The sequence below is a fragment of the Gopherus flavomarginatus genome, chromosome 7 (genome assembly GCF_025201925.1).
Source record: "Gopherus flavomarginatus isolate rGopFla2 chromosome 7, rGopFla2.mat.asm, whole genome shotgun sequence".
Taxonomy (NCBI): Eukaryota; Metazoa; Chordata; order Testudines; family Testudinidae; genus Gopherus; species Gopherus flavomarginatus.
The window spans coordinates 84,736,407-84,880,585 of record NC_066623.1 but is presented as its reverse complement, the minus strand read 5'-3'; the positions used below and the strand labels follow the sequence as shown (position 1 = coordinate 84,880,585).

At 43.3% G+C, this 144,179-nt stretch overlaps 1 protein-coding gene across 2 annotated transcripts; it reads left to right on the top strand.

The window, feature by feature from the left end:
* Nucleotides 1–49,127: 49,127 nt before the first annotated feature.
* Nucleotides 49,128–136,993, top strand: LRRC8D (leucine rich repeat containing 8 VRAC subunit D). 2 transcript variants are annotated; one of them, XM_050962127.1, is made up of 2 exons: nt 49,128–49,216; nt 134,094–136,993. In XM_050962127.1, the coding sequence occupies exon 2, from the start codon at nt 134,096–134,098 to the stop codon at nt 136,667–136,669; it is 2,574 nt and encodes an 857-aa protein (XP_050818084.1). In that variant the 5' UTR covers nt 49,128–49,216; nt 134,094–134,095; the 3' UTR covers nt 136,670–136,993. The 2 variants fall into 2 exon arrangements, with proteins under 2 accessions (XP_050818084.1, XP_050818083.1); XM_050962126.1 differs by lacking the exon at nt 49,128–49,216 and adding an exon at nt 66,859–67,329.
* Nucleotides 136,994–144,179: the final 7,186 nt, after the last annotated feature.

Sequence of the window (144,179 nt, the reverse complement as noted above, 5' to 3'; positions counted from 1 at the left end):
GCAGGGCAGAGATGAGGGGAGTGTGCTACGCAGTAGGAGAAATATGTTCTGCTGCTACTCTGAGTTGCTCTTCCCCTTTTTACAGCTGAAATTTTAGGAGTTCTTTGAGGAGACTGTTACTTCCTGCTTCATTCCTCCTTCAAAATGTCCTCTTCCCCTGTATTTACTCTGAGGGCTTTTTAAATTTCTCTGCTTGTGTCTAAGTCTCTCCCCATCCTGTTCCCTGTCATAGAGATTAAACACCACGTTATGCTCATGATAAAACAGGAAAAATGAAGACTTACGGGAAAAACTGGGCTATTTTTAAACTTCCTCTCTCTCACTTCATATCTGGTGGGGATTTTCAGCATCCAGCACCTTTTGCTGTCTGCCTGCTGAGACAGAGCTCCAATAAGAGCCAATGCCTGTGCAATATGGCATGCTCTCCACCCCTAGGGAAGCTCTCACAAGAGGCTTTTCACCTTATAAAATTGAGACCTAAGTGGGTAAGAGAAAAGCTTTTATTTTCTTGACTAATTAAGGTACTTTCCTGATGGGAAAAGGAGGCATTGCTGTTGTTAATAGAAAAAACGTACTGTGGTTAGCCAAGAAAAATAAATAAGAGTAGCTTCTATAAGTACTAACTCAAGTGTATCACACAAGTCGGATGTACCTACAGCCCAGATCCTTGGAGGTATTTAAATTAGTTGAATTCAATGGGAGTTAGGCACCTAAATACCTTTGATCTAAACCTAAAAGATTATCCAATAAAAGTAATAAACTAATGTGAAATCACCGTATATGTGTGCACACACGTGTGTACATATACACAAAGCTCTCTGGACCTACCCACTGATAATTTTCAAAATTAGCAGATGTCAAATACAGCTGAGGAATAACAGCATTTGACTGTTTTCAGAGTGGTAGCCGTGTTGGTCTGTATCAGCAAAAAGGAGGAGGAGTACTTGTGTCACATGAAAGACTAACAAATTTATTTGGGCATAAGCTTTCATGGGCTAGAACCCACTTCATCAGATGCATGGAGTTGAAAATATAGGAGCAGGTATAAATACATGAAAAAATGGGTTGCCTTACTAAATGTGAGGTCAGTCTAATGAGAAATCAATTAACAGCAGGATACCAAAGGAGGAAAAATAACTTTTGAAGTGGTAATGAGAGGGGCCCATTACAGACAGTTGACAAGAAGGTGTGAGTAACAGTAGGGAGAAATTAGTATTGGGGAAATTAGGTTTAGGTTTTGTAATGACCCAACCAGTTCCAGTTTTTATTCAGGCCTAATCTGATGGTATCCAGTTTGTAAATTAATTCCAGTTCTGCAGCTTTATGTTGGAGTCTGTTTTTGAAGTTTTTTTGTTGAAGAATTGCCACTTTTAGGTTTGTTATTGAGTGACCAGAGAGATAGAGTGTTCTCCTACTGGTTTTTGAATGTTATGCTTCCTGATGTCAGATTTGTGTCCATTTACTCTTTTACATAGAGACTGTCCAGTTTGGCCAATGTATGTGGTAGAGGGGCATTGCTGGCACATGATGGCATATATTACATTGGTAGATGTGCAGGTGAACAAACCTTGATGGCGTCATTGATGTGGTTAGGTCCTGTGATGGTGTCCCTTGAATAGATAGGTGGACAGAGTTGGCACCGGGGTTTGTTGCAGGGTTTGGTTCCTGGGTTGGTGTTTTTGTTGTATGGTATGTAGTTGCTGGTGAGTATTTGCTTCAGGTTGGGGGACTGTGTGTAAGCGAGGACTGGCCTGTCTCCCAAGGTCTGTGAGAGTGAGGGATTGTCGTTCAGGATAGGTTGTAGATCCTTAATGATGCGCTGGAGAGGTTTTAGTTGGGGGCTGTAGGTAACGGCTAGTGGCGTTCTGTTACTTTCTTTGTTGGGCCTGTCCTGTAGTAGGTGATTTCTGGGTACACTTCTGGCTCTGTCAATCTGTTTCTTCACTTCATCAGGTGGGTATTGTCGTTTTAAGAATGCTTGATAGAGATCCTGTAGGTGTTTGTCTCTGTCTGAGGGATCGGAGCAAATGCAGTTGAATACATAGCCTTTCCTTTCTCTTGTTTTGTTTTGTTTTTTAATATTTTTGGTAGGACAATAATGAATAATTCAGCTAATGTATCGCATTTCTGCTGGTTGGTTTTCCTGGTCTCTCTTGCATTTGGAACGTCTGTTAATGAACAATTGCTTCCTTTTGCCTCCCAGCAGGACTGAGCGATAGCTTGAGGGGAAAGGAGACTAAACTAATCTTTCTTCTCTTTCTAAGCTGGAAAGGAAGAATTTTTGCAAAGCCTGCAAGGCTTAACTCTATGAGGGTACCGAGCCCACACGAGGCTACGAATACCTCAGTGCTGCTATTGGTTTTCGCAGATATGCTTGTAGAATAGTTAGGAAGAACAACTGAACTGCACCATCCTCAGGTTGATTTTAGAGGAGAGTCTGGGCGGATGGAGTCAAACCAATGAATCCAAGCAGTGGTAGATTAGTCACTGGGCCAACGGGGCCCGTGCCCATGGGAGGCACTGGAAAAATTGGCACTCCCATGCCCCGACCCTGTTACCCAGCAGGAGCACTGGAGGGGAAGGGGTGGGAAGGGGTCCCAAGTTGTTCTGCCCTAGGGCCCCCACAAATCCATAATCCGCCTCTGAATCCAAGAAAAATGGACTCTCTTCCGGCAGATATTAGAAGTGTTCCGTGTGACTATCCTCCCTGCCCTCCCTTGCTTGGAAAGAGAAAATCCTCATCCAACAGCTAAAAGTGGCTCACCCAGAAGGCAGAGGGTGGGACTTGGAAGTGATCTAAAAATACGGAAAAGGATGTTGTGCCTTTCTCCTCTTTCCCCCTCCTTTGTAAAGGAAGAAGAAGGCTGCACTAGAATTGATGTGTCTCTTGTTTTTCCTGAAACAGACTATGACAGACTGGAGAGCTAGTAGGACTTGATTCAGCTCCCACTCAAGCCAATGCTGTTTTTTTTCCTGTGAATTTCAGTCCAGACAGCATAGGGCTTTTTGTTTTTGCTAAAAATTAACTCAAATGCCTGACAAACTGATGGAAGAAAAGCACTTGTGTTAAAGATTCAGTACTCCCATCTCACCAATTAAAGAAGGGGTGGGCAAACTTTTTGGCCTGAGGGCCACGTCTGGGTATGGAAATTGAATGGCGGGCAATGATTGCTCATGAAATTGGGGGTTGGGGTGCAGAAGGGGGTGAGGGATCTGGAGTGAGGCCAGAAATGAGGACTTCAGGATGCAGGGGAGGGCTCTGGGCTAGGTCACGGGTGCAGGGGATGTGAGAGCTCTGGCTGGGGGTGCGGGCTCTGGGGTAGCTGAGGATGAGGGGTTGGGGGTGTAGAAGTGTGCTCTGGGCTAGGGTTTGGAGTGTGGGAGGGGGACTGGGGTGGTGCAGGGGGTTGGGGCACGGGAAGGGATATGCGGTGCAGGCTCTGGAGGGCGCTTACCTCAAGCAGTTCCCAGAAGCAGTTGCATGTCCCCTCTCCGGCTCCTACATGGAGGCACAGCCAGGCGTCTCTGCATGCTGCCCTAACTGTAGACACTACCCCTGCAGCTCCCATTGGCTGGCCAATGGGAGATGCGGGGGCGGCACTAGCATGCAGAGCCCCATGGCTGCCCTTATGCGTAGGAGCAGAAGGGGGGAAATGCTGTCACTTCTGGGAGCTGCGCCATAATTTGCCCACTCCTGCTGTAGTGTAATGCCTGGGACCCTATGTATAGACCAAGATCCCATTGTGCTATAAACACAGACCAAAAAGACACTCCCTGCTCCAAGGGGCTTACAATCTTGGTATAAGACAAGAGACAACAGCTGCATACAGACAGATGGGGAAGTATCATCTTCATCACTGTAGTATCGGAGTCCTTTCCAACAGGGCATTAACTGATGTGACTAGCATCTGTCAAGTGTGATTCATTTTGTCCCTATAGAGCAGAGCAGGGTACTGTTTTGTTTTGATGGGGGCTTTTTGGATTTAGTTTTTAATAGCACCATGTACATATAATGTATGTGTTTATTATTGAAAGCCAGCTCCAAGAGGTGTGTCTTGCACTTGGAACTAAAGGGTCTTAGATCATCTGTGAGTGAGTTCCATGGTCTTGAACCAGCCCCTGCAGGAAGCACGGCCCACTGCACAGTTATGCTTTACCTTTATGCTGAACAGCATCATTGCTGCTTAGAAGCAAAGCTGTAATTGGCACTCCTTACCCTCAGATCTTCTAGATAGCTTGGGTCCAGGCCATTGAGCACCTTGAAGATAAGGAATGAGGCCTTGAATTTGACTCCCTTCTATGGATAGTCAGTGTACAGTGCAGAGGACAGGTTTAGGATAACCTTGCAATAATCCATATAGTTGAGGAAATGTCCTGCAGCATTCTGTGCTAGTTGAAGTTTCCCAAGTGCTGATGGCTTCATGCCCATGTATATGGCAGTGATGTAGCATCAATGGGAAGTGAGAAAGGTGTGTATAACTGAGGGTCAGCATTTTTCTCTAGGTTGAGAAGGAGTCTTCTAGCCAGCAGAAGATGGTAGGTGGTGTTATTCATGGCCAGGCCTTCAGTTACCATGTACTTTTCTGCTGCTTTTGCTGGGCTGGTGGTTTGTGCATTACTCAGCACTTTTGAAGAGTAAATGAGTTTGCTTTTGATGCCTTCTCTGGAGCTGGTGCTTCCACACCATAATGGACAAGCCCAGGGAAGATGTTAGTGTCAACAGGGTGAGATATTTAAAAAACCCAGAAGTAAATGGCCTATGAGCAGTTTCCAGGATCTGTCTTTGGTTTCTACATTTACCTGACATTTTAACGATAGACCTATTGGCTTTGCAGCAGCAGCAGCAAGAGTGATCTGCTCTGTGTCAGTTTTTATCTGCCCTTTTTTTTTTTTTAGCCATACTCATTACATGTGCTCAGTAATTCAGTTCAGATTTGAAAGGAAATATAGGAGAAATTAATTGGCAAGACAGCAGCAGCAATAAGCTTTGCTGTGAAAACTCCAAAGGAGAAGAATTGAAGACTCAGTAAGCTGATGGAGTCATTGGCAAAGCTTGCAAGTTACCTCAGCATATGGGCATCTCTGGAACAAGAGAGAGGGACCCAAAGAAATTATATGAAAAGATTTAACTGCAACGAAACAGTCTTCCTGACCCCTGCCTTGTTGTTCACAGGTCCAAAGTTGTGGTAGGTACCTTACAGAACATATAGCAAGACACCATCCCTGCCAGGAAGATCTTACAATTTTCAGTATGTTTAATATTTGCTCTTCATAGTTAGGGATCTCTTGCTGTATTGCTAGACCAATGCTCCCTGGACCATCACTTTACATTTGGAGACCAGTAAAGTGCTCAGAGAAAATCAGCTTCCAGTATCTCATGGTCCCTAATGCAGAAATATGCAAGACAGAAAAGACAGACAAGTGGGGTGTGAAGAGTGACCTAAAAAACTGGGTCACATTTTTCATCCAAAACGTTTTTCATTGAAAAATGCAGATTCATGTCAACTGAAACATTGCATGAATTTGTGTAAAATTTGCTGAATTGTTCTAGTCAAAAAACAAAACAAAACAAAAAACCTTCACAAATTTTAAAGAAATCAAAATATTTTTTGAATTTTACCTCAACTTTGTTTTTTAAAAAGGTTAAAAACTCAAACAAACTAAACAAATCATTTCATTGCAGGTTGAACAAAATGTTTTGTTTGCCTCTCTCCACACCCCAACTATTTGTTTTCAGCAAAAACAATTCATTTTGAATCAACCCAAAATTAAATCTTTTGTTTTTCGGTTCATCCTGTGAGTTTTTGCATAGTTCTATGACTTACATTTTGCTAAGTGGACAACAGCTTGCACTGGCTTTGAAGTGCAATGTGCTCTAAGGAGCTGATCCAAAACCTGCTGAAGAGAGAGAGTCTTTTCATTGATCTCAGTGGGATTTATATCAGGCCCTTGATGCTAAAATTCTATCCTGTCGTGTGAGAATACCCATGAGAGGCAAGCAGGAGCAAAGCAGGCAACAGGTCTAGTGCTCCCTTAAGTCTTAGTCAGGGATCGTATTGCTAATCCCCTGACAGCTCTCAGTAACCCCAAAGCAGCCAGTATGGGACCAATTCAGACCTTATACCCCAAGGGCTATAATCAGCTTTATATGCTGGCAGCAGGTCTGTACTACTGCTTTTTTGGAGTAACAGTGAAAAGCACATGGCTTTCCCAGCTCCCTAAGCTGTCCTGACCTGCCCAGGCAGGATGTCTCATCACCTTCTGCCCATTCACTATTTTCCCCCATCACACCACATGCTCCTAGAGGCATGAGTTTGCCCTATGTATATTATTAATTGTCCCAAGCATAAGATGTTATCGCTGTGTAGCCAGGCCTGGTAGACTTGAAGAAGAAGCATCTTTAAATTAGTCTCAGCACTGAAAGGAAGTGAAAAGAAGTCCCAAGTCACTGTTACGTTCTTTGGTAATGACATGGGATTCATGTGAGGCCCCGGGCAGTAGCCTGGTCCCTTATCTGCTTCAAGGGGAGTTCTGTGCTGCCACCTGGGTGTGGTCTTCCTATGCCAGCTGAGTGGCTGATGTATAGCACACCACTGGCTCACTCAGCTCTGCCCCTATGAGATAGTCAGCTTCATATAACTATACATTTATAGCTGCCTAAGTACCTGTGTAGGCAGTTCTAAATGGATACTCTTTGCCTGGTTAAATGCATATTTTGGTTCACATGAAGACTGAACACACAGTAATGTATAGCCATTTTAGACTTTATTCTGATGGACAGGGAGGGATTGGTTGTGAATCTGAAGGTGGAAGGCAATTTGAGTGTAAGTGACATGTAACGATAGATTTCATAATTCTAAGAAAAAAGGAGTGAGAGCAGCAGAATGAAGACAATGGACTTCACAAAAAGCAGACCATAACAAACTCAGAGAAGTGGTAGGTAAAGTCCTATGGGAAGAAAATCTAAGGGAAAAGAGTACAGGAGAACTGGCAATATTAAAGACACAACTGCAACTGTTCCCAGTCTGAAGGAAAGGTAAGAAGAATAGTAAGAGGCCAATAGGACTCAAGAATAGGTCTTTAATGACATGGAAATCAAAAAGAAATCCTACAAAAAGTGGAAACATGGATGAATTGCAAAAGAATAGCACAAGAATATAGGGGAAAAATCAGAAAGGCTAAGATACAAAATGAGTTACACTTAACAAGGGACATAGAAGGCAATAAAAAGAGGATCTTTAAATATATTAGGAGCAAGAGAAAGATGAAGAAAAATATAGGCCCTCTACTTAGCAGGGCAGTAGAGCTAATAACTGTTGACATCAGAAAGCTGAGGTGTTCAATATCTGTTTGGCTTCAGTCTTCACTAAAAAAGGTTAATGGTGATCAGATACTTAACACAATTAATATTAACAAGGGCGAAGGTCCACGAGCCACAATAGGGAAAGAACAGGTTAATGAATATTTAGATAAGTTAGATTATTCAAGCCAGCAGGGCCCAATAAAATTCCTCATAGGGTATGTAAGGAACTCAGTGAAGCAATCTTGGAACCATTAGCAATTATCTTTAAGAAATCATGGAGCACATGTGAGGTTCCAGAGGACTGGAGAAGGGCAAACAAATACCAATCTTTAAAAAGGGAAACAAAGAGGATCTGGGACATTATAGTCCAGTCATCCTGACTTTTATACCTGGAAAATACTGGAACAAATAATTATCAATCTGTAAGCACCTAGAGGATAATAGGTAGAGCCCTGCAAATCTGCAGTTATCCACTTTATATCTGCAAACTCTGTTTGCAGGTCATGGATCGGATGCAGGTACAAATTTTGTATCCGTGCAGGGATCTAATAATAGGGTTATAAATAATAGCCAACATGGATTTGTCAAGAACAAATCATGCCAAACCAACATAATTTCCTTCTTTGATGGGTTGCTTGTCTAATGGATAGAAGGGAAGGAGTAGATATGATATATATAGAGAGAGAGAGAGAGAGATTGATTTCAGTAAGACTCTTGACAGAGTCTCATCTGGTATTCTCATAAACAAACTAGGGAAATGTGGTTTAGATGAAATTATATAAAGTGGATTCACAACTGATTGGAAGATTGTACTCAGGCCATGTCTACATCTAAAGTTTTGCAGCGCTGGTTGTTACAGCTGTATTAGTACAGCTGTATAGGGCCAGCGCTGCAGAGTGGCCACACTTACAGCAACCAGCGCTGCAAGTGGTGTTAGATGTGGCCACACTGCAGCGCTGTTGGGCGGCTTCAAGGGGGGTTCCGGGAACGCGAGAGCAAACCGGGAAAGGAGACCCGCTTCGCCGCGGTTTGCTCTCTCGTTCCCGGAGCTACCCAGCAAACCGCAGGGAAGGAGATCTGCTTGCTCTGGGCTCCGGGAACGAGAGAGCAAACCGGGAAAGGAGACCCGCTTCGCCGCGGTTTGCTCTCGCGTTCCCGGAGCCACCCAGCAAACCGCAGGGAAGGAGACCTGCTTGCTCTGGGCTCCGGGAACGAGAGAGCAAACCGGGAAAGGAGACCCGCTTCGCCGCGGTTTGCTCTCGCGTTCCCGGAGCCACCCAGCAAACCGCAGGGAAGGAGACCTGCTTGCTCTGGGCTCCGGGAACGAGAGAGCAAACCGGGAAAGGAGACCCGCTTCGCCGCGGTTTGCTCTCGCGTTCCCGGAGCCACCCAGCAAACCGCAGGGAAGGAGACCTGCTTGCTCTGGGCTCCGGGAACGAGAGAGCAAACCGGGAAAGGAGACCCGCTTCGCCGCGGTTTGCTCTCGCGTTCCCGGAGCCACCCAGCAAACCGCAGGGAAGGAGACCAGCTTGCTCTGGGCTCCGGGAACGAGAGAGCAAACCGGGAAAGGAGACCCGCTTAGCCGCGGTTTGCTCTCGCGTTCCCGGAGCCACCCAGCAAACCGCAGGGAAGGAGACCTGCTTGCTCTGGGCTCCGGGAACGAGAGAGCAAACCGGGAAAGGAGACCAGCTTGATTACCAGAGGCTTCCTCCTTCCACGGAGGTCAAGAAAAGCGCTGGTAAGTGTCTACATTGGATTACCAGCGCTGGATCACCAGCGCTGGATCCTCTACACCCGAGACAAAACGGGAGTACGGCCAGCGCTGCAAACAGGGAGTTGCAGCGCTGGTGGTGCCCTGCAGATGTGTACACCTTCAAAGTTGCAGCGCTGTAACTCCCTCACCAGCGCTGCAACTTTCTGATGTAGACAAGCCCTCAGAGTAGTTATCAATGGCTTGCTGTCAAACTGGGATGGCATATCTACTGGAGTCCTGCAGGGGCCAGTGTAGATCTGGCACTGTTCAATATTTTCATTAATAGTTTGGATAATAGAGGGGAAAGTATGCTTATTAGATTTGCAAAGGATGCCAAGCTAGGAGAGGTTGCAAACACTTTGGAGGACTGGATTAGAATTCAAAACAACCTTGACAAATTGGAGAATTGGTCTGAAATCAACAAGATGAAATTCAATAAGACAAGTGCAAAGTACTTCACTTAGGAAAGAAAAATCAAACGCACAACTACAAAATGGGGAATAACTGGCTAGGTGGCACTGCTGCTGAAAAGGATCTGGGGGTATGAATATGAGTTAACAAAGCGATGCAATTGTGAAAAAGACATGTCATTCTGGGGTGTATTAACTGGAGTATCATATGTAAATCTATGTCTGCACTACTATAGTAAGTTGACCTGCGCTACACAACTCCAGCTAAGTGAATAATGTAGCTGGAGTCGATGTATCTTAGGTTGAGTTACCATGGGGTCTACCCCGCGAGGGGTCAACGGCAGAAACTCTCCCATCAACTTATTCTTCTTGTCGGTGGGTAGGGCACAGGGGTCGACTAGAGAGTGATCTGCTGTCGATTTGGCAGGTCTTCACTAGACCCGCTAAATCAACCACCAGTGGATCAATCTCAGAGCATTGATCCCGGTTGTAGTGTAGACATAGCCTTAGACACAGGAGGTAATTGTCCCACTGTACTTGGCACTGGTGAGGTCTCAGCTGGCGTATTGTGTCTAGATCTGGGCGGCACTCTTTAGGAAAGATGTGGACAAATTGGAAAGAGTCCGGAGGAGAGCAACAAAAATGATAAAAGGGTTAGAAAAGCTGATCTATGAGGAAAGGTTAAAAAAAAATCGGGCATGATTATATATGAGAAAAGGAGACTGATGGGAGACCTGATAATGATGTTTAAATATGTTAAGGGCTGTTACATAAGAACAGCTATACTGGGTCAGACCAAAGGTCCATCTAACCTGGTATCCTGTCTACCAACAGTGGCCAATGCCAGGTGCCTAAGAGGGAGTGAAATTTTTTCTCTGCATTTTCTTTCACATACAGTTCCATGCCCCTCTCTGCATGACCTGTTCTGTCCTTCTGATATATTTTGATTGTCCTCGGTCCACCAGGTTTCTGTGATGCCTATTATATCAATATCCTCCTTTGTCATGAGGCACTCTAGTTCACCCATCTTATTATTTAGACATCTAACATTTACGTACAAGCACTTTAAAAACTAGTCACTGTTTATTTGTCTGCCCTTTTCTGATGTGTCCGATTCTTTATGTGAATGTTTCTCATCTGATCTGGCCCTTACATTATCCTCTTCCATCCTCTGCTCCTGACTATAACCTAGAGAATCTCTATCAATAGACTCTCCTCTAAAAGAAGTCTCTGTCTGATCCACGTGCTCCTCTGCAGCAGTTTGCTTTCCTCTATCTCCTAGTTTAAAAAGATTGCAGAGCAGTTTTTAATGTTAAGTGCCAGCAGTCTGGTTCCAGTTTGGTTTAGTTGGAGCCCATCTCTCCTGTATAGGCTCCTCCCATCCCAAGTTTCCCCAGTTCCTAATGAATCTAAACCCCTTCTCTCCACACCATCGTCTCATCCACGCATTGAGACTCTGAAGTTCTGCCTGCCTACCTGGCCTTGCACATGGATCTGGGAGCATTTCTGAGAATGCCACCATAGAGGTCCTGGATTTCAGTCTCTTCCCTAGGATCCTAAATTTGGCCTCCAGGACGTCTCTCCTACCCTTCCCTATGTCATTGGTACCTACATGTACCATGACCACTGGCTTCTCCCTAGCACTACACATAAGTCTATCCAGATGCCTCGAGAGATCTGCAACCTTTGCACCAGGCCGGCAAGTCACCATATGGTTCTCCCAGTCATCACAAACCCAGCTATCTATGTTTCTAATGATCGAATCTCCCATTACTAACACCTGCCTTTTCCTAGTAACTGGAGTTCCCTCCCCTGGAGAGGTAACCTCAGTGCGAGAGGATACCCTAACGCCATCTGGAAGGAGAGTCCCAACTATGGGAAGGTTTCCCTCTGCTCCTATTGACTGCTGTGCTTCGCTGGGCCTTTCATCCTCCTCAACAGTGCAGGGGCAGTCTGACTGGAGGTGGGACAATTATACAGTGTCCCAGAAAGCCTCATCAGCATACCTCTCTGCCTTTCTTAGCTCCTCTAGTTCTGCCACCCTGGCCTCCAAAGCCCGTACGCGGTCTCTGAGCGCCAGGAGCTCCTTGCACTGAATGCACACATACGCCACCTGCCCATAGGGCAGGTAATCGTGCATGCTGCACTCAGTGCAATAAACTGGATAGCCCCCACTCTGCTGTTAGGCTTCTGTCTGCGTAGTCTCCTGCAGCTACCTAGTTAATGAAAGGATTTGGTTTAAATCAAGAAGTTTTGAATGTAGTTTAGTTTACAGATTTTAAAGAACAGCACATAAACCTTTCCCCCTTCCCATTCCCCTTCCAAACTCCCTTGCAAAACACCCTGTTAGCAGCCCCTGGTTGCTGACTCACTGCTTTAGAAGGCCCTGGCCTTCTTGATAGCTCTGCCTACTGACTAAGACTCAGCCAATTAACAGAGGTTTCTAGATTTCAAACCTTACTTTGAAGCTCACAGCTTCCAACTGCCAGCCACAGCACATGGTCCTTCAGACAACCAAACAGACAGACAAACACAAGCTCAGCACACAGCAAGTAACCCCCAAACACAAACACACACTACAATTAGCCACTTACACCAAGGGTGCTGTATTTGCTCCTCCTTCACCTGGAGAACTCCCTTGCTAAACTCCCTATTAACAGCCCCTGTTATAAGAGTACTGTGATCAGTTGTTCTCCATGTCCATTGAAGATACGACAAGAAACAATGGGCTTAATCTGCTGCAAGGGAGATTTAGGTTAGATGTTAAGAAAAGCTTTCTAACTATCTGGGTAGTTAAGCTCTGGAATAGGCTTCCGAGGGAGGTTGTGGAATTCCCATCACTGGAAGTTTTTGAGACCAGAGTGGACAAACACCTGTCAGGATTGGCCTAGGTTGATTTGATCCTGCCTTAGCACAGGGGGATGAACCTGACGACTTCTTGACTATACCAGCTCTATGGGGATTGTGATAATTTATTGACAGACATGTGTCATAAACAGATAGCTAAGGGTTAATGTCTCTTTCACCTGAAGCACCTGACCAGAGGACCAATCAGGAAACCGGATTTTTTCAACTTTGGGTGGAGGGAATTGAGTGTCTAAGTCTTTTGTCTGCCTGCCTGCTTTCTCTGAGCTTTGGAGAAGTACTTTCTACTTTCTAGTCTTCTGTTTCTAAGTGTAAGGACAAAGAGATCAGATAGTAAGTTCTATGGTTTTCTTTTCTTTGGTATTTACATGAATATAAGTGCTGGAGTGCTTTGATTTGTATTCTTTTTGAATAAGGCTGTTTATTCAATATTCTTTTAAGCAATTGACCCTGTGTTGTATCATCTTAATACAGAGAGAACATTTGTATGTATTTTTCTTTCTTTTTATATAAAGCTTTCTTTTAAGACCTGTTGAAGTTTTTCTTTACTTCAGGGAAATTGAGTCTGTACTCACCAGGGAATTGGTGGGAGGAAGAAATCAAAGGGAGATCTGTGTGTTGGATTGCTAGCCTGATTTTGCATTCCCTCTGGGGGAATAGGAAAGTACTTTTTGTTTCCAGGATTGGGAACAGAGAGGGGGAGTCTCTCTGTGTAGTTTCACAAAGCTTGTGTCTGTGTATCTCTCCAGGAGCACCTGGAGGGGGGAAGGGAAAAAGGATTATTTCCCTTTGTTGTGAGACTCAAGGGATTTGGGTCTTGGGGTCCCCAGGGAAGGTTTTTCAGAGGGACCAGAGTGCCCCAAAACACTCTAATTTTTTGGGTGGTGGCAGCAGGTACCAGGTCCAAGCTGGTAACTAAGCTTGGAGGTTTTCATGCTAACCCCCATATTTTGGACGCTAAGGTCCAAATCTGGGACTAAGGTTATGATAACATGTCAGTAGGCACCTCATTAATTATTTATTTCCATTCACCATTGGCACAAGAATCTCCTTAGAGTTCTATGTTATTCAAGAGCCACATCTTGTCCAGGTGAGAGATTTCTGGACTAAATGTTTAGTGAATTTTTGCAGCATGGTTACAACTCCACAGACGCAGAGTGTTCTGTACTGGTTAGTTCCAGCAACACCTGATTTCCACAGTTGTACAGCCATGGAATGGCTCCTCAGGTATAGTATGTACTTTCCCTGTCCCATGTGTCCAGATGTGAGACACCATGCCAAGGCCCTACCAGAAAAGGGAAATGCCACAAAAGATCAGGCGGTTTTATCCAGTTGCACAAGGCTGTGGTTTCTCCACGGAAGTGGTTACAAAGCCTGCCAGTTCTGCACAAAATAGAGTCAGCACTTTAACCCAGGGACACTTTGATTTTTTTCCTCGGTGCCTATTTAGGACCGCACGAGGGATGTAAAAGGTTAAATGGGCGGGCCGGACACCAGACCTGGCAGATCCCCAGACCTGCAGCCCAGGCGAGACCCTAGTCCTGGCCAGGCTGGTGGGACCCTAATCAGTTAAATGATATAATTTTAATAGTTTAACTGATTAACTTTTTTTAACCAATATTTACATCCCTAGCCTGCCCTTAGCCAAAATGTAACAAATTATTTCACCAAGCTCATTAAATATGGTTACGCTGCAACTTGGAGCCAAACAAAACAAAGAGATAATAATTGCTTTCCAAGGGAGCCTGAAGTGAAACATGTATAGAGAAAAGATTCTTCAAATAATGTTACTAAGAGCTTGTCTACATGGGGATGCTATTGCGAAATAAACTAGGGTGTGAATTTAAAGCGCAGTAGCTATTCCACACTAACTCCGTGCTGGATGCTCTTATTTAGCACTGAATGTGCTTTTTAGCAGTTTATCTTCATTCACCACTACACTAGGGCACTCCACGTGTAGAATATGAAAGTCCACATGGGCTGCTATTACATAATAGCTATTGCAGGCTATTTCCCTGCATAGACAAGCCCTGAGACGAAGCAAAGCCTCTTTACACCACTAAGCTAGCAGGAAAGTCCGATGGTGGTTCTGCATGGCAGAGCTGGTCCTAATAATTGGTATCTGACTGATCTTTAAAAATTCTTTGAAAATGGAAGAACATTCACTTCCAATTGCAGTAGAGATGAGTGGACAGCCCTCTTCCACCAAATTGAAATTGCCTGCATTTTTGGTAAAGACTTGAAAGGGCTACATAGCTCTTCCCCTGAATCTCTGCATTTTGTGGCACTAACATCGTGGACTTTTCTTGGGGGGGCGCAGTTGATACCAAGAGCCATGCTGGATGATGGAAATGGGGCGATTTCAACCCTGAGCACATTTGCAAACACTCAGGACCACGTCTTGAAATATCAGTTTTACCATGTGAAATTGCTTAGTTCCTGATTCCGGGATTCCCTGTGGCTGATGTACACAGGCCATAAAGCCAGCAGATCGCCCCACAGGGGAATATTCCCCGTATAAGCGGAATTCTCCCTGCAGGGTTGAACTGGTAGAACAGCGTTATGGTGCCTATCATCTCCCAGTGTAGGGGCATGACAAATCTATGGCTTAGGGAGGGAGCTGGGGAGGGATGTGCCTGGACCACAGTACACTTTTAACTCTTCTAAATTGGCTGTGGCAGGGAGCTATAAATCACAGCAACCCCTAGGGCTAATCTAATTTATGCCAGGGACCAGAACAATCCAGCAACTGGGAGGACACAAAGATGTCACGATAAAACTACACGGCCCCCCTTACTCCTCACATACACACATACTCCTGAGCTACACTGAGCTCAGCATCATGGCCAATATCGTGGGATTATTGTCAGACTTGGAATGGCAACACTGGAAGATGTGCTATGGACTGGAGGGACTGAAAAGAGGAGGCTGCATCTATGGGGGGATTACATTCTATGGCAGTGGTCCCCAAACTTTTGAGGGTTGTGACCCGTCTTAGCCCTGCCCACACACACCCTTCCCCCGACCCGTGAGCCAGGGCCAGGCCATGGCTTGGGTTGGAGGGGATGTGGATGGGGTAAGAGGGCTGAGGATGTGCTGCAGCTTGGGGTGGGTCTGGGGCAGGAAGCAATGCTGTGGCCAGGGGTTGAGGCTGGAGGCAGGGCTGCAACTGGACTCCTGACCAGATGTGAAGCTGTGCTGAGGCTGGTAAAGGGATTAGCTGTGGGGCTGGGGCTGGGTGGTGCTCCCTCTCTGCCCTCTGTGGGGGCTGATCCAGGCCCACTGTGCCCGTGGAATGTTCCTCCATGGCCCCCTAGAGGGGCGTGCCCACAGTTTGGGGACCTTTCTATGGATATGCCTACACTGCAATCATGGAGTTTGACTACGGCTTGAATAACCATACTTGAGCTAGCTCGGGTACTGGTATGAGTAAAGCTGCAGTAGCACATGTGAGTGGAGAATTCTGAGCATGCTGTTGTGTTACAGTGACTTTGCATAGATGTAAATGACTATCTGAGGTCAAGGCAGAACCAGCCCCCAGTATCCATAAAGAGATGGTGAAGGGACATCTGGTAAAATCAGTAGGGCTGGAGGAGATGAACTCAAGAGTCTCTAAAGAACTGAGACAAAAACTGAAGAAAAGCTCACAGTCTTGCTGAATATAACTTGGAAACAGCCAAGGCACCCAATGAAACTACATTAGCATTTCCTCTTGCAATTATTTATTTTTTTTAAAAGATGATCCACTGACCAGCTACTCTGTTTTAATAGCAGGTAAAATCTTTAAACCAAGGGAAAAGGAATGTGCATGTATATATGAAAGCATTTAGGAGAATATCCTGCTGAGGGATAAATATCATGGATCCATAAAATATAGACCCTGTCAGTGACTTCTATGTAACTGTGAGCTTGTAGATGTGATTCAGCTTGTTTTCGGTAAAGCTTTTATACGTTGCCACATTAAAAACTGAAGTTGGCAAAATAAATATCCTGTGGGTAAAAATATAGCTGACAAGTTGTGAATAATTATTAATGATGTAACCTCCAACAGGGTGGAGCTGTCTCGTGGTCTCCTACAGGGACTGGGCTTCAATTCTTCAATAGATACATTGCAGGAGGTCAGACTAAGTGATCAGAATGGTCCCTTCAGTCCTTAAAATCAATGAATATTAGTAATCTGGAGGACCCCCTAAAATCACACCAGCTGCATTCAGAGGGTGTGGCTATACACAATATTTTGCCCTCTGTAAATGGGCTAATAACTTCCCAAGACAGCTGCAACAGCCCTGCTTTCATTTCCCTACATCTCAGGGCTTTCCTCAACAAAACTACCAAGCAGCTCTTCTCTGGTTCATCAGTGCCCATCTTTAGGGCTGGTTTTATTCATATAACCAAATCATTCCCAAAATAATGTTCTCAAATGTCCATTAAGTCCATCCACCCCATCTTTCCTGCTGTGGGTCTCCTAGGCCTTCCTCTTTCTGGAGTGTTTTCCTTCAAGACTCAGCATTCTCTGCTGGAGCCTATTTGCTCCCAGTAACCATTTCCTGCCTTGGCAAGCCTCTGATAAAGTCTCTCAATCCAGCTTCACCCTGGTTGTGTCTGGGTACATCTAGACTGCAATGAAAAATCCCTACCACCAAGTCTCAGAGCCTGAGTCAGCTGATTTAGCTCACAGGCTATAAAAATGCACTGCAGACATTCAGGCTCAGGCTGGAGCCTGGGCTCTGAGACCCTCCTACTTCATGAGGTCTTGAAGCACAAGCTCTAGCCTGAACTAAAACATCTACACTGTAATTGTACTGCCCTACAGCCCCATTCAACTAACCTGGGCAGACTAGCAACCTTTTATTACTATACCCTTCCTCCCTACACATTCCCCTCAGTCTATAGCTTCCTGTAGCTCTTTATAGGGGAATCAGTTCCGCTGGACCCAGTTGGTTCGATTAAGTAAACCTCACACCCCACTCCAGGAGTGATGGGCAGAGCTAATTGGATGGGGCTGCTGGGCTTCAGGCCTCTGGCCCTTAAAGGGCAGGCCACCGCATTATATAGCCCTGCCTTCAGGGCCGTCCTTAGCCATAGGCAGAATAGGCAGCCGCCTAGGGCACCACTAGGTCTGGGGGCACTGCTCTGCCAGGAGCCCGGACAGACAGGAAGCAGTGGAGCATGTAAGAGCAGGGCTGTTGGGTCCTAGAGAGACGAATGCAGCACACTCTGAGGGAGGGGATTGGCTGCTGGGGTCTCTGGGAAGCAGTGGGGGAAGGAACTCACCAGGCTCGGCAGCTCTGGCAGTATCCTTTGTTGTCCTCCATAACATCCGTTCTTTTCTCCCCTGCCCCACAGAGCACCCCATCTTTCTCCCTCTCCCCATGGAGCACCCCTCTCTCCCCCCTCCCATCCCTGGCTGCCTACTGAGGAATGAAAGTGAAAGTAACTCACTTCCTTGGCAGGCAGCCAGGATTGGAATGGTCACACAGGACTGGGCTGGGGATAGCCAGATAGCATGTGCAAAAAATCAGGACAGGGGGTTGGGGTAGGGTGATCAGATGTCCCACTTTTATAGGGACAGTCCCAATTTTGGGGTCTTTTTCTTATATAGGCTACTGGTGCCTATATAAGACAAAGCCCCAAATATCGGGATTTGCCCTATAAAATCAGGATATCTGCATCTGGTCACCCTAGCTGGGGAGCGCATCTCTCCCCCAGGCGGAGCTGTTGTGGCTCCAAGGGTGCCCTGTCCCTGAGATAAGATGCTGTGCTAACTTCACCATGGTCCATTGGGCTGGCGGTGGTGCCTATTGGCGTGTGATCGGACCTGATGGTTTGCTGCTGCTGTTGCCACTCTGCACCCCAAGAGGTGGATTTTGGGGTCCTGCAGTTTTCCACCTATCTCCTCTTCTACTGCAGCTGTTGGACCAGAAGGCTGGGGGTTGAACCAAGCATGAAAGCAGTGCTGTGTTGCCATTTATATTGTCATTTAACAAATTTGTTTGCCAAAAATGCTTGCTAACAATCCCGAATTCAATTTCAATTTTTTTAAAAAAAAATCAATATCTTAGCCAAAAACAGAAAATTAAGTTGTTGACAATTATTTGTGACAAGTTTGGTATGGGGAAGGGAGTGGGCCAGTTTTCATCAGAGAAACAAAAAATGTTGACTGACTTTCGGATAGCCCTATTATTGCTAAATAGAGCCCTCCAACAACTGTAATATGCTCCTCTCCTTACTAGTGTATAGAGCAGTGGTTCCCAAACTTTAACAGTCCGCAAACCCTTTTCACTAAATTGTGAAATGTCATGAACCACCCCCCTCCAAATGAATATTTTCAGGGATTTAAGTTTAAATTTCCTCAGTGTGATGGATGCCCCAACTGCCCACCCTGCTCTTCCTGGGGCTCAGGCTGGGGTTCGGGCTGCCAGCTCCCCCTCTGATGGGGGCAGGGCTCAGGCTACCAGCCCCACTCTTCCTGTTACTCAGGCTGCCAGCCCTGCACAGAGCACTGGGGTTCAGGCTGCCAGCTCCCTTGCTGACTACCAGGACTTGGGCTGCCAGCCCCAGCTGCCCGGCCCCACTCTCCCTGGGGCTTGGGCTACCAGCCCCATGCGGACTGCTGGAGTTTGGGCTGCCGTCTCCCACACTGACCGCCAGAACTCGGGCTGCCTGCCCAAACTGCCCAGACCTACTCTCCCTGGGGCTTGGGGTGTCTACCCTGCAACTGGGTCCAACCTGCTGTCTCCAATGCCCGGGGTCTTCTGGCCGCCATTAGTGAAATTTTTCTGGCGAACCCCCTGTAACGTTCTGCAAACCACTGGTATAGAGCAGGGGTCAGCAACCTACGGCACACGTGCCAAAGGTGGCATGCCAGCTGATTTTTGATGCTCCGGGGTTCCGGCTGCTGCCCCATTGCCAGCCGAGGTACCAGTCGCTGGCCCCACTCAGCACCCACTGCTGGCCTGGGGACCCCCAAGGAACCCCAGGCTGGCAGCAGGCTAAGCAGGCCAGTGGCTGAGACCCTGGCTGAGCCACTCAACCCGCTGTTGGCCTGGGGTTCCATTCACTCAGCTGGCAGCAGGCTGAGCAGGACTAAATTCAACGAAAGAGAAAAACAAGAGCAACTAATGACAAAGTTCAAGAACCTAGAGAGCCTCCTGAAGCATGGTGATAGTTTTGATTAAAATGGACTTGAACTGTACAAAGAATTGAGTACACTGTCATCAGTGTTGCCACATGCAAAATCAATGATGGACATTGTACAGTTTATTTATACCAGCAAACTTGTTGATATATATATATCCTAATGTGTACATTGCCACTCGTATTCTACTGACAATTTCTGTAACAGTAGCATCAGGAGAACAGAGTTTCTCAAAACTAACGCTCATTAAAAACTATCTCTGCTCTACAATGAGTCAGAAATGCTTGACTGGTCTTGCTATTCTTGCAGTCAAACAAGACATCACTTTGTCTTTGTCATACGATGACATTATTACTGATTTTGCAACCAAAAAAGCCAGAAAGATTGCTTTTAATTAAAAACAAATCCTTGTTTCAATACTTCTTCATATAAATTTCCAATAAAATGGTGACAAATTAAAAAAATTATATTATTTGCCCCATTCTGTCAAATCAGAATTTTTTCTATAGTGCTACTTCTTTAGTGCTAGCCCATCAGCATTACAGTGTACTTCATTAACTTAAACTAGTTTTAATAACATGCATGTGGCAAGTTTTCCAATACTGTAAGCTTATGTTTGTGTTGCTCAGAGCAAGTCAGGCACAGGGGCACCAGTTTAATAATCCTGCCTAGGGCACCGTAAATCCTAAGGACGGCCCTCCCTGCCTTTAGTTAAACTGGTGCAAACCCTTGTGGGGGACATACATATCGGTTTAAAACTAGTTTTATCACTTTAGCTTGACCATGTACATCATAGGTTTAAATTGATTTAAGAGTATCCATGTTGCTCTGACTTAACTAAACTGGTTCAATATTATGCTTTCATTTAAACCAGTGCATCTTTGTGTGTATAGGAGGACCTCAGAAAATACCACTCTGGGATTGATGATAAACTCCAGAGAAGACTGCTCAGAGCTACAGAATGACTCACCAATTATCTAGAAGTGGGGGGATATAAATGAGGGGAGACTTAGTATAAACAAACATGACATCATAAACTTTGGGAGAATTAACCAGCAGGAATACCAAGAGCAGGCTTTCAATATTACTCAAACTAGTACCACATTACTGCTGAGGTCTGTCATGGAGTCCCCAGGCAATGCTCTGGAACTGCTCCTTATGAAGCCAGTCAGGACTCTGGTGAAGTCTCCTCTCTATGAGCAGACTGTCTTCACGGCAAAAGGGGGTCTGACCTTGGACAATTCAGCATCCTCTGCCCCTCCGTGCACTTCCCACAGCGAGCCCGCACAGGCGGGGTCCTGGGGAAGTCAGAGGGTCCTGCATCCCCACTTCGCAGTCAGACGTGACTCTTAGCCAGCCAGTAAAACAGAGGTTTATTAGATGACAGGAACACAGTGTAAAACAGAGCTTGTAGGTACAGAGAATGGGACCCCTCAGCCGGGTCCATTTTAGGGGGCAGCGAGTCAGACAACCATGTATGCCCTTCACTCCTCGTCCCCAGCCAGCTCCAAACTGTCTCAACCTCCACCCTTCCTCTTCTGGGCTTTGTCCCTTTCCAGGGCTAGGACGTCACCTGATTCCTTTGTTCTCCAACATCTTTAGCTATCACCTTGCAGGGGGGAAGGGTCCAGGCCATTAGTTGTCAGGACACAGAGTGTCAGCCATTTATGTACACTGGCCCTTTGCTCTGCAACCCCCTTATCCCACCACCTAGAGACTTAAGAAATGCATAGAGGAAGCTGAGGCACCCCTACAGTATTCAGAGGAAACATTAAGAACAGTCCCACTTTGTCACAAGGTCACAGTGGGCACCAGCTCATAATGTTATACTGCTGCTAAACAGGCAAATGCTTTCCCTGGGGATGTGGAATCCCTCATATGGCAAAGCTACTTTATTCAGTCATGCCAGAATTGCATTTGACTGTCTGCAATTTTAAAAAGCACCAATATTTGGAGACCTTAAAAAGGAAAAATAAAATAACGGGGGAGCTAGGAGCTCTAACTCATTAGGAGGAAATCATAGAACTTGGGCTATGTCTATACTGCAGTAAAACACCAGCCACTGGCCAGGTGAGCTATCTCAGGCTGCGGGGCTATAAAATTGCAGTGTAGATGTTTGAGCTCAGGCTGAAGCCTGGGCTCTGGGACCCTCCCCCCTTGATGAGTTCTGAAGTAAGACATCTGCCAATCTGGCATCCTATATTGGCTTCACCAACTTCTGTGTGTGTGTTGGCAGAGTAAGGGCTGTGGGAACAAGTAATCTAAAGGGGATTCGTTTAGAGGAGGGTCTCACTTGAGTTAACCTGAGACATCCTCTTTGATCCCTTCATCTCTGATTCTGGGATTAATTCACCCATTAACTGTATGAATCTTTTTGTTTCTTCTTTTCCTTCTCCCTTGGCTCCCATATTAGTTTCTTCTCCTTTATTCCTTTACATTTATTACATGTCCTTCTTATTTATCAAAGACAAAAAAATGAAATAAAAGTGCACTGCCACGATGAGGTCACTCTGTACGTTATTAGAGCACTCTGCTTTAGACCCAAATTGTGAACAACAATAAGATTTTCTTCCACGACTGCATCTCTTATCAATGTAGTAAATGAAATAAGAGGAAAATGATGCTCTTTCCCTGCCAGATGGTCAGTGGGTTGTCATATACTTTGGAATCGCTTTGACAGTCCTGTTTGTGAGTGTTACAGAGTGACTTTTCATAGTCAAAGGCTTTGTCTAGATGAGGATAAAAAGGGGTGATAGAATGTGCTAACTAGCATGTTATAACTAACGTGTGAAAAGTCTAGTTTAGAATATAGCACATGATAAGACAGGAGCCTAGGTACATGCTACTGTACAACATGTCTTGTCTTGACTAGAGTTTTAGAACTGTAAGGTCCGGCTAGCTAACATGTCCTAACATCATGCCTGCAGATCCTATTCTAGGCCAGGCCTTCAGGGCAAAACCAAAAACAGGTGCAGGGAAGGCCTTGAACACAGCAGCAAAGCTATGCAATTGTAGCTGGGGTTGGATGCAGAGACTGCATGTCCTGCTCCGTGAAGAATTGTGCCTGGGCTAGCCTGTCTCCCTGCCCCTCAGCCACTGTTACTGCCACCAGTGCAGCTCCACTAGAGATAGCAACACAGCAGCCACGGGCAAAAGATCGAAATGACTTGGCGGTTAAAGGCCCCTAGCACCCTGTCTACACAAACACTCCTACTGTTTCTACCCACAGTGGGAAATGTTCGTGGAAAAAAGCTTTCAATAGGCAAAGGTTAATGGGTCCCTATTTAAGCCACCATGGAGGATGGGGCTGGATTGATGGCTCCCTGGCTACGGATGAGAGGTGGTTAGGAATTTTTGATCAGAATGATTTTCTGACAGAAAATGCAGTTTCTGCCAAACCAAATTTTTCCACCAGGAAAAATAAAAGTAAATATTTCAGCTTTTTACCCTGATTTGGGATTAAAATAAATGTTGGAATATTAGAATTTTCCATAGCTCTTCTATAGATTTTTCTATGGCACTTGTCACAGGTAGTGTCTGAGCACCTCCTCTACACTAATGAAATTATTCTTGCAATACCCCTCCAACACCTTTAGCAGTGGGCGGACTTGTGCCCGCCCACTTCCTGGAACCCAATAGGACCCCTCCAATGCAGATCACTACTATTATTCCCATTTTACAGATAGGAACTGAGATACAAGGAGATTTCGTGGCACACTCAAGGTCACACAGGAAATGCAGAGTAAAGCTAGGAACTGAACTCATGGTTAAGTCAATGGGACTCATGAGACAAAACCTTGCTGTCTTCACTAGCTAAACCCCACCCTCTCAACAAGTGGGAGTTACAAAATTTCAAAGGTAGCTATCTCTCTGAACACACATAGCAGCAAGTATCTGGGGAGGTGGATCCCATTCCTCCCTGATCAAGCTTGTTTATTCAGGTTCTGTACAGGGGCCAGGATTTGGGCCTTCACCGAGTTACTGGACAACCACAGGAAAAAATGACATTGATTCTGTTTCATTTATATCGCTGTAATGCCATAAAAGAGTCTGTGTTCCGGCTCACAGCGAGCTCTCCCCACCCCTTTCTGCTTATTCTATTGCCATGGTCCAGAGTGGTGCCTACTGCTTATGGCTGGCAATGCCGTCACTGCACTTTCTGGGTCTCATCCAGCAATTCTCCACTGCTGGTGTCACTTACAGGCTTTCCTTTTCTCAGATGACCCTTTATGCTAAATATCAATCTTCCCACTGAGAACACTTGTGACTTAGTATTTGCAATTGTAATACCTGATATGATCAGCAATGCTCTGAATGCAACAGCCAGACGTTTTCTAGAGAGGAAGCAAAGCCCTCTAGTGTCTGTTAGCTTCATACACACTTATCCTTTTGAACTTTGTACCGTTACATGGCGTACAGCACTTGTTTACCTTATCTAGAAATGTCAAAGTACATAGTTTAATGATGGATTTCAGAGCTCATCAAAAATCAGATATAAACTACTGGGATCTACATTCTGCCCGTCAAAGGGCAAAAAATGTAGCAGCAAATTGGAATTTATGACACTGCTTCATCAAAATATATCAGTGCAAACTCCTTTGCAAACAAAGATTTTTCTCTCTCTTGTATTCTGGTAATTCAGATGCAGTTTATTTATCACTAAAACCAACAATTGTTTAATTTGAGGATGGAGGTTACAGACCAGGTGCTGGACCTGATCCTGTATTTGTTAATTTAAGTGGGAATCTGATTTAGCTGAGAACTGCAGAACCTGAGCCATTAATTGTAGATATAACTAGATTTAAATGACTAATGCACTAGCGTCTAATCCACTGGATTGGCCATTATCCAGAAATCCATCAGGCTAATCTACTGGCATGTAGATACCTAACCCAAATTACAGAGAACAGTTATCACAGCTTGAGATGATAGGCTTATTTTCGAGTCTAACCAATTTAAAATCCACATTTATGGTAACAATTGCTAAAAATCTCTTTTTCTGTAATCCATTCAAAAGCAATTTTTTACATATGCCAATTATACTGTGCCATCTCGTGCAGTGAAGTATATTTCATTAAATGTTATTTAATGTTTATAAGTAAAACAATTGCTTTAAAATAACTATTAGGAGTTACCAGTGAGCTGCAGAAATCATCTGAGCTTCATTTCAGAGATTTAGATAAAAGCTGGTATCTGAGAGAGTGCAAGGAACAAGCATGTGACACAGGCACATGGGAACTGCCATACAGTATGGCCCATACTGGACCAGACCTATGGTCCATGTAGTCTAATATCCTGTTTCTGACAGTGGCCAGCACCAGATCGCTATGTTGCCATGTTATCGTGACCATGATCATCCTTTTCTGCTATGGCTGCTTTCCTTCATTCGGCCATTTCATTTTATTCCTCTGTCAAAAGGCCTGTTAATCCTGCACCTCCCTGCAGATCAGTGCTGACTGATCAGACTGAGACCCGGCAACACTAAATGGAGCAAACTGAAAGGCAGTTCAGACAAACCTGGTGGAGCAAAGAGATGCATGCTCATTTTCACTACTCACTCTCACTGCTTTTCATCAAACCTTCTCCCCCATCCCTTTTTCGTACTCTATCTACTTAGTTCTTGTCTACATTGGGGATTTCTCCTGATTTCAGCCCTCAGTGGTCTCCACCAACGTAGTTGCACAGATTCAAACCCTTAGGGTGAAATCCTGTCCCCACTGAAGTCAATGGCAAAACTCCCGTAGGCTTCAGTGGGGCCAGGATTCACCCCTACTGTATCAGAGGGTAGCCGTGTTAGTCTGGATCTGTAAAAGCAGCAAAGAATCCTGTGGCACCTTATAGACTAACAGACGTTTTGGAGCATGAGCTTTCGTGGGTGAATACCCACTTCCTCAGATGCATGCATTCACCCACGAAAGCTCATGCTCCAAAACGTCTGTTAGTCTATAAGGTGCCACAGGATTCTTTGCTACCCCTACTGTAGACAGACCCAGCTCTGTTTGTACCTTAGCCCTGCTTGAAATCAGGGGAAACTTCACCTTGGGGATTTCACATGTGCAGATTCATTGGTGGTGACCACTGATGACTGAAATGAGAGCAAATCCCACTGTCCATAAGGTCTTTTGGACCAGGACCTTGTTCAACAGGGATATATGTCCATAAGCACCTAATACACTTCTGACATTATACAAATAAATTTTAAAAACTGTGATTGACCAAATGTGTTAACATTAAATAGCAGAACATTACTGAGAGCATGGGAACACTTTGGGCCAGATCTTGTCCCTGCCACTCAGATACACTGGCAGGAGTGAGGGAGGGGCTCAGATGCTCCCTGCTTTGTGGGCCAGTGAGGGAGCAGATACTATGCCCCCTGCCTGGGATTCTGGACAGACCCTGTGCAGAGATGTAAAAGGGGAGGGCAGAGGCTCCTCTTGCCCTGCTCTACCATACAAATGCACAGAGGCTGGCAGAAACTAGCCCTTCATCTGAAAGCCCAATATCACCCAGACAGTAAGAATAACTGCACAGAGTATAGTCGAAGGGGCAATGACTATCTTTGATGTATTGTGGAGAAAAAAAATAAAGCCATCTCCAGATGATTCAGTGTCATCTCGCTTGGTTTGAACAGAAACTCACTCTTTGTCTGTTGATCTGTTGGTTAAAAGGGGAAATAGACACACGCTGCATGCTCAAACCACTTCGACTGCATCTCCTATGATGTCTGGCTGCTGTAAAATGTAGTTTCAGTTTCTTGCCAGCATTCCTTAGCTTTATTACCGCACTGGGCCTTGGACAAGACAGTCTCACTCAGGGCAAGTTACAGGTTTTCCAAACATCCTGATGTATTATCTCCTTTGTGTCTTATTCCTTTAATTTATATTAGTAGTTCAGTATTTCCTGAGTGCCTTCCTCATACTGTGGACATAGCATACCCTGCCTGGTAACCCGGCCTAAGATATTTTAAATGCACAATCACAATTGAACTTCTAGGATAGTTTTGAACCTAGTGTATTTGAAAACTGATTCCAAGTATGATGATAGGGCAAACACCTATAATTTCCTTAGATGTTTCATGTTTAATTCCCTCAATTATCTATATGGTTTTATGCAGCATGCACAGGTAGCCACTGCGTTAGGTAAGAATATATTTGCTTTCAGTAACTAAACAGAAGATCCATTTTTCCGAAGTATGGATTTATACTGAAAAATTCCTAAGGTACATTCTTAAAAATGGATCCTCAGCAACGGTTAGTGCCTAGTTACTAGTGTTATGGGCACACTATAAATAGCTAAGGGTCTGCTCCTGCTTGAAAAACTGTGAAACATACTATGTATTGAGTGTACCTTACAATATTTGTATTATGAAAGGTGGCATTTAAGAATTCAACAGAGCATTTGCTAGTGCTTGGTTTTTTACCTGTTTTTTGGAGAGTGTTTATGACCATTTCATGTGTGTACTGTGCCCAAAGATGTGTTAAGCATTAATGTATTCCTCTTGCATCTTCAGCAGATCATCAGAAGTTTTCAATTTACAGAAAAATCCCATAAGATGGAGATGGAGTTTGTAGGCTGCAGCTGTGCAAATGTCAATACACAAACCTGTTTGGCAGGGCTGAGTGGCATATGTTTAAAGATATTTAAGTGCCTAAAGGTGGAGATAGGGGCCTAGTGGGATTTTCAGAAGTGCCCAGGCATCTAACTCCCATTGATTTTAATAGGAGCTGGGGCTTAGGCACTATTGAAAATCCCAGTTGCATCTTTAAGCACCTAATGACCTTTAAACATCAGGCCCAGAGCACTTAGCATTCTTCCTCAGCAGAATTCAGGCTCCCAAATTACTGAAATGGCATGTTTAAAAAAAAATAAAAATAAAAGCTCAATGCTCTTTCACTCAGACAAGAAGATGATCATGCAAAATTGAAAGGAATGAAAAGGGAAAATAAAAGGAATAGACCCGGTCAGAAGAGAAGAAACAGCTAAACTATGTGTTTGATATATTATTAGACTCTGCCTCTTCTGCAGTGCTCCTTCTTGCACTCCCACTCAGCCCCTCTGTACTGCTGCCAGCTCAGAGCAGTTCTAAAGCATTTCCCCACTTTGAGCAAAGGCGCAGATATGGTATCAAAACCAGTTTATCTTTAATCACTAGCATGCATAATACCAGAAATAAGCTGTCGCTGTTCCACGTATTGCAGGCTTCAATGCATGCTGCCCTTCAGTGGTGGATCTTGGATTAGCTGCTAGGCAAACTATAGTACAGGCCACATTTGTCTTTAAAACATATGTTGATTTGTAACCTTTATACACACACACAATGCTCAAAGGTCAGGAAATGAAGATGTTAAGGGTCTCATCCATAGCAACATTAACTTGGTGATGCTGCAAATTCTGTGTATTTTATTGTCTGCCTTAGCAATAAATTCCCTCCAGGTTGTGCAGGAGGGAAAGTACCTGCAACCCATTTCTCCTTTGCCTCCCGGTACAGGACTAGCTATAATCAGTCTTTATTCTCACTGAGCACAAGGACTGCTCCAGGCTCTGTCTCTCCAGGCTCTAGTCTCTCCAAAGGAGGAGGGATGAGTGAAGTGAAGGCCCCCTCACTTCCTCTGCCCCTCCAATGTGCCCAATTACTTAGGGACAATTTGGATCTAGTAGATCATTACACAAATTAGCAACAACATAGAAATACAGCATAAGAACAGCATGGCTGAGTTACTGAGAGTCTTAACTCCCTCCTCCCCCAATATCTATACTGAGTGGCAACTGGAACTCTCCCCAGGGTAATATAAAGTGGTGTAACAGCAAGGCATGCAGCTTGTCCTTTCTAAACTGGCAGTGCTCCATACATCGTAGTAAACAGCAACCAGCATCATAGTCCTCTTCTTGCTTTTACTGTTGTCAATAGATTACCATATCAACTACCTGAGCCACTTTTTAATTCTGGAGAAAGATGTGTAATCGAAGGCCTTGATGAAATGGGGGAAGAGAAAAGAATGAAATACTTGGCTAATGACTGATGCATGAATACTCCAGAGGCCTGAATTATGCATTTGGGAATATTGTACTTGTGATGGAAAACTACATGAAAGGCGTATCCCTGCAGGCATAATTGCCTCCTTCGGTTAACCCCATTTTTCGTATACATGATTCCATTCTATGGGTGTATCGTATATTTTTCTCTGCAAATCTTCCCAGAGTCAAAATCGTAATAGACAGAGGATTCAGAGAGAAGAATGATTACTTCATTTCCCTCAATTTGTAGATTTTTTTTTTATATCATCTGATTTTAATTCCTAGGCTCCCCAGGTCTTAATCTAGATCTCAGAAAGGGGGAGCTATTCCCTCATATCCAGCCCCACTGTTCAGTCAAATTTAAATCCAGAATACCATAGGGCAGAGTGAGGTTCATTTAAAAGGTATTTAATTTTACCAGCATCTCATCCTTCCTCATTGCCTTCTAATTCTTTCTTGTCACAACAGAAATGCGCTGGTCCTGGCAATAGCAGCAACTGCATTCTGAGATGCGACATTGATAGAACACAGGGTACTTTGATGCTTCTGATTAACCTTAAAGCAGTGTCTAAAACGATAACCTCAGAGCGTGTCACTGCAAAGAAAAATCTGTACAGCTGCCTCAGAAAAATAAACCAAGAACACACAATAGGGCAAGCAGGAAGTTCCAGCATTATGTCCCAGCAGTTTTCTCTCAGGTAAACACTCTAAAAGCTGTAAAATTATTCTCAGTAATCCAAGATGTGCTGGGAGAAAAATACATCAGCACAACAGATTTGCGGAATCCCTGTGGCAGAGATTAAAAAAAGCATCTCGCTATGTTATTGTCATTCCATAAATCTGTAGTATTTGAGTCTATACAGAATACTTTAATACCTGATTTAAGAAATGGGTAAATTCATGACTTCTGGGAATACCAATATTTTAATGTCAGAACTGTTATCCTTTTAGATGCTGCTTTAAGGTTAATCAGAAGCATCAGAGCCAAATTTGCAAATGACCCTGCAAGTTTTGTATAGGCACTGTGAAGGGTATACCTGCCCGCATTGGACAGGAAGGGGTTTAACCCTATACTGCAGACTGAGGAAGTCACACCTCCTCACCCCTGCTGGGCATGCTCCAGCTGGGACCGCAGTATAAAAGGGAGCAGCCCAGCTAAGTCTGGGCTGATTGCAGAGGAGAGAGGACATGTGTTGTGGGGTTGTCAGAGCCTGAGACCATGGACGCCAGGTGTGCCGAGAGCGAGGTGAATACCCGGCTGCCCGTAGAAGCCCACAAGGGAAAGGAGTTGTCGGGAACTTCGCCAGCCAATGACTCCAAGGATCCAGAGGACCTGTGGACTACAGCACAGGATGAATGGGTAGGAAGTAGCCCAGGGAACTAGACATTGATCCAGTTGTGGAACTGGTAATAGAGTCTGTGTTTCGGAAGGATCCGTGCTGACCCAGTGACAACTCACTGCTTATAGAGCCCTAGGCTGGGACCCGGTACAGTAGGGAGGACCTGGGTCCCCCTACTCCAGCCACCAACCCATCCCTGGGTGATGCCCCCTGCCTGGCCACTAGGCCATACTGCCCAGCTTAGAAGGGCAGTCCTATTGACTTCAGCCCCTAGGCCATACCACCCTGCCCTGTGTCAAAGTGAAGACCCATTGGCTCTGGCCATGGGGCTATGCTGCCCTGTGCTGAAGGGTGGCCCAACATCCAAGGACAGTCCCCCTGATGGGGTATACCTGCCCTGCAACAGCACCTACTGCATACCCTGCACTTGTGTGTATGAACTATGGAGTTGAGCATGGAAATACATGACAACAGTTACTCTGTTTATGTACCCTGTTTATATAAATGAGTGCAAGATTAATGGGCACAAAATATTCAGGTACAATTTTTATTTTATAAATGAGTTTTATTCAGCAAATAAATGCAGCTGAAATAAACATGCAGAGGATAATAACATTGCTAGCAGCCAGCGTCAATGTTCTTTATGTGCACAGGTTTGGGCCTGATCCTGCCAACAGTTACTGTTGGATATAGTGCTTCCTACCATGAGTAATTCTCATGGAAATTTTGTTCTGGGACTGGGATTAAAGGATAGTATTTTCTGAAGCTGGCTTTTCCCTCTTTCAAACTTCCCCAAGCCCTGACACATGGATTTCTGCTCCCCCTTACTCACTGGTGTAGAGGGCACGGGCAATATAGGGCCAAGGCCCAGACCTTAAAAGATATTTAGGTGCCTAACTCCCATTCAAATCAGTGTGAGTTAAATGTCTAAATATCTTTGTGGAACTGAGCCCAAAATCCTACTGCCCAAATAAAACAAACCAAAGCTTGTTGTTGTTCTCTTGTCCGAAAGGCTTGTTATTTCTAGTGCTGTTTGTTGTCCTGTTGGGGAAACTTTAACAAATAAAGAAATCTCTTCTATGCATGAGATGAAACCTACTTTAAAAACAAGTCTAAAAATGTGGTAGATTCCCAGCTGGGCTCTGGGAACAGGGCTCTGGGGCATGGGAGAGAGCTGGCTGCCATAGCTCTGGGGAGCTCACTTTTGGCCTGTGAAGTGCTGATCCCCTGCTTTGGGAAGTGGAGGGTGCTCAGCAAGCTGCAGGAGGTGATCAGCACCTTGCGTGATTAGGCAGTGGGATGGAGAAAGCAGATCTTAGTTTGTCTTTGGAAGGTTTTTTATGGACCACTGCCAAGATATAAAACAGAGAAAAAGTTGTAGGGTCAGATCCTCATCTGGTGATGTCAATAGAGCTATATCAATTTATAACAGCCCAGTATCTGACCCAAGAAGCTTTTGTGCAGTTAGAAAGAAGATGCATATCAGAAACATGATGCCCTCAGGTACCAGCAGGGCTCACCTCAGAGCAGCACAGAACATTGGTATGTATTGTATGGCATGCACTGCTCTCTCTGATTCATTAATTTAAATTGGCATTGTGGAAGAAGCACATTTTAAGGAAGGATTTGAATGAAGGGAGGGTAGCTGTTTAATGCACAAGAAGAGGAATGTAATTACAAGAGAAATGGTGGAGATACAGGGCTGAGGGGATAAAGACCGTAGTAGGAGAAGAATACATAAGGGGAATTTAGAATGAGTGTGGGCAGGAATGTAAGACTTGCTGGAGTGGATTAGACCATCTAGTTCAGTGTCCTGGCTCTGACAGTGACCCAGCATCAGATGTTCCAGAGAAAGGTGTAAAAGCCCTCACTGGGCAGATGTGGAGTAATCTTCCCCCTATACGAGATGAGAAGAAGGGACCGAGAGCTGAGGTGCAAGTGAGGTACAGTTGTTCAGAGCTTTGCAGCTGAGGATTGGAAACGCTGGGGAAGAAATCAAGAAAAAATGTAGCTCTGAGTCTCCCCTGTATTGTGCCTACACAAAAAAGACATTTGGTAGGTGGGCTAGTGTCAAAAGTTACTGAATAATGAGGAATAAGAGGAGGTGGTCTGATCCAGGCGGCTAATTTCAAACATGTATGGGATACTGCTCTACTGCAGGGAGTGTGGGGAGTGGGAGGGGGAAATTTGAACCCCAAATATATGGTGGTGGGATGACTTGATGGGCAAAAATTTCACAAATGAACATTGCAGTTAGATTTAGGACAGAATAGCACAGTCCTTCGCTTGCACTGGGCTCACAAGATATTATTACAAGATAATCTAGTGAAATTTTACTCTTGTTGATTCAAGAAAGTACATGAAAATCACTCAGATCTGTATAAAAAAGGGTTCCTTTAAACACATCTAGAGCTGGCACCCACTTACAACAACTTTGAGGTGATCCAATCAAAATAAACGCTATTGCAGGGAGAAGTTATTACCAGTGGAAGGGATTTTTCGGGCAACATATGCTAAATCAGTAGTTGTAAAATGTGAGATAGCAACTCATAGGAGAAAGAGATATGCAAAGAGTACTTGATAGCACAATAGACTGTAATACCTTTTCATTGTAGAGAAACTGATGTATGCAGGAAACCAAAACCAGTGAAACTACTGCAAAACTCACTCATTAAGTAAAATAACAGATTTTATAATGTTTCCATCTAACACTTTGATTTTCAGATGATGGTTCTTAAGATGCAATCTGAAACCTGAAATCACTGAAAGTACCCTTGAATTGGTAGAGTCCACACCCTATTCTCATTACAACATGGCTGTGTGCATGTATGCACACACGCATGCACACACACACATAGAGAGTTGGTGTGCAGAACTCACACAGAGACCCCCATTCAGGGGTTCCTGTTGTAATCTAAGATTTTAGTAGTGTGGATGGGCAGGAGTGGCCAGACCATGGAGATGTGCTGGAGGAAGAAATGACAAGTTTTGGCCATCGACTGGATGTCTGTTGTAGATGGCCCAGGAGGGAAAGGGGAAAGAGGAGATTAGTGTCAAGGTGAGTTGTTGGATTTTCTTAGGGTGGAGAGAGACTACAGTGTGATAGACTGTTAAGGGAAGAAACCTGGTGAGAGTGAGAGGTTAAGAAGTGTGGTGATGGAGGGAGTGGGACTGGGAACAAGGGAGCTCATGAGGCAGGAGGAGTTGGAGTTACTGGGCCAGTTGGAAAGGTAAGAGGAGAAAAGCAGGTGAGAAATGTTCTCAGCAAAGAAGGAGTAGGGAAGAGCTCAGGGGAAGGCAAGCTCGTGTCTGGTCTTCTCAGTCTCCGTGAAGAATCTGGCAATATTTTGCATGGAGATGGAGTTAGAGGGGGTGTAAGGTGTGGGGGAGGAGAATGAGAGAAATGGGAAGGGATGACTGGAAGTGAGGATGGAGGGGGAAGGGACACAGATGATGATAGGGAAGGATGCAGCAGGTTGAAATGTTGGGGTTGGGGATGGAGAGTTGATGATGGGGGAAATTGTTCCAGTGGCTAATTGCTTTCACAGTTTAAAAATTACATGTTATTTCCAGTCTAAATTTGTGTAGCTTTAGCTTTCAGCCGTTGGATCATGTTTATATTCTTCTCTGCTAGATTGAAGATCCCATTATTCAATATTTTTTCCCATGTAGATATTTATAGTAACTCCATTCTCTTCATGTGCCAGTATATGTATGTCTGTATCTGTAATTTTCACTCCATGCGTCTGTAGAAGTGGGTTTTTTTTACCCAGGAAAGCTTATGCACAAATAAATCTGTTAGTCTTTCAGGTGCCACCAGATGCTTCGTTGTTCTTATAGACTGTAATCAAGTCACCCTTTAACCTTTTCTTCGTTACGCTAAATAGCTCTTTGAGTGTATCAAGATCGGGCATGTCTTCTAATCTTTTAATTATTCTCATGGCTCTTCTCTGAACCCCCTCCAATTATCAACATTCTTCTTGAACAGCATTGGACACAGTTTTCCAGCAGTGGTCGCACCAGTGCCAACTACAGAGGTAAAGTAGCCTCCCTGGTCCTACTCAAGATTCCCTTGGTTATGCATCTCAGGATCACATTAGCTCTTTTGGCCACGGCATCACACTGGGAGCTCATGTTCAGCTGACAATGGGAGAGAGAGAGAAAGAGGTAGAGTTGGCAGGAGCAGAAGTTGTGGGAAGATAGAAGGGGTTGGAGATGGAAATCTTGCCAGGAAGGGAGGTCGAGAGAAAGGAAATGGAGTCGGTTGGGCCTGGTGAAGAAGGAAGGCTGAGGTCTGGTCTACATTGGAGGAGAGGGGGAAGATCTAAGTTGTGCAACTTCAGCTACGTGAATAACATTGCTGAAGTCAAGTATCAGAGGGGTAGCCATGTTAGTCTGGATCTGTAAAAGCAGCAAAGAATCCTGTGGCACCTTATAGACTAACAGACGTTTTGGAGCATGAGCTTTCATGGGTGAATACCCAATTCGTCAGATGCATGTAGTGGAAATTTCCAGGGCCAGGTATATATATGCAAGCAAGCTAGAGATAATGAGGTTAGTTCAATCAGGGAGGATGAGGCCCTGTTCTAGCAGTTGAGGTGTGAAAACCAAGAGAGGAGAAACTGGTTGTGTAATTGGCAAGCCATTCACAGTCTTTGTTTAATCCTGAGCTGATGGTGTCAAATTTACAGATGAACTGAAGCTCAGCAGTTTCTCTTTGAAGTCTGGTCCTGAAGTTTTTTGGCTGCAGGATGACCACCTTAAGGTCTGCTATAGTGTGGCCAGGGAGGTTGAAGTGTTCTCCTACAAGTTTTTTATATTGCCATTCCTAATGTCCGTTTATCCTTTATCCTTTTCCGTAGAGACTGTCCAGTCTGGCCGATGTACATAGCAGAGGGGCATTGCTGGCATATGATGGCGTATATTACATTGGTGGACGTGTAGGTGAATGAACCAGTGATGGTGTGGCTGATCTGGTTAGGTCCTGTGATGGTGTCGCTGGTGTAGATATATGGGCAGAGTTGGCATCGAGGTTTGTTGCATGGATTGGTTCCTGAGCTAGAGTTACTATGGTGCAGTGTGCAGTTACGGGTGAGGATATGTTTCAGGTTGGCAGGTTGTCTGTGGGCGAGGACTGGCCTGCCACCCAAGGCCTGTGAAAGTGTGGGGTCATTGTCCAGGATGGGTTGTAGATCCCTGATGATGCATTGGAGGGGTTTTAGCTGGGGACTGTATGTGATGGCCGGTGGAGTCCTGTTGTTTTCTTTCTTGGGTTTGTCTTGCAGTAGGAGGCTTCTGGGTACACGTCTGGCTCTGTTGATCTGTTTCCTTATTTCCTCGTGCGGGTATTGTAGTTTTGAGAATGCTTGGTGGAGATTTTGTAGGTGTTGGTCTCTGTCTGAGGGGTTAGAACAGAAGCGGTTGTACCTCAGTGCTTGGCTGTAGACAATGGATAGTGTGGTGTGCCCGGATGGAAGCTGGAGGCATGAAGGTAGGCATAGCGGTCGGTAGGTTTTCGGTATAGGGTGATGTTAATGTGACCATCACTTATTTGCACCATGGTGTCCAGGAAGTGGACCTCCCGTGTAGATTGGTCCAGGCTGAGGTTGATGGTGGTGTGGAAACTGTTGAAATCGTGGTGCAATTTTTCCAGAGTCTCCTTCCCATGGGTCCAGATGATGTAGATGTCATCAATGTAGCGTAGGTAGAGAAGGGGCGTGAGTGGACGAGAGCTGAGGAAGCATTGTTCCAGGTCAGCCATAAAAATATTGGCATATTGTGGGGCCTGCGGGTGCCCATAGCGGTGCCACTGATCTGGAGATATATATTGTCATCAAATTTGAAATAGTTGTGTGTGAGGATCAAGGCACAGAGCTCAACAGCCAGTTGTGCTGTGGCATCATCAGGGATACTGTTCCTGACAGCTTGTATTCCATCTGTGTGTGGGATGTTTGTGTAAAGAGCCTCTACATCCATGGTGGCTAGGATGGTGTTTTCTGGAAGGTCACCAATGCATTGTAGTTTCCTCAGGAAATCAGTGGTGTCGCGGAGATAGCTGGGAGTGCTGGTGGCATAGGGTCTGAGTAGAGAGTCCAGATATCCAGACAGTCCTTCAGTGAGAGTGCCAATGCCCGAGATGATGGGGTGTCCAGGATTTCCGGGTTTGTGGATCTTGCTGAAGTCAATGTAATTAGATCTTACCGCGGTGTCTTACTGCGGTAAGTCAATGGCTGACGCTCTCCCGTCGACTCCATCTGCGCCTCTCGCCCTGGTGGAGCGCTGGAGTCGACAGGAGAGCGTTCGGCGGTTGATTTATCACATCTAGACCAGGTGTGATAAATCAACTCCCACTGGATCGATCGCTGCGGGTAATAAACTCGGGGGTTGTGCCGTACGACTGGAGGATTGCTAACGTAGTTCCTATTTTTAAGAAAGAGAATAAAAGTGATCCGGGTAATTATAGGCCTGTTAGCTTGACGTCTGTAGTATGTAAGGTCTTGGAAAAAATTTTAAGGGAGAAAGTAGTTAAGGACATAGAGGTCAATGGTAATTGGGATGAATTGCAACATGGATTTACTAAAGGTAGATTGTGCCAAACCAATCTGATCTCCTTCTTTGAGAAGGTGACGGATTACTTAGATAAAGGAAATGTGGTAGATATAATTTACCTAGATTTCAGTAAGGCGTTTGACACGGTTCCGCATGGGGAACTGTTAGTTAAATTGGAAAAGATGGGGATGAATATGAAAGTTGTAAGGTGGATAAGGAACTGGTTAAAGGGGAGACTCCAACGGGTCGTATTGAAGGGTGAACTGTCAGGCTGGAAGGAGGTCACTAGTGGAGTCCCTCAAGGATCGGTTTTGGGACCGATCTTATTTAACCTTCTTATTACTGACCTTGGCACAAAGAGCGGAAATGTGCTAATAAAGTTTGCGGATGACACAAAGCTGGGGGGTATTGCTAACACGGAGAAGGACAGGGATACTATTCAGGAAGATCTGGACCACCTTGTAAACTGGAGTAATAGTAATAGGATGAAATACAATAGTGAAAAGTGCAAGGTCATGCACTTAGGGATTAATAATAAGAATTTTAGTTATATGTTGGGGACGCATCAGTTGGAAGCGACAGAGGAGGAGAAGGACCTTGGGGTATTGGTTGATAACAGGATGACTATGAGCCGCCATTGTGATACGGCTGTTAAAAAAGCAAATGCGATTTTAGGATGCATCAGGCGAGGTATTTCCAGCAAGGATAAGGAGGTGTTAGTACCGTTATATAAGGCGCTGGTGAGACCCCATCTGGAATATTGTGTGCAGTTCTGGTGTCCCATGTTCAAGAAGGATGAATTGAAACTGGAACAGGTCCAGAGACGGGCTACTAGGATGATCCGAGGAATGGAAAACCTGCCTTATGAAAGGAGACTCAAAGAGCTTGGCTTGTTTAGCCTGGCCAAAAGAAGGCTGCGGGGGGATATGCTTGCTCTATATAAATATATCAGGGGCTTAATGTTAGGGAGGGAGAGGAATTATTTAAGTTTAGTACTAATGTAGGCACGAGGACGAATGGATACAAACTGGATATAAGGAAGTTTAGACTTGAAATTAGACGAAGGTTTCTAACCATTAGGGGAGTGAAGTTCTGGAACAGCCTTCCGAGGGAAGTAGTGGGGGCAAAAGACTTTTCTGGCTTTAAGACTAAGCTTGATAAGTATATGGAGGGGATGTTATGATAGGATAGTTTAATTTGGGCAATTGATCTTGGATTATCACCAGATAAGTCTGCTCAATGGTCTGCGGGGAGATGTTGGATGGGATGGGAACTGAGTTACTGCAGAGAATTCCTTTTTGGGTGCTGGCTGGTGAGTCTTGCCCACATGCTCAGGGTTTAGCTGATCGCCATATTTGGGGTAGGGAAGGAATTTTCCTCCAGGGCGGATTGGCAAGGGCCCTGGAGGTTTTTCGCCTTCCCCTGCAGCGTGGGGCATGGGTCGCTTGCTGGTGGATTCTCTGCAGCTTGAGGTCTTCAAACCAATTTTGAGGATTTCAATAACTCAGTCCTGGGTTAGGGGTTGTTATAAAAGTGGATGTGTAGGGTTCTGTGGCCTGCCTTGTGCAGGAGGTCAGACTAGATGATCATATTGGTCCCTTCTGACCTATGAGTCTATGAGTCTATGAGTAATGAAGACAAGCCCTGAGTGTGTGGTGCACTACCTGAGAAATTAATTAGCAAATAATCACTCATGCAATAAATGAAAAGCTAAAACAATAATTAGCCAATAGGGAGTTAGTGAGCAAGTCATAGGTTGTTGAGACAGACTTGGTTTGGTCAGGCAGAGTCAGCAAGAGCCCCAAGGGAGCCGGTGGGCCTCAAAGCCAACTTGACTGCAGCATCAGAGTTGCATGGGAGCAGGTGAACAGCAGATGCTGAGGCTGTGGTTACTACGGCAATGACAGGAGAGCCAATCAACAAGTGTCTGAATGTGGCAATGGTATCCAAAATGGGGATATTCTTGAAGGTTTTCATCACCATGATATCAGAGCAGCCATGTGATTCCTGAACTACCCTGCTATAGTCTAATCCTCCTCATTAAAACTAATACAAGTTGCTTTTGTGGCTAGAGGAGATTTAGCGTAAAGAGTTTGATTTAAAAAAAAATCTTCTGTAGTATTTTATAGAATAAAAGTCCCAGTACAATGAAATACAGTGAGGCCATCAACAGAAGTAAGGCCTTTGGGTGCTGCTCAGTGTATAGACAGATTTGTGATTTATCACGTCTGGATGCAATGGCTTAATGGTCTAATCTTCAGGTTTGAAATACTTATGCTCCCTGGAACTGTAGTTTAAATCTCAGCAGCTTTGACTCAGCCTTTCTTCCTTCAGAGACCAACACACTGAGTTCTGGACAGTTTACACTGTGTTGGTGTCTTGAAATGAGGCTGTATGAATATTGGTCCTGTTTGGTCAGCATGGACAGAGAATCCATGATCCTGTTCATGGGATTGGGACTTGCCACCCTCCATATGCACCCCAGTGTGCTGGTCCAAAATTACCTTCCCTTTCTCTTAATGATTTCTGAGCGAATTAATCAGGGCTTTGAATATGTAAGTACTATGTAACATTGTTTTAATAGCCTACTATTAAAAGCAGAAGACAGAGATGAATACCCAGATCTTTTCTCCAAAGAAGTGGAAATAAAGCTGCATTGCACTAAGTGCTGCCTTTTCCAGGGTAATTCTTAACCAATTAAAAGGGTAGGGAGTTTTAGGGCCTCATTTGCAAGGTGCTGAGCACTCCTTGTGAGGTGCCAAGTGCCCTCTGCTCTTGTTGACTTCAAACACCTCACAGGTATTTAAACAGCTAATGTATCTGTGCTACTTGACACTAACATGACTACTGGACCAGTATGTGCTTGTGACAATATTTTTCACCATAGTGTTATTTCCATGCATGATGTAGCACCCCTCAAATGAAATGTTTTTGCTATTTGAAGATTAGCAGCGTCCAACAGCAGAGGGAGCTCTATGAGAGGAAGAAGGAATGAAAAGCTGACAGTCTGGCAAAGGTTTATTGAAGACCAGGCCTGTCAGATGAAGAGAGAGCCCAGGGAAGTGGGTTAGTGCGGGTGAGTATGAAAAGCAGTGAAGATGCAGCTAAAGGAGTTTTTAAAACCTTGAACAGACAAAAGAGAGAGAGGTTGGGGAGGGGACAGGGAAATGGAAGAGAAGCAGCCAAAATATAACCTAGATGCCAAAGAGGCACTTTATAAAGACAAGAAAAAGGCTGAGAAGAAAAGTGCTGAGACATTATCACTCTAATGTAGTAGAAGAGATGTCTGATAGTAACTAGTTCAGAGAGAGAAGCTGTTCCATTGCTTTTTGTCCATTTTAATGAGAGAAAATATTGTTATATTGTTACAAACTCACTTCTTGTCAGCATCACTAAGAAGAAGGGGCGGCTCCAGGCTCCAGCACGCCAATCGTGTGCTTGGGGCGGCAAGCCACGGGGGGCGCTCTGCTGGTTGCCGTGAGGGCAGCAGGCAGGCAGGCTGCCTTCGGCGGCTTGCCAGCGGAGGGTCCGCTGGTCGCATGGCTTCGGCGGACCTCCCGCAGGCGGCCGCCGAATCCGCGGGACCGGGGACCTCCCGCAGGCAAGCTGCCGAAGGCAGCCTGCCTGCCGTGCTTGGGGCAGCAAAATGCCTAGAGCCACCCCTGCTAAGAAGGTGGCTTTTTAGTGTTTTGAATGGAGAAACTATGGTGGCTTGGCAAACTAGGAAAGGGAATCAGGAATTACCTGGGGTCTTTACAGTATGTAGCATTAGGGAAGACTGAGTTATGAAGGCTAATTTATCAGGGGGTGTCTAGTCAGAGTGGCTTGAAGAATTTGAGTACTTTGATTTGTTGACATGTTTTTTCAACAAGTACCAGGAAGATGATTTCACTAGAGTAATTATTTCGTCTTGTGGATTCATTTTGCCTTGAGTAGAGACTCTAGAGTCAAGTCGGTGATTCTGTTTGATATATATTCTGTGTACACATAAATAGCAGAATGAAATGAAAGTGAAATATTAGTCTAGCAGCTCCAGATGAAATTGACTCATCTCTGCACCACAGATTTTTAGGTCAGAAATGGCAGGATTCGGAATCTGCAGACTCACAAGTATAGAGTCAATGGCAGGAGTGATGGGGGTGTAGAAGCATCCCCAGGCTTGAAGTGGTTTCCGTCATATAGCGTTTACAGTTTTGTTCAGTGGCTCTCAGCCCTATTATAAAATTGTTCAAATGCCACTGATCAATGGGCCCAGTATCAAGTATCAAGGTAAGGAGGATGCTGTAATTGTAGTTCCCCAAACACCCTAGCTAACCCTCTGTGTTTTAATGAGATTTCTTTGCTCTCTGTTCACAGAATAACTTGTGGTCCTTTTGGTCTCGCCTACGCTGTTTATACAAGGCCAAATAGCAAGAGAGTCAGGAGCTGCTGCATATAAAAACTAAATGAAACCCTTTTTCTGATGCTCTGCCTACTCCCAGCCCTTGCAGGACCTTGCCTTGCAAGCCTAACCTGACAAGGTATTGTGTGTCCTCATTCACTTTAGTGGGAGATGCACTCAGCATCTTGCAGGCTCAGGGTTGTGGTATTTTTCATCCACATCTATCTTTTTTGGCTCTCCCTCCTACCCCACCTTTTCTCCTCTTGCTCTGAACGTGCTGCCCCGTTGTGCCTCTCCTTATGTACATGTGACTTGGCTATTTTTAAACTTTCTTCCTCTTTAAAAATATTAACTCAAGAGACTTTAATGATTATAATTTAGGTACTTAAAGCAGGAGTTGTGGGGGGCAGTAAAGGTTCAAAGCTAGCACAACACTAGTTAAGTGCTTTGGAAAGCTACAGCTGACTGGCCATTTTTTTAAAAACCACTGTCTCCCCCTTAATGATGCAATGCAATTTATTTTTGTGTCATGCACATCCTGCACAGTGCCACAGATCCTTTGCAGAGAAACTCCGTCACAGACTGAAGGGAGATGAGGGTATCAGGCAAGAATTGAAGTAGGGAACAACTGACTCAAATGTCCCAGAGGCCGAGGAGGCAGGAAGACAGCTCCAGCTAGTTGGGCAGCCTGTGTTCTGACAGCCGAAAGCCTCTTGTAGTCCCCCCTTATTGTGGTCAAACAGTCTTTAACTTTCATTTTCTATTCAGTCATTTTAACGCATGTAGCAGGTGAGCGAGGAGGAAGGATATAGGCCTTTCTAAGTTCAATGCAATGCAAAGTTTGAGTGAGTGAAAGCTATGACTGAAACAGGGCCTAATTCAGACCTGTTCCTGTGAGGTGCTCAGCACTCTCATCTCCCTTTGACTTCAGGGAGTTGAGGGTACTCAGCACACCACTAGATCAGGCACATGGGAAACAGAGTGTGTATGCCTGGGGGACGTGGACATATACCAGATCCTACACAATAGGAGCAGCTGCCATTTTAGATGTCAAAAAACAACCCAAAACTTTAGCCCTCCTTCTGAGTAGGAGTCATGCCCCGCTGAGTTCACAGTGCTGCAAATAACAGGCTCAGCAGTGGGGGATGGGATATATAGACAGGAAACTACATTTTCACAAGCATAACTCTTGCTCCCCTGCCGCACCAACCTCTCATTGTGGATTTTGTGGGGTTTAAAACCCTTTAATCAATGAGTACTAGCTATAGATGGTAAGCAAGCTGGGGCAGCCTGTTTGCTAGGTGTGTGCAGCACCTTGCACAGCGGGCTTCTGATCCCTTCCGGAGGCCTTTAGTACAAATAATCACCATCATCACCTTCAATGTACAGCAAGACGGCTGTGCCAGGCACTCATGGCAAACTGAAAGTCATATCTGGGGTAGGTTACTGGTGTAAAATTCATTACATGCGAGAGGAATGTTTTAAAACCCTACTATTGCCTGCCTGCGCTCATCCCACACTCAGACTCTCAGGAGTAACGGGCGATTTGTTACATCTTGGAAGTAAGGTAGAACTTGTACTGTCAGCAGGATTTTCCTTTTTACAGCAGTAATCCCTGACTACTTTTCCGAGTTCAGGATGAGGGCCTACATACCCCTTTGACCTTCTGTCAGTATAAATTGTGTTCTAGATTTGGTTGGGTTTTTTAACATCATGTTTGTGTTCTTTTACTTTCATTTTGCATTTTCTCTGCACCCAATAGTATAGTACAGTACAGTAAGATGGCCATACACAAAACTCCTGCTGTCTTATTAAGCAGTCAGTTAATCGCTAATCCATTGTAATTTATTCTTTAGTGTTCTGCTGCTTAAATGTGCTGTGTAAGGTATAAATTTGGAACTTTGGAGCTGTTATTTCATAGCTTGTAATTGCTTGCTAACATTACCTAGCTTTCAAATGTACTCAGTTCACATTTCTTAAAGGAGATTGACCAACTGGTTATATCTTCCATAGAAATTCATTTAAAAAAAGTGAAAATATCAGAAAAAAACCTAAGTATTCAATGTAACCAAGAACAGCAGACACAAACTACTTCTGGCATCTTTACCTTCACTTGAAGAAATTTACTGAACTGCTATTTGCTAATCCACCCAAGTTATTAATAGATAAAATATTACAGTTTCTTCTTATTTCAGCAAAGATTTAAAAGCTGAATTTTCATAGCAGTGATATCTCATTGCGAAAACTTCATTACTTTCACAAAATACTGTATAGCAGGCTGAGTACATTCTTTAAGTATCAGAAGTAGTAAGAATTGGTGGGTGCAATGAAGAGATAAAGGAGAAATTAAGGAGGGTAAAGATATTACAGATTGTAATTGATTTCTTTGAAAGTCTTTGCACTCTTTTCAAGTACAAAGAAGATATATTGTCAGGTTGATTTCCCTCCCCCTCTCCCCCAAGAGGAGGCACTGGAATGAATAAATCAAGAGCCACAGGTCACAAGGATTGTGCAGTAATATATCCAAGTGTTCTGAAGGAACTTTGGTGTGCCCGACCATCTAACAAATATATGCAATCTGTCATTGAAATTGGCTGCTATACCAGGGTTGGAGGGTAGCCCAGTGTGGCACCTATGTTTACAAAAGGTGCTAGTGTGAGCCTGGACATTTCAGAACAGTGAGTCCTACTTCAGTGTAAAGAAAATTGTTTGAAACAAAGATTAAAAAGAATATTATAAAACACCAGCATGAACATGATAGGAATAAACCAGCAATGGTTCCACAGAGCAAAACTGTGCTTCTCTAATATACTAGAATTCTTTGAGCATGGTTTAAAGCTGGCTGACATAATTTATTTGGACTTTCAAAAAGCTTTGCCAGTGTTCTGGTTACAGGGCCAGCTGCACTTTAGACTCCCTTCAGTCCCTCTTGAGTGCACCTTCACATCAGGTGACAGATTGGCCTCCTGCCCTTCTCTCAAAGAATGGAATCCTTCAGTCCAAGCAGTCTTTCTCTGGGCTGCAACCTCCCTGTTGTCCAACTGTGTCTGGCATGGACAGCGGGTATCAAAAGCTGGGGGAGACTGAACCTCCCCGAACAGCCCTGCATAGCCCCACCCACACTCCACCCCCAGACCTCCTTACTTCCTGGGCATTTTGTGGCCAGGGCAGTGGGCTGGGGGTTGTGGGGGCAGGGTTGTGGCTAGGGACTCCAGGTGGCTGGAGCAGGTGCTTGTTCTGCCCACCCACTCGGCGCTCTGGGGCAGTTGTTGTTGTTGGGCCACTGTGTGAAAGGGGGCAGGAAGGGGCCGGGATCTAGCCTCCCCAGGCCTGCCGTTCACCCACCGGGCACCACACATGGTGTCTGGCAACTGTAAGTCCTTTTCCTCCAGGGGCTTTTGACCAACAAGCTGATTAAAGTAAAAAGGGCTGCTTCAAAACAAAGCATTGTGTAGTCCCCCAAAGGTACATAGCACACAAAGCAAAGGGCCTATATGCATCTTTCCCCTTACCTAAACCTTAATCTTTCCCTGCAAGCATTGGTAAATTCCATTCAGCCCAGTTATTTCCATCTCTAGGCTGAGAGAAGCAGACTGCACTGCATTCTCTCCCTCCTTTGGTGTGTTTCTGCCAGCATTTCCCTTCTGGGCAGCTGCTGACAGCCCATTCACCACCCCCTGCTTCCCTCAGCCAGTATCTTCAAGGTTTTTAAATCCCCTTTGATCCTAGGTTCTGCCTGGGAAGAATAAATTTAGCAAGCCAGGGATATTCCCCAATCATTAGCTTTCCCATTCTTTCCTTAAAGACCACTGGTATTCTCTGGGACTCTACCTTATCTTTACCATTGTTTGTTTCTTGTTGGTTTCCCCCTTGCAGCCTCCTTTGATTTAACTCTACGCAGCCAGGCAGGACAATATCACACAGGCAAACTGAGATGCATATGATATTTAAAAACAAATAAAATGGCTATTTTACTCATTCTCCACACAGTGTCTCTCACAAGAGGAAATATATTGTCTTTGGGAGAGAGGTAGAATGCTGTTCTCTATTAGAAATTATCTAGGAATAAATGGGCAATTTCTCAGCCTGGCAAAATGTAGAGAAGGTACTCCAGAGTTCCCTGGTATGGCTGATATTCTCTAATGTATTTATTAATGATTTGAGAAAGCAGGGACTGGTGAGGTGGCAAAGTTTGCGAGTGGCACAAAATGATTTAAGTTAATTAAGAATAGAAAATTAGCCTAATTAAAACTAAACTTCAGTTGTAAAATTAAATGAATAAATTACATTCTGTGATGCACTATCACTGTATTTTTGCTTGCTAATGTAGTCACTAATTCACAAAATTCAGCAATCTCTAAAACCTACCGCAGCTACTAGTGCAAATTAGCAAGGCTCACTCATTTTAATCATAAAGGGTCAGATTCATTCCTACCCAGGGACTGAGCTGCAGTTTGTGCCTCCTGTTCATGGGCTTTTCAGGTTCAGGGAACCCCCTTCTGTTTCTCCTATATCTTTTTTTAGATAACATAACTTGAGGGCCACTTTACTCCTGTAGCAATGGCCAGCTGTGGACCGCTGCAGGAAAGCAGAGAAACTGGGGGACAGGTTTGCCCTGGTCAGGCCGTTTCCTTGAGCCAGAACCACCACCTCCTTCCTCCATCACACCTCGGAATGCCTCACATCTTATGGAGAGGACACACAGCCATCCATGTGCCAGGCATATGGGCCCCTATCTGGCAAAAGGGGCCAAAGGGCAATAAGGAATTGGGCCTAAGGGAGACTCTTCTGAAGAAGGCAAACATCACAGTCAAATCCGGGGAAATGTTAAGAGTTTGTGTGACAGGAAAGTTTTAAAATAAGGGAGGCATAGAGCTTAAAAAGAGTTATAGTTACCTCTGAGACATGTAACTAAAAGAGATAACATGTTCTGTAGGAGGTGAGCCTTTTACACTCTATTACAAAATCTACCACGTTTCTGTCAGAACTGGGCTCTAATGGTATCTAGAGCTCTCTGGTTCTAGCTGTTTTCTCACTTACTGCTCCTGGATAAAAAAATTTCTTGCTAGTATGTCTGGATTTAGCAAGATTCCTTTAATTTGACACTAAACTTATGTGGATCCAGCTAGTTTTGGCAAGTTCTGAGTTGGTAAAAATCTTTTTATGCTTGACTGTAGACAGCTGGCAGAAAAATTCAGGATTTCCCAATCACTGACTCTTTTTATTATCTGTCTTCACCTCTCTTGATGATTACCACCATGGACTGCTTTTATCTCTGTTCATCCTTCACTGCATGGAGCCCCAGTAGCAGAGACCCCACATAAGCATGGCCTCTATGTCAGTTTAAAACCAAACAAATTACCCTACCAAGGTTAAACTTGTGAGACTTTTCAAAGCTGGCCAAAAATAATATAAGTGATGATCTAAGAAAGAAAAATCACCAAAAGCCAGACTGAGCTTCCTAAAAAACAGCTTAAAATAAATTACAATTAATTATTCTAAACAGGAGCTGAGCTAAAGACAGAACTGAAGTAAATTAAAATAAATTGATGAAAACAGTGCTAAAAGATGAAAGCTGTATAGAGATGACCTAATTTTCCTTTGGTCTCTGAAGCTGATGCTGCTGAAGAGGTCCTTCTTCTATAACTTTAAAGAGCTTTAAATGGAGAAGAGCAGGTTACAAATAATCAGATTTTTAAAAAGCAAAGGGATAACTGGGCCATAAAGCGTCCCCAACCAGGCAGCTGAAGATCCCTAACTGGATAGCACCCCATTCCAACTTCCCAAGTGAAGGGGTATTGCTGGAGAGCAGTGTACATGTTTGGGAACCCCTATGAGCGTAACAGCTTCTAAAAGGCTGTCACAAATGAATGTAGACTATTGTAGACCCTGGAATCCCATGGAAGGAGAGAGGGCAAAGCTGTATAAACCTACCTTTTGATCCCTCTCCCCACTTTCCAGGGCCTGTAATAAGCACCACATGGATGAACCAAAAGGGAGTTACCAAAAGATCCTGTTTGCAAATAATTCTTTAGATTATTAAAACTGAACGGATTTTAAAATTCAAATGTACTTTATACCATTTGTGGTGTTAGTTTCCTATTGCATTTCACTTATCCTGGACAATGAAACAAACTGTTTGGTTTTATTTTGTTTATAGGTGTTTTGCTGTTGTTTCTGGTACTCAAGCACTAGCACAGTACGACAATGTTTGGGTTGCAAACACTGCAAGAAACATTGAACTCCAAACCAACATTATGTTTCCACTGAAATTATTTGTTTTTAAAGGTTATAGTCTATTAAAGGTTTCAGAGTAGCAGCCGTGTTAGTCTGTATCCACAAAAAGAACAGGAGTCCTTGTGGCACCTTAGAGACTAACAAATTTATTTCAGCATGAGCTTTTGTGGGCTACAGCCCACAAAGCTTTCTTTCCAAATCCTAAACATGCAGTGATGTTATAGCTGTGTCTGTCCAAGGATATTAGAGGGACAATGTGGGTGAGGTAATATCTTCTACTGGACTAACTTCTGTGTTTTTGTCTTTTATCGTTATCCTGTGTGAGCTCATTCCAGACCTGAGTGAGTCTCATTTCAGCCACATTTAGTGCACTGGCTAATGTACACCACATCCCTGATGGGGGAACACTTTTCACAAGCAATCACTCTCTCTCTGACCTATAAATCCTCATCCTTAAAGGAAACCCACACCCCACCTTCAAAAATGAGCCTGGGATCTTAAATTCATAACCTTGCTAGACACTAAAAATCATGGTCCTAATAAAGACACTAGATTTATGGCTTAGTACAACAATCTGTAACTCATTAACCCCTCTTTATGTCCTATGACTACAGAGGAGTTAATAGGCCACTTCACCGTGAATAATCCCTTAGATATGTGCTTATGCTAAATTCTGTTTGACCTTGTATTTAGCTGTGACCCTCTGAAGGGCTTGTCTACATTGCAAAGTTGTCGACAAAACTTTTGTCTTCCATGGGTACTTAAAAAAGACAAAAGTTTTGCCCAAAACAAGTGGCAGTGTGAACAACGCTCCTGCCCACAAAGCTAACATTGCTTGCAGGGCTGGAAGTATTTTGTCGGTGCCGACAAAGTATGGAAAAAGAGTGTTTACAGACACTGACTTTTAGCGACGAGAAGCCCTGAGTATCTTTCCCAGACCTGAGGAAGAGCTCCATTAAGTTCAAATGCTTGCCTCCCATAATGGAAACTGATCCTCTAGCAGATATTACGTAACCCACCTTGTCTCTCCACAATCTGAATAGTGAGTTTAAATTGCCTTCATCTGTCTCTTTATAACGAAAGAACCTTAAAGTTCTAAATGTGTTAAAGGTAAAGATATGATTGACTTATAGAAAGAACATTAAAAGAGCTCATAAGAATTATAGGCCTCCATCCTGCAACATTTATGAACATATTTAATTTTAGGCATATGAGTCAATAATATTGTTTTCAATGGGACTAGTCATGTGCCCAGAGTTAATAACCTTCAGGACTTGGGACAGAGTTCTCAGAGCACTGAGATTCTTGCCATGTTCTTATAATAAAACTATAATGAATTTTGTGTGTGTGTGTGTGGGGGGGCACGTACACATATTCCACTGCCTGTGTAGAGTCCAGAGTGGTTGGCTGTGTGTCCTATGTCCCATACAGCCAAAAACCATTCTCCTGTAGCGAAAGCTGTGCCTGTGGTTTTGGAACAGAGGATCTGAAATCCATTCTCGGTATTGCCAGGCAGCCCCACATGGCCAAGATGTTTAACACAATGACATTTATGAAGTCCTGAGTGGCCGTGGAGTTACTGACCACTAAGACTTTGCCCTTCCCTTTGGGGTGCTCGAGGGTCCCTATGTCGCTCTTCCCCGTGTCAGAGACAGCCAACTAGACACAGCGGTATTAGGTAACTTGCCCAAAGTCCCAGTGCCCCGCACCGTGGTGAAGCTGGGCTCGGAAGGGGGCCCTGGAACGTGGGCCGGGCCGTCGGGGCGCGGTGAGGTTGGAGCGGCAGCAGCTGTGGCGATCCTGCAAGCAGCGGACCTAGAAGCAGGGGAAAACACCCGGGGGGGGGAACCTATTGCACTCTCTTCCCTCCACCCCCATGCGGGGCGCCCTGGGTCCTGCAGCGAGGGAGATTCGCAGGCACCTGTAGCGAGCGGCCCTGGACCACCTGAGCCCTGGCAGCGCAGAGGTGCCGCGCAGCGCAGCGGGGAGGGGAGGGGACTGGCGATCACATGGGCGCTGCCGCGGGAGCCATTGGCTGGTGCCCCAGCGGCCGGGCCGGAGCTGCTCCGAGCAGAGCCATGTGCTGCAGCGTGGCGTGTGGCTGCGCGGCGCGGGCTGCAGGGTGCTGCTAGCCGCCGGGAGCCCCCGCCCCGCCTCCATGGCCGCCCCGCCGGAGTGATTCGCCGTGCGGCTGCGCCCAGCTACCTGCCGCGCCCTCCGCCAAGGTTTGTTACTGCAGCCCCGGGCAGGGAGCTGCAGCCGGGGTGGTGCGGACAGTGGAGGCCCCCGGGCAGGGAGGCTGCTGCAGCCTGGTACGGGGGGGATCGGTGCCAGCAGGGATCCCCCCCACCCTAGAGCTTTTCGGGGTTAGGGGGAGAATCCGGCTGCTTGGGGGAGCGTCACAGTTCCCGGACAGCGGCGCTGCCCCTCGCCTTCCTCCTTCGCCCCTCCCGCTGCGTCTGCAAGTGCATCGGTCTTACCCGGCGGCTGTAGCTCCGCTAAGGTGAAACGCAGCTCAGCGGCTCTTCCTTATGCAACAGACCGCCGGTTACAGGAAATGCTAAGAATAAAAATGATGTAGCTGTCTCCCAGTGAGGGATCATGTCTGCTCTGACTGACCAGGCAGCCCCAGAGCCTGGCCTGGGCGTGTTAAGGACAGAGCCCATGTCCGGTTGCCAGATCAATACCGGTGCAGGAAAACTGAGCGTACCTTGCCACCCTGGTGTTTTCAGATAATTGCAAAAGTCCATATTTATGTTGGCTAGGAGACCCTTTTAGATAAGGAGAGCTTAGAATTAGTCCAGTACTAGCAAAGTGAACGGAAGCAGGCAGGAATAGTGTCCCTAGATTAATAGTTATAAATACCCACCCTCATAAAAGTAGCTCTGCCTTCCCCTGGCAACAGAGGTATCCGTAAACACTTGGAATACCGGCTAGTGGAAACTGAAAGGGTAACTAGCTTTGCAGTGACAGGAAGAATATTATAATTCATCCAGAGATATTTTCCTTTTTAAAATCTGTTTAATATTTTTACTGTGTGTATGTGCATGTGTGCGTGCACACATGCATGAAGCATTGCATGCCAGAGTATGATACTGAAGCAAGCCTTGGGTATGGAAGTTTACTCCAGCTAAAAAATCCGTCTCTTTCTGGACCCTCTCTTTTGCCATATTGCATTATGAAATCAGCGTGCAACCACTGATTATTTGTGTTTTTTCTGTGCTGTCAAATATTTTCTTGATGTTGCACTAGGCACAGATAAAGGGCCTTAACCTATGCAATGTTTGCTGCGTAAATTTATTATAACATTTCCTACATCAGCACAGACAGACTTTTGGTCAATGAACCATCTTTATTCCACTGCTTTTTTAGGTATCCTTGCTGGTAAATGGCAGTACAATAACACTTCTATAGTGTCTGTTGTATGGGAATCTCAGAGCATTTTCTATTAATCCTTGAAACCCCTCTCCAAGTTAAAGAAGTTTTATTATCCCTGGTCTACAAATGTGTGAACTGAAGTCCAAGGTCACACAGTAAGCCTATGACAGCCAGTAATTGACTCTTCAGTCTGGTCCTCTCTAGGTGATTGACCTATCCCTTGATAAACCAAGTCTCAGGAATGCTTTTTATAATGATGTTGAAAATGTTTTTTCCTGTCTCTAGCAGCAGCTAAATTATCTTCAGCACTGGTTTGTGGTACATGTTGCTGCTCATTGTTGTTAATGGTGGTGGTCTCTCTCTCGCTCTTAAAATATATTTAGGGAAGGCTTAATTTCTGTGCCATACGAACAGGGTTATGACCATCAGCTCTGATAGCATTAAAGATAGAAAAGAAATGATCTATGAAGCTGAACGATAAGCAACTGCTAAGTGGACAGGGGACATTGCGCTTCTAAAAATTAAAATCTGATGGGTTGCTACCAACATCCTGGTCCCCCAGTGTAACCTATGAAATACATTTTAGCCCTCTTTACTTCACAAGCTAAAGGTGCTCTAGTTTCAAATCTGTTAACTGTGTTTCTGTTTTTCCAGTGGGTCTACATTCATTTTCTTCATGACTAAATTAAGGGCTTCAGCAGTGAACAGCAATTCATGTTGTATTGTTTATTCACCACTGGTCTTGGATCAGTATACCAGGCTTCACTCTGAGGCCAGCAGTGAGGTGCTGTGAATTAGATCTATTCTCAGGGATTTATAACTTGGCTGTAAACCTTGTATTGTCTGATTAAACTTGACTTACAAGGTCTTGTCCTGAGAGTAAGTTATTTTGATGCTATTTTATGTGCCTTTATGATGTCTGCCAATTCTCAGCAGAGTCCACTGTACAGAAAATTTAAAGTGTTAATATTAAAATAATACAGTATTTGTCCTAGAACTTGGCATGTAACAAACAAGGAATGTCTGAACAGATACTCTTCTCTGCTGTCAAAATTGCTTTGATAAGGAGACAAAAATTACATTGACTATACAGGGTGGCATGGAGGATGGCACAGTATAAAACAGATTCATAATCTCCAGAACATGATGCTGTGTATATGATGGAAGTTCTAAAATCCATTTGGAAGTGGGACAACTGTCTGTGTAATGTTTATAGACCCAGAGGAGGTGTAGTAAAGCAACAACACTAATAATAACATAGAGAAACATTGTATGCTACTACCACATGAAGGTAATATTGATGGGAACAAGCCTGTTCCTGTAATGACCATGTTAAGAGCTGGGTAAGTTAAAGCAGTCAGACACGCACATAAAAAAATTAAATATCAAACATAGCACTACTATAACTCATTGGAACATGCAAAATCTGGTTCCTCCACGGTATTGCATTGTTTAGCCTTGCTAAACATTTTACTTCTGTGTGACACATGCCACTTTGGTGGAGGCACCAGCTTTACTGAGAGCACATCCAGCTCACTTTCCTCTGACTTCAGAAAAGTGTTTTTCTTTCCACTAGAAGTGGGTAACAACCTGGAGATATGCCAATTATACATCTTCTTTCTGGGCATCTTTCCTAATTCCATTTCTGGTGAGTCACAAAAAACTAATGGTATTGTGGGAAGTGCTTCCAAATGCAGGAGATTAAGAAATGGAATGCATGGCAGCAGTCAGAGAAAACGAGCCAGAGCTCGCGCTCGGCATAAGTAGGCTAAGCAATTGCTTAGGACCCCAAGCAGCTCAAGTTCCCCACCCCCATGTTATTAGTATTTGTTGTGTGTGTGCGTGGGGGAAAATTCCTGTTTAGGCCCCCTCTGGGCCAGCACTGGCTCTGAAACTAGACATAGGTTCTAGGAGCACTTGTAACCATGAATAAATGTGGTAGATGTTGCATGCTTTAATCCAATAGTGTGATAGTCCTGAAAATTCTCAACTGAAGATTGTTCTCTCTCTAGCCCCATTCCTCGAAGCCTTTTCATTGGTTCCCTGCTCTGTATTATCGTGCTTATTCAAAGCCTACTCTGAATGTAGTGGTAGGTGACTTCAGAGGGTTTTGGATCAGGCTCTGTGTCACTAGCTGGTTCTTCCCCCTCTCCTGATCCCCATCTGTTGCTGTGTCATTTCCTCCTCTTGCAGTCTGGCAGTGGGTGGGGGGTGACCAAGAATCCTGAGTCAGTGCCTCATCCCAAGTGGCTGCAAATGGTCTCTCTTCCTGTTGTACCTCTCTCAACCACAGTGGAATTGGCTGGTCTTAATCCAAGGGACCCTGGCTAATCTCTAAGGATTAGAGGATGTTTTGAGGATTAGAGTTCTTAATTAGAGCCTAGTGCTGGAGACAGACATCTTGCTGAAATGTGGCATGCTTTGTCATGCAAGCAGTGTGGGAGCTCAGAGAAATAAACTATAAACCAGTTTCCAAGATACATACTAACAAAAGGGAACACCTGATTATTTAATCAAAATGTTTCTTTTGTAAAATACAAAGAATATAAGGTTTTCTTCTGCCTGTTAAAGGGATAATTGACAATTACAAATGTTCTGTAAGTTCCTTGTCTTCTTGCAGTTTCTTCTTGTTTTCACATAGTTTTACAAACAATTTCTGGCATTACTAATAATGCACTTGAGTAGTAATATTTTTTAAATGATCTTCTCGCAATTTAGGCTGTTTGTTTTTGTATTTCTTTCAACTGTGAAACTAGACTATTCAGTTATGTTTTTGTTTCTGTTCAGTTCCGTTTCCCTGATTCTGCTATATTACCACAATGCCAAATATTGCAGGGGGAGGCTTGCATCAAAACAATTTTTTCCCCCCAGTGAAGTGTTCAGAAAATACAAAACCTAACCAAACACAAACCCTCCACCTCTACAAAGTCTTGGTTTCTGTTAAGACTTGTAGACTCTTTTTTATAAATTTTAAACTATGTGAAAGTGTTTCTTTGGCAAAGCAGACTAAAAACTATGTTACACGCTTTGGACCCAATCCTGCAAAAACTTTTGGAGTTATGTAATTTTTCACACATGTAGTCTCATGGGTCTGCTTCCCTGTAAAAGTCTTTGGCATCATAGTCTTAGGAATGGATCTGCAAAAATTTACTATTGGCCATACTGGTTGGCACCACAGGCTCATGTTTTTAGTGAGTGTTTGCAGGAGTGGGCCTTTAAATCATGTTTGAACACTGGACTGACATTTTTTAGCATCTAGCGGCCTCCAGCACTTGGCTCAGAAAAGCCAATTGTAATTAGTTGTTTTAAATAAATATATCACAGTTTATTCACGGTGACAAGTGCTTCTTACCTCACTCACCTGTCTCTCTCAAGGTAACACCTACTATTGTACCAGCTTCTACCTTGAGAACATTTTAGGTCCCGTTTTTCAATGGTGCAACTCCTTTGACTCTATCAGAATTGTACCAGGGATAGAGTTGGCTTAAAATCTCTTGGGCTGAGTAAAATGGGTGCAGTTTTCTCTTCTCCACTTAGCAAGAATAGGCACTGATTGCCAAACAAAACTTTTTCAGAGACTCCATACAAATTTACTAAAGAACAAAGCCAGCATTCTCCACTTTCAACTAGCTGAGAATCATCTTGTTGTTTTTTGACCTGTTCAAGAGCAAAGTGCGTCACAAGTCAGATTGGCACTTTTGTAACACAGTCAACAAGTAACACTCATTTCCACGTCGGTAATTTTAACAGCCTATTGCTGAAACTTTCTTTCATGAAAGGAATCAAAGCTCTTTTGCAATTTCTTTGTATTCTTCCAGTCTTGCAGACTGGTTTCCCATCTCTTTCCTGAAACAAAGAAGACTATTTTATAGGACCCTGATTTAGCACCTCCAGAAATGCCCTGGGGCCTAAAAATATATTCCTTCTGTGGGAGTAGATTTATCTTTTGGAATCTAACAAGCAAAGTATCTGTTTCACTCATCTTTAAGGAAGAAAAGCAGTGGTATCACTGCATCAAGCACCTGCTTGTTGCCACAGTACAAAGAGAAATAGTTTCATTTCTGTCCTTTTCATTTTATCTGTGTGAATGAAGCTATGAAAATATTGTGCTGATACATTCTTTAATGCTGTTACTGTCTACAACTTTCTCTTTCTGCTTGTGCTCCCCTCTTAGCCACCAAAGTGATGTTCCATATAAGGGGACAATTTGTGCTACTCCACTTTCAAGGGACAACTGTGGTACAAAGCACTACTACATTAGAGGAGGATGGCGAACATTTGCCACCCCCATCTTGAACAAAATGCTCTTTTTGGAAACAATATTCGAGAGGGGAATGAGGAAATTAGCAGGCTGAATGCAGTAGGACAACTAGCAGTAGGAAAGATGAGCAGAGCAGACACGTGGTTCTGCGTAGTCCAGCATTTTGTATTACAGGTGAGACAGTAGAGCCTGTGACCTCTTTTACTGCTTGAAAAGTGTAAGGCTGGTTTCCCCCCGCACCCCCCATCTTAGAAGTATCAGGCCTGGTCATTCCTTGTTTTGTTGGGGGACTCTTTGGAGGACCAGAGAAGTGAAGTGGGAGTTTTCTCAGCCCTCTGCTGAGGAGGAGGAGATGTTTCATACTTTAACAAAGAGTTTCTCTTCCAACTGTCTTTTTTTCTGACATTTGAATTAAAAAGGGTAAAAATAACCCCAATAAACAAGAGTTTGAAACAATCTGAATAAAAATCTGTTTCCATCTCAATTGCTCAGGTTTTGCTGTCTTCATGTTATCTTCCTACTGGTTCTCAAGACTAGTGAGACCTAGACTTCCGATGTAAAGAAAGAAGTAAAGTTAAAATCTTAGGCCTTCTTTAGACACCATAAAGAAACAAACAAAAAGAACACAAAGTCTGATTTTTGTTTTTTTCAGATTGCCTTTAAAGGTATACCTTCACTGCACAGTTACCTGGATGCTTGGCACCCAAGTTAGCTTAGCCCAGGTAGGAGCATTCTCACAGCAAAGCCCTACCCATGTTACTGGATCCTTGTTTTCTGCATATCCATGGGGCGTATCCTGTTGTTCTTTGTGCTGGGGCTTCCACAACTAAGGGTTTGGCTACACTTGCAGCTGTACAGGGCTGCCGCGGGAGCGCTCCTGTGGCAGCGCTTTGAAGTGCGAGTGTGGTCGTGCCGCCAGCGCTGGGAGAGAGTTCTCCCAGCACTGCAGGTACTCCACCTCCCTGTGGGGCTTAGCTTACAGCGCTGGGCTGGGGCACTGTTTACACTGGCGCTTTACAGCGCTGTAACTTGCTGCGCTCAGGGATGTTTTTTCACACCCCTCAGCGAGAAAGTGGCAGTGCTGTAAAGCGCCAGTGTAGCCAAGGCCCAGTTGTGGGAAGACACTGGAAGACTTTCAGCATTTGAGTGGCTTTTGCCTGTGTCTGCACTTCAACGAGGGCATGTTGCAGTCCTAGGGCTTGGCTACACTGGAGAGTTGCAGCGCTGGTGGTGGGTTTACAGCACTGCCCCTTCCTCACTGTCCACACTTGCAGGGCACATACTGCGCTGCATCTCCCTGGCTGCAGTGTTGGCTGTATTCCTGCTCTGCCTGGGGTATAATGATTGCAGCGCTGGTGATGCAGCGCAGCTCCGCCAGTGTGGCCACCAAAAGCGCTGTAATTGGCCTCCAGAGGTATTCGGAGGTATCCCAGAATGCCTGTTCAGCCACTCCCAACAGTGCTGCAAATGCTGCAAATGTGGCCACACTGCAGCGCTGGTAGTTGTCAGTGTGGCCACACTGCAGCGCTTTCCCTACAGAGCTGTACGAAGATAGCTGTAACTCCCAGCGCTGTACAGCTGCAAGTGTAGCCATACCCCTAGTTAAAATGGAATTTGAGCTCTGACCCACCCCGATAGTCATGTAAATTAGCCAAGGCTTAAAGAACCTCCAAATGCAGCTTGAGGTTTTTCTTTGTGGCAGGAAAGGGGAGAGTTTGGGCTAAAACTCAGGCAAGAGCCTGGGTTAACTCTGAAGTAAAGACGTACTTTCAGTGGGTTTCTCCATAAAAGGTGGCTTTTGTTTTCTACAGGAACCTTGGCTTAGAACTTCCTCTAGTGTTGTAAAACCCGAATGGTGCTAGGCCAGATTTCACATTTATTAAAAGCAGTGCTGAGTCAGTGTTGTTTTAAGAACTTAGTGTTCTGCAAGATGATCTCTGCAGTCATAGGAAAGTTATACAGTATTGTGACATTTTAGGGTTCACTGCAGACCAGCAAGGGGTTGTCATTGCCTGTTCTTTAACTCTGGGTCCCTTCAGTGCTATACTGCTGTGGCTAAAAGCCCTGATGCCAACTGCCAATAATATTACAAGTATGCAGGTCCCACCCTGGCTTCACCACCTAGTTACGTTTTGCAGAGTGACCCCAACATCCCCCCAGTCCTGAATTTCCCCCAAATTGTCTACCTCTCTAGTGTCCAGCTCTCTCCTGGACTGCTCACAGAAGTTTAGTCAATATGCTGCAGCTTATTAATTTAACTGGTGTTTGACAAGCACTCTTATTTCAATCACACAACTGAATTGGTTTATAGTAAAAGTGAAACAAGTTTATTAAACAAAAAATCATAGATTTAAGTGATACCAAATATAAGGAATAAGGAAAGAGTTATAAGCAAACAAAAGTAAAAATATGCTTTTAAGACTAAAACTTAATTTCAGCAAGTTACAGTCTTTGCCTAAGTAGGTTTCTTATATAAACTTAGTTCCCAGAAACATCAGCCCCCTTGGTTGAAGGACCCAGTGTCCTTTGATTTCAAGAGTTCCAGCCCCTTGAATCCCTCAAGTGGTAACTCAGACATCTTTTTGCCCCCCCCCCCCCCCCCTTGTATCACCCAAAATTCATTGTCTGTTTCAAAAGCCTGGAAGGCTTCCTGCTGTTCTTCCCTTCTTGTGGACTTCCCCTCCCTCTGCTGATCTGTATGTAAATAGGGCTTCCGTTGGTTTTATTCCACATTGCTTAACTTACAGTAGAGAAATGTAGATAGTTACCTTCCCTCCTGTCTGGGAGAAAATCATTTTCTCCCTGTGTTTAGTCACAGATTTTAAAGCATAACATCATGGAGTATCATAATTCTTCACATTGTGTAAATACATACGTTTCACAATGACATCGATCACAGGTGTGTCACAGGCTGTCAGAAGAGACCTTACTCGATATGCTTTTATAATACAGTACTGTTGTATACAATCAGTGAATTCAATTGCTTATCATTTAAGGTACAGATCCCCTCTTTATAGACCAGTAAACCTTTGAAATGCATATTCAGAATAAGTTCCTTTTCTCCTGCTGGGAAGAAACACCATGTGGTCTGGAGAAGACTTAATGCTGGTTCCTTCCCATGTTAGGTTGATGGCTTTGTTTACCATTTATGTAAATGCATATCCAAGGACTCTCAATTTACCCTGAAGACACATGCAAGCAGGCAGAACCACATTCTGGGTGGGGTGTGTTTTAAAAACATAGTGTCAGCATGTTTTCCCATGTTACCTATTCGTACACCACATAATATTATTACTGGTCAGTAAGTTGTGTGTTTTTCAATGGTACATTACATGCCACCTTTTGATGACAGCTGTGTTAGATGTATTGAGTATGTCAGGCCTGACAAGTTGCTGACACAGAGTAGTGAACCACCAGTGGGCCTCTGGGCAACAAGTATAAAGCCATGGTTATAAGTAGAAATTAATCCACTACACCACACACTTTTTTTTTTTTATGCTTGTTCTTTAAGGCCGGCTGTAGACACAGACCTCAAGATGGGGAAGAAGGGAAACTTTTCAACTAGTAGCAATTGGTAAGAGGTAGACCCCAGGGTAAAGCACCTGAATAATTGGATGATCTCTTGTGCAGAATTACTGAAGTGAGGTGTGAGAGAGAGAATGCAATGCTTTAAAGTTAGAAGAGGGCTGATAACTTAATGGAGATCTTTAATGTAACGTTTGTGTGTATATTTCAAGTTGTATTTCTTAAATGTTTGTTATGCTAATAAACTGTCCATAGCCTGATTGTTTCTGTCTACATGCAGTATGCTGATCAGCAAATAATGCATAAACGGATTGTAAATTAAGCTTTCAGATCAAAGGTTTCATCTGTGGGTATCAGTATTATGTGCAAAAATATTGTTTATACAATACTTATCTGATTCTCATTACAGTGCCTTGCATTGCTACAGTACATAACCTACAGTAGCTATCTCTACTGTAAGTTAAGCAACTTTTGACACTATTATTATTCATTAATAAATCTCTCTGTACTGTACTAATGCAAACCTCCACAAAGGATTCAAACATGTCCACCAACTTACACATTATAGCTAGTGCTTTTTGCACAAATTGCCAAAAGGAAGTCAACAATCCTTTTAGTCTGACAGTTTGTATATTAAAAGTTGACTTGTTGGTCCAGACCAGTGAAAAGTATTACATACTCTCGCCTGTCTACTTCCCCTCCCGCCACCACAAGCACCAATATGGCTACTCTTTCCACATAAATTAGCAATTGCCTTAATCAAAGATGCGAAGAACCAGACGTCACGCTTAATCTTAACTGAGGTTTAAAAATACAAAAGCAGAAGCCTATACACAGAGTTCCTCACAATGACTACTATCCAGAAACTTGTATATGCATGCTCCTTTTCCTTTTTTAAAATAAAGCCCAAGCCTTCTCAAACTGGAAGACCGATAAAGAAAGAAACATGAAACCTTTGAGGCATTTTTTCTCTTTAAAACTTTTATTTTAGGTACTTGTTCTGTAATCTATACCAGGCCTATTCAATATTTTATCTTGCCTGCATATATGATAGTGGAAGATAGAGAATAGGTTTGATAATGCTGGTCCTTCAAAAATACCCAAATCTCTTGTAGTACAAACACATCTTCGTGTCTCATACTTATTTCTCTGCTTCAAAAGATGTGATTCTAGTCATTTACTCTGTCTGAAATACAAAGTGAAAATGGAGTAAGTATGGGTTGTACAATACAAGAACAGAAAAAAGTAACACCTGAAATGGGGGAATGGATGTAAAAAGCATTAGAAGTCTGTTGGACTAGCACATCTTTGGGAGAGTGGGTCATGGAGTCAGGGAGATCTGAAACTGGCCTTCTCTAACAAGAGTTTTAAATCTTTATTATTTAAAATTTTGTGGACACGTAAATTGTTTTTGTTAATTTGGTAAGGGATTAATTGTTGCTGACTTGAGAGAGATCAATCCAAGGCACTCAAAGCAATTTAAGATTGTCCACAACAGAGATTTACACCACTGTAATAAAATCTATTTTAAAATAAGACTTGAAATCAGTACAAATTCTATTTGTAGACTAGTCTTGAGTTACAGGAAAATAAGGATTGTTACTAAATGAAGACAAAAAAGATTGGAAACAGTATGAAGTATGGCAGGTAGAGGAGATAACAGGCACCAATCTGACAAGACAAACACGAGTAAATCTAAAAGGCTAGATCATACCATTCTGCAAGTGAAAGGTGTGGGGATTCTGTTTTTTAGACTGAACATAATCTCATAATTGGAAATAAGGTCTTTGTGCCTAAGGCACTATCCAAACACGCAAGTTGCACCAGTTTAACTAAAATCCATTTAAAAACTGATGTAATTAAGCTGGTGCAAATGAATGGTGTAGATGCAAACGCATCAGTTTCAGACTTATTATATTGATATAGAATGTGCCTGTAAATTTCCTGATGCAAGCTAAATCAATATAAACCAGGTTTAAATCAAATGTAGTGTCCCCACAGAGCTTTGCACCATTTAATTACATCAATTTAAAATTGCCTGTTCAGTTAAACTGGCACTGTGGGTGCAGAGACCAGGCCAGAGTTGAAACGCCATTGGGGCAGTATTCAGGGCTGCTATCCCTCTGTATTTTTTCTGTGGATAAAGAGAGCATTGCAGGTTTCACAACTTACATTTACCACCTCCCAAGCATTCCATTCATTTCCCTCACACCCTCATTTTAAGGGCTTCTTCAAAGGCAATCATATTTATCTGAAAATATTTTTACCTGCCACTTGACCAAGTCTGCATAGCCTTGCACTGAACTTTTCAGTTTGGGGTGTAATGTGATGATAAACCAAAAGGGGGTGGGGGACATGGAACCATTGGCATCTGGTTAGCAGCTTCCGTAATTGCCTATAGTTTAAAGAACTGGCTGATGGCAGCCACAAAAGCCTTCCAAACAATCCTCCCAATGCAGTTTAAAATAGTACATGACACTCTGAATGACTTGTCTCCCAGGGGGAGAGAGAATAAATAAGAATGATGGACGACAGAGACCCTGTGTGGGGAATAGATGAACCCACAAAATGCCTGGCAGAGGAAGACTAGGGAACCCCGGCCTGGGTAGAAGGAGACATAAGCACCCAGAGTCCTTGGCGTCAGAGGAAAGAGGTGGAATGCAGAACTCCTGGCATGGGGTCAGGTTTATAGGGAGTCTTTGAAATAGAGTGGGATGGGCAGGTGGCAACAGAGAGAGCTTGAAAGGGAATGAAAAATTACAAGGAACCCATGTTGTGTGCTGTGAGTTCTGCCAACAGAAGAAACAAACTATGTGACCCTCTATTGTTACAAGTAACACCTAAGACTCTTTCAACTTAGCATATGTCTACACTGCCATTAAACACTCATTGTTGACCCCAGTCAGCTGACTCAGGCTGAGGCTGTAAAATTGTGGTGTAGACATTTGGGCTTGGTCTGGAAAATGTCTACACCCCAATTCTATAACCCCACGAGCTCGAGTCAGCTGATGGGGGTCAGTCGTGGGCATTTAATTGCAGTGTAGACATACCTTGTGAGACTAGAGGGGGACAAAAGTCCTTTCCAGTTTGGTTACTTTGTGTATTTGACAACACTGTGTATATAGTCACTTTCATTGTTTCCTCCTGTATATCCAGTGAGTTTTCCCTGTCTGTGTGGATCTTTCATACAGAAACTGGAGAGGAAACCAGCATTTTTTTAAGTGATTGAAAAATAACAAGCATTGGTGGGTGACTCAGACAGATGGAAGACCTATTGAAATTTGCTTTCAAATTGTTACCTTTAATTTTTAAAGTGTTTTTTGGAAGCTTCACACCTTCCTCACAAAAATGAACTGTTCTCTCCCTGCTCTCTCCTAAAATGGCCTCATCGGTGTTCGAAAAATCAGTTACTACACCTGGTACAGGGATTGTTAGTAATGATGATTTACATAGCAAACATAACAAATAAAAGGATTTGATGACTAATGAAAGAATGAGAACAGGTGTATGTATTCCACATATAGGCAGTGTTATATAGGAAATGGCCATTTGGAGGTCACATGACATGCCAGAAGCACTGAAGGCCTGGCTATGCTGTAGAGATGTAGGTACACCAGTGCACATTTTAAAAAACTTTCCCAATGTTGAGGGGGTCTCAGAGAACAGAGAAGGAATGACAGGGAGAGAAATGGATATCACACAAACTTAAAACATACTTATTTTATAGTGGCCTGCATACTGACCATCCACAATACTAGTGTGTTTTGTTTCCTATATTACAGCAGATGGTTATGTAACTAAGACATGGCTTTGCTGGACTACATTTAAGACAGTCGTCCATAAGACTCAGCCCGTCTCTGTGCTATGCACGCTACAGCAGCACAGCTAGAGCGCTGCAGCTATGCCACTGGTGCTGTAGATGCTTCCTACAGCAACAGAAGAGATCTCTCCCCCTTCCCCGTAGATAATCCACCTCCAGTGGCAGCACCTAGAATGATAGAAGCATTACACCGGAGGTTAAGTTGTCAGAGCATGGCACTAAGGCATGTGAATTTTTCACATTGCTGAGCAACATAGTTATGTCAATCTAAATTTGAAGTTTAGACAGGTGCAGGGGGAAGAACAAAAAAGGTATAAACAGGAGAAAAGTCTTCAAATAGGGTTTGAAATAAAATGGAGAGGCTGAGGTTTACAGGTTCAGGAAGGTACTCCTTAGGGGTGTCTGTACTACAAGCACTACAGCAGCACAGCTGCAACTGATGCTGCTGTAGTGTGGACGCTTCCTACAGCAATGAACAGGATTTTTATCTTTGCTGTAAATCTATCCAAGTGGTGGAAGCTAGGTTGATGGAAAAATTCTTCCATTGACTTTGCTGCATGTAGATTGGGGTTAGTTTGACCTAACTGTGTCACAGAGCATGAAATTTTTCACAGCCCTGAGCGAAGTAGCTAGGTCAATGTAAGTTTTTTAGGTACAGATCAGATCTTAATCTACAGAATGGGGTTGTGCCGGTGTAGCTACATCAGCATACCTAGCCAGTGTAGATGTACCTTTAGTGGCAGAACTTCAGAGAAGGCTGTTGCATCTATCTTGACAATATGGAAAAAGGAATTTGATTTTTTTTATCACCAGATTTTTAGTATTTTTTCTAAAGTCTCCTGCTTACATGAGTCTTTCACCTTTCATTTTAAAAAAAATATGTTTCTAGCTATCATGGTTGCACCCTAAAGCCTCAAACATGCGATGACAAATAACCCAAAATGTGTTCATATTTAAAAAAACCCTCATATTTTGGGGGCCTGCCTTTGTGGTTTTTGAATGCTTGGGATTGACCATACTGGGGGAGGTTCTAGAGAAGGCTGGGATTAAGACTAGAGCCAGTTCATCATTTATTAAAAAATAAGGCACTTTTGAACTGGCACCCAAGATTCATGGGATTATTTGCAGATGGCGATGTTGTGATCAGGCTTCTTGCTGTACTCTTGAAGCAGCAAGGGTGAGGATGCTCCCATACTTGGAAAGGTATCAAAGTAGCTATTCCAGAATGTATATTTAATGTATATTTAATTGTATGGAGACTTATTCTGGAATAGCTATTTTTGGGATATTTCCAACTGCATTGTAGTTTCCTCAGGAAATCAGTGGTGTCACGGAGATAGCTGGGAGTGCTGGTGGCATAGGGTCTGAGTAGAGAGTCCAGATATCCGGACAGTCCTTCAGTGAGAGTGCCAATGCCCGAGATGATGGGATGTCCAGGATTTCCGGGTTTGTGGATCTTGGGTAGTAGACAGAATAACCCTGATTGGTGCTCTAAGGGTATGTTGATTTGTTCCGGAGTTAGTGTAGGGAGTGTCCTGAGTAGATGGTGCAGTTTTTTAGTGTATTCCTCAGTGGGATCTGAGGGAAGTGGCCTGTAGACTTTTTGGTATTGGAGAGTAGTCTGGCAGCCTCCTTTTGGTAGTCAGACCTGTTCATGATGACAGCAGCACCTCCTTTATCAGCCTCTTCGATGATAATGTCAGGGTGGTTTCTGAGGCTGTGGATGGCATTGCGTTCTGCACGACTTAGGTTATGAGGCAAGCGATGTTGTTTTTCCACAATTTCTGCCTGTGCATGTCGGCGGAAGCATTCAATGTGTAGGTCCAGACTGCCATTTCGACCCTCAGGAGGAGTCCATGTGGACCACTGATTTCCTGAGGAAACTACAATGCATTGGTGACCTTCCAGAAAACACCATCCTAGCCACCATGGATGTAGAGGCTCTCTACACAAACATCCCACACGCAGATGGAATACAAGCTGTCAGGAACAGTATCCCTGATGATGCCACAGCACAACTGGCTGCTGAGCTCTGTGCCTTGATCCTCACACACAACTATTTCAAATTTGATGACAATATATATCTCCAGATCAATGGCACCACTATCGGCACCCGCATGGCCCTACAATATGCCAGTATTTTTATGGCTGACCTGGACCAACGCTTCCTCAGCTCTCGTCCACTCACGCCCCTTCTCTACCTACGCTACATTGATGACATCTTCATCATCTGGACACATGGGAAGGAGACTCTGGAAAAATTGCACCACGATTTCAACAGCTTCCACACCACCATCAACCTCAGCCTGGACCAATCTACACGGGAGGTCCACTTCCTAGATACCACTGTGCAAATAAGTGATGGTCACATTAACACCACTCTATACTGAAAACCTGCCGACCACTATGCCTACCTTCATGCCTCCAGCTTCCATCCCAGGCACATCACACAATCCATTGTCTACAGCCAAGTACTGAGGTACAACCACATCTGCTCTAACCCCTCAGACGGAGACCAACACGTACAAAATCTCCACCAAGCATTCTCAAAACTACAATACCCGCACAGGGAAATAAGGAAACAGATCAACGGAGCCAGACATGTACCCAGAAGCCTCCTACTGCAAGACAAACCCAAGAAAGAAAACAACAGGACTCCACTGGCCATCACATACAGTCCCCAGCTAAAACCCCTCCAACGCATCATCAGGGATCTACAACCCATCCTGGACAATGATCCCACACTTTCACAGGCCTTGGGTGGCAGGCCAGTCCTCGCCCACAGACAACCTGAAACATATTCTTACCCGTAACTACACACCGCACCATAGTAACTCCAGCTCAGGAACCAATCCATGCAACAAACCTCGATGCCAACTCTGCCCACATATCTACACCAGCGACACCATCACAGGACCTAACCAGATCAGCCACACCATCACTGGATCATTCACCTGCACGTCCACCAATGTAATATACGCCATCATATGCCAGCAATGCCCCTCTGCTATGTACATCGGCCAGACTGGACAGTCTCTACGGAAAAGGATAAATGGACACAAATCAGATATTAGGAATGGCAATATACAGAAACCTGTAGGAAAACACTTTAACCTCCCTGGCCACACTATAGCAGACCTTAAGGTGGCCATCCTGCAGCAAAAAAACTTCAGGACCAGACTTCAAAGAGAAACTGCTGAGCTTCAGTTCATCTGTAAATTTGACACCATCAACTCAGGATTAAACAAAGACTGTGAATGGCTTGCCAACTACAAAACCAGTTTCTCCTCCCTTGGTTTTCACACCTCATCCTCCCTGATTGAACTAACCTCATTATCTCTAGCTTGCCTGCATATATACCTGCCCCTGGAAATTTCCACTACATGCATCTGACGAAGTGGGTATTCACCCACGAAAGCTCATGCGTCAAAATGTCTGTTAGTCTGTAAGGTGCCACAGGACTCTTTGCTGCTTTTCCAAATGTAGACAAATGTTTGGGGTGTAGGGGAAATGCTGCTAATGAAAGCACAAAGGTGGATTTATGCAGAAGGGGAAAAGAGGCACTAAGGTACACGCACTGAGGTTGCATTTTCACCACAGCTGCACTCTCACGGGGGTGGGAGAACACAGGATACCTTCTCCCTCTGAACTGAGACTGCTTCCTGCATTGAGCAGTCAATGCAGCATAATAGGATATAAAGGTTAATTATCAGAAAAGACTATGAGCCTTGTCACAGCATTCCCAAAGGATCTGGGCAGGTCATAAACATACATCTGCTTGAATAATCAGGGAGTCTTGGTTACTGATTTTTTTCATTCTTCAGCTTTCGCTGATTTCAGAAAGGAGTTAACCTAAGGGTCAGTCTAGCCTGGCTATCCCTCTGGACCTGCTGGACCCCGGCATTAAGTACACACGCTTTAATCTTGCCATACGCTAGCGAAGGCTCCATTAGGAGCTGCAATATGCCCCACTCCACCCACGGCGCATGCTTGGGCTAGCCCCGTAATGGTTTTTTAAGAGCTGTGGCGATGGGTATGGGCTTGTTATGTGTGAGTGAGCATGACTGATGGGACGGGGAATGTCAGTGAGCAGGAGCCGTTATCAGCCAGCATGCAGTAAATATGCATGGCTGGCTAGTGCATCCTTCGGGCAGCAGCGAAAGTTCGCATTTTAGAGCCTACCTTTGTTTCAGCAAAGCAATTAACTGTAGCCATCCCCATCCCCATCCCCTATCAGCGCCCAGAGGCCGTGACACCAGCAGCCAGAGGCCACCGGGAGCGGTACGCTTTGAGCTCCCCCCTGCGCGGCGATCAGCCTGTCTCTGCAGCGAGCCGGCGCGGTGCAGACGTAAACAATTCCTACCCCGCTCCCGCTCCGTCTGGGCAGCTTTGCAGCCGAAGCGGCTGCAAACTTTACGGGCAGCGCGCGAGGCGCAGCCAGCAAAGCGGGGCTGGTTTCCCGGCAGGGGGGTGCGGGATCCCGGCCGCTGGCGGAACGAGCACGCGCGGCGCAGCCGGCTGCGGGCGGAGGTTGGCGGGTTCCGCGCGAACTCCCGCGGGGCGCGGGCGGGCTGCCCGCGGCTGGGGCGGGTCTGCGGGCAGCGGCTGACAATGGCAGGGGCGCTCGTGCCGCCGGCGGAACCTCCTGGCCGCACGCCGCCAGCCGCGGGCTTTCTCTCGCTCTCTTGTCGCGCAGGAAGTGCCCGGTGGTGTGCAAGGCTGGCCGACATGAGGGCGTGACTCGCCGCTGCTGGATTCCCGGCCCCCCGCGCCCGGAGCCCCCGCAGCCCGAGCTGGGTCCAGCTGAAGCAGGACAGGCGAAGGAAGGAGGAGCGCAGCCGGATCAGGTACAAAGATGGGGCTGGAGGGAGGGAGAAGCAGCCGCTGCCGGTCCCCCCCACCCCAGGCAGCCCCCTTTGCTGCCATTCATGTATTGCTCGGCAGCCGGGGGGGTCCGTAACCTAGACCATAGCGTCTGCCCTGTACAGCTCCTCCGGCGCGCGGTGGAAATGGGCACCTTGTTCTCCCGGCTCAGGACTTCGCACTGAGCATGCTTCTTCCTGCCTGTGATCGCCGCCTGCTGCTGCAGCTTCCAGCCCTTTGTCCCTGCAGCCTCCTCAATGATCTTATCACGGCCAGGGAAGCGGCTAGGGAGCCTTCGAGACAATGGGGGTGTCGGCGAGTTCCCGGAGCGTGAGAGAGTCGCTCTGCTCCGGAGGGGAGAGATACTTAAATGTTACTTTGTTCAGTTTTCAGATGAATAAGCACGGAGTGAGCACGGGGCTGTCGTTTTTCTCAGGCAGCGATCTGAGATAGGGCCGAGCTAGCTGACCTCAGCTGCTGGTGTGGAAGCAGTAAGTTACCTTTAGTCTTACCCAGGCAGACCTAAGTGTATTTGCTTTTATCGGCTGACAATTGGAATTACTGTACCTGAGAGTCACAGCTGCTGATCCAGACTTCTCTGGATTAAGCCATTGAGTGATTGATGCTCCTTGAACATGCCCTATTGTGAGCTGTTCTTGTGATGGGCAAGATGCATAGGAAGCAGCACAGGCCTTTAGGCTTTGCTGTCATCTCCCTTACACCTGCAGACTCCCAAACAGACCTGAGATTCCTTCAGCTGCAAGAGATGGGGCCCTCCTTCTCCATCTACATTTTGCCAAAGACAAAAGTGAGCACCTTCTCTCTAGAAATAAATTGGAAACAATGGTACTTGACAAGTTTGTTGTGCAGACCTTTGCTCTCCATTTTGAGGTTTAAAATTCAGCATCAGAATAATGGTGATAATGAGTGTGAATTTCTTTCTTCCTTGTTTTGGAACGGAGTTATTCTGAGTGGTGGGAATACATCAGTAAAATTGTACTTAATCTCTCTATATAACAAGCACTGCTTAGAGTATAAACAAGACTGTTATTGCACAGAATAACCAATAAAAGGGCATGTCAAATGTATGGAATCACTCTTTCTTCTTTATGAAAAGCACTATTTGGCATTTGATTGTTATACAGCAATGTAAATACACATGGCAGCATGCCATGTGCTTGTTGGAGGCTATTGCAGTAAAGATGCTTGATTTATAATTGAATACATTTAATACATTTAGTAGAGCAAACAAATATAAGTACAAGGAAAGTCACGTAACTGTGTGTATGTATTCTTTTTGCTGACCCATCACTCTTCCATAATACTGCTTGCTCTGTTTCCTAAATGATACTGAAGAAAATGTAACTAGCCAGGGGCATGGCCAGTGGCAATGCTAGGAAGTAGCTTTGATGGACATAGGCTTGGTGTACGCTACCGATTTATGCTGGTATAATTACATTGCTCGGGAGTGTGGAAAATCCACACCTCTGAGCGATGTAGTTATACCAACCTTACTCCTGGTATAGGCAGCACTATGGCAATGGGAGGGCTTCTCCCATCTACAAAGTGTACTGCCTCTTGAGGAGGTGGAATATCTATGCTGTAGTATCTTCACTAAGCACTACAGCATCCCTGTAAGTGTAGACAAGCCCATAGTACCTTTTTGTCTTTTGTCATACCTTTTGTTTGATAGGAGTTGTAAACTTTTCACTAAACTGACTCCTTGACTCCTGGGTGTCCACGCGCTAAATGTTCTATCAGGGCACCTCATGATCATGTCAGCCATATAAAGTGTACAGTGATTTAGATATGATCTTAATACTCGTGGGGCATGTAAGAGAGATGAGAATTTGATTGGCATGAAGATGCAATTTGTTGCTGGTGTAACCATGCTCTACAGCTGAGATACAAGTGGAATGCTATAGTGCAGGAAAAGAAGGGCACTTTTGGAGTAGGTGTGGATGAATGAGTTGGCATATAAAAGAAGACAGGTAGTATGTATTGAGTAGGTAGGGGACGTGTATTAAGATTACATCACAGGCTTTTGGTACTGATGTAAGGGCAATTCAGTAATATTGTAGGATCTTAAATGTTTGAATATAGGAGGAGCCTAGAGTATTAAAGAGCATTATTAAAATAAATAGAGGTATGTCCTCCCTTCCTTGCCCCCACCTTAATTCTGCCATCAAGTTGCTTTCTGGATAATATGCACTGTTTGCAGCATCTTAGACATCCAGGCTTGCAGCACAGCTTAGACACCCAGGTGTACCTGAGATTATGTTGGAACACTTGTCTCGGTAGCTTTTAAAACCAAAGAATGTGATACCGGCCTGACTTTCAGAACTACTGAAAACCTTCAATTCGTGTTGACTTTAGGTGGAGTTGTAAGTGCTCAGCACTCTTGAAAATGAGTTGCATAGTATCTGATTTTTCTTTTTCTTTTTTTTTTTAAGCAAGATAGCTACATGCTTGAGATACCTACAGCAGACATAACTATGACTCCCTGGGTGTGCTAGCTGTTCATGGTAGTGACTAGTGACATGGTCATGTATCCTTTAGTTGCAGAAAGTCCTTTTTCCTGCTGTCATTGGTGTGTGTGATGTCAAAAGGGCCCTTCCCCCAACTCACAGCATATGCAAGTTCTGCACCTAGGGTACGTCTAGACTACCTGCCATATCGGCGGGTAGCTATCGATTTCTCGGGGATCAATATATTGCGTCTCATCTAGATGTGATATATCGATTCCCGAATGCTCTCCCGTCGACGCCGGAACTCCACCAGCACGAACGACGGTAGCGGAGTCGACAGGGGGAGCCGCGGACATCAATCCCGCGCCGTGAGGACGAGAGGTACATCAATCTAAGATACTTCAACTTCAGCTACGCTATTCATGTAGCTGAAGTTGCGTATCTTAGATCAACCTCCCCTGCTCCCTAGTGTCGACCAGCCTCTAGACTTAAACATCAGGGAATGGGACTTATACTTGACACGTTCATGCATGTCTAATTGACACATGGATAATGGTAGTGCAGTTCAGTGGCAGTTTGGATGCTAAAATCTGAATCAAGGCTCTATTGTCAAATTTATAAGTACAAGTTATAACTCTTAGTACACTTTCATTTGAAAGCTATTTAAATATTGAAGAGTGACTTTATATTTATTCTTTATGCTAACAGGGAAAATTTACAGCACAATCTTCCAGGAACATAATGTTACTGGGAGGCTAAGGAAAATTGAATGTATTAGCTGCGTGGTGCCTGGCAGTTACAGATTTTCTAATTTTAATGAAAACGGTTTAGAACAGGAATTAATTTGCTGTGACTGTTTTTGTAAACTAAGAATTTTTACGTGCAAACAAAAGTTTTACATTGCCAGAAAACGTTGTTAGGTTTATCTACGTAGTTGTGCAATAATGACAAACTGGCAGGATGATCCAACTTCTGAAGAAAAAAAAAATTACAAAATAGCTGGATGTTCTCAATTATTTTTGACAGTTGTTGTCTCTTTAATTTAAAAAATCAGTTAGAAAGGTGGCGGGCTGTGGTGCTTTGGTTTAGTAGGGACTAGTAGGCTTAGGTCCCAATCCTGCAAAGGCTGAGCCATGTACTTAATTTTATGCCCATGAAGAGACCGATGGGCATCAATGAGGCTACTACCATATTTAAAGTTAAATATGTGCATAAGTCTTGGCAGGATCACGGCCTTAGTTTACAGCTAGGATTGGTACTTTCCTGCAGATTTTTAAGGCAAAATGTTTACTGTGTATATACTGTGGGGCCTGTTCTCAATCACATTTTCTGGCCAGATGTCCCGCAGCACTTTATCTGTTTACCTGATTTGAGTTTATTTCAGACTAATTTGGATCCTACTTTATTCCAAAATTAGAATGACTTAATAACATTTGTTACCAGGCTAGTCTACACTGGAAGCGCTATAACAGTGCAGCTGCACCACTGTGGCATGTCTGGTGAAGGTGCTGTATGCTGATGGGAAAGAGCTCTGCCACCTCCACAAGAGGTGGTAGCTATGTTGACGGGAGATACTCTCCTGATGACATAGTGCTGTCCATGCCGACGCTTAGGTCGGTGTAACTTATGTTACTCAGTAGGTGGCTTATTCACACCCCTGAGCGACACAAGTTTAACCAACATAAGTGGTAGTGTGTACAAGCCTGTAGCCTTTGCATTTTCAATTAAGTTTACAATTAAGGCCATGTCTACACTACCCCTTATGTTAGCAAAACTTATGTTGCTCAGGGGTGGGAATAAGCCACACCCCTAATGGACATAAGTTTTCCTGGCACAAGTAGTAGTGTGCCCAGTTGGTGGGAGAGCTCTCTCCTGTCGGCATAGAACAGCTACACAAGAGATCTTATGGTGCCACAGTCTGGTTAAGGAAAGTCAAGCTCCTGACTGGTGTGCACTGAGAAGGCTTGATAGTTGAAGGAAATGAAGAATGCTCTGTTAGTGTAATTGGGGGAATGTAAACCAGTATTCTCTGATTCAGTGACTGGCTTCCTAGCCCACAGGGAAGAGGTGGTGGCTTATTCACTTGGAAACATCTCTCCCAATGAAGTGATAAACTAGAATGTCTTTGTCACAGAGTTTGAGGGAAGCTAGAAGCTACAAGTAAAATAGCTTCATAATAGGATGGGGGGATTATTGAATCGTTACTAGAAACTATACATCTATATGCAAGGCCTCACATATTCCATATGCAAGCTGACCTAAATCCTGTAACTAGGCCCCCTACTTTCTGCATCAGTTTGATGTGGCAGACTGGAAATTCTGAAGCAGATCTGGATAAATATTGGAGGTTTTTATTTAAATAAGAAAATAATGCAGCTAATGTGTTATACCTTTAATGAGTTTGTATTTTAATGTGAAAGTTCATGTTGTTCTGCCCTTACACAATCTATATTGAAAATTGACAAGTCAATTCTGTGTTATAGAAGTTGTCACTGGGAAAGTGGGAGATTTTTGCTGCTGGGTGGAACACGTTTTGATCATCTTGCACCGGATAAGGCTGAGAGGTGGTTTGAGGGATAACTACATAAGCACATTATGTTTGCTAAAAATGATCGACCGTGAAATAATCACTGATGTTTAAATCATCACTGTTGGGTTTCAGGATTAACACCCCATTGAGATATATGGAGCAGTCATACTTATGAGGGTTTTTCAGGCCATCTGGAGGCGTGGGAAGACTACACATGGCTGGTCTACACTGGGGGTTAAGTCGACATAGCAATGTTTCTCAGGATTGCGAAAAACCCACCCTCCTGAGAAATGTAGCTATGCCGACTTAACCCCCAGTGTAGACAGTGCTAGGTTGACGGAAGAATTCTTCCATCAGCCTAGCTATCACCTCTTAGTGAAGTGGATTACCTACACTGACAGGAGAACCCCTCCTGTTGGTGTAAGTGGTGTCTACACTGAAGCACAACAAAGGCACAACTTAGCGCTGCAGCAGCACTGCTGTAGCATTTTAAATGTAGATAACCTAAGGCCTTGGCTACACTGGCACTTTACAGCGCTGCAGCTTTTGCGCTCAGGGGTGTGAAAAAACACCCCTCCCGAGCGCTGCAGGATACAGCGCTGTAAAGCCTCAGTGTAATCAGTGCTGCAGCGCTGGGAGTGCGGCTCCCAGCGCTGCAAGCTACACCCGTAGAGGATGTGGTTTACGTGCAGCGCTGGGAGAGCTCTCTCCCAGCGCTGGCGCTCTGACCACACTCACACTTCAAAGCGCTGCCGCAGCAGCGCTCCGAAATTTCAAGTGTAGCCATACCCTGAGTGTGGCCATAGCCACAGTGCTGAACGTGATAGAAGAATCCAAATAGAAACCAAAAAAGCAGTGTCAGTTTATACTCTGCTCACTACTGGGTCTGGTCTGTATACCAATTTTGTACCAGTATTACTATATCAGTTAGGAGTGACTCTTATACAGCCCTAGTGTAGATGCTGTTATACCAATATACCATATTTCCCTTCCTGTATCAAAATAAGCTATACCAATATAAACACTGCTGTACTGGTACAAATGCGTCCACAATAGGAGGTTGTACTGGTTATGATTACACTGGTATATTTAAAGCAGTAGAACTTTTTTTTATGTAGATGAGGCTTTGGACTGCTTTCTTTGCAACTAATATTATAGCTAGAAATGTATATTTTAATAATTATAAAAAGAGAAAGCTTCCGTGACTGCAGAATTGTGGAATATGTAGGCATTGGCAATTATCTTCAAACTTAAATAAAAAAAATTAGTTACCACATTTTACTGACCAACTCTTTTTTTGTAATGTAATCTGTGATGCAGGGGGCAGGGAGTGAGAAATCAAATCCATCTAAGGCAGAGGTAGGCAACCTATGGCACGCGTGCTGAAAGTGGCACGCAAGCTGATTTTCAGTGGCACACTCGCTACGTGGGTCCTGGCCACCAGTCTGGGGGGCTCTGCATTTTAATTTAATTTTAAAATGAAGCTTCTTAAACATTTTAAAACCTGATTTACTTTACATACAACAATAGTTTAGTTATATATTATAGACTTATAGAAAGAGACCTTCTAAAAACGTTAAAATGTTTTACTGGCACACGAAACCTTAAATTAGAGTAAATAAATGAAGACTCGGCACACAGCTTCTGAAAGGTTACCGACCCCTGATCTAAGGGGTTATTTATATCTATTTCCTACCTTCTTCAGTGTTCCTATTACAACTTCATGGGTCAGCTGCAGGTTTTTCTTTGCTGTATAGACATACCCTATCTGTACAAGGTGCTGAAAACTTGGTGGAGGTGGGTTGAGGAAGGCAAAAACCAACCAATAAAAAGACTTGTGGATAAAAAGTAACTTGTTTGAGGATTTTGTGTGTCTCTCCTGTCACCATGCCTGATGCAAGTTTTCAGTACCTTGTGTAGCTGGAACTTCATGTTACAGAATATCAGTATTCCAGCAAGAGAGAGAAATAAATCTAATGGATTGGTTGGTCAGTGCATCAGTGACTTCCACAGTTATGAAAGCTTATCAATAACAAACTCAAAGTCACTGTGGTGGCCTGAGTCAGCCTATTGTAATTTGTTTATGTAACACCAATTTTAGTCTGTACTGATGGGCTATTTCATTTCATGTGTCTAAGCCATGTGAGTCTTTGGCTGCAGGGGAGAGTGAGAATGGAAGGAGACTGTAGTCTGCTAAAAAAACAGCTATAGTCATTAGCGCTGTTCACACCAGTTGCCAGGGGAAGGAAAAGTGGTGGAAGTGGTAAAGATGTATGTATTTAATAGGGCTGTCAAACAATTAAAAAAATAATTGTGATTAATCGCAAAATAAAGAAAATAGTCTCAATTAATCGCAGTTTTAATCACACTGTTAAACAATGATAGAATACACTTTCATTATATTTGGATGCTTTCTACATTTTCAAATATATTGATTTCAATTACAACACAATACCAAGTGTACAGTGCTCACTTTATATTTTTTATTACAAATATTTGCACTGTAAAAATAAACAAGGCATACTATTTTTCAGTTGACCTCATACAAGTACAGTAGTGCAGTATCTTTATTGTGAAAGTGCAATTTTCAAATGTAGAATTATTATTTTTTACATAACTTTACTCACAAACAAAACAATGTAAAACTTAGAGCTTACAAGTCCACTCAGACATACTTCTTGTTCAGCCAGTCGCTAAGACACACAAGTTTATTTACATTTACAGGAGCTAATGCTGACCGCTTCTTATTTACAATATCGCATGGGGGCTGCATCTTGTCAGAACCCTCAGCCATCCCTCAGGTCTCTGGCCACTCCTGGTTCACCAGGGGCACCATATTAGATTTTGGTTTGTGTGTGTGTATGTACTGGGGAAGAAGTGTGTGTGTGTGTGTGTGTGTGTGTGTGTGTGTGAGCACATGTATGCATGTTGGGGGAGCGCTGCCTCTTTAAGCAAAGCACTCATGAGCCTGAACACTTTTTCAGCCAGTAGCAGGTGTTATCAGCAGCACGCACTCCCGAGCCACCATCATCATCAGCAGACAGGCTTCTCCTGTTCAGTGGTGACCATGTACACAGACAAGGGAAAGGGGATACCCTGATATCAGACACTCTGGCAGGCTCCTAGTCCAGAGCAGCTTGGGGAGGGTCAGCTCCGTGGTGGGGGTTGGGGAGTGGTGGAAGTAGCAGTGTAGCATGGTGGTGGAAGAAGGGGCACCCCTGCTTTGTAGGCAGGCAGCAGCGTCCTCCTGAGCATGGCACCCTGGGTGGTGGCCTTCCTTGCTCATCCCTAAGGCTGTCCGTATCCAGTGGAGTTGTGATAGTGTAGACTGCAGGGAGCTGGGCTCCTCCCCCCGTGAAAAGTGTTTAACCATCTCTCCCAAATCGCTTCAGCCAGAGCCTCCCTCTTCGCCCAGCTGCTGCCAAGTCCGGTCTTCAGAGGTGGGCGATTAACGCTTGTTTAAAAAAAAAAAAAAAAGTGTTAATTTTTTGAGTTATTCACATGCATTAACTGCTATTAATTGACAGCCTTAGTAAAAAGTACATGTTGCTTTAAACAACACCTGGCTTTGTTTTAATTGCCAAAAAGGTGCATATTTATATTGAGATAGCTGCCTCCATGTAAAATCTTAGTGGAGACAAGGCAGGCAGATTTAACCTCATTGTAGCTAGTAAAGGTCAACCCTGTACCCCTTACCTGGAGTTTACTTCACAAAGCCGTGTCAAGGTAAAAACTACCTGTGCCTTGTCTTCTCTCGGATTTTACATCAGGGTAGCTATCAGTATAAAAACACTCCATTTTTGCAGTATAATCATAGCCACTTTGTAGGTAATAGTAAGAGATTTCATTGATCTGTGCTAGTTTTGTGTAATGAAGATGGATAATGGCCTTATTTGCCTACTGTTCATTGTTTTTGTTTTGATCGTTCCCTGCATAGCCAAGAGTTCATCAGTTGTTAATAACAAAGATAGCGACACTCCTTCCTAGAGGAGCTAGATGTAACTGCCACTACTTCCTCTGGTGATTTACTCATGCTAGCAGCAGAACCAGTTTTGTCTGGGTTAGTCTTCAGCCAGCCAGTGGGCTCTTCAAGTCAAGTTTTGGGTCAGTCACTGGGAAGTATTTGGTATAACATCTGGATGAGATCCATGAGGCTGGTGCAAAACTAAGTATCACTAGCAAACTGGTGATATCATGTCAAAATGTGCCTTGCATCAAAATGTGGCAGTTCACCATCTTAATTACTAACAGTGTAATGTATGGCTGCATATTGTGATGTCCATGGGGAGCCCATCAAAATTGGGCTACACCTCCTCAGTTTTCACCCTTGGCCCTGAGGGGATACATTTTTATGGGTGTGAGGTGACTGTCGAAGTAGGGTCTTCCACCAGTATTTACCCTGGTCCTAAAGAGGGCACACTTTATCAAGTATGGGCTACCCATCAAAAAGTGCCCTGCCAGAAATGAAAACTGGAGGGTGGGGCATTTATTGATGGGCTACCACAGTTGTTTGTATGCCTTCCTTAGGGTCAGATTCAGTGTACTTGGGAAAGTGAAACCCTTGCTGAAACTGAGGGCAAAATAAGGACAGGGGCCTCACCAAGGCTTCCGTTCTCTTATTTATTTATGTGCATCCCCTATATGTTCTCTCTAGGAATGTTAAGTTTGCACATGCTCCTACCAAAAAGGTTACATATTGACACTACAATAATACTGCACCCCAAACAATGAAGGGGTATGTCAAGGTTTTTCCCCCACTTTGAACTTTAGCGTCCAAAAAGTGGGGACCTGCGTGATCACTTTTAAGCTTAATTACCAGCTTAAATTTGGTACGCTGCCACCAGCCAAAAATATAGTGTTTGGCACACTTCCTGTTCCCCCAAAACCTTCCCTGGGGAACCCAAGACCCAAACCCCTTGGATCTGAACACGAGGAGAAATAAGCCTCCCCCCTCTTTTTCCCCCCCAGACTTTCCCCTCCCTGGGTTACCCTGAGAGGCTACACTGATCCAAACTCCTTGGATCTTAAAACAAAGAGGAATTAACCTTCCCCCCCTCTTTTCCCCCCACCAATCCCTGGTGAGTTCAGACCCAATCCCCTTGGGTCTTAAAACAAGGGAAAAAATCAATCAGGTTCTTAAAAAAGAAAGCTTTTAATTAAAGAAAGAAAAAGTAAAAATTATCTATGTAAAATCAGGATGGAAAATGTTTTACAGGATATTCAGATTCATATAGACTAGAAGGACCTTCCCCCCCCACCTTAGATTCAAAGTTACAGCAAACAGAGGTAAAAATCCTTCCAGCAAAAGGAAAAGCATTCACAAGTTGAAAGAAAACAAACATAAGACTAATCCGCCTTGCCTGGCTACTTACAAGTTTGAAACATGAAAGACTGGTTCAGAAAGATTTGGAGAGTCTGGTTGTACGTCTGGTCCCTCTTTTTCCTAAGAGCGAACAACGAACAAAACAAACACAAAGACTTCCCTCCACCAAGATTTGAAAGTATCTTGTCCCCCCATTGGTCCTCTGGTCAGGTGTCAGCCAGGTTCACTGAGCTTCGTAACCCTTTACAGGTAAGAGAGACATTAACCCTTAACTATCTGTTTATGACAGGGTAGAAAAGAAATTTTGGCAGGTGGCAGGCTGGCAGAGTTCTTTTTGAAGGACCATTTTAATGCTGCTAGGGTATTGTTTTCAATATTAATTATCTGTTAAGTCACCTGAGCCTAGATTTTAAAGGTAGTTAGGCATTACTGCACTCAGCATTAGAACACCTAATTGATTTAGGAGCCTAACTCTCATTTTGCAGAAGGAGTTTAGATTTTTAAGTGCCTATATATGAAGATAGATAATTGGCCCTTTAGGCAGAATATATATTAAATCAGTAGGCCACTGTGTGAAATGTAGTAAAAGTAAATTGGCTGTTTAGGTAGCAAAGTGGTTATCTCTATGATTGCACTTAAATACTACAACAAACAACAATGCATATGTTTGAACACAGTGAGCTTAAAACTAGCTCAGTTGCATATATGCACAGGTCATCTAGTCAGACGCCTTTTCATCAGCGAACAAGACAAGAGGCTAGTGTGGTTTTTTTTTTCTTCATCACATGATCAGTAAATTTATTTAAAGGGCATGTGTGATTCCTGAGGGTATGTCTGCACTGGAACTGCTGCAGCTGCACTGCTGTAGTGTAGGTGCTTACTACAGTGGCGGAAGGGTTTCTTCCTTTGCTGTAGTAAATCCACCACTCTGAGAGATGTTAGGTAGGGGCTTGTCTTAACTTAAAATGCTACTGTGACATAGCTGTGCTGCTGTCATTCTTCAGTGTAGATACTATGTATGCTGGCTAGAAGGCACTTCTCCTGTTGGCATAGGTAATCCACCTCCCCAAGAGATCATGGCTAGCTCAATGGAAGAATTCTGCTGTTGACCTAGCAGTGTCTACACTGGGCATTTGGTCACTTAACTACATCTCACGGGATGTGAAATTTTTCACAGTTAAGCTGACCTAACTCTGTAGCATAGACCAGCCCTGAGCTGCAGTGAAGGATTAATTCTGTTTGTTTAACGTGAATTAGGCAACCTCTAAAGTGTTGGCTGAAATCTTGGCTCCATTGAAGTCAATGGCAAAACTCTAATAGACCTCACTGGGAGTTTTGTAGTTGACTTCAGTGGGGCCAGGATTCTGCCTTCAGATTTTGTGCAGAATCTGCATTATGCAGAGAATAGGGCAGTGATGGAAAGAATAACTAGAGTCAGTGTCCTCTTCAGCAATTGGAGGTAAATGCTGAAATGGATTTCCAGTGCCCTTGCCTAATGGTAATAATATGATACATTTTATTTTAAAACAGAAATACTAGTTAGTGGAGAAAACTCAGAACTTTTGTTGCCCTTCTTTCAGGGGCAGGGTCATAATATTTTGTTTCATATGTGTACTGCAATGTAAATGACAGCTATAATGATAAGGAGGATCAGACCCTTGGTGCTTTGTGTATGCTATAGGAATAAAGAGGGAAGAGAAGATTTTTTTAAATTAAATGTAATACTAAACATTAATTGGATTTTTTTTTATAAAAGCATATAAATACTATTTTAAAGCATTGCAACGTAAGGCTAACACTCTTCAGCAATTTCTAGACAACCTGTTTCCTGCACCCACATAGAGGTCTGTGGGGCTCTGTATGGGCACTGGGATCTGCCCACATGGAGGTCATTGCAGAACTGTGGGCTCTGTACCTCTTTACTGACTCCTCCCCCAACCCCCATGATGTTGAGAATTTTATAACACAAGTTTGCTTTCTGAAACACTTTGCTAATGTGAGGGTTTTTAGATTCCTAGAAATCATTTACCTGTTTAAAGGGAGAGAATCCACTAGAGCTTTAGAATGTTTGATTGTGCCTCTCTCAACAATAATTGAAATGCTTAGATGAGCACTGCCTCTTTTGATGGGCATCCTTCATTATTTATGTAGCATTCTGTCCTCTGTGCAGTCATTGCCTTTCACATTATTTCTTTCTGTGTGCTTCCTGCCTACAGCTCTGGTGAGTACTTTGTTTCAGTTGGTGTCCTGTAGCTCAAACTGAAAGGAACTTTGTTAAAATAGGCATAATACATAGAGGTGGAAAGGCAGGAAAAAGAGAGCTCTTATTATTAAACATTCAAAGCTGTCTTCAGCTGCTATTTCTGCTGTTTTCTATCAAAGGGACACTGTCATCTTTAAAAAAAATCATACTCCTGCCTGAATTTTTTTACCCAATCTTGTTACAAGTAACAACTAAATCTTATACAACTGAAAGAGATGGGAGAAAGAATACTCCTCTTTCCCTGATGCATTTGGCAACACTTTGTGTATGGTTGAATTATCCCTGCATGGTTGTTCAGTTTCTTTTGTTGTGTAGCTCTTCCACTCAGCAGCATGGGTAGGAGGAGAAAGAACCCATTCAAATAGGGAAGTATGATGAGGCATGTGTCAAGGTATGATTCCCCCACTCTGAACCTTAGCGTCCAAAAGATGGGGTACCTGCATGAACCCCTCTAAGCTTAATTACTAGCTTAGAAATGATAGAGCTGCCACCACCCAAAAATATAGTGTTTTGGGACATTTTCTGGCTCCAAGACCCTTCCCTGGGGACCCCAAGACCCAAACCCCTTGGATCTCAAAACAAAGGGAAATAAACTGTTCCCCCCCCCCTCCTTTTTTCCTCCCAGATTCTCCCCTCCCTGGGTTACACTGGGAGATCCCTGTGATTCAAACTCCTTGAATCTTAAAACAGAGAAGAAATTCACCTTTCCCCCCTTCTCTCCCCCTCCCAGACTCTCCCTGAGAGAGAGACAGTGATCCTAACACAGAGAGAAATCAGGCTTTTCCTCCCCGCCCTCTTCTCTCCTTTCTTCCACCAATTCCCTGGTGAGGCCAGACCCCGTCCCTGGGGTCTCACACAAGAATAAAAAAACAATCAGGTTCTTAAAAAGGAAAAGCTTTTAATTAAAGAAAGGGGGAAAAAAAAAGTAAAAATTATCTCTGTAAAATCACAATGGAAAATGTTACAGGGTCTTACAGCTTATAGACACTAGAGAGAAGCCTCCCCCCAGCACAAATACAAGTTGCAGCAAACAGAGATACAATCCTTCCAGCAAAATACACATTTGCAAATAAAGAAAACAAACATAAATCTAATCCACTTTCTACCTATTACTTACTATTTGAATAGAAGAGACTTTCTCAGAAGATGGGAGAGTCTGTATACATGTCTGGTCCCTCCCAGACCCCAGAGAGAGAACAAAGAAAAACCCAGAAAGCACAAACAAAGGCTTCCCTCCACCAAGATTTGAAAGTATCTTGTCTCCTGATTGGTCCTCTGGTCAAGTGTTCCAGGTTTACTGAGCTAGTTAACTCTTTACAGGTAAAAGAGACATTAACCCTTAACCATCTGTTTATGACAGCATGAACTGTCATTTATTCTGTCTGGCACAATGGAGCTCTGACCTAGTTGAAGCCTCTAGGTACTCCTGCAATGTGAATGTTTAATAATAATAAACCACTATAACTGGCTGAGGGACTCAGTGGGCAAGTGTGCAGCTTGAGCAACTTCATTTTCTTTTGAAGTTGGCTAGATTTCAGGGCGATGGAGTCCCTTTGAGTTTGAGACCAGAGGTTCCCTATTCAAAATGTGCTTGTCAGCAAAATACTATTTTATGGTAATATATGTGTTGCTAAAGACCCAACAGCTGCTCTTAATTATTTAGAGGAAAGAAGAGAGGCATATTAGGGTTGGTTTGTCTCATCTGACCTACTTTATTCTCTATAGTAACAATATTGTAGTAATTGTTTTGTCTGTTTTTCATATATGATGTCAATGTTATATTACAAAAATCAGCCACACTGCTTTTAGCAAACTTACAGCAGTGTTGGAAAACCAAACCACAACCCCCCCAGACTGTAATGTGGTCAAGGAGAGAGAGCTGCTAGTAACCAAGGACTTGTTATAAATGGCCTAAGGGAAGAAAGGTTATGAAAACTCACTTGACAGTAACTTTAATCTTTAGACTGATATTATAAATGTGGATGGTGCTGTGTAACAAAACATCTCCCATCTTTCCTTTTAATAGTAATCTTATTTATTTTTACTCAAAACTTTTGAATAGTTGATTTTAACACGATTCTTCACAGGAAGATGCCTTGGGGCTTATTCTTTGCTTTTTGAGTATTCTAATATGTTAATAGAACTGAGGTGGGGTATGGGGTCATGGCATTTTAAAAAAGGAACCTATTAGATATAATCTAGATAACCCTCTTCAGTTGGAAGTGTCCTTCAGATAAGCCATTTTGAGTGATCTGCTGCCAAGGGGACCAGTTATTAGATGGGAGGAATGTAGCTGGATTGATGTAGCTTGGGTTAAAATATTGTGTGTGTGCGTATATTCTCCTTGAAAATGTTGCTCAAAATTGGAATGACTTAATAACATTTGTTGCCAGTGTTTGTGTCTCCTTTGATCTGTTTATCTACTATATCAGAACATATTCAGAGGGTCTTACTTCATTTTTTAGCATTGTGTGAGGCACATAAGAAGTGCACATCTTGTTTTCAGAGCAGTCAAGCAGTCTGCAGTATCTGACTCACTGCTGTTTTGTAAGATTTAACTTCTCTTCTGTTTTTGCTTTCTTTGGCCATGTTAACTTACATTTTCTTTGTGTTGTGTAGTGCTTTGGTGTCAAAACAGACTTGTTTGGGTAGTATCTAATCTTTTGTGTATATTTTATACTCAAATTCATTTGATGTATCCTCAAACATGTTAATTTTTGGTTGCTTTGTTCCTTTCTAATTGAGCCCCTATTTATAACGTGAACCAGGGTGCATGGACACTTTTTTGTACAGCTATTTATTCTGAAAAGTATATCATGTTGGGGTTTTATTTTGTTGGTATTGATAGTTTTCATATTTATTTTTTGAAAGTTTGACTCTTCTGGGCTTGTTTTCAGCCTCTTCTGGGTTTTGTCTTGCACAAATTGCAAAATATTTGATAATCACTTGAGTCACCGGTTAATTGACCTAATCAAGTTGCATCTATATGTCTGAGCTGCAGTGATTTAGGGGAGGCTGCCGGGTGGTGTTGAAGCTTGGACTGTTGGGAGAGAGCTTCAGGAGGAGGTCTGGGAAAGAAAAATAAGAACAGGGCTGCGACTTTCTATGGCTATGATCCTTTTTTACTCCCCTTGTGCCTATGTGCCCATTCTTAATATAGCACACCTTAAATTATGTAACTAGTATTCCAATTCTGGGTTTTAAAATCACTTAAATGTACTTTCACAGTTTGATAACACCTGATCCCCTGAGTGAAATGTGGATACAGGTGATTGGCAGTAACCTTTTGATACCAAAACTATAATTTTAGTCTTTAAACTTCAGTTCAGAGCTTGAAACTCCATTTCCTGTCTCTTTTTCTTGAGCCAAATGGGAAGTTTTTCACGGCGAGTGAGGGGGAGGATCTACGCAGTCACTTTTCGCTGAAGTTAAGCTTTTATTTAAATAAAAATCCTTGCATGTTTGGTTGTGAACATAACTTTTCAAATTTCTGCCGAAGTGAAAGATAATGCAGTGATGGCTCCCAGATGAGTCTTCAGACAGTTCCAGTATTTCTGCTGCTTCTCATAGCTTTGCCAGGCAACAGCAGGAGAAGAAATAGTAAGACTGATTAGTTTCACTGATGTTATTGAGAATCTTGTGCTCAGTTGTGAAACTGACAAGAATTGAGTGAATTTCCCAGTGTGGCTACTACCTATAAAGCAGAGGCAGGCACTAGAGTTGTTCACAGGACACCCATAAACCAGGCCCTGGAAGAGAAGTAGCGTAGCAGGGACCTTTTTTCATCTTTCTACACTCTGTTCACTGCAACCAGGAGTTGAGGGTGAGGCGTGTGACACTGGCAAACCAGGTGTCATCTCATCCTTAAGTCCTGGGCATCACTGAACACTGACAAAGGCAAGCTGGAAACCAGTCTGGCTTACCTGTGGGTTAGTATAGTTAAATATTGGTGGTATAAGAATGTGTTTAGACTTTATGGAATGTTTGTAGGATGCTGCATGTATTAATCCTACTTATATCTGTATCCCATATTATAAGGCAGTGGTTGTCAACCTTTTTATCATTGTGGGCCACAGGTTGAGAACCACGGTATGCGCCCCCACCGAATCCCCCATCCAGGCCCCTTATTTGCAGCACCTCCCTCCCAGAGACCCCTCCACAGAGTGGGGCGAGGAGCAGAGCCCTGGGGTGCGGGGCTGGATGGCAGAGACCTTCGTGTGTGGGGCTGGGTGGCAGCCCTGACCCTGGACCTTGCTGTATGGGGCCAGCTGGTGACCCCTCACCCTGCCGCGCTGGGCAGCTGGGAACCAGACCTCACTTCACGGGCCCGGCAGCCTTTAGCGCACACCTGGGCCACAACTGTTTGCTAAATGGGCCGTGGTTGAGAACCGCTGCTATTAGGTAATACTTAAGTGTTTGCTCTGTAACTGTACAGTGTTTGTTCTGAAACTCTTAACTCACCAAACAGGAAAAAAAACTTCACCTAATGCAGAATGCTGGATTCCTGCAAAGTGTGTTATTTCCTGCCCATCAATATAGACTGTTGAATCCAAATGAGCCATTGGAACAAAGATTTTATCAATAGCTCCCCCTACTCACCCATGAAGAGATTGTGCCAGAGCACTTGTCCCATCAATTTGAACTCTAGGAAAGGGTGATAAAAAAAAAATACTCTGACCAGAGAAATTAGGTTCTCTTTTTGCTGTCTGGACTCTGAGGGGAAAAGATGTCTAACTATAAGCAAGAGATCCCCATGCTGCTTATTATAGGTGCTTATATTACCTTTTTACATTTAAGATTGTAACTCATTTGTGTATGTATGTTTCCTGTTTTAACCTTGTAAATAATTCTCATTTCTTTTCTTAGTTAATAAATCTATAGTTAGTTTATTACAGGGTTGGCTACAGGCATTGTCTTTGGTTTGAGATCTGCATATAAATGTCTTGGGGTAAGTGACTGGTCCTTTGGGACTGGGAATAACCCGAATATTATTGTGATTTTTGGTGTAAAATTACCATCCGTCACATAGTCCATCTTGCCTAGGTGGCAAGATAGACTGGAATGCCGAAGGGGGCTGACTCTAACTCCTTGGTAAGACAGTTATAGTGCTTTAGGAGTTCACAGTTGTTACTGGGTTGGAGAAATCTAATTATACAATGTACAATTAGTTTGGGGTTCTTGCAAACTGTCAAAAAGCCGTGCCATGAGGTTGGTGCTTACGGTTGTGAGCCACTCCAAACAGCGTGACAGCAGAAGAAACGGAGAGAATAGTGGCAATCATCCTCTTTGTGAGAGAGGCTATAAGTAGGGTCGAGTAACATTATCTCTTCTCTTCCTTGCCACAGAGCAGCAGGAGGCTGGAGGAAGAGAGAGAAGTCAAGAGTTTCCCTTCTTGGAGCAGACACGAGACTATAGAGAGGGGGGAGATAGCTCTTCATTTTCAGGGTGCAGTTTCATATTTATGACACTTAAAAGCTGGCAGCTAGGAAAGATGACTCTGTCCTGGTAGAAATTGCAGCTCCTTCCTAGCAGCTGTTGGCAGCGGTAGGTGGACTTCAATCTGGGTGTTTCCTGTGGAGCTTCTTGGTGAAGCCCTCCATCCTCCTCTTTTGTGTCTACCTCTGGCTTGTAGGTGTCTCGTATGGTTTTCTGTCACTGTTGTCAAAATAAGAAAAGAGTGTGGGTGGGAGATATGCAAATATGTTCCATGATTCTGAAATAATTTTAGTGCAGGAGAGGAGCAAACTGCTTTTGTAGGAATCCAAAATTAGGCTCCAATTCTGCAGCTTAATTCATGCAAATAGTCCTGTAGACTCTGAAAGCTCTGGTCATGTAAGTATGGGCTGCAGGATCAGACTGTTAGTTTTTCAGACTCTATAAACCAACACCTACAAGGAGTGTGTGCTTAAAGTTAAATCTTTTGAAGTTCATAGGAATTGTCTGTGTGAGGATAACAGAATCAGGCCTTTTAATTGCATGTAAACTGAGGCTGTAATTAAGAAGATCTGGTGATGTGAACAAAAAATATTCTTTGCTCGAGGCCCCTAGCATCATCAGAACCATCTACCTTATGGGTGGTTTTATTATAAATGACTGTTAGAGATGGAAGTTTTATCTCCTCTTGCTGCTATTAAAAATATATAGATTCCAAGTGTTGCTTTGAGATACAGCTAATTATAATTTCTCTTACCGTTCACTGGTAAGACAGAATTTTATTAAGAAAAACATTTAAGCTGCCTTTGTCATACCTTGGGTTAAATATTACAGATTACATGGCAGTATGATAGTTGAACTATAGCCCTTTTATAAAATGTTAACTTTAGCAATGAGAGTGAGTGACTCATCACAGGAGGTAGGGTGGATTAAAAGATTCATTAATAATTAATGTGTAAAACAAAAAATCCTTCCCCATGATGTGTTCCAAATTTAAGCATTCAAATTATCCTCAGATCCTCACATATAGTTTACTCTTTGAGTGACCGTGACAAGTTTATTTTGATGTCGCTCCCTAAATTGCAAATGTTGCTTCCTCTCTGCATTTGTTTAGGTGTTATTTATAGCGACTGTGACAGACCCAAACCAATGGGGTACAGGAGTTTGGTAGAGGGCAAATATACTGGTCACTGGATGAATAGTTTTCTGTTCCCTGAGTGACCAGAGCAGGAGCTGCACTAGAGTAATCAGGAACCTGCTAGAACCAGTTAAGGCAGACAGGCTGATTAGAACACCTGCAGCCAATCAAGGCAGGCTAATCAGGGCACCTGGGTTTAAAAAGGAGCTCACTCCAGTCAGGGAGGGGGGAGCCAGAGGAGAGGAAGTGCATGAGAGCAGCTGGGAGCAAGAGGCACAAGGAGCTCAGAGTGAGAAGGTGTGCTGTTGAAGGACTAAGGAGTACAAGCCTTATCAGACACCAGGAGGAAGGTCCTGTGGTGAGGATAAAGAAGGTGTTTGGAGGAGGCCATGGGGAAGTAGCCCAGGGAGTTGTAGCTGTCATGCAGCTGTTACAGGAGGCACTATAGAGAGCTGCAATCCACAGGCCCTGGGCTGGAACCCGGAGTAGAGGGCGGGCCCAGGTTCCCCCCAAACCTCCCAACTCCTAATCAGACACAGGAGGAGTTGACCCAGAGTGTGGGGAAGATCACTGAGGTGAGCAAATCTGCCAATAAGCGCAGGACCCACCAAGGTAGAGGAGGAACTTTGTCACAGGACATAAATGTTGGGTATAATGTTTACAGTGCTTTGAAGACATACAGCACTCTTAAGTAGCTGAGTATTGCCATTATTTTCATTTCATTTTAGGCTTGAAATTCGATGAAGATTTCTAACCATCAGAGGAGTGGAGTTCTGGAACAGCCTTCCAAGGGGATCAGTAGGGGCAAAAAATCTAACTGGTTTCAAAACTGAGCTTGATAAGTTTACAGAGGAGATGTTATGATGAGATTGCCTGCAAGGACACGTGACTGGTAGTAGCAAATATCTCCAGTCTGGCCAAAGATGGAACAATAGATAGGGAGGGCTCTGAGTTACTACAGTGAATTCTTTCCCAGGTGTCTGCCTGATGTGTCTTGCTGACATGCTTAGGGTCTAACTAATTGTCATATTTGGGGTTGGGAAGGAATTTCCCCCCAGGTCAGATTGGCAGGGGTTTTCACCAGCTTGGGGCATGGGTCGCCTGCTGGTTAGAGTAAACGGTGGATTCTCTGTAACTTGACGTTTTTAAACTGTGATGTGAGGACTTCAATAACTCAACCTAAGGTTAGGGGACTATTATAGGAGTGGGTGGGTGAGGTTCTGTGGCCTGCAATGTGCAGGAGGTCAGACTAGATGATCACGATGGTCCCTTCTGGCCTTAAAGTCTGAGACTGTTGTTTTCATGTAATCTAGATGGTTCATTATACTTCAGTCTTTAACCCTTCATTACTTTCTGGCAGTAGCTGAAATGTGGACAAGCTTTTTAAACAATTGAGAGAGAGTGTGAGGGGGCGGTTAGTGTACATCACACACATACACTCAAGCACTTTTTCTCTTAAACATTCATTTGTCTGACAATCTGGAAAATGCCAGTGTTTTGCATTTCTTGTGCTTTTAAGCCTGGAGGTAAAAGGTGAGTGAACACTTGTAACTGTTTTAATATGGGGTTGCTGTCATCCTGACATTGTAAAGGGAAATTCTGTAATTAAAGTTCACATTTTTTAACTTCAATTGCCCCAGAGACACTAACTCACAAATTAAATTATGGCTGGGCTAGTTTCATGATAAAAGAAGGTGGCTCTCATATATTTGGCACTCTGATGTAGTTACAACCTTGCGGTGTTTGTATTTATGGTATCCCATTTTGCTGTTGGTGCAGAGTTGCATCACCAGAGCCTTGTACTCCTTGAGGCCAAAACTTGTAAGGAGTTATCTAAATCTTCTGGTTCAGAGACGGAGGTGCATTTTGGCTGACTTTAACCTTTAATTTACTTTAGATCACAATTTTAAATGTAGCTGCAGTGCAGCATGAATTCTTTAACTGTAGTGCTGAACTGCAGTTATGGATGATGATAACAGAAAGGGGGAGAACATGCCGGATCATTGTAAACTTAAAGCAACAGTCAAAATCAGGATGGCTGTGTAAAAGCCATAATATTTCTTCTTTAATAAAATATAAAATTAATGATCCTTTTTAATTTTGTGCCCTTTTTGGAGGGGGTGGGAGGGCACATGTATTAGATGAAACGGAGGACAGCAAATGTCTTCCCCACTTTCTGTACAAGCAAATTTTAGCTGTAGGGAAACGGAAGTCTCCTAGTTGAACCCAGCACTTATGGATCATGCATTTTAGCTTCGCTCTGTCACAGTTCCATCAGGTAAACAGCATGTGCTGGGTGCTCAATAAGCAGAGTTTGCAGGAAAAGGAATGACAGCTCTCTCAAAGCCCCTTTTGGGAGATGGAGAAAGAAACAAACTCATTTGGTAGAAGAGATGGCCAGCCTGCCACCCCAAGAAACCAAACTTTCCTTGGTGGAAGATCAGACCATGAGATGTTCACCCGTGGAAGTCAGCTTGGGAGAGGCAGGTTGATGACTGGCAGAGTGATTTTCCCTAGTGGAAAAAGGGAATTGGATCTGCAGTGGGAGACTGGTGAATCAGAATACATAACATAAGCCAAAACAGGGTGCTGGGGTGAATCAGGTTGATGTGTAATGTCTATTCCCTCCCGCCTCCACTTGATCTGTGCCAGTGTGGGCAGAAGAAAGGGGCTGCATTGCACTAGTGGGGCCAGGGCCTTCCCACTTCTTGAAAGCGAATTGGCTTGGCCCATCCACCTTTTGCCAGGGTAGACCCTACCCTCTTCCCCTCCTCTTCTCCATGAAGTCCCATCCTCTGGCCATGCCAGCTGGGAGCCTGGGCCGTTGTGGGAGCCATGCAGACCCTCTGCCTTCCCGCTGTGCTGGGGAGTTGAGAGCAGCCCCTGGCCTCTGTCCCCATCCCCTGGGCTCCCTCCCTGTCAGTCTGTTTGGTTGTTGTGGTGGTTTGTTTGTTTGTTTGTTTGTTTGAAGGACTGTGTGCTGTAGCTGGCAGTTGGAGGCGGAGCTACCAAGCAAGGTTTGAAAGCTAGAAGCCTCTGGTAATTGGCTGAGCCTTAACCAGTGGGCGGGGCATTCACTCAGGCCAGGGCTTCATAAAGCTGTGCACAAGCGACCAGGAGCTGCTAACAGGGAGTTTCGCAAGGGAGTTCTCCAGGTGAAGGAGGAGCACATACAGCATCTGTGGGGTAAGTGAGTGTCTGCAGTGTGTGTGTGTTTGTGTTTGGGGGTTACTTGCTGTGTGCTGAACTTGTGTTTGTCAGTCTGTTTGGTTGTTGTGGTGGTTTGTTTGTTTGTTTGAAGGACTGTGTGCTGTAGCTGGCAGTTGGAGGCGGAGCTACCAAGGAAGGTTTAAAAGCTAGAAGCCTCTGGTAATTGGCTGAGCCTTAACCAGTGGGCGGGGCATTCACTCAGGCCAGGGCTTCATAAAGCTGTGCACAAGCGACCAGGGAGCTTAGCAAACAGGAGCTGCTAACAAGGAGTTTCGCAAGGGAGTTTGGAAGGGGAGTAGGAAGGGAGTGGGGGTCCCTTGTCAGTCTCATCTGTGACCCATTGGTCCCCTGAACCTATAAACCAAGACACATCCAAAACCTGTCTGTTTAGAGCAGAGTGGACAGGGAGCTGCAGACAGGAATTTGAGAGAGTTTGACAGAGGGAGGCTTACGATGGTTAGGAGGACCCGCAACACCTGTGGCAGCACTGCTTCTGTCTCCTCCACCTGCGCCTGTAGCCAGACAGAGCACCAAAGCATGGATGCTTTTACCCAGATTCTGGTGTGGGCTTGCAAAGACAGTAACTTGCAATTTCCACTTACTGATATCCAGGCTGGGGGTGGCATCCAATGTGAAAGGTGCCTACTGATGGAATCTCTCAGGCAGCAGGTAGGAGAGCTACAGGAGGAGGTGGCTAGGCTGAGGAACATCCGTATCCATGAGCAATTCCTGGACAGTATCCATGTGGAGACAGCTGACGTAGCTGTCCTAGTTCACAGGACTACTGACACACCAGTGGAGGAGGAGATGGCTCAGGGTGTGTCTGACACACCAGTGGAGGAGGAGATGGCTCAGGGTGGACACTGGCAGCTGGTTACTTCTGGCAGCAGGCAGTGCTCCACCCCTGCTGCAAACCCTCCTGCTGTGGTAATAGATAACTGTTATGCTCTTCTTGATACAGGAGAGAAGGAATCACCCCCAACAGTTAAGGAGGGGAAGCCTCGTACCCCTAAGGCTGGGAGGTCTGCTGCCACCACTGATAATAAGAAACGTAGGGTAGTGGTGGTTGAAGACTCTCTGCTGAGGGGGACGGAGACACCCATCTGTCGCCCTGACCGTTCATCCCGGGAGGTATGCTGCCTGCCAGGGGCCCGTATCCGAGATGTTACAGAGGCATTGTCGAGGATTGTCCGGCCTTCTGACTACTACCCCATGCTACTCATCCATGTGGGCACAAATGATACTGTGAGGTGTGACACTGAGCAGATCAAGAGTGACTACAGGGCTCTGGGAGTACGGGTTAAGGAGTTTGGAGCGCAGGTGGTATTCTCTTCAATTCTTCCTGTCGAAGGTAGGGGCCCGGGCAGAGATAGATACATCGTGGAGGTGAATGCCTGGCTGCGAAGATGGTGTCGCCAGGAGGGCTTTGGCTTCCTCGATCACGGTATGCTATTCGAGGAAGGACTGCTAGGCACAGATGGCGTTCACCTTTTGAGAAGGGGAAAGGCCTTATTTGCGCACAGACTGGCTAACCTAGTAAGGAGGGCTTTAAACTAGGTTCGACGGGGACAGGTGAGCAAACCCCACAGGTAGGTGAGGAACAAGACCTGGGAGATGGATTGGAAACAGGAGGGAGCACGGGCTATAATGGCAGAGAGAAAGGAGGGTCAAGGCAAAGCTGGGAGGCAAGATCAAACCAGTATCTTAGATGCCTATATACAAATGCAAGAAGTATGGGTAATAAGCAAGAAGAACTGGAAGTGCTAATAAATAAATACAACTATGACATTGTTGGCATTACTGAAACTTGGTGGGATAATACACACGACTGGAATGTTGGTGTGGATGGGTATAGTTTGCTCAGGAAGGATAGACGGGGAAAAAGGGAGGAGGTGTTGCCTTATATATTAAAAATGTACACACTTGGACTGAGGTGGAGATGGACATAGGAGATGGAAGTGTTGAGAGTCTCTGGGTTAGGCTAAAAGGGGTAAAAAACATGGGTGATGTCGTGCTGGGAGTCTACTACAGGCCACCTAAATCAGGTGGAAGAGGTGGATGAGGCTTTTTTCAAACAATTAACAAAATCATCCAAAGCCAAGATTTGGTGGTGATGGGGGACTTCAACTATCCAGATATATGTTGGGAAAAGAACACCGCGGGGCACAGACTATCCAATAAGTTCCTGGACTGCATTGCAGACAACTTTTTATTTCAGAAAGTTGAAAAAGCTACTAGGGGGGAAGCTGTTCTAGACTTGATTTTAACAAATAGGGAGGAACTTGTTGAGAATTTGAAAGTAGAAGGAAGTTTGGGTGAAAGTGATCATGAAATCATAGAGTTTGCAATTCTAAGGAAGGGTAGAAGAGAGTACAGCAAAATAGAGACAATGGATTTCAGGAAGGCGTATTTTGGTAAGCTCAGAGAGCTGATAGGTAAGGTCCCATGGGAATCAAGACTGAGGGGAAAAACAACTGAGGAGAGTTGGCAGTTTTTCAAAGGGACGCTATTAAGGGCCCAAAAGCAAGCTATTCTGATGGTTAGGAAAGATAGAAAATGTGGCAAAAGACCACCTTGGCTTAACCACGAGATCTTGCGTGACCTACAAAATAAAAAGGCATCATATAAAAAATGGAAACTAGGTCAGATCACAAAGGACGAATATAGGCAAATAACACAGGAATGCAGAGGCAAGATTAGAAAGGCAAAGGCACAAAATAAGCTTGAACTAGCTATGGGAATAAAGGGAAACAAGAAGACTTTTTATCAATACATTAGAAGCAAGAGGAAGACCAAGGACAGGGTAGGCCCACTGCTCAGTGAGGAGGGGGAAACAGTAACGGGAGACTTGGAAATGGCAGAGATGCTTAATGACTTCTTTGTTTCGGTCTTCACTGAGAAGTCTGAAGGAATGTCTAGTATAGTGAATGCTTACGGGAAGAGGGTAGGATTAGAAGATAAAATAAAAAGCAAGTAAAAAATCACTTAGAAAAGTTAGATGCCTGCAAGTCACCAGGGCCTGATGAAATGCATCCTAGAATACTCAAGGAGTTAATAGAGGAGGTATCTGAGCCTCTAGCTATTATCTTTGGGAAATCATGGGGGACTGGGGAGATTCCAGAAGACTGGAAGGGGGCAAATATAGTGCCTATCTATAAAAAGGGAAATAAAAACAACCCAGGAAACTACAGACCAGTTAGTTTAACTTCTGTGCCAGGGAATATAATGGAGCAGGTAATTAAAGAAATCATCTGCAAACACTTGGAAGGTGGTAAGGTGATAGGGAATAGCCAGCATGGATTTGTAAAGAACAAATCGTGTCAAACTAATCTGATAACATTCTTTGATAGGATAACGAGCCTTGTGGATAAGGGAGAAGCGGTGGATGTGATATACCTAGACTTTAGTAAGGCATTTGATACAGTCTCGCATGATATTCTTATAGATAAACTAGGAAAGTACAATTTAGATGGGGCTACTATAAGGTGGGTGCATAACTGGCTGGATAACCATACTCAGAGAGTAGTTATTAATGGCTCCCAATCCTGCTGGAAAGGTATAACAAGTGGGGTTTCGCAGGGATCTGTTTTGGGACCGGCTCTGTTCAATATCTTCATCAACGATTTAGATGTTGGCATAGAAAGTACGCTTATTAAGTTTGCGGACGATACCAAACTGGGAGGGATTGCAACTGCTTTGGAGGACAGGGTCAAAATTCAAAATGATCTGGACAAATTGGAGAAATGGTCTGAGGTAAACAGGATGAAGTTCAATAAAGATAAATGCAAAGTGCTCCACTTAGGAAGGAACAATCAGTTTCACACATACAGAATGGGAAGAGACTGTCTAGGAAGGAGTATGGCAGAAAGAGATCTAGGGGTCATAGTAGACCACAAGCTTAATATGAGTCAACAGTGTGATACTGTTGCAAAAAAAGCAAACGTGATTCTAGGATGCATTAACAGGTGTGTTGTAAACAAGACACGAGAAGTCATTCTTCCGCTTTACTCTGCGCTGGTTAGGCCTCAACTGGAGTATTGTGTCCAGTTCTGGGCACCGCATTTCAAGAAAGATGTGGAAAAATTGGAGAGGGTCCAGAGAAGAGCAACAAGAATGATTAAAGGTCTTGAGAACATGACCTATGAAGGAAGGCTGAAGGAATTGGGTTTGTTTAGTTTGGAAAAGAGAAGACTGAGAGGGGACATGATAGCAGTTTTCAGGTATCTAAAAGGGTGTCATCAGGAGGAGGGAGAAAACTTGTTCACCTTAGCCTCCAATGATAGAACAAGAAGCAATGGACTTAAACTGCAGCAAGGGAGATTCAGGTTGGACATTAGGAAAAAGTTCCTAACTGTCAGGGTAGTTAAACACTGGAATAGATTGCCTAGGGAAGTTGTGGAATCTCCATCTCTGGAGATATTTAAGAGTAGGTTAGATAAATATCTATTAGAGATGGTCTAGACAGTATTTGGTCCTGCCATGAGGGCAAGGGACTGGACTCGATGACCTCTCAAGGTCCCTTCCAGTCCTAGAGTCTATGAGTCTATGAGGGTCCATTACTCTGTGACAGCTCCCCACAGCTGCCGATGTGACTCTCCTCAACCTGGCTCCAGCCAGGGGGGCCCTTGGAGCTACAGCCCGGCCATGGTAAGAGTCATGCGCGAGCAGCTGTGGGGAGCCACAGACCCTCCACCTGCCCTGGGTCTGGGGCTCAGGGGGTGGGGACACAGGCCAGTGACTGCTCTCGGCGCCCCCCCCCCCGCCACCATGAGCAAGTGGAAGGTCCACCAGGTCCCTTATCATAGCCACGCTGTGGCTCTGAGGTCCAATCTCCTGGCCAGAGCTGCATGGGTAGCTGTGGGGAGCTGAGTCCCTCCACCTGCCCTGGGTGGTGAGCTCGGGGGTGGGAACACAGGCAGGAGGGCCAACCCCCACCCTGAGTGGGGGAACAGAGCACTCCCGCCCTCCTCTGGCTTCCAGCGTGGCCGGGGCGGGCTGTTGGGGGGGGGGGGAAGAGGAGGGGCCTCGGGGGTGGGGGCTTCTGGCCTCGGTCTCCCACTTTTGGGAAGGCTCCAAGGCCCTTGTATTGCACCCCAGTTGTGAAAATCTGTGTGGGTATGCTGTGCAGGTGGAAATGCCACCAGGAAGCCCTGTGCCTTCCTAGCTCTTGGCTGCTCGTGCCTGAGTGTGCCGTGACTGTAGTCACTATTTCAGGGTTTCCCTTTTGCCTCCTTGTGCCCTTGGAACTGCCCTAAAAAGGGCTCCATTGTGCAGAAGGCTCTGAGCAAAAGTAAGTGCATCTCAAGACTATATTTATCTTTTTCCCTATGGGATCATCGTGGGATTCCTGGTGGGTACAAAGAGGGATCATTTGTCTTCTCCTATCCCCTGCCTCCCCAACAGCCCTTTATTCTCCCTATGCATAGATTCCTGGTCCTGTGGAGAGCTCTTTCTGTTCTTTCTGTATCCCACAATGGTGCTGTGGAGGTGGCTGGATTACTCTTTCCATGATAAATTTAGTAGATCTGCCTGTAGAACAGACTGTGTATGCTATGTGCCGTTCAATACCAAACTACTAGCATCCCCCTATACTCTGCATGCTACCCGCGATGATCAATAACTGACTTTTCAAACTCTCTGTATCGTTTATTTTTAAACATTTTCTAATAAACTTTTATATCCCTTCTGTGAACAGATCTCAGTGGGATAATTTACTTGCCCCCTGGTGTGCTTGGTAGGAAGTAAAGGGGAAGTGAGTGTGTTTATATATAAGCTTTGTGGGGAGTCTGGGCCACCATTCACATCTCTGAATAGGTGACAACTGCTTAAAAATGTAATTGGAACTGAAAACTCTTCACATGGGTTTCCTGATGTTGGCAGGAGCATGTTCCTACCATGGTGGTGCTCCATGAACCAATAAGTGCCGAGATTCCATTGAGCCTGACCTAATTTTCAAATACCTACTTCCCTCCCACTCCTGTAAAAACTAATGCAGTTGCATAGTGTTTCCATTATCATGGTGGTAAAGCCAAATGGAAAATTAGTTCAGAATATAATTATTATAGCTGTTTCTCTTCAACATTTCTGAGTTCACTTTTTGTAAAACTGCTTGCTTCTCTGTTAATATCAGTTGACTTGCAGTTGATTAGTTAATATCCCTCTCAGGGGAATGATTAAGATAACTGGTGTATTAGTTTCTATAGTTTCCTTTATGATGCAGCTTTCACTGATTAGCCTGGACTTGATTTGTGCGTACACTGGAGTTGTTTACATGTTCAGAATATGCTTGAGGCAAGGGGAAGTGAAAGAGCATCTTCAATTTGAGGCAGCTAGTTTCTGTAGTGAAGAAGGCCTCAAACTTCTTCATAATACAGACCACATTTTAATTATCTCATGGAATTCTCCCCCCCACCCCCATTCTCTGTCAATCTGTGTTCCTGTGGATGCTACGGCAGTTGCATACATGGAAAAGTAAGAGGAAAGTCATGCATTTCCCAACTGTCTTTAAAGTCAGAAGTCTATGTTTCTCTCTGGAAAAGCATTAATCACAGTGTCTCTTGTTGCATGGCCATGGTCTGTAGCAGAGGCAGAGACACAGGCTGCTCCTTGGTTCCAGTTGCTTTTACAAGCCTCAAGGCTTTTCTTTGCAGTGAAACAACAAGGAGGAGCCCGCATGGTATAAGTAGCCTGCTCACTTCTGCCCTCAGGGATGTGTTCTGTGGATCACTACTTTTAATTTCAAGGAGACATTAAATATTTAATTAAATCCAATTGCTTTGTGGAATCCAATATAAAATTCTTGTTTCCATCTCCTCTTTTGTATCATTTCTGGTGTTGCTAAAAATCTCAACTGTTCAAACGTTTTTTTTGCTGCAGCTATAAACTGGGATTAGTATACAGTGTGAACTTATGGTCACGTAAATTGCCATCTAATTGTACATTATTAAGTTGTCCAATTACTCACCAGAATTTAGGCTTTCACTTAGGGTATTTTTTTGAATTTCTAACCTTTTATGGTTGTGAAGAAAACCCTATGCTGATGAACCAATGTGTTGATATCTGCTTACAGCATCAGACTGCCTTGAAACGATAGCTCTGAGAAGGGTGTGAACTGATCTATTTGTCCCAGTGAGTTGACTCTGAACTATAAATGTAAAACTAGGCAAGGAGCACTGCATATCTTGGACTAGATGTAGGCAAACAGATTAATAATTCTGGATCCCTGCCTTATAATTTAGGTGTAATGCGCTGTATAAAACAGGGACATGACTGTAAATTCGCTCTTAATCTATTAAAAAAGAACTACCCTGTCCTCCTGGCTCCCTGTCCCCAACAAATGTTTTTAAAAGTGAGAACTGAATGGCTAAAATATTGTATATTGATTTTCTTTGTTCATCTAAAACTGTGCTCCCCTCCCCAATCCTTCCAAAAAATAGTTGCAGAGTTCCTGATGAACAGCAAGTGCCAGACTGTGTTGACTTGAGCCAACACATTTTTTTTTTAGTTCATTGACGTTCAACAAAAAAGACTAACTTCTACAACATACTTCTGGCCCTGATCCTGCAACTGGGTTCCTTCTGAGGTGCCATTGACTTGAGACTGTGCATAGGTGGAAGTGGAAGGGTCCACCTGTGTAGATTCAGTAGTGCTGCGTGTGTGTGTGTGTGTGTGTGTGTTTACACGTTTGTATCTCGGAGTTCATATGGAACACTGTTAATAGCTATTACATATTAATAGCTACCTTGTTTGCTTACACTTGACATTAAATTACTAAGAGGGCCCCCCACTTTTGTGAGGCTGTTACATTTTTCTGAACTGCTGTGTAGAATTATGTTTAATGAGTTTATTACTCCTTGAAAGAGACACTCATAGACCCTGAAGGCTGCTAACTCCATTTTTATGTACAGAACAGTCACAGCACAAGTACAATACATCTCATCTGATGAATTTTAAAGACTGGGATGGTTTAGTGTAAACCAGGACAGCAAAGACTAGATATGATAGAGGCATGTGTGACAGTCTAAAAATATCCTGAACAAACCTCATGGAATTAAGATAAACTTTATTGAACTAAGTTAAAACCTTATTGAATTAGGGTTAATATATTTGCGGTTCACTGTATTAAAAATGCAATTGTATATGTGTTACTTTGGCACTCTATGTACTTTCTTTAGTTGGGCAGGGGGGAAATGCAAATGTATTTCTTCTGTTACCAACCCTTTGAAGCCACCCCACTGGACAGATACACATATACTAGAAAAATAAAGGGTTTTAGGTTTTAAACTGGCTCAGGGCCTTTCCTGATTCAGCAAACAGACCAAACCCCTGATCCATGGAGGGCCCCAGTCCTTAGGGTAGGGATCAAAGGACTGTGAGTGTTCTGAGCTGAAGCTGTGATGAAGTGGTAACCACAAGAATCCCCTTGGGTGGGGGTTTAAAGGACAGCTCCTGCCAGAATCCATTTTAGGGTTGGGATTAATTTTGGAAAGTTTATTAGTGTGTGTGTGTAGGTTGTTCTATTGCTTTGAGTAAATTTTCTCTGTAATGCTTTTGTACCTTTAAGAATAAAGCAGGCTTGCCTAGGAAGTGCTGTGTGGTACCTCATAATTGTAGCAGTAGCACTTGTTAACTCTCTCTGAAGAGAGAGCAAGCAGGTGTCCTGGGGCAACCTGTCAGTGCTGGGAAATACACAGTGAAGGCAGGGTGCTGTGCAGCCTGGAAATACCCTGGTCAGAAGCGGGAGAGATGCAGCCCGCAGAGAGGTGACAGCTGGGGAGCTGGAAGCCCTGCTCTGAACTGTAGTAAAGAGATGGTAAATCGGGTGTTCCCATTTGCCACTTTTAAAAAAAACAGGAATAAAGAGTTGATGAAACTGAGCATATGTCTACACTGCATAGTAAACCCAGGTCCATGTGAACTGCACTTTCGGATCTGTTCTTTTGAAGCTCATGCTTGAGCATCCACACTGCATTGCTATTCGAGTCTCACACCTGTGCCAGCACATCCACTCTATGCGCATATGAGTCAGGCGTTGTTGTTTCTGGAGCATGTCCCAGGATTCTTAATATCCTTGGTACTGTGGCCACTCTAGGGCTTGATTCATTGTGTATTGTGGGGAACTTGTCCGTCCATCCATCCCGTGGGACTTGACCAGAAGTGGTTTGAGCCCACGAGCACATCCAGCTGAGCCATTTTTGAGTCTGCATGTCCCTAGCACTGGAGCTATCAATATGGATCCCAACCCAGTGGAAGAACTTCTCCAGCTCACGCTTTTGCTCCTATTTTGGGAATCAGGCAGAGCATCTGTGGGAGCTTGGTGGACATTCCGGTGGTGGTATTTGTCCTACCGAAGGCACCTCTTGGAGGGTGCTACGGACGTAGTAGCTGCAACCCAGCTAATGTGGCTTATGGCTGTTGCCAAAATCGCACATTCCCGATATGTACAGCAGCACTTCTGCAGCAGGGCCACAATCACAGACTAGTGGGACCACATCTTCATGTGGACCTTGGGATGACCAGCAGTAGCTCCAGAACTTTTGCAAGAAGAAGCAGATTTTCCCTTGTGATCAGCTTGTTCTGGTGCTCCAGCATCAGGACACACGCCTGAGGGTAGTTGTGCTGGCCCAGAAACTGGTTGCTTGTAACCAGCTGGAAGCTGCCCTGGATTGCTACATGTCCACAGCCAGCCAGTTTGGAGTTGGCAAGTCTGGGGCTGGATCCACACGTGCTATGGAAAACAGGGATGCTTTGTTTGCCCATATAATAGGTTTGCACTGTCCCAGGCATGGAGGGAATGAAATAGTATTTGTAGTTGTGCCATTTCCAGCTATGAAGCAGCTCTGGGAGATCATTTTTATGAATTTGTATTTTGAATTTTGTGAACAATGCTAATGTTTCTCCATGCTCACTATGCATGTATGGAACTTTTTATGCATTTTATAAAAACTAACCATGTACTTCAACCCACAGCGAATGGATTATTATGATGAAATGTGTTGAAATTTTTTATTACTTTATTGAGACTGGCCATGTATTTCAACCCAAAGTTTACAGATTGCGGTGATGAAGTTCCAACTTCATTAAATGTAATAACATTTGCTAATAATGCCTCTTGTGCAAATTCAGCACTTTTATTTTAAATATTTATTTAAATACAAAGTGGCAATGTAAAAACCAGAAAGGCAGACCAGCTGCCATCCACATGTACAACACAATTATCAAAATCAGTGCAAAACCAGTGAACAGTGCGTGTTAAAGCATGAAACGGACAACAATGTAAATTGCTCCAGCTATGTGTATTGCCACTGAAGCAGTTTTTGTCTTTCTGTAAAAGCAGCAAAGAATCCTCTGGCACCTTATAGACTAACAGACGTTTTGGAGCATGAGCTTTCGTGGGTGAATACCCACTTTGTCAGATGCATGTAGTGGAAATTTCCAGGGGCAGATATATATATGCAGGCAAGCTAGAGATAATGAGGTAGTTCAATCAGAGAGGATGAGGCCCTCTTCTAGCAGTTGAGGTGTGAAAACCAAGGGAGGAGAAACTGGTTTTGTAATTGGCAAGCCATTCACAGTCTTTGTTCAATCCTGAGCTGATGGTGTCAAATTTGCAGATGAACTGAAGCTCAGCAGTTTCTCTTTGAAGTCTGGTCCTGAAGTTTTTTTGCTGCAGGATGGCCACCTTAAGGTCTGCTATAGTGTGGCCAGGGAGGTTAAAGTGCTCTCCTACAGGTTTTTGTGTATTGCCATTCCTAATATCTGATTTGTGTCCATTTATCCTTTTCCGTAGCGACTGTCCAGTTTGGCCGATGTACATAGCAGTACATCGGCAGCCCAGTTCATAACTGGGCTGCCAATGTACTGCAGCAAAAAAACTTCAGGACCAGACTTCAGCAAAAAAACTTCAGGACCAGACGTCAAAGAGAAACTGCTGAGCTTCAGTTCATCTGCAAATTTGACACCATCAGCTCAGGATTAAACAAAGACTGTGAATGGCTTGCCAATTACAAAACCAGTTTCTCCTCCCTTGGTTTTCACACCTCAACTGCTAGAAGAGGGCCTCATCCTCCCTGATTGAACTACCTCATTATCTCTAGCTTGCCTGCATATATATACACCTACCCCTGGAAATTTCCACTACATGCATCTGACAAAGTGGGTATTCACCCATGAAAGCTCATGCTCCAAAACGTCTGTTAGTCTATAAGGTGCCACAGGATTCTTTGCTGCTTTTACAGATCCAGACTAACACGGCTACCCCTCTGATACTATCTCTTTCTGGGTGTTCAGTTTCTCATTGTTTGTAATGGCCTATCTGGTGCATTTTGCAGCTGGACTAGAGTGAAGAAATGCACAAGGTACATTTGACCATTCCGTGTACTAGTGTTCATTGCCTGTGACATGATCCAGCTTACCCCTGAATTGTCCAAAGGCTGTGTAGTATGCAGTACATGATAGGGTGGTGGGTGGGAGGCCTTAGGGCATAGGGATGGAGCAGGAGTTGAAGGGGTCTGTGGAAGTGGTGCTAGAGCCTGCAGTCTGGTGACCATAAGCAAAAGCAACCGCTCAAACAGTTGTTTCTGTAGCAGTCTGTCTTTCTCCCTCGACCTGCAGACATGCTCTGCAACAACTGGGCTGCCAATCTCTGTGCACTTGTTCTCTTTCCACCTTTCTTGCATCCTGATCACTGGTACTTTATCTGCTCATTGGTTTTTCTCCCATGGATTTATCTCTTGACTCCACCCCACCCCCCCTTGCCTGTAGTTGGAGAGTCTCTCTCCCCCAGGCTCCTGGACCCTTGTGTGTGCCATGCAGAGATGGAAAAGCCTGGAAAGGAACATGAAAGAGCATGTTATTATCTGGCTATGATAAACAAAATACATTTCTACTCTTTCAAAGGGCCTGCGTCAATTCAAGGTCAAAAGATGATGCTTCTAATCACTGGGTCTTATTATATTCATACAAAAACCACTGGCCAGTTCAGACATCCTTTGGAATAGTACTGAGAGCCATCACGCATCATGGGAAGATACATAAACACATTCAATTAAAATTATTTATAGATCCCCACCATTTTTCCCAGAGTGGAGAGGGAAGGGGGGGTTCATATGAGGGGGTCTGTTACTAGCTATGGTTTTACAGTCCTTTCAGGAAGGGTAAACTCTGAAGGACATTTTTTATTCTGTAGTTCCCTGAATGGAGCATGAACTTCTGTTCCAGGCCAGCAGATACACCCATCTGAGTATGCAGAAGAGATTTTTAGGCTTCTAGGGACCATCCAGCACATCTACAAATGGACGAGGCTCATGAGCTACAGAGGCAGTTCTGTCCCAGAACGTAAACGACTATCTGGAGTTCCTACTCTGTGAGGTCACTTTCATCATCAGCCAGGAATGGGTTGAAAGTTGTGGCACAGTCAACAAGGCTGAGTTACCATGGAGATGTACTACAGCCTCCTTACAAGCACCTTGTGTTCGTGCACAAGCCCGACTGCCAGCCATTGGAACCCTTAACACACACAGACAGCCACCCTCTGCTGTAATTTGGGCTCATATTATTGTGCTTTGGACCAAATACACCAACACTGGGACAGAGCAGTGTGTCTGACTTATCAGGTGCACTGTATTAGCAAGGTTGGGTATGTGCGGCTCATAATTTTAGTGCCCCAACCTACCTTTCTAACAATCGGTGAGTATCTAGTAAAAATTCCATAACTGCTTGTTTAACTTTTTTCCCTCAGTTCCCAATATTCATTTTGTATCCCACGTGGTGTCGGGGGAAGGGAGGGGAGGTGCTAGGGAACTGGCATGGGTTCTGCCCTAAATGGAAGTACACTACAGCTTCTGCCTTATATTAATCATTTCTGAGGGGCAGAAGCTAGAAACCCTTCCCATTCATATATTAATAACAAACATGGTGGCAGAAACATACCTGGCTCTGGTTCCAGCTTTCTTCTGCTCTAGATTGTGCTGTGGGCTGCTCCTCGGGGCTAGTCCCAAACATGTCCTCCTCCGAATATGGACCCGGGATGTGTGTTAGCTGCTCTGGCAGGATAGCCTTTTCAGGGACTGGCATTAGCACCAGAGTCACGTCATTAACTTCATCCAGCAATTGCTGGCTCTTCTCCAGTGATGCCTGTGACTGGGGGGTTATCAGGGTACCATCCCTGCTCTGCAGATTGTCCTGTGCCATGGTGGGCTCAGTGCTTACTGAAGTCCTTAGCACCATTGAATTCCTTGCAAAAGAGACGGATGGATGGGGAGCTCTCAGAGGTGCTGTTAGCATCGTTGACTTTGTTGTAGTCAGTCTTGAGCCATTTGATTCACTCTTTGCATTGATTTCTAGTGTGGTTGATTCTTGCTGCCACCACCTGCTCCATATAGATTTGTAGAAGTGATCATTTCTTGTGCTCTTGCTGAAGTCAAATGGCTTGCTTGGCACGCACCAGAGATTAACCAGAATCTGTTCCTGTGGCCAGCCAGTAGCACTTTTGATGTAGGATTTCTTATTAGTGCTGGCCATAGCTAACACACATGAGGATTAACTGTGTTGATCAGTCTGTGGAAATGAAGGGCTAAATGCTGAGCAGCTGTGTTTGAAACAGGAAGTTGCTTCAGGTTGCTGGGAATTGAGTGGGAAGCTTTGGAATGAATGGGCTGGGAAACACAGGCTCAAAGGATTGTTGGTTTGCAATAGTGGACTGTTTGGACATGAGTCTGGTGACCCAGGCTTGAGCTCCATCCGTACTGCAAATGCCTCGGCTTGAACCTGCAGCATAGCAGGACTTGGGCTTGGACCTATACTTCTGGGTGGGTCTGTGGGCCCAAATCAGATTTGTGTGTTGATGTAGGGGTACTTTGGTTAAACCTGACTCTGAGCCTTGGTTTGCTATGCAGTATAGATATACCCCCAAAAACAACCAACGTAAAATTGAAAGAAAAAAATTTTTTTTTTACATAATGGAAAATTAACCTCGGGAGTTCACTGCCACGAGATAACATTGAGGTCAAGAGCTTAGTAGGATTCAGCAAAGGACATTTGAATGGATGAGAAATTCTACAGTTCTGTTAGCATAAAAAGGGATATGAAACCTTTGTGCTTCAGGGCTTAAAATCACTTGTAGGGTTAGGAAGAAACTGACCCTGTTTGGAAGATTTTTCCATAATTGTCTACTACAGAGCTTCTTGCACATTCCCCTGAAACATCTGGTACAGGCTAATGTCAGAGATGATATAGGAACAGATGGTTTACTGGTCTAAGCCAGTATAAAATAACTTTAGAAATCTAATATTGAGGAAGCTTTGTTCCTGGTATTTACTTGTCATAATAAAACCACTCAAGTTTCTCTTTGTAATTTTTATCTTAATTTGAACACATTCCCGCTCTGGGTTTGGCTACACTTGCAGCTGTACAGCGCTGGGAGTTAAAGCTGTCTTTGTACAGCTGTGTAGGGAAAGCGCTGCAGTGTGGCCGTACTGACAGCTACCAGCGCTGCAGTGTGGCCACATTTGCAGTGCTGTTGGGAGTGGTGCATTATGGGCAGCTATCCCAGCGTTCAAGTGGCTGCAACGTGCTTTTCAAAAGAGGGGGGTGTGGTGGCGTGTGACAGAGAATGTGGGGGAGACAGAGTGGATTTTTGGAGCTGACACTGTCAGCTCTCTGCCTTGCAAGTTCCGACCCCTTCCCCCACCCCTCTCTCATTCACTACATGCAAATAGCCCTCTTTGTTTTTTTCCTCACAGACCAGATAAGCAGCTGCTCCGAAATGGACGCCCCCCCCACCTCCTGCCCGCAGTGCTGCTTCTCTCCTCAAGCAAACACTAGCTGTGGACATTCCAAAGGGATCCCCCTGCCTCTGCTCATTCACTGCAAACAGTAGCTGTGTGTGTTTTTTAGATAAGCAGCTCCGGGAGCCGAGTTCACAACAAAACAAAGAGAGGCATCACAACAAAACAAAGAGTGTTATCTTTACTTAAAAGCATTATGGGAAGGTTCTGGAGGTCAGTTACAGCGTAGTAAGATGAATCATTGTTTACACTTGCGCCCCAGCGCTGCTGTTCTCCTTATTCCTCTCGTGGAGGTAGAGTACATAAAATGCTGTAGCCAGGGAGATACAGCGCTGTATGTGCCTTGCCAGTGTGGACGGGGAGTAAGTTACACTGCTGTAAAGTCACCACCAGCGCTGTAACTCTCAACTGTAGCCAAGCCCTATGACAAAACAAACAAGATCTTCAATATAATGTGGCTGTGTAGTTGCAGCTCCAGCGCTGGGGGAGAGCTCTCCCAGTGTTGTAATAAAACCACCTCCATGAGAGGAATAGCTACCAACGCTGTAGCACTAGCTACTCGGCCATTTTACAGAGCTGACACTTAAATCGGATTGCATTGTGTTTTTTCACATCCCTTACCGAAAAAAGTTTCAGCGCTGTAAGTGGCAGTGTAGACAAGGCCTTATGCTCCAGTGAGATAAGGAATCAAGTTGAATAGACGTGGTTTACTGAACAAGAGAATTGTTAAGGACCATATCTTTTTGGTGGTGGTTTTGTTGAAGCAACAAACGTGGTTTGGAAAACAAAGTTTAGTTCTAGTTTTGTGGCAGTAACTGAAGAATATATGTTGCTTTGCATATATCAGCCTTCTGTTGCAGGGAGAGTGTATACTTTTATATAGTGTAAATTAACTTTTAGTATCTCTTTAGTAACGTCACAGAGAATATATACTACTTTTTGTTTTTGCTTGTGTAAATCATAGTAACCTTTTGCATCATTTTAATAATACAAAAATGAATAATAAAAACTTGGTGATAGCTTAAGATTATTTGTCCTCTCCTTCCATTTGCAAGATCATTTACTCCAGATGACAGTATGATGTGTTTGGTGTAGGACAACAGTTTGAAAGGTCCTGAATAAAAGTAATAGGGCAAGTTTTACACCAAGAATAACTTGTTGTGGCACTCTGTGTCTCAGAACAGCATCCTGGAACCCCCGTATTCACCCCATCATATAATTAGGATATATTTCATACAAAGCATGCCATGTAAGATATCTTATGAAAGGTCATGATCTGTTGAAACCCATTGTTCTGTCAAAATATGTATATAATTAGTGTGCATCAAATTATGAGATTTTGCTGTATGGTTGTTACTGAAATATGTTGTAAGTTTGCGAGTAACTGACAGAGGAAGTGATCCACACCCACGAGGGTGTTAAATGACCATTGATCAGCAAGGGAGTTGTAAATAGGGGATTTACAATGCTAGGAGAGCAGGGCAAGCATCACACATCTGGGATTGCTCAACTGTGTGACTCAGCAAAGCCCACCAGGATGTGTCTGGGGCTAATGTCTTGTGGGGTGAGAAAAACTGCTTGATCCAAATACTGCCTAGTCTAATATGGCTTCAGATTTAGCTTGTGCACTTACCTTTTATTTTTTTAGGCATAAAAGGTCAGAGATAGATTTTGAGTGATTGGTAACTATCTTTTTTAGTTAATAAATCTGCTTTATATTTTACCTAAAACAGTGCGTTCTGCTTGAAATGCTTGGGAAATCTCAGCTCACTTTACAAAGGCTAGTGTGGATCCTCTCCACATTGAGGGAGGAGCGAACTGGGTAATAAGCTTGCACTAGTCAGGCTTCTGATCAGGGCAAGAGGTAAAGTTCTGGGGTCAAGGCTGGGGGTTTGGAGATTTGCTGGTGCCTTTCTCTATGTGATTTGTGAGTGGCTCTGGGAGCATTTAGGCAACCTAACTGGGTGTGGGTCTGCACGTGCTGTTGTACTAAGTGATAACAGCACCTGGAGGGGTTTGTTGCTTGTCACTAGTAAAGCATTGTGAGAGACATCCCAGGCTGGAGAGTTAAGGGGGCACAATGGTACTCTCAGTTCCAGGTTATACCCCAGGAACCCCATCACACTTACAGGTTTTTCCCTTTGAGGTTTTATTTGGTGGCTTCTTAATATATAAAAAAGGCTCTTTGGGTGGGAGGGATGGCAGGAGGAGGGAGATGTGATGGGAGGAAAGGTTCTTATTGTTTTGTCTAATGTAGATGTTCTTATCTTCCTTCTTGCTGTAGGAATCCTTAGAGGACTGGAGAACTAGTGAGCTTATACCATTACTACTTGGTCAGTACTAGAGATGATATACCAGTTAAAGTCCCCTGTACATTTATAGAACACTTTACATCAGCACATGCACAAACACTTCAAACAGCTTATGCAGTGTTTTAATAATCAGAACAGCTGTCTTCTCAGCGAGTGTAATAACTGGTTAAACTTGACTGGTTCAGTCTGAGTTGGCTTAGGACCAGTGTGGCTGCAAGCAAACTGAAATGGTTCAACTAATCGTCTCATGCCCACCTATTTTATTTAACTTTTCAGAAACGTTTGGGAGAAAAGGTCCCTTTGGTAAGATTAAACTACACCTTCCCTTAAACTGAGGGCTGAGGAAATGTCACACTTGACCTCTCCATTCATCCAAGGACAATTTACTTGTCATATGCCTCTATTCCATGTTGAACGTATGGTCTTCACCACTGCCTTCCATCTTTGATGGTCTCTTGCTGAGTTTCCAAGTTGTCCTTGGTCTACCCCCTTGCCTCTTGCCCAGGGGATTCCAGTCCAACACCTGTCTTATGTTGTTTTGTTTGTTCTATAATGTCCTGTCCTGTCAGTTTCTGTTTCATCCTCTTCCAGAGTTCTTCATCTCTGGATTTTTTTCTGTCCATCTGTGTCATAAACAGATAGTTAAGGGTTAATGTCTCTTTTACCTGTAAAGGGTTAAGAAGCTCAGTAAACCTGGCTGACACCTGACCAGAGGACCAGTAGGGGGACAAGATACTTTCAAATCTTGGTGGAGGGAAGTCTTTGTTTGTGCTTTTTGTTTTGGGGGTTGTTCGCTCTTGGGACTAAGAGGGACCAGACGTACATCCAGGCTCTCCACATCTTTCTGAATCAGTCTTTCATGTTTCAAAATTGTAAGTAGTAGCCAGGCAAGGCGGATTAGTCTTATGTTTGTTTTCTCAACTTGTGAATGTTTCTTTTTGCTGGAAGGATTTTTACCTCTGTTTGCTGTAACTTTGAATCTAAGGCTAGTGCGGGGAGTCCCTCTGGTCTATATGAATCTGAGTACCCTGTAAAGCATTTTCCATCCTGATTTTACAGAGATAATTTGTACCTTTTCTTTCTTTAATTAAAAGCTTTCTTTTTAAGAACCTGATTGATTTTCCTTGTTTTAAGATCCAAGGGGATTGGGTCTGAACTCACCAGGGATTGGTGGGGGGAAAGGAGGGGGGATGGTTAATTCCTCCTTGTTTTAAGATCCAGGGAGTTTAAATCTGTGTTCATTAGGGAATTGGTGAAGTCCCTCAAGGCAGCCCAGGGAGGGGAAAGTTTTTTTGGGGGGGGCGGGTAGTGCCCCAGACCCTGAAATTTCTGGGTGGTGGCAGTGTTACCAGATCTAAGCTAGTAATTAAGCTTAGAAGTGTTCATGCAGGTCCCCACTTTTGTACTCTAAAGTTCAAAGTGGGGAAAAAACCTTGACAATCTGACATTGAGGATTTGTCTAAGGCAGCTGTTTATAAAAACTTGGAGCTTAAATGGTAAGGTCTTGATAAGTCTCCATGTTTCTGTGCCATATAATAAGGCAGACTTTACAAGGGCATTAAATATTTGAAGTTTAGTTCAGAGGGAAGGTTTCTGTTTCTCCATACGGTGTTAGGATTGCAAAGGCAAAGGCATGTCTGGTTTTTTTTGTTCTGGCTTTAATGCCTTTATCTGTTCCACCTGTTTTGCTCATGACGCTGCAAAGATGTGAAGTGTTGGACCTCTTCAGTGTCATTCCCAGGAAGTGTTATTGGGGTTTCTTGTTGTGTGGGTTTAGTTTTCTTGGTGTTGACTTTCAGCCCTACTAACTATGCATAGATCTGGAGATGATTTATTTTAGCTTGCGTATCATTATGGGTATTGGACAACAGGTTGGTGCCATCTGCAAAGTTGAGATCTTGTAGCTTCTGTGTAAATGTTATTCCTGAGGCTATGTTTTCATCATGGGTATTTTTAGTGAAAGTCATCGACAGGTCATGGGTGCTGGGGGAGGTGGCTCAGAACCCCACTGGTGCTGTGGGGAGGAAGGAGAGGGCAGGTGGGCCATGGTATGTGGCCTGGGACCCCTGCTGGGGGAGGGGGAGGCTGACTGAGGCTCCCTACCTGGCTCATTGTGTCCCTGCAGCTCCTAGGTGGAGGGGTCAGGGGCTATGTGCACTGCTCCCACCACAATCTATGGCTGTGCAGCTCTCATTGGCCAGAAACTGCAACCAATGGGAGCTTCGGGGGCGGGGCCTGCGGGCAGTGTGCAGAACCCCCCCAGCCCCTCCTCCATCTAGGATGTGCAGGACTATGCCAGTGGGAGCTGAGGAGCCCCCCACTCCAAGGTAAATGCCCACCTGCAATCCCCTACCCTGAGCCCGCTTCCACAAACCCAAACTGCTGTTGTTGGCCCAGGGACCACCAGCCACTGCAAAGTAGTCATGGAATCCGTGACCTCCATGACACACTTGCAGCCTTTGTTATACGCCTTTATTGTTCTGTGGTCTTTCTAATTATTCCGCCCATAGGAAGGTCATGGGCAATATAAGACATCCTTGTCTGATGAAGGTAGTTATGTCAAATGGCTTGATCAATTAGTTGCTATGTATTAATTGACATGTCATATTGTCATAGAAGTTCTGGATAATATTCACAAATTTCTGCAGCATTTCATAATGGCATAGCAAATTCCATAAGACTATTCTATCGGCTGTATCAAAGGCATTTGGAAATCTATGAAATTCATGTATATCAGGGACTGCCATGGGATTGACAGTACTATGATGATACATAGGGTTATAATTTGATTTGTCTAGTGTTGTTTTACAGGGTCATTTTCATATCATTTTGTGCTGTGGTGACCTGTGCATCTGTTGCCATTTTGTCTATAAAATTTGTTTCTATTTCCTGGCACTCTTTTTGATCTCTTTGTTCTTTGTGGCATATTCCTCATGATCACTGTTTGTGTTCTTGTTCTTGCTCTTGCTTGAATTAATTTCAGTTTAATTTTACATCTTCTGCCATGTATCCTCAGACAACCATTCACTGTGGTGTTTCTTCATGAAGCATCACACTTCTTTGCAGGGTTCGATGAAAGATTCCTTAACATGTTTCCATTTGCCTTGTGCTGTTCTATTGTCTTTATTTCAAGTGTTTTCTTTTTCCTTTTGGCTACCTTGATTTGTTAGAGCATAACTTTAAATAATAGACACCTTCTGGAACTTTGATGTAAACTGTGCTGCTATAATCCTTTCTGAAACTAGTGCTCATTCTCTCAGGCTTTTGTCCGCCCTCCTTGATAGTATCAGAGACACACCATGTTACTGGCATTTGGTAGCCCAGAATACAGTAGGATGTGTCCAGCTGGCAAAGTTATTTGTCTTGATGTTACCCATCTCACTTCACTTAGGCCTAGTATGCTTGTTTTATAGCTGTCTCTTTCTTTTGTTACTTGGGCCATTTTATGAGACTCATATAGTGCCCACGTGTTCCATGTACCAATTTCAGTTGTATTTTTAGGAGAGAGCAGTAAATCAGTGGAGTACTTTCCTTCCTGGTTTGGCCACATTGCATCATCATCTCTTTTCTTGGTCTAACTGAGTTGAGTTTGTTGAGCAGAGCAGTAGCATAGGTTTCTATAACAGCTTTTGTTTTTTACAGGAGCAGCTCGTTAATCCACTTCCAACCCCCTATGAGGAGGATTGGTTGACTGCCTTTGATCTGGCTCCTGTCCTTTGACCTGTCTGGCATGGATGGCCCTACCATTTTTACACCCCCCCGCACCCCCTCAGGGTCATGGGAGCACACAAGCCTTCCTGCCACATCACGGCTCAATTCATGGGAAGGATTCTTCCAAGGATAGAACAGTATTTCTAGTGTAACTGAAGGGCCTGTGTTTAGCAGTTTGTTTGGTTTTTAAATTCTTTGACAATTTCACATTTTATATTTTACTTTGCCAACCCTCTTGGCTGGAAGAGCAGAGACTAGAACTCATGCTTTCTTGGCTCCCAGGCCACTGCTCTAAATTTTAGCCCAGAGGGTATTGGGATAATAAGAGCCATTTTGGTTTTGTCTCCTGTGGAGTCCAAGCACTGTGTGGTAGCATGGACACCATGCAGGAGATTCAGCAGGTGCTGGGTGCATATGTAGTGTATTGGGGCAAGAGTCTGAACCTTGACAGAGTGATTCATTGCCACACAGACTCTACAGAGCATGTGCAGATGGTGTGTTTCAGTGGTTTACAACTGGCCAAACCACGGGGAAAGTGAAAAGCCCTTTTGTGACTTCAGGACAACACACTCCACTGGGGTCAAATTTTTGCTTTTTTTTCAACTCTTGAGCTGTTCTTAAAAAGGCTACACAAAATATGGAACGCTAACAAGACTGGCTTTGTTTTCCTTTTCTGACTCAGTTTAGCAATTTTGGAGAACTGTATTTGATCAAACTTTCAAAAAAATCAACCTGAGGCAAGACCAAGCATGGAAAATTTCAGACCCCAAAGTTACTGTTTGACATTAGAACCTACTAAAAACAGAAGGTTGCTATGGAAGTTGTTAGGTAACCTTATTAATAGACATTGCTATGTGTGCTTCCTATCATTAAATAACCCAGCTTACACATGGGTGTTTGTGTGTGTGTGTGTCTTTTCTACTCCACAACAGATAGATGTGGAGTGGGAGTATGAAAAATGCAATGTTGTTGTTACTATTGACAAATACGTGACATTTTTGTTTGCCCAACAGAGATTCACCTGCAAAACACAAAGGACAAAAATTGGAGGTTAGCTAGCAGGCAGGCATGCACATGCACATAGACCAGGGGTCGGCAGCCTTTCAGAAGTGGTGTGCCGAGTCTTCATTTATTCATTCTAATAAAGATTTTGCACTCCAGTAATACATTTTTAGACGGTCTCTTTCCATAAGTCTATAATATATAACTAAACTATTGTTGTATGTAAAGTATATGAGGTTTTTTAAATGTTTAAGAAGCTTCATTTAAAATTAAATTAAAATGCAGAGCCCCCCGGATCGGTGGCCAGGACCCGGGCAGTGTGAGTGCCACTGAAAATCCGCTCCTGTGCCACCTTCGGCATGCATGCTATAGGGTGCCTATCCTTGACATAGACACTTCCCTCCCTTTCCCCAGATGGACTTCCTTCACTGAGGATTGGCCACTCCACTGTGTTGCCTCAGCAGCAACCCTCATGTTCCTGGGATGTAAAAAACAGCATAGAAAAGAGTCCTTAGTTAAAGGTTGCAGAGCGAGAGTGCCTGCCTGCCTCTCCTCAGATGTCTAAGTTAAATCCACTCGGCTCATCTGTGCTACTGAAGCTCTCTCTTGTTACTTCCCCCTTTCCCTACCACAGATATATATCCAGGGCTCCTAGAGCATTAAGTTGAAGAGGATTGAAGGGAAGCTCATTGGATCATGTTAGTCTAGATACAGAACAGAGAAAAAAATTACCCAAACAAGAACATAAAATAATGCAACAAAACTAAATACATAAGTATTGAATTAATGAACACTAAGCATAAACTCAAGCTTCTTTGTTTCTCAGGGCCACCACGCATAGGTGTCAGGGTTATCAGGGTCTGTTACTCCAGGCCCACAATTGATCGGGCAGAGGTTGAGGAGAGACTGGTGGCTCTCTGTCCTGACATCTGCAAGTCTGAGAGTGTAGTTGTAGCAGGGCATAGTACCTACCCTTCGTGTCTCAGGTACCTATCTAAATGCCTCACAGAACCAGCCAAAGAATCCAATAAACAATGCCAAAAACTCTGAACAGGTGCAAATGTTTCATTAAAACCATAGACCCTATGCATCTGCTCCAAGGAGCTGTGCTATGGATTGTGGGAGAGGTGCAACAACACACTAGCCAGAATTATTGTGTGTGGAGGCAGGGCACCTGGAATAGGCTTGCTAGTGTGTGTGTATGCAGAGTGTTCAGTCCCATGGTGCAAGTCACAGTTCTGAAAATGGAGGAGTAGACCAGGCTGCAAAGGGAGGTGTGTTGATTTTGAGACATGAAGAATATATGAGGCAAAAAGGCTCCTACAACACTTGGTACAAGAGAAATTTTATTTGTTAAATGAATTTCTCAGTTCATCGATACATTCTAACATACAGCTGCTTTCATGATGGTTTGCAATGCATCTGACCTGGACTGTGAGGGTGCATGTGTACTTAAATAATGCATTTAAGCTGTTCTTAAAAAGGCTACATAAAATATGGAACGCTAACAAGACTGGCTTTGTTTTCCTTTTCTGACTCAGTTTAGCAATTTTGGAGAACTATATTTGATCAAACTTGCATCTGACATGCATCTGACGAAGTGGGTATTTACCCACGAAAGCTCATGCTCCAAAACCTCTGTTAGTCTATAACGTGCCACAGGATTCTTTGCTGCTTAAATAATTAGTTCACTTGTTAAACTATGGTGATACGTTTTGTTTAGTTGAGGCTTTTAAAAAAATAATTAAAGAGTAAGTCACAAATTAAGGGCATTTAGTTAATTGACCAATCCCAAATATAAACTGCATTCATAGTTCTTGGCATTCTTGTCTACCCACAGGAGTCCCAAGAACTGAAAGAGATCATAGAACAATACAGGAAAAAGTTTTGCTGCTTTCAGTCTTCATTTGGGGAAAATACAGTGAACTAATTAATGACATGCATTCATTAGAAGACAGCATGGCTGCTGAAATGTAGAAGTGGTCTGTGTGCTTCTACCAAGGAACACACTGGTGAGATTTTGATTTCGTGCTTTAAAGCAATCCATTCAATAAAAACTAACCACAAAAGAGAAAAACAACATAGACCCATTGCAGTTTTTTTGTGTACAAATTTTTAAAGTCAGTTTGTTACCTTAAATTGGTATTATAGGGTTGTGATAGTGCAATAATTTCATAATTTTCTATCTTATAATTTGTTCCGTATAATCTTAATATACTGAAATCCTATGTTGATTTCACTTGTAGCATATTGTGAGCCATAGTTACAGATTATGAAAATGTTAGCCCCCAGTTAGTTCTTGCTTGAGCTTTGTGTCTCAGTTAAGTTGAATGTTTCAATGATATATTTTTTTAACAATGTTGATAGTCACTGTTCTATTGTGTCAGGATTTGGAAATGCTGAGTGCCTTGTTCCAAAGGGTTATTACCTGTCCTAATTCCTGTGGAATGGCAAAGCAGAGTGTATGTAAAGCCCTGTTTTACTGCTCTTGGAAAATGAATTTGAACTGTGGGACTAATATCAATAGTGTCTGGGCAATAGTGATGTTAATATGGGGCCCTACAGACTGTTGTAATAATCGTGGTACAAAATATATCTTCTGGGGTGGCATTTGAAAACTAAATAATAGCTCACGGTTCATTAATATTCTTATGTGATGTATGTATGTGGTGAGTATTAATGGAGCCCTGTGTGGATACATTTGTATCCTCTTCTGATCTGTGATCAGCAAACATGGTCCACAGATACAAAGGGGATATCCACAGATTTCCCGGGCTCTAGATATAAAATTTGGATCCCCATCCATCTGTAGTCCTCAGACATGGTCCATGGATATCCGCATCCGTGGATATAAAGTGGGGATATCCTCAGATTTGCAGGGCTCTAGGTATTAAAGAATTATGGATATATGCTAGAATTATGACTAAAGTATGTTTAAACCAGGCATGTCTGAGGAAGTTAGTAAACACAACTGCCTTAGACAAAGGAATGTGGATTTGATTCTAAAAGTCAATGAAGGTCCATACAGGGGTGTTGGAACAATTTGTATAGTGGAGGTGCTGAGAACCATTGAACCAAACTGTATATGATGGAGACCACTTCAAGCCAGGAGGTGCGGCAGCACCCCCAGCACCGTTAGTTCTGGCACCTATGGGTCCATATTTATATATAAGCAGCAACAGCAAGACCATAAAGACAGCAGTGGGAGGAGAGGGCAGGAAACAACAATTTGTACGTAAGCTAACATGAGGGAAGAGAGAGCATGGAGCTTCCTTCACCAGCAGGTTCTGTGGCCTTCCTCACAGCTTGAATAAACTTTACTTTGAGGGGCAACCCTCAGAAAAACCCTCAAAAAACCCTCAAAAAAAAGAGTTTACTGGTCTGTAAAGACAAAGGACTGAACATCAAGTGATACGCAACTGAATCAACTGATTGAATACAATAGTACTGTATTATAAAAGTGCATATAATGACTGACTTGCATCTTGTACCCTGGTTGTGAGCATCCCAGGTTCGGAAGTACAGCAGCAAAACATTGTGAGGGACCCAGGGCGACAGGGCAAATGGTGACTCAACCCCTCACTCGTGTGGATTGCACCCCAACCTCCATCACAGTGGTCTATGCCAGAGTAAAAGGGTGTTCACGTTCTTAAGACTGAACTTTTTCTGAAAGGGGATCAGATGCTGAGTCCTTACATAGGGTGTCAGATTTTTGCTTTGTTTTTTCCTACTGATTCATTCTGGAAGCCAGTCCAGCTTGAACCTAGGAGTACAAAAGTTTTTAAATGTCTCTGAAGTTGGACGAGACTCCCATCAGCTCACAGACACAAACTGCATACTAGTTGTAGAGTCCAAAAGTCACCCTTCTTGTGGCCTGATTTTATTAACAAAGAGGTAATTCTAAAGGTAATATTAGATAACTGCAACCTAAAGCCTTTCCCCCAGGCTTAGCTGCTTCTAGGGTTCCTACTCTGAGGACCAGCTTGTGCCAAAATCTAGTTCCCTTTCTGAAGGGTATTCCCACCTCTTTTCTATGCAGAGTGGAGTTTAAGGAGCCATACCTGTCCCAGGGAATAAGCAGTAATTAATCTGCAGCATTCCAACACTTGCTAGTAGGGATGGGGCAGTAAGAGAATCCTGTCTCCTGTGAAGAAGAGGAAATAGGGTCAGGAACAGAGGGGCACTGTAGGAACAACCTTAAGCACTGCCAAGTGTGAGAGAAGGTTTAGGCTTGTGTTTATGTCCTGTTGTGTAGGTTAACAGTAAACTCAAACCAAAGAACAGGAGTAAGTTTGAAAGGTATCCAGAGTGTTTGGAGCAGGGTGGGAACTCAACATAGCTGTTGCTGAACTGGATCAGACCAGTGAGGAGTCACTGTGGCCATTGTCCTATTTCAGAGGAAGGTTAAAGAAACACTGCAGTGGAGATTTACTGAATAACCTGGCCAGAAGGGGAAATTCCTAATTCACCACTGTCAGTTAGAGGTTGGTTTATGTCCTGAAGCATGTGGGAAGGAGAGATTATATCCCTTCCTAGAATTTAAAAAAAAACAAAAACATTTTTTTCTTAGTCTGATTGTTACAGTTGAAGCTTCTTCCATTATCCATATCAGTTTGTTTACACTGTCCCAAATAAGCTTTTGGAACACTACATTGCTTTAATTTTGATTTCTAATAAATTATATTGAAAAAATATTTATCCTGGTTCTGTTTTCAAGTCACAACCATGTGTAAACAGCTAATCATTAGGAAGACGTAGTTTTATGTGACTGGAAACTGGCTTTCATCATGAGAGCCCGGTCATCAAGTGAGTTAGTTTATTCACTGGAGGCAGTAAAGAGTTTTTAATACACCTGTACCTCGAGATAACATGACATGATATAACACGAATTCGGATATAACACGGTAAAGCGGAGCTCCGGGGGGGCAGGGCTGCATGCTCCGCCACATCAAAGCAAGTTCGATATAATGCGGTTTCACTTATAATGCAGTAAGATATTTTGGCTCCCAAGGACGGCGTTATATCAGGGTAGAGGTGTAGTTAAACCACAATTGCATTATTTGCTTTTATTTGTATGAATGTGATTCTACTGTCTAATCCTCCTGGACTTTACCTTCATTAAAGTGTTGCGATTTTTTTAAAGCCACTTTATTACTCATATTTGCTCTTTGTATGTGAACGTTTCCCATCTTCTCACTTTAGTGATCAGAATGAGTCTTTACTGTTGCTTCTGCGGAGCCAACACAGTTAAGAGACAATGAACTGGATTCTGTTAGTTTTCTTGCATTGTCAGCAAATCTGTTTTTAAGTTTCAATCCGTTACATTTGTGCAAATCCCCAGCAAGATGTGATTGCACAGATGTCAGTGGAAGTTCTGATTTAGCCAATGAACCTTTACCACTGGTGTAGATGCATAAGGAAAGCACCCAGCTTGACTTTCAGATCCCAGGGAGAGTTTAAAGGACTGGCAGTTAGTAAACTGTGCATGTATGGAAATAATAAAACACAATAAAATGGGAAATTCCACTGTGTTACTTTTAACAAGTTATTTGTGAGGTAGAACTGCACAGTAAGAAACACCACTTAAATCATTACCCAGATAAAGACTTGGATAAATAATCTCACCAGATCTTGATCATACAAAACAGTTTGGTGACTTCATCTTAGATTAAATAAAATAGTGGTGATGTAACTAGCCATTGGGTAGTGTAGAATTAGATCGGTGTTGCTGTCTTGCTCTCCTGAGTCTAGAGATTATACCAGTTATTGCTTTCTGGGGTTTGAGAAATCTGCTCCTATGAAAATTTATTTGAGTCATAATTTAGTGTGCAAGTTCTCAGCCACAGAGAAAGGAGATGTTGCAAAATTATAGTTAATCAGAGTATTTTGTCATTGTTTTGGTTTGTCTTGCTAGAGAAGACAAATTTTTACAATGAATGTCTATAGGAATTTAATCATGTATAAAAGTTTTGTGTACCCACATTTGCAAGTACTAGTTCATATTGTGCATCTGTAATAACAGTAAAATAAGGAAGTAATTGATGCATTGGCTAGCTGTCTTAATATGAATTCTAGATTAGATCCATACTAAAATAGTGACAGTCTATAATTTATAAGTAAATCAGTGTATCCTAGTTTAAAATAGGATGTTATATTTTCACATAGGTTGATACTTTGTATCCATCCACCCTTTATTTGGGGGGGAGGCAGGAGGAGGTGTCAAAAGCTTGGCATAACTTTCAAATTAATTTTGCAATAGCCTCCAGGGTTGCTACTCTTAGAATCACAGTGTGCCTTTGATATTCCATCTTGTTCAAAGAGGGGTGAGAGTGGGAAGGGAGGAGGAGTATCCCGTGTCAGGACTCTACTTGGTATAGCTACACTGGCTGGTGCATTGGGGGATTGGAATAAGGCTCTTCACACACTTGTAGAGAGGGAAAACATAGCAGCCCAGAAGAGGTTTCTCTTCTCCCTACACTGTTACCTAGGATGTAGGTAGCTGGTGCAAGTGAGTTAAGGGGTCAGAGAAGAGCCACAAGAATGATTTAGGATTTGGGAAAACATGTCCTGGCCACTGGTCCGGGGGACTCTGCATTTTAATTTAATTTTAAATGAAATTTCTTAAACATTTTAAAAACCTTATTCACTTTACATACAACAATAGTTTTGTTATATATTATAGACTTATAGAAAGAGACCTTCTAAAAACATTAAAATATATTACTGGCACGCGAAACCTTAAATTAGAGTGAATAAATGAAGATTCAGCACTCCACTTCTGAAAGGTTGCCAACCCCTGCCTTATAGTGATAATCTCCAGGAGCAGAATCTGTTTAGTTTAATAAAGAAAAAGTAAAGGGATGACTTGATCACAGTCTGTAATGATACTTACATGGGGAACAAGAGTTTGATAATAGAAGACTCTTCAGTCTTACAGACAAAGGTATAAAAAGATCCAATGGCAGGAAATTGAAGCTAGACTAATTCAGACAAGAAATAAGGTGCAAGTCTTTAACAGTGAGGGTAATTAATAATTGGAACAGTTTACCAAGGGTTGTAGTGGATTCTCCATCACTAGAAATTTTAAAATAAAGATGGGATGTTTTTCTAAAAGAGATGCTCCTATTCAAACAAGAACTAATTCAATGAAGTCCTATGTCATGTTATGCACAAGGTCAGCCTAGATGATCTGGCCTTATAATCTATTAACTTTATGGCCCTTATTCGCCTGCATTCATGTCTGAGACAGGCAACAATTTGGCCCAAGATAAACTGAGATACAGAAACATAATTAAAATAACATTAAAGAAAAAATGGAAAATTCAGATGAAGGCTAAGTCTCAGATCTTAACATTGTCCTGTTGTGTTAGTACACAAATACATTTGAGCATAAGAGCTCACCTCTTTCTGAAGCCCTTCTCAATGCCTATAGTTGAGGGCAGACTAAAATGAAATTTGTGGCATTTTATCAATGTACTTTAAGTCAAGACTTCTACATTTATGTATCTTATTTCCCTTTAAAAATTTGAGCATGTTGGCAAAATGATGCTTCGTGGGAGACAAAGCTGGAAAATAGGTTCTTGTCCTAGTTATTCAGATATGATGCTACTGCTGCATTGTTATCTCGTGTCTATTATTTTTTTAACTTGGAGATTATAAAGAAAGTAGTCTTACTTTGGCTTGTTTGTATATATGAAGATTGTATTTCTTTTGATTACACGTTGAAATAAAAAACTGATTTAATTTGTTTTCCTCTGAAGAGAGGGACAGATCTTCTTTATGTTGCTTGAGAAGTTGGGAAACTATTATTCTACTGTCTTAAATAGTGTGGAAAGAACTTGCAGGAACAAATTCAAATGAAAAACATGTTACTGGAGGAGTGAGGCCTGGGGAAAAAAGTAAATGTTCTATCTCTGAGTTGATTCTTTGCCTGGCTGGCTAAATAGACTCCATATTGGTTGTAAAAGCCAGACAGTGAAATAGAGCAATAGTGGGTACCTCTGACAATGCCTGTTGGAAAGGTTTGGGTTTTTTTTAGTGCATCAAGTTAGGGCTTTGATAATCATGACTCTAGCGATAGGAATCTGGAACAAGTCTAGCAGTACCCATGGGGAAATTCTGCAGGCGTGTGTTTCCTGCTTTTCAGTAACAGCTGGGTAGTACATCAAACTGGATTTAATGCTAGGGGGAATGAGAGTCTGTCTGGAAGTGAGGTTAAATAAGATTTCTTCTCCCTGCATCCATATGCTTATTTTTTCATGATCTGAACTAAAACAAATATTTAGAATGCTTCATTAACTGTTAGAACAAACCTGACTAGAAAAGGTAGTTTTAAAGAATGTAGAGTTTGTTCGTTTCTGCGTGACTTATTTTGGAGATAAGGATCATCCTAAAAGCAGTGGACAGAGTGTGGCTGTACGGGGATTTACAAAGACACTTTGCTAACCCTCTTCAAGGATAACTGCCTAGAAGAAGGTTGAATTAGAGTGATTAAGCATATAATATGTTATCCTACAGCTTTTTTCTATTGTAGTCTGTGATAAATCCTGTCTGTCTTTTTGTCTTGTACAGCAGCAAGCAGCAGCAGTGCCTAACAAATGATCATTTTTAGATTGTAAACTCTCTAGAGCAAGGATTGTCTGGTTTGTGCCGCACCCATCACAATAAAGCCATAATCCCATTTAGGGCCTTGGGGCAAAACCAGAATATAAAGGTTTACTGCTGCCTCTACTAACTTCAACTTTCCAATTCAGTGGGATCCCAAGTTAAACATAAGATGGCCATTCTGGGTCAGGCCAAAGGTCCATCCAGCCCAGTATCCTACCTGCCAACAGTGGCCAATGCCAGATGCCCCAGAGGGAGTGAACCTAACAGGTAATGATCAAGTGATCTCTCTCCTGCCATCCATCTCCACCCTCTGACAAACACAGGCTAGGGACACCAGTCCTTCCCCATCCTGGCTAATAGCCATTAATGGACTTAACTTCCATGAATTTATCTAGTTCTCTTTTAAACTGTTATAGTCCTAGCCTTCACAAACTCCTCACGCAAGGAGTTCCACAGATTGTGCGCAGTGTGAAGAAGAACTTCCTTTTATTTGTTTTAAACCTGCTGCCCATTAATTTCATTTGGTGGCTCCTAGTTCTTATATAATGGGAACAAGTAAATAACTTTTCCTTATTCACTTTCTCCACACCACTCATGATTTTATATACCTCTATCGTATTCCCCCTTAGTCTCCTCTTTTCCAAGCTGAAAAGTTCTAGCCTCTTTAATCTCTCCTCATATGGGACCCGTTCCAAACCCCTACTCATTTTAGTTGCCCTTCTCTGAATCTTTTCTAATGCCAGTATATCTTTTTTGAGATGAGGAGACCACATCTGTACACAGTATTCAAGATGTGGGCACACCATGGATTTATATAACGGCAAAAAGATATTCTCCGTCTTATTTTCTATCCCTTTTTTAATGATTCCTCACATCCTGTTTGCTTTTTTGACTGCCGCTGCACACTGAGTGGATGTCTTCAGAGACTTATCCATGATGACTCCAAGATCTCTTTCCTGATTAGTTGTAGCTAAATTAGCCCCTATCATATTGTATGTATAGTTGGGGTTATTTTTTCCAATGTGCATTACTTTACATTTATCCACATTAAATTTCATTTGCCATTTTGTTGCCCAATCACTTAGTTTTGTGAGATCTTTTTGAAGTTCTTCACAGTCTGCTTTGATCTTAACTATCTTGAGCAGTTTAGTATCGTCTGCAAACTTTGCCACTTCACTGTTTACCCCTTTGTCCAGATCATTTATGAATAAGTTGAATAGGATTGGTCCTAGGACTGACCCTTGGGAAACACTACTAGTTACCATTCTCCATTCTGAAAATTTACCATTTATTCCTACCCTTTGTTCCCTGTCTTTTAACCAGTTCTCAATCCATGAAAGGATCTTCTCTCTTATCCCATGACAACTTAATTTACTTAAGAGCCTTTGGTGAGGGACTTTGTCAAAGACTTTCTGGAAATCTAAGTACACTATGTCCACTGGATCCCACTTGTCCACGTGTTTGACGCCTTCAAAGAACTCTAATAGATTAGTAAGGCATCCGTCCTCCCCTCCTGACTAAAACCTAGAATCTCTATCAATTGATTCTCCTCTAAGAGAAGTCTCTGTCCGATCCACATGCTCCTCTGCAGCAACTGGCTTTCCCCCATCTCTTACTTTAAAAACTGCTCTGCAACCTTTTTAGTGTTAAGTGCCATCAGTCTGGATCCACTCTGGTTTAGGTGGAGCCCATCTTTCCTGTATAGGCTCCCCCATCCCAAAAGCTTCCCCCATTCCTAATAAATCTAAACCTCTCCTCCCTAAACCATCGTCTCATCCGTGCATTGAGACTCTGAAGTTCTGCCTGCCTACCTGGCCCTCCGTGTGGAACTGGAAGCATTTCTGAGAATGCCACCATAGAGGTCCTGGATTTCAGTCTCTGTCCTAGCAGCCTAAATTTGGCCTCTAGGACATCTCTCCTACCCTTCCCTATGTCATTGGTACCTACATGTACCATGACCACCAGTTCCTCCACAGCACTACACGTAAGTCTGTCTAGATGCCTCCAGAGATCCTCAACCTTTGCACCAGGCAGGCAAGTTACCATATGGTTCTCCCGGTGATCGCAAACCCAGCTATCTGTTTCTAATGATCAAATGTCCCATTACTAACACTTGACTTTTCCTAATGACTGGAGTTCCCTCTCCCGGAGAGGATACCCAACATCATCGGGAAGGAGGGTCCCAACTATGGGAAGGTTTCCCTCTGCTCTCATTGACTGCTCTGCTTCCCTGGGCCTTTCATTCTCCTCAACAGCACAGAGGCTGTCTGACCGGAGGTGGGACAAATCTACAGTGTCCCGGAAAGCCTCAATGACTTGCCTCTCTTAGCTTCTCCAGTTCCGCCACCCTGGACTGCAAAGCCCATACGCGGTCTCTGAGGGCCAGGAGCGACTTGGACCAAAAGCACACATACGCCACTCGCCCAGAGGACAGGTAATCATACATGCTACATTGAGCACAATAAACAGGATAGCACCCACTCTGCTGCTGAGCTTCTGCCTGCATTCTCTCCTACAGCTAGTTAGGTTAATGAGAGGGGTTTTGTTTAAATCAAGAAGTTTTGATAATAGTTTAGTTTAAAGGTTTTTAAGAATGGCAAGTGTACCTTGCCCCCTTCCCACTCCCTCTCAAAACTCCCTGTTAGCGGCCCCTATTCGCAAAGCTCCCTGGTCACTGACTCACTGCTTTATAAAGCCCTGGCCTTCCTGATAGCCCTGCCCCCTGACTAAACCTCAGCCAATGAACAGAGGCTTCTAGATTTCAAACCTTGTTTAGAAGCTCACAGCTTCCAAGTGCTGGCCACAGCACAGGGTCCTTCAAACAGACAGACAGACAAACACAGCAAGTAACCCCCAAACATAAACACACAAAGTTTGAAAATTGCTGAGGAAAATACTCTGAATGCTAATGTTACTTCTGTAGTATAAGATCACCATTACCTGTGTTCTGAATGGCTCATTTGCCAGCACCAATTGTGGTGTGATGGGCCATTGTGAAACATATTGGCAGGGATAAGGGAGTTGTTTTTTAAAGCAGGGTTTAGTGAGCAAGGAGTCTGCAGACCTAGAAGAGAGCAAGTCTGTCAGAGCAGTTTTCTTCTTCTTGTTTTACTTCACCATTTTGTGCAAGTTTTTGAGGAAGTAGATCATAAAACAGTTAGTGGTCTGTGCATGTCAGCAGAATTGCAAGATAAAAATACAGTCTCTAGGCATATGTATAGTGAGGGTGTATTTTATTTATTCATGAGTACTGAGAATAAAGCACACCTAGTGCACCCAACAGTTATTGTGCTTGGTCAATGTAGGTACAACACATTCTCTGCCAGAGAGAACATGTTGTTATATTTGTAAGAGAAAAAATCTAGTAAGTTTAAAAACAAAAACAGATTCCCTTCTACCCCCTCTCCACCTCCCAACAAAACAGTCCAGATTCAGAGGGTCTTCTGGCAATAAAACCAATGGTGTTCAGCAGTATGTGGGGTGAGGGGCAACAGGGATCTGCACCCTCTATTTGACATAGGCCATGCTCTGGATGGCTTCCTTGTATGATAAGGGCAGGCAGGGATGAGGTCAGAGGTATCTGCTACTGACGGGATCCTCCAGTCTCTGCGTATGTACACACACACGTTTTGAATAGAGGAGAGAGGTCAAAAAGACTTTTCCGGCTATTGGGCTGTCATGACCACATGGGCTGAAAATAAAAGTAGATTCAGCAAACACATCAGGGATTAGGGTCCTAAAGATCCTTGGGGCTTCACTGTTTTTTAAATGTCTGAAGTGATTACAGTAAATATAACTTTACTCTCACCTTCTCTCCCCCCCCCCATCCTACTGTTTCTTTAAATGAACCTCTGTTTTAATGGTAGAAAAGCAAATGAAGGAAGATGGTACCTGTGCAGAACCACATGTATTTCACTAGAAACCAAAGACACATTGCTTCATGGTGAAGGCAGCTGGCTGCATGTATGATGTTTACAATCTGTCACTCTGCTCACCAAAGTGGGGACGAACGGATGGGGATACACACCCTGCACAAATGTCACTGTGAAAAAGACAGAAGGAAATAGCACATTTTGGAACCTGACTCTCAACTCAGATACAGTATATGGGTTACAGTCTCTCATAACCTTATGTGATCATATAATATGCCCAGTCAGTCCAAGTTAAATGAAGAGCAGTCATATTTAGTGTCGCCTTTAGTGCGGCAATTAAACAACAAGTTGTTTTGCTAAATTCTCTTGTGTACACATATCCATTCTGTATCTTTATCTATATTACTGGTTGTGTGCATCTTAAAAATTCTCTGGAATGGGATGTGAACTTTGGGTATATCTGTACTGCATGCTCCTTATGGTTGGCCTGTCGCATACGTACCCTGCATGTCCCCCTAGCACAGGTATAAATAGTAACGTAGATGGTCTTACCAGAGGTGAAGACACACCTGACTCTTTATGGACTCTTCACAGTTCTGTACACACCCAAGCAGGTCCTATCCTGTCTACACTGCTATTTTTAGCAATGTGGTATCCCAGTGGCTCCCCCACTAGAGCTTTTCACTGCCGCATGTAGCTACACACCGTAGTGTGGCCGCAGCCTGCTTTTCACTGTGGCTATGCATTCCCTACATGCCACTGTCAGCGCTGTGCAGTGTAGACGTACCCTGTCAATCCACAATCTCAATATAGTCTAATTATAGATAGTTTCAAGCAACTAATTACTACGTAAGTAACAAGCTTCACTTGTGAATGTCATTTAACCTGAAATCAATGCTACTTCTATTGTCTCTGCTCAGATCCTTTTCTCTTGTAAAAGGTGAGTTAATCTGGTACTCGTGTAAATGAGGGACAGTTTAGCACTAGTCTGAAGCTGTTTGTGCATAGCTCTGGTGCACTGTCAGTCTTGACCTGCAGCACCAAGTATTTTTCTTGTTTAGGTTGGGCGCTGGTCCCTGAGATCTCCCTGACACAGTTTAGGAAGGCAGCAAGCTGGTCCCTGGTATCAAAAAGGTTGAGAAATACTACTCTAGGATACTTATTTGGTAGACACTAAAAACTGTGCCAGTTTGAGCATTGTGAATGTACATGAGCAGGAATTAGAATCAACCCATCAAATTTGTTTCCTGGTGACCTGAAGCAAGTGCTTGATTCCAGTTATGCTGAGGTGAAAAGTCAGTACACAAGCTCATTGTGTGGCTTAGTTCCATTAACAATATCTCTTAGTTTTGTGTGTCCTTCTTTCCTAGGTGGTGTGGCTCATACTGATTTAAAGCATGTGTAGCATCAAAGAATCCTGTGGCACCTTATAGACTAACAGAGGTTTTGGAGGATGAGCTTTCGTAGGTTAATACCTACTTCGTCAGATGCATGTAAAACACTGACTCTAAGCTCCTATTTAGATTGTAAGCTTTTTGGGGCAAGGGCCAGCTTTTGTTCTGTGCTTGTACAGCACAATAGGGGCCTGTGACTGGAGCTGCTAGGTGCTATCATAATTAATAGCATTTAGCAAAGCCATGAGAGTCTGCAGTAAAGACAGTGTTAATGCTGTGGGTATATACCTCATGAGTTGTAACACTGCAACAGGAAATGCTTTCCGCTCCCTCCCCTCTCTACTCTTTATTACCCTCTCTTGATTAGCTGTTGTGTTTGTGCTTGAATGGAAACAGTGAACACTGACTAGTATGAAGCTACTGTTGAGAGTCATGTTAATGAACCTCAATCTCTACTTTTTTCTTTGTTCTTCATGACCTCATTTATTGGCTTCCTGCAGCTGTACCCTTGTGACCTCTGCTTAGGCTTTCAGCTCATTTATACTCCAGTTATTCAAAGCTTCTGCTTTCTTCCTACTCAGATTCCTGTTCTCCACCTCCTACTGCCTTGGCGCCTTTTATGACCCAACTGGGGATGAGAGAGGGCCAAAGATACAGAGGCATGCGTGCACATGGCAATTGCAATTAGAATACTATTTGAAACCCTGCCTCATTTACCTCTGGTTGTACAGCTCTCCCCATGTGAAGGGGTCACTCTTTTAGATGTATGCTGCCCATCTGGCCTGACATTCCCTTGATTTGTTGCTGTGACTGGGGAGATGGCAGAGAGAGTGACAGTTAGACCAGCATAAAGGGACCTCAGTGTAACTGAGAATCAGGCTCATAGGCTCTCTCTGAAATGTTGTTCATAAATCAAAAGAACATTGTCACATAGTTTAACCCTAACGGACCAAAACCTGGGAGGTGCTGAGCACCTGCAGCTCCCACTGAAGCCTGTTTTGGACTAGGATGAACAGAAATGTTAGGAAACTTCTTTTGGTGGGTGGAGGAGGAAGGGGGCCTGTAACATTCCTCTCTGGCGTGAGAAATAATTTTGCTGTTCTAAGCATAAGCAGCACTGATTAGACCACACATCTGTGTCATGGTTGATTTATATATCAATACTTTCAAGCAATTATTAATTAAGTGGGTGGTATGCAGGGTGGATAAAAATCAATGATTTAAAAAAAAATCAGATTTTTTTTATTTAAATCGGACTTTTTTATAAAATGCTTTTTAAGGAAAAAACCTATCTAAAGGTAGGGAATAGGGATTATAAATTCTAATTTTATAGTACGAGACACAATATTCACATAATGTTTTTAAGGAAAGTTTTGTAAATGAGTTGCAGTAGTTCATGGATTAGGGACCCAATTTTATGGGGTTCCACAGGCTTTTGTATAGATTATTTAGGTTAATCTTTCTATATACCTACTGGGACTCAGCGCTCAGTCTAGAAGAGTGCTTATCGAAGCCGGTCCGCTGCTTGTTCAGGGAGAGTACCTGGCGGGCAGGGCCCGTTTGTTTACCTGCCGCGTCTGCAGGTTCAATGAATAGAAGATTGTTGGGGGCAGAATAGCTCTGGACAAGGAGAAGAAGTCTGGAGATAAATGTGAGAAGTGAGGGACATATGCTTATTTTGTTAAATCAGTCACACAAGAAGTATCAAAAAGCAGAACTGAGAAACATTTAAAATAGTTATTTAAAATCTATCTGTCTATCTATATATATATTTCTGTGTTGAGTTCTCCCCAAGACCTGATGAGTAGGAGCACTCAGCATAGAAATCTGCACTTTGCTGAATTATCAGTTTTGATTTGTATGTCACTGACAAAGATAATTGTCGTCAGAACTTTGAATTGTACCTGGAATGGAATAGGTAGCAAAACACAATTGTCATGTGCTTATAACTATTTATCCATCCTATTTCTCTTGAAATGGGAGGCAATACTGGTAGGTTTCCACTTCTTCTGAGAGTAACTAGAAGCAGTGAGTGATCCAATGGGACAGAAGACTTTAAACCATGCTAGGAAAGGGTGATGTTACACACCCAAGTAAAGTTTGAGGCACAGTCTCCTCTGAAATGAATCTGTCTTCTAGCATTGATTATGCTTTGTCTAGGTGAAACTTCAGGAAGTTTTCTCCCATCCAGATTTGAACTTCCACTAGGTTCAGTAACCCTATAATCCAGGTTTGGTGAAAATGAGGCATAGAGGTAAATGTCATCTGTGTGATGGTACCACTGGGTCCCATAATGCGTCATAATCTCTCCCAGGTTCTCTGTATACACATTATCCAGGAGGGACGACAAGATCAAATCCTCTGGCCCCTTGCATTAGTTTTCTAGGGATGAAGAGAAGATCTTCTCAATACCATTCTCTGAGATCTCTCTGAGGAAGCGTGGAACAACTGTAATCCCTCATACACTAGCAAGACACTGCAAGTATCAAGCTCATCATCCACTATATTAAAGTCACTTCTAGTCACCCCATCTTCTATAGGGTATAACACAAACAGAAAAACCCTAGAGAACATCAGTGGCAATGATCAGAGAGGCATGGAAAGACTTCGATATGAGCTAAGAATAAATATATTGGGACTATCTTACCTTTCTGAAAGTGATGGTTAATAGCTAGCGCTGGTCCAAAAAAAAGAGGAGGGAGAGAGGGGAATAATGTGTGTGTGAATGAGTGAGTGAGAGAGAGTGTGTGTGAGTGAGCTGAGTGAACTTTCTGTGTGGGGGAAAAAATTCATCTAGTTCAAACAGGCATTTTTTTGGTTGGAAAAATTTTGGCAGAAATATTAGATCAACTCCAGTGAATGACGTTGATGAAGTCATCTTTCCATTTTCAGAGGGGTACAAAGACAGGTGGGCTCATCTTAGTTGTTGGGAACCTGAAAGTAAAATGGGTGGGGTTGTTTTTGTTTGTTTATCTCTTCCCCCCTCCCCCGACTCTCTGTGAAATTAACGAAAACATGAAATGGTTTATCAAATAGGGCCTGTAACTCTCAGATACTCCTGTTTTTACAGAGACAGCCAGATGAATTTTGATCAGTGAGTACAGGAAGCAGTGTGATGTAAATAAACATAAAGAATGCAAATCAAGATGCTGCTTCCTATTCCAATTATTCCTTTAGATTTTACACTGATCTTATTTACAAATAGAAGAGTTTAATTTGTGACCCAGTAAGAAATAGCCCAACATGTCCACTCGCTGTTTGTTTGAGTAGTTGCTTTCTGAGGTCTGCCAATGAAACTCCTGAGCTGTTAATCACATCTCCCAGGGGCTGTGCTAATACTTACTTTTCAAAAACTAATTAAAGGGGATTTAATTGGGCAGGCAACACAATTTATGTAATAATGGTTACAGTTGTTGAATTATTTGAAGCCTGTAATTTAGATCAGTAGTATTATCTTTCTGTCTGTGCAGATGTAATTGCCAGCGGTTCTCATTCTGCGCTGATTGTTTTAACTGCAAGTAATTTATGGTTTTTTACAATCACATCTAAGAGAAAGTGAGACTATGGAGAATATTTCCTTTTTCAATAAAAGTACAGATACATTATACTCAGATTAGGTTGGAGCTTTTAGGAATCATTAAACTTCCCTGATATCTACCTATATAATAGAATAAATTAAAATATTTTTAATTTTAGACCTCCCAAGTCACCTTCACAATGAAAGGGGAGTTGGTGCACTCATGTTGCCAGGACTTTGAAGGTTCTTTCTAAGATTTTAGGAGGAGGTGAGAGTAAAACTGAGGTTCCTAACCAAGCTAACCATAATTTATCTGAAGAAGAGAGAATTCTCACAGAAAATTGCGTTCTGATTTGGGACATGGCATTGCTGATAAATAATGATCCAAAGAGAGACTAAGATAAAATTCTATCATCTTGACTACTTAGATTGGCTAAATCAATGATTTTTGTTGGAAGGTTTAAATAAGGAGTGGAGGTTATTCATCAAAATACAAGGATTTCCTGTAGATAGCTTTCTTGTGTATTCCTGTTATTTATGTAATGTTAAGCTGTCATGTTGTAATAGCGATAATTGAAATGACTAGTTTTACATCAAAACTGAACTGAACCACACTGTCTTAAACTAAGTGTCTGCCCTCTAAACTCTGTTAGGGAATGGAAATCACTGAAAAACATCTTCAGGGACCAAGACGTTCTAGTTTCAGTCATGGACTAGGGTGTCAAAAAAGCAGTGCTTCGACTGGGAGACTGGAGGCCTATTTTCCATTCAGTGCCTGATGAACCACAAGGGCTAGAAGGAGATGAGTTTTTTTACCACAGGAAATCAGGTGCTTGGCTTTCCAATGGAATGGTATGTGTTCTCCAAGGTTCTAAGATGCCAACCTACAGAATAGGCTGCCCTGGATCTTTGCACAGAACTCCCGTTGACTTCAACAGGGAGCCTGCTATAGTCAAAGTGTTGTTTATGGCCCTGGTTTTCTAACTCCAGGCCACAGATCCAAATTTAAACTATAGTTTGTCCCCCAATGCAGAATGAGTCTGATATTCCTACATTAGACTTACAGGAGTAATTCAGTTTCTGCCTTCCCATCAATCCTAATCCCTGTCCCCAAAATGAAGATGAAAAATGGTTGTGAAAGAAATTGCTTTCCAGTTTATGAAAGGGTATTACAAACTATGGAACAAAAAACATGTTAAAACTGTGTAAGTACTTAAAGCTGTCTTTTTTAGTAAAATTATCATAAAAACAGTGGCAAACTTGTTGTCCTGTCTTCAATTTAAGTCTCAGGTCCTGCAAATCTGAAATAGATGGAATGTGAAAAATTAGCATTGAAGTATGAATTCAATTTTTATGGTTATTAGTTCAGTGAAATTGAGAAGATTAAGGACTTGTTGTGGATGGAGTATATCAAATTCACTTGCAGCTTGTCAGAATGTGACTTATGAACTGTGTGGACCTTTTTGGTTTTTTTGTTTTTAACTCAGAATGCCTAAATATTTTACAGGTGGGGAAAGGAGAGCTGGTTTTCAGTTCATAGACCCAACGATACCAGCTAGAAACTGTCTACCTCTCTTTTTATGCTATGCTGAATTTTAGATTGTAAAACATCATCATTTTCCATGTTTCATAACTGCTGATCTCTGTTGAAAGAGCAGTTCTTCTGTGAGCTTCAGTCACTTGAAAGAAAAGACCTGTTCAGAGAGCTGAACGCTGTTCTTGTGTAAAGCTCTTGTTACATCACACTGGCTGCAGCCTACAGTAAGAGGATTACAGCAACTATCAAGTTTACTGAAACTTTTGAATAATTTTGTGTGTAGGACAAAGTCTGCAATAGATTATTAAATAAAAAAAATCAACAACCACTTGAACTCTTGTGCTCTTTCTCTATTTTGCGCATTTCTTTCCCAGCCCACTGGATGACTTTTAACTTGCTGATGTGGCCAGTTTTCAGTGTTATACAAATGTTCTCATGGCATTCTTTCTACACTGTGAAATTAAGCCCTTGGTGGCAGTTGTTTTAGAAATAGGTTCCCCTGAACTGAAAATGGCTTCTGCTAGTGTAGACTGAATGAAACCACTTTCTGCACAGTTACCCTGTGTCTACATAAGGAAGTTTTTGAGAAAGATGCTGCTATTGTACTACCACCAGTAGCAGTAGTATAGTGGTGGGAACGGTAGAACAGACTGGCAGCTAGTTCTCTGGCTACTGCATCGGCTGACCATGCTCAGCATAGGTCTAGCTGACAATGGGCAAAATGCCAGTAGCTGTTGGTGACCTGTCTTTGCTAGCTGTCTCACCACTGCTACTGTTCATTGGTGGAGAAATTTTATTAAAATTCTGATGTAGACCAGACCTTGCAGAAAGTATCTGAGACCATCAGAAGCCTTATTTCAAAGCCCCTTTGAAAGATCTGTACAGGAAAAAATATTATTAATATTATTTTCCTTTCCCACGCTGGGTGGGATAGCCATTTTGCCACCTATGACCCCAGTCCTCAGGGGTGGGGGAGGATCATTATATATTTATCTGTCTACATACATTACAAATGATTAACATACGATGTCTGGTTCTAGTCCCATTGAAGTCAATAGGAGTTTTGTCATTGACTCCAGCTGAAGCAGTAGTGGGCCTTTCCAGCCTGGGGCTGTATTCTCTTTACTGTGGAGGCTGTTCGCTTTGGGATTCCCCCAGAGTAATCGTGGGCGCAGGAATCCCTGGTAAAATGGCTCCAGTGGAGCCACATTGAGTGGATGGCGTCAGTGAAGGCCAGCATCAGTCTGGAGGTACTGGGTCTCTAAGCAAATGACCATATCCACCAGGTTTGTGAGTGGCCCCCACACCTTGTTTTGACAGAGGGAGGGAGGGAGAAAGGAACATGCTGTCCTCATCCCCTCGAACGGATCGAGAAAGGAACATGCTGTCCTCATCCCCTCGTACGGATCCTCATGGAAGACTGCCTCCCTCAAAGCTGCTTCCTGCGAGTTTCGTCACAGGAGGTGATGATGTGGGCCATGGCTTTTGTGTTGTAGCTACAGTGTAGGTAGTTGTAGCAGCATGATGGCTCTGATTCTTCTGTTCTGGGCTCCTATTTTCAGGTGCCTATAACTTTCTGACTAAAATTTGGCTTTGGCTGAAATGTCTCATGCTCATTCTCAGCCTAAAGGTGAACTCTATTTATATAAGAAGTTGGCCAAATGGAATGTGGCCAGTTCTTGAGTTCTGCACACAGATGTGAGCAAGAGGCAACTATTAATTGCACTATTTGGCCTGTAAATATTCAGTGTCTGCTATAGACTCTGTCCAAGCTTACTTGACAAGTATGAAGAAATATGGATTAGAAATAACCAAGTGATCCCATGCTGTGCACGTGCACTTGTGACTGTACTCCCTAAGTAACAAACAGCAAACTGAGGTGTACTTCTGCGTAGATCTGAACTGCCACACAGTTGAAATAATTAACCCAGCTGATCCATCCTAGGCCTGTCTGCTTTGGATTCTCCTAGTATCCTGATGGGCCATTCTCATCATTAGCTACTCCTATGCATCTGAAGAAGTGAGCTGTAGCCCACAAAAGCTTATACTGAAATAAGTTTGTTAGTCTGTAAGGTGCCACAAGTACTCCTGTTCGTTTTTACTCCTACTATGTTAAACTGACTGTATGTGATACAGATTTCCCTTCCCCTTCTCCCCCTCCCCCCACCGCTTGTGTGGGTATATGTGATGCACGGGACACATGCACTACATAATTACAGATGAAATTACAAATTTTAGTCATGAATATAACAGTTAAACTGGTGTTTTTACCACATCCTGGTTGTAAGGGAAGTTTATTCTTTGATCAGATGGGTTCAGCCCTCCAGACTGCATAATAATAAAAGGAAACAGCTATTGGATGGGCAGTAAACTATGCTGCAACAGAGATTGGGTGGGAATTCAAATCAGATTTACAGTTCAAGGTAGCAATGGATAAAATTTAATTGGAAGACTAGTTTGCTATTGTCAAGGTTTTTTCCTTACTTTGAACTTTAGAGTGCAAATGTGGGGGACCTGCATGAACACTTCTAAGCTTAATTACTAGCTTAGATCTGGTACCCTGCCACCAGCCATAAATTCAGTGTCTGGCACACTTCCTGTTCCCCCAAAACCTTCCCTGGGAAACACAGATCCAAACCCCTTGAATCTTAAAACAGGGATAAATTAACCATCCCCCCTCCTTTCCCCCCAGACTTTCCCCTCCCTGGGTTGCCTTGAGAGGCTTCACACAGATCCAAACTCCTTGGATCTTAAAACAAGGAGGAATTAACCATCCTCCTCCTTTCCCCCCACCAATCCCTGGTGAGTTCAGACCCAACCCCATGGATCTTAAAACAAGGAAAAATCAATCAGATTCTTAAAAAGAAAGCTTTTAATTAAAGAAAGAAAAGGTAAAAAATTATCTCGTAAAATCAGGATGGAAAATGCTTTACAGGGTACTCAGATTCATATAGACCAGAGGGACACCCCCCTGCCCCGCAGCCTTAGATTCAAAGTTACAGTAAACAGAGGTAAAAATCCTTCCAGCAAAAAGAAACATTCACAAGTTGAGAAAACAAACATAAGACTAATCCACCTTGCCTGGCTATTACTTACAATTTTGAAACATGAAAGACTGATTCAGAAAGATGTGGAGAGCCTGGATGTACGTCTGGTCCCTCTTAGTCCCAAGAGCGAACAACCCCCAAAACAAAAAGCACAAACAAAGACTTCTCTCCACCAAGATTTGAAAGTATCTTGTCCCCCTATTGGTCCTCTGGTCAGGTGTCAGCCAGGTTTACTGAGCTTCTTAACCCTTTACAGGTAAAAGAGACGTTAACCCTTAACTATCTGTTTATGACAGCTATATAAACTGAGTTCCAGATAATTGTCTTTTATTTTCATTAACTGAGAAACGAAAGATTCTATCTGTTTTCCAGACTGTTTTAAATAGTTTGAATATCTTACTATAAAATAAAAATATTGAAAGCAGCTCTTTTAGTATAGAATTTTTATATAATAGCTGAAACATTAACATTGCTAAGATGTGAGTTGATGGTACCTTAGGAAAAGGATCTGATAACAAAGGAGAGAAATGTATTGTGGGGTTTTTTTTAAGCTTATTTGAATGCATTGGAAATGAGAGGCTTTGTCATATTGTTATAAGAGAGTGCAGAATGTTTTGCAAAATGTTGTATATTTTTTCTGTTTTAAAATATATTTTTAATTAACACTAATAGAGTGCTTTACATATTCAAAGTGCACAGTGCAATCACTTTTACAGAAACTGGTTTTCACAAGGTGTATTCTATTTGCTATTCACGTTTTTAAAATATATCAACTACAGCTCTTAACAGTCCAGATATTTATATCATACAGTGCAAACCTGTTAAGTGATGGCTCTCTCTAAATATAATTTGACAGTAAGTAAAGAGAGAGATGTTGTTGTTTTTTTTGTTCTAGAGACACCGTACACCCTTGAAAGGATCCTGTCTGGCTAGCTTCCATTTTATGGGGTGGTGGACAAGAGCATACAATTCAACAAAATACAAAGAGCAGTGGAAAACTTTTTCAGATTCTATATGTCTTGTGATGTTACGCTGTTCAATAGAAAAAAAAATTGCCAGTCTGTCAACAACAGATGATAGTAACTTATGTTTTGTTTTGTTTCAGGAATGTTTACCCTGGCAGAAGTTGCATCACTTAATGACATTCAGCCAACTTATCGCATCCTGAAGCCATGGTGGGATGTATTTATGGATTATCTTGCTGTTGTTATGCTAATGGTTGCCATCTTTGCTGGAACCATGCAGCTGACCAAAGATCAGGTGGTCTGCTTGCCAGTATTGCAGTCTGCTGTAAATTCAAAAGCACAACCCAGCATACCAGAGAATGCTGATGTTACACCAGGATTTGAAGCAGCCACTGATCAGGATAAAGAAATGGCAATGAGAACAGTTTCCTTTGAAAGTGCACCTACCATAACACCAGACATACCACTGAGCAGAACTACCTATTCTCAGTTGCAATCTACTGTATCAAATCAGGAGCCGAAGAATGAGAAACAGGATTCTTCAGGCCGAAAAACCAATTTGGATTATCAGCAATATGTATTTATTAACCAGATGTGCTATCATTTGGCTCTTCCTTGGTATTCAAAGTATTTTCCCTATCTTGCTCTCATACACACTATTATTTTAATGGTCAGTAGCAATTTTTGGTTTAAATATCCCAAAACTTGCTCAAAAATTGAACATTTTGTGTCTATATTAGGAAAGTGTTTTGAATCCCCGTGGACTACAAAAGCATTATCTGAAACAGCATGTGAGGACTCTGAGGAGAACAAACAGAGACTAACAGGTGCCCAATCCCTGCCAAAGCACGTTTCCACTAGCAGTGATGAAGGAAGCCCAAGTGCTAGTACTCCTATGATAACCAAGACTGGCTTCAAGTTTTCAGCTGAAAAGCCAGTGATTGAGGTTCCCAGCATGACTATTTTAGATAAAAAAGATGGAGAACAAGCCAAAGCCCTGTTTGAAAAAGTTCGAAAATTCCGGGCCCATGTGGAGGACAGTGACTTGATTTATAAACTCTATGTTGTCCAGACAGTCATCAAGACCGTAAAATTCATATTTATTCTTTGCTATACAGCTAACTTTGTAAATGAGATTAGTTTTGAGCACAACTGCAAGCCAAAAGTGGAGCATTTGACTGGCTATAAGGAATTTGAGTGCACACACAATATGGCTTATATGTTGAAAAAACTGCTTATCAGCTACATTTCTCTCATTTGTGTGTATGGTTTTGTCTGTCTGTACACACTCTTCTGGTTGTTTAGAATACCCTTAAAAGAATATTCCTTTGAGAAGGTCAGAGAAGAGAGCAGCTTCAGTGATATTCCTGATGTTAAAAACGATTTTGCATTTCTTTTGCACATGGTAGATCAATACGACCAGTTGTACTCAAAGAGATTTGGTGTCTTCTTGTCAGAGGTAAGTGAAAACAAGCTGCGTGAAATTAGTTTAAACCACGAGTGGACATTTGAAAAGCTTCGGCAGCACGTCTCCCGCAATGCACAGGATAAACAAGAGCTGCATCTCTTCATGCTATCAGGGGTCCCTGATGCAGTGTTTGATCTGACAGACCTGGATGTGCTGAAACTTGAGCTGATTCCTGAAGCAAAAATCCCAGCTAAAATCTCCCAGATGACTAACCTTCAAGAGCTTCATCTCTGTCACTGCCCTGCAAAGGTTGAGCAGACTGCTTTCAGCTTCCTCCGTGACAATTTGAGATGCCTTCACGTGAAATTCACAGATGTTGCAGAAATTCCTGCTTGGGTATATTTGCTCAAAAATCTCCGTGAGTTATACTTGATAGGCAACTTGAATTCTGAAAATAATAAGATGATAGGGCTTGAATCTCTCAGAGAGTTAAGACACCTTAAAATTCTCCATGTGAAGAGCAATTTGACCAAAGTCCCCACCAATATCACAGATGTGGCACCGCACCTAACAAAACTAATAATTCACAATGATGGCACCAAGCTTGTGGTACTGAATAGCCTTAAGAAAATGATGAATGTAGCTGAGTTGGAACTACAGAACTGTGAACTGGAGAGAATTCCACATGCCATTTTCAGTCTGTCTAATTTACAGGATCTGGATTTAAAATCAAATAGCATACGCACAATTGAAGAAGTCATCAGCTTCCAGCACTTAAAAAGACTTACTTGCTTAAAGTTGTGGCACAATAAAATAGTCAACATTCCTTCCTCCATTACTCATGTAAAGAACTTGGAGTCCCTTTATCTCTCCAATAACAAACTCGAATCCTTGCCAGTCGCAGTGTTCAGTTTACAGAAACTCAGATGCTTAGATGTAAGCTATAACTCAATTGCAGAAATTCCAGTGGAAATTGGATTGCTTCAAAATCTGCAGCATTTGCATATCACAGGAAACAAAGTGGATATTTTGCCAAAACAGTTGTTTAAATGTGTGAAATTAAGGACTTTGAGTCTGGGGCAAAACTGTATTACCTCGATCCCAGATAAAATTGGTCAGCTCGTGCAGCTAACTCACCTGGAACTGAAGGGAAACTGCTTAGATCGGCTACCAGCTATGCTAGGACAATGTCGGCTTCTCAGGAAAAGCGGGCTTGTTGTGGAAGATCACCTCTTTGACACTTTGCCTTCAGAAGTTAAAGAAGTATTGAATCAAGACACAAGCATTACCTTTGCTAATGGGATTTAAATACAGGTGTAACTCCCAAGCAGCTGACTTCCAAGCAGCAAATGCTAATGTGCAAGTTATTACAAGATCATGAATTTTAGAAATACTGGAATCTTTGTAAGAAAGAACCATTAGCAGGATGATAGGTAATGTAACTGAGTGTTCAGTGTTTGTAGCATTTTAAATGATCATTTCCAATTTTTTTGAAAGAAAAAATCCTTAATCTCAATTTTTTCTTTTAAATTGTTTGTAATTTGGATGCTGCCGCTTTTGAATGTTTACAAATTGCTTGCCTGCTTAAAGTAAGTGATTGATTAAATTGAGGACCTTTTTCTTACTATATAAGTTATTCTTTAATGTCTGGACTTTATTTCCCCCCCCCCAAAAAATGCGCAAAAGTAAGTTACTACAGTATTATCCTAAAAGCACTTAATCCTCATACATTGCTGCCTCACTTACTGAGGATGTATGTCTTCCTTTGATGTTGTGAACTGCAGCAAAACTTCCAATTGTTTTACAAAGGGGTGTACAATTTGCTTGTGGGAGCAGGGCTCTCCACATCCCTCTCCAACAAAGCCTGATTTTTTGGATGAGATTCCCATCATAATCCACCAGTACTAGAGCACCAGTCCTTTGTACACAGTGCTACTTCTGCTAAGCAGTAAAGGCCTTTCCCCATTTCAGAATGCATGTGTGTTGCCCACTGTGCTCCCAGATACTGCTAACTGAAGTGGTGATAGATGGTCAAATGTAGATCCTTGCCACTAAGCTGTTGGATTGGCCCTAGGACAAGTACTGAACTTCGTCATTTTGAATTGTTTTGCACGATGATGGTGGAAGGTCTTTAGATAAAGATACAGTGGTTTCACTACTGCTGCTTTATTCCTCTACAGAGCCTTCCATCCAGAAATCTCACAGTGCTCTATAAGTACTGATGAATGTTTTGTCTTACAACACCTGATGGTTAAGTCCATAAATGGGTATTAGCCAGGATGGGTGAGGAATGGTGTCCCTAGCCTCTGTTTGTCAGAGGATGGAGCTGGATGGCAGGAGAGAGATCACTTGATCATTGCCTGTTAGGTCCACTCCCTCTGGGGCACCTGGCATTGGCCACCGTCGGTAGACAGATACTGGGCTAGATGGACCTCTGGTCTGACCCGATATGGCCGTACTTATGTTCACCTGCGTGAAGGAGGTGGGAATCAGCCCTATTTCACAGATGCGGAATGTGAGGCTATGACTTGCCCAGTTTCACACAGGAGGCCTGACAGTCTGTGCTTTTAACCACAAGATAATCCTTCCTCCAAACAAATCCAATTTTTGGGTCATTCAAGCACTGACAATGTTAGCACAGGAATCTATAAACACTTGCCAGATGAGGCATGAAATAAATTGATAAAAAGCAGCCAGCACAGTGTATTATTTTTCAATTGGCTTAGTATTGCCTGAATCACTACAGAAGTATAAACTGTTAATCTGCAAAATCACCTTCTGGGAGATCTGATTACAAGTTAGACTCCTGTAATGGTTAAAACAGTTCTCTACTGGAGAGTGGTTAGATACTGAACTGTGCTACAGCCCTGCTTAAAATCCCAGGGTCTGATTTTCCTCATTCACCAGTGCTACGGTGGTGGAACTCCACTAACTTCAGTAGAGCGACTCCCGATTCATGTCACTGTAAGTAAGGGTATGTCTGCATTTGCAACTTGCTGCCAGTTTTGCAAATCTGTGTTAAGTGATCTGCAACAAGTGTTGCATGAGCGGTTCAGACGCATGACATTATTACCTTGTGATTAAGGTAGGTTTTGCCTTATATCATTGCTGCCACACAGCACAGCAATATTTTGAAACAGGCATTCAGCATGCTGGTCAGGCATCCCATAGTGCATTGCTCTGCTCCTGTGCTCAGTACTTTTCTGGGAGTCTTTCCATTGTGGGATTGTGACATTTTGAGGATCTCTCAAACCAGTAAGGTGCTCTGTCAGTGCCTGTCTTGGAACTTTGGGTGCTGTAATGCTGTGCAGCTATGACACCAGTAGCCAGCTGCCAGGCATAAAGGTCTCAACCTGGCTTGTACCAGCCTAGTTGTTACTTGTGGGGTGACCCTCTCGGCCCTTCCAGTCCTAAGAGTTCCCAAATCCATCTACCCCGAGTTCTTGTCTACCAGACACTCAGACTTTCCCCCTGTGGTTCATCACACCAAAGGTATGAAACCTGCCCCCCGCTTATTTTGGTGCACACACTCCACACAGTTTTCACACCAGAGACTGCCTTGGGATAAAAATAAACAAGTTTATTTAATAGAAAAATCACCGATTCAGAAATGAAATAATAAGGAAAAGCAAACACCAGTTACAGAGAAAATAAACAGAGACACAACTTCAAGCTCTGCACTTCTATATTTATATAAATTTCCTTTTCTAACACAAGTTACCCAGTGCCTTTGGACAGTTTCCCAGTGTGCCCTGCTCCATAGAGGGGATCCAGCACTGACAGGCAGCCACTCCCTCCTCCCCACCTTCAAGACTGTTCCTCCAGTTCTGGATCAAGAGCTCAGTTTCAAGCCTCCCTTTCAAAAAGGCGATTATCCTTTTTTTCCTCCTGCCATGGTGACCGTGGTTACGTGGGTGGGGAAATTCTAGCTGGGGTATCTGTGTTTTCCCATTAACTTTACTGGCCCATCATTTGTCTTTTTCTGGGTTGTACAATGCTAAGTGTTTCGGGCTAGTCTCATTAGGTTGGGGAGGCATCCCCTTTTTGCCTGGCCAACCACTGCCCTACTGTGAGATGGAGGTAAAGTTTTAAACACCCAGTTCTCTATATACATAAATTCATAACCACTATCTCTATACATATCTTGTGATGACCATCAAGCTCAAAACATTACAAGCTTCCATAAAGACCTTACTCAACATATTTTTATACAATAACATTATATACAACCAGTTGATTCAATTGTTTATTCTTTGGGGTCATATCCGTGAGGGTTTCTGGACCCTAATCATCATGGGAATAGCTAGCAAAAGGCACTAGAATTCTGAGGCTTGGTTCAAACTATATAATTGCCATGATTCCCCTTCTTTCACCTCATCCTACATTGAGCACTGCAAGCCAGTGCCTTTTTTAAAGCTCTGTCAGGCAGCATGAAGCACTGGTGAGCTCTGCAACCCTAATGGTGATGACTATAAACAGCCACTACAGGGCTGTGTACAGTTGTGCAGTGACCTCACAACCAGGCAGCAGTCTGCAGCCCTAGTAAGGCACCTAGGGATGATGCTGACGTTGAGCAGACACTTCTCCTAGACCTTTACATGGAATACTTCATTCAGTGGACAGCTGCTTTTTTGGACTTGGCCGACATGCACAGACCAATGGGATAGTGCTACAGACTTGGGATGACCAGTAGTGGCAGCAGAACTTCAGGAGGACAAATGCCACTTTCCTAAAAACCTGAGCAGAGCTCACTCTGGAGCAGCAGACCCCCTACATGAGAGCTTCCCTCAGCATAGCAAAGCACATGGCCATCAGTCACCTTCTGGAAGTTCACCATTGCCAGTTGCAAGCAGTCCACATTCCCACTAGTCCAGTTCACAGTTAAAAACCCACATAACTTGGCTTTATAGAACTAGACCATTATCTTGACTTGAGGGCTAATTCTTTCAGCCAACTGAGCCTTGGCATTCAGCTTCTTCTGAAATACACAGATTTTTTCTTTAGGAGGGAGGTGATTTCAATCCTGACCTTTACTTAGCATAGCAGCATTTCTTAATTTAAGGAGAACCTTTTCAGAGTGGGAGGAAAAGGCAGCCTTCCTCATCATACATGAAGTGGTTAGTTTTCCACATTTTCCCATTTCTAATCTGATTTTGTCCTGCTGAAAACCTTGAAGTTCCGCCCTCTTCCAAAATAAGACTTCGAAAGGCACATACTTTTTTTTTAGAAGAAAATATTACAAAACCTCTCCCTGTCTGTTCTATTATGCATGAAGACGTGTTCATGCAGTCAAATCCCTTGTTTCAGGTATTCCAACCCTAGAGAATGTTTTGGTGTTTCTAAATATAAACAGGTGTGGAGAGTTCTTTACTAGGGTAGACTTTAATATGGCCTCTTGCTATACAATAGTAACTGAGGCTGTGTATTCCTCAAAGGATTTGGAAAAATAGTGTATACAGGAATACTATTTTGATGGTAACTTTGCCATTGCGATGCACAAATTTAAGTGGGAGCCCCTTTCATTTGTCTAGAGAAATTTTCTTCCTCAAATCCTGTGCATTCCAAAGGGAGATTCTCTGGAACAAGTTTGCCTTTTATAGAGTTTGGCAGTCAATTCACCAGGTCTTCTAAAATGAGCATCTTAATGCTATAACATTAAGACTGGGCTTCGCTACACTCGAAACTCCAACGCGCTGCCGCGGGAGTGCTCGCGCAGCAGTGCTTTTAAGTGCGAGTGTGGTCACGGCGCCAGCGCTGGGAGAGAGCTCTCCCAGCTCTGCAGGTACTCCAGCTCCCCGAGGGGATTAGCTTACATTGGGGCACTGTTTACACTGGCGCTTTACAGCGCTGTAACTTGCTGTGCTCAGGGAGGTGGTTTTTCACACCCTTGAGCGAGAAAGTTGCAGAGCTGTAAAGCGCCAGTGTAGTCAAGGCCAGAGTGCTCATCACCTAAAGGACTTACAAAATTATTTAAAGATCTATAAATGTAACTTCTCTGGAATTTTTACCCTGTTTCCAAGTTCTTTGCTGGACATACAAATGTCCCATTGCAAATGTAACAGGTTGCCTAGAGAGAGGTCGGTTCAAGCAGAGGTCATGCTTTTTACAAACTAGTTGATTATTTCCCTTGCAGTAAAGCCAGAGATTCAAGATGTATACTTCCAAACCACTGCTCCACCTAACTTTCCCCCTGCCCAAATTGCTCTGCCACTCCATTGGAGGGGTGGGCTCTTCAGGGGGAGAAGGGACAATATCCAGAGCTAGTGTAGGTCTTTGCGAGGGGATTCAGGAGAAGGCCAGATAGACATTTGTTGTTGGGGAAGGAAGGAAATATGAGGAAGTGGGGAACTGTAATGTACCCCAGCCAGTGTCCAGCGCCATGAAAAAGCAGGAAACCATCTTGATGATCAAATTACCATCACAGGGTAATCAGCACAAAAGCAAGTCATATTCTACATAACGTGGCACCACATATTTCACTAATGTTTCAACCTGCCCTTGGGTATGGTGCCCCCAACTGATCCAATACCCCCCAGGTCTGCAGGTTCTGGCCCTGGTCTAGAAAGGATATGCAGTATTTTGTTAAAGGTACATGATTGTGTCAGACAAGGAAGTCAGATCATATTCTACTTCTTGAATTATCTTCATCATCAGTCATGTGTATCTTTGTTTGAAGGGGAAAATATTAACCACTGTGTTCACTATGTCACTATAATATGTTCATGTTAAAACTATTTTTCAAGTGGAATACCCTGCCAGAAATACATCACAAGATTTAATCTAATTAACCTTTTCCTCTTTTCATTTATTAATCATGCCAAAAATTGAGCATTTCAAAATTTAAAATAGTATCCCAGTAATCTTGAAAATGGTGTTTGGCTGATGTATTAATCACAACCAGCTGGTTTTCCACTCTCATGCGATCTGCTCCTTTGTTGAGAGGGAAGGCTCTGATCCATGCAACAATGTCCAGTGGTTTATTTTTTTTGTTCAGTTGGTCACAAAAACCTCAGGGAACCTTAAGAACCCTAGACTGGGCTACACCTAGCAATGGTCAGTCACTGTCTAGATAGGTTTTCGTAGGGCCTCCATCACTGGTAGCTGAGCACCTTCCAAAATTATGTATCTTACATATACAAAGAGCAGCTGGGCTTTGTTTACTTGGTGTTGGGGTTTTTTTAGGGGATGTGTGTGTGTTAGTTTTCTCATTTTCAGGTTTTTATTTTTAATGTGGTATTACTGTCAGAATAGTGGGTCAAAGCAATGGCATTTGTATTTGCTTCTGAAAACTTTGGGGTTAGTAGTCATCCAAATCTCTTGTAGGAGTGAATTCCAGTTTTCAATCCTCAATCACCAGGAAAACAGCACTCATGTGCCAGAGTTTAATAGATGAGGATAGCTATTCTATGGGTCCGGTGGAATGTAGGTGGTGTGGGAAGTCAGGATTGTGCGGACTGCAACTGTCCCTCAGGTCACTTGGGACAATCTCATGGAGGGTTTTGAAGATGAGGCCTGAACTCTTGAATTTGTCATGGTAATCCAGTGCAAAATATAGAGCACTAGGGTGATGTAGCACCCCATGACACCCCTCTGTTGCTAAACTTATGGGCTGCTGTTCTGAACCAACTGTATCTTTAGAAGGTTGCCTAGGTACAAAGAAATACAGTAATTAACCTGGGGCGGACGGTCATGCATGTGTGGATCATTATGGTGAAGTCTAGAACCAGGTAAGAAGGATTGGCTAGTGGATAGAGCACTGGATTTGACACTTAAGAGACCTGGGTTCATTTCCTGGTTTAGCCACAGACTTTGTCTGACCTTGAGAAAATCACGTATGTTTTCCTCTGCCTGAGTTCCCCATCTATAAAATGGAGATGGTACTTCCCTAACACACCAGTCTACCATAAAGATAAAATCTGTTAATGAATGTGACATGTTCAGATACTATGACAGTGAGGCCATATAAGTACCTGTATAAATAGAAATCCAAGAGTTTTCTTGCTAGCTGCAGATAGACAACAGAGTCCATTGACATGGTTGTATTTGCAGTGGAGGCGAGGCCAAGTCCTATTCTTGTGCGTAAGTTAAGAAACTATTTGATCTAGATAATAAAGTAGCATAGTCGTAGCTCATAACAGATTGCTGGCTTCCTAACATTTGGCTTGGGCCATCCCATTCCAAGCAATTAGAATCTTGGTGCAATAGAAGAACAGAAGAGTTCCCAGTTGACAGTGCATGAAAGCAGTTACACAGTTCTGAGTACTTCAATCCAAGGGAACAGAATGTTTACAGATCTTGCTCAAACAGTGCACAAATTAATACAGCCTACAGGCAGGTTTAGACTGCAGAACTGGCACTTGCCCAACAGAAAGTCAGTCTAGGTCCTTTTATTTAAATAGATGCTGTCTAATTAAAAATGTACAAACTTTTGTTACGAGTAATCCTTAAGATTACTAGAATTGAAAGATTAGGGGCAGGGGGCACAAACTCAGTGTTTTCCTAGGTTGTTTTTTTTAGTCCACAATGGTAGCCAATGTAAACTGCACATTTAACATTCAGCTTAGGAAATTCTTTGTAACCCATTAGGTATTTTAATGCTACAGAAGAATGACCAGTTGATACTGGATAAATGTGGTTATACAAATCTCTCTTGAGTTCTTAAACCAAGGGAACAAAACATTTCTGAATTCTGCTGAAACTGAGTGTGTACGTTAATGTGACATATGAGCAGGCTGGAATTGCAAACTGGCATTCGCACAGCTAGTCAGCCTCCCTTTAACCATGCTGAGGGATGCCTATGGTTTAACGACATTCCCTC

What these genes read in the sequence shown, in the direction of transcription:
- LRRC8D (XM_050962127.1), top strand. Translation starts at nt 134,096, where the DNA reads ATGTTTACCCTGGCAGAAGTTGCATCACTTAATGACATTCAGCCAACT.